Raw genomic sequence first — 141,634 nt, forward strand, 5'->3', positions numbered from 1 at the left:
AGTTTCCAGACATGGAAACGCACAGAGGAAAAGTTTCCCCCAGGGTTCCAGCTGCTGGAGTCCACACACTCGTGTGTTTGATGATTGTGACGACGGAAGTATGGTCACAGGCTCTACTGTCCTACCATCTGCCCCGGGAAGACGCACTGACCCCACAGGTGATTTCCACCTCAGTCGCTCTCCCAGTCTGCACACAGCCTGTCATTCCCCTGCCATCCCAAGATCCATGTCTAAAATCTTGCACACAATGAATTTGCGCCTCACTGGTGTGTTGGTGTTGTGCTCTCTGTGTCCTTCTTGACTCTGCCAGACAGGCTTATATGTTGTTTCTAATTTCCTGTCACACTCGGTACAGCTGTACAGGGCAGGGTCTCTCAGCAGGAGCCTGTGTTATCACACCCATGAGTGACCAGGCAGCTCCTGGGTATAGCTAAGGCCAGTGGTGGAGCTACAGAGCAAGAGAGGCCACCCTCCTCTCCCTGCTCTGTTAGTCAGCTGATCTCAGCCCTTTCCCAATTCTGTGGCCCCTCTGCCCTTCCCAGCCTGTGAGTTGGCCTCTGTGCCTCATGCCTTCCTTCAGCTTCCTTCAGCTGCTTGTCTGCACCTGAGTGTCTTCCCCACAGTTTAAACTGGTGGGTGGATTCCTGGTGATGCCTTCAGCAATTATTCCGGCGTGTCCCAGCTCAATGCTTCAGAACGGGCCTTGGATCTCGGCTCCTTACAGATTCATTTTCTCCATGCAGAACATTGTTCTGCCTAGCCGTTTTCTAACGGCCCAAACAGCTCCACATTCTTATGCAAATATTTCTTTTCCACAATGGGTGTTTTTGATAAGCTGCTGGACCTAAGATGCTAATTATTCTCCTAAGATCTTATGCCTGTGCCAGGGATGGGAGGACTCACCTGTAACCACAGCATCCACCACGAGGCAGGGGCCAGAGGACGTGAGTTCAAGGCCAGACCAGCATGGACTACAGAATGAGACCCTGACTCAAAACCAAAGCTTGGCATAGTGCCCCTGCTGTCCTGTCCCCTGCTGCTTCACACACTTCCGGGGAGCACCCGAGAGCCCTGCTTGCTCCTCGCAGAGGCAGCCCCTCTTGCCTCCAGGGTACGGTCTCTACAGAGACTAACATTTTGTATGAGCGTCACCTTTCACAGCAGCAGGCTTCTCTACTTCTTCGTGATAAGAAGGGCTGAGGTAGACTCAGGAGCAGAGCGCTTCTTAGCATACGCGAGGCCCTGGGCTCAATGGCCCAGTGCAGAAATATGTAATCAGTCTGGTGACATGTTTTTCCTAAAAATAAGCCAAGTTTTCCCTCTGAATTTTCCAACAGCAACAGCATGGATCTGTGGGCGGTTTCTTCCATGCTCCCAGGCCCTGTGGCATCCAGCGACTTGCTGTTTCCTGTGCTGTTCATCCTCGCCTTTTCTCTCTTCTCAAGCAGTCTGCGTGGAGTTTGACCGTTTTCCAAGGCTCGGAGATGGACTTGGCTAAGACCTTCTCTTTTGTTTTAGTTTCATTGTGGTGGGACAGGACCAGATAATAATGGCAGCTCCTTCTTGGGTTACAATGGCTGGGCTGAGAAGTTTTTGTTTTTTACAAAACACAAAGGAGACAAGCCAGTCAGTAGAAACTGCACTTAGAGTTTGGGATCCTGACATCCTCCCAGACGAGAACGTGAGGAAAGACATTTTCTTTCTTTTTTTTAAAAAAAGGATTTATTTTATTTTTGATTTATGTATGTGAGTGTTTTTCCTGCTTGCATGTGAATGTACCATATGTGTGCCTGGTACCTGTGGAGACCAGGAGACATCAGATCCCCTGGAATTGGAATTATGGACATGTGTGAGCCTCCGTGTATGTTCTGGGAACTGAACCTGGGTCCTCTGCAAGAGCAGCCAGTGAAGTTAACTGCTGAGCCATCTCTTAAGCCTGGTGTAATCTTATTTTCTGCTCCTGAGTGCCAGGATTAAGGCACCGAACAGTGGACACCCTACAGTGGGTTGGTCACACCCCGAGGGGAATTCAGGGCACCTGCAACTGGTAACAGGTTCATCAGGACCTAAGATGATCTCTAGGTACAAACTGCCCTAGTCTGCAACCTTTGGCAGACAACCTGACCTCTGTGTACTAATGAGAACATTCCCATTTCATAGATCACATGAAGGGAAACATCAATAGAGGGAGAGTTGCCTTCACTCCAAGCATTTAAACCAATGAGCCTAGGAGAGAATTTCTTTAGTTAACTACAAGAATCCCCCAACCCTGGGCAAGTAGCATGCTAGGAGGTGACCTGTCTAATGAAGTTTGCTCTTTTGCTCCAGGCACAGGCCAGAATGCCTCCTCCTCAGCCCCCCCAGGTGAGCTTGACAGGACCCAGTTGGCTCAGCATGAGAAAGGGAGGCTGTGAAGACCCAGAGCAAGACTTCAAGCTGCCCCTGCTGTCAAACGACAGAGCCAAAAGTGAGAGGTGAGCAGATGAGAACACTCCATCATCAGATTCTCAAAACCCAATCAGGGCAGGGGAGATGGCTCAGTAGGTAAATTGCTGCCAAGCCTAAAGATCCGGGTTCAGTCCTCAGGGCCCACAAGGTAGAAGACGAGAACCAACTCCACACAATGCTATGATGCATGCTTTCTTCCTCCCAACATACACAGTAAATAAATAAATGCAATAAAAAAATAAAGACAAGCAGATTAAGCTTCACAGACTGAAAATCTAATTGGCACAATGACAACAGCAAAGGCAAAATATCCAAAGATAAATCTCAAGACAGTCCCTGTGGGAGGGGCCTGGAGAGTATAGCAGGCACCAGGGACCCCAATGATCCTGGGAGGCAAGGCTCCTGAGAATAAAGATGCCTGTCCTCCTCAAATGAATGGATGGCTCCTCCACATGTACCTCAATAAGAGGATGGCTGGACTGGGGATGTGGCTCAGGGATAGAGAGCCCTTCCAGCCCACCAGACACTCAGGACTGGAAAAATTAAAGTTTAACAGTGACCATAAGATGCCAGAGAGGAGCAGACCCAGGAGTGGCGCAGACACCCTTGAAGGTGCACTGGGATGGAACAGGAATGCTCCTGGGTGGCCTTGCAGTACAGGAGGTAGAGAGGAGGCTCTGGACTGGGGTGCTTCTCTCAGTGGCAGTCTCTTGATGCCTTGTGTCTCAGTTTTTTCATCTCAGCTTACCCAGTCCTTACTGCGGCCTAGGATATTTGAGTGTGTGCCTGCAGGCAACGACTTTGTCTAGTGAGCACACCCAGCTCTCCCCTGGCAGGCAGCCAGAGTCCCAAGCCCCTACTGTGGGGTGGGAATTGGGTGGGATGACCCTGTAGGTAAGATTGACCCTGGTCTAGTTCACCTTGATGCAGGGAAGAAGCCAGCACTGTCTGGTAGGTAGCACAGGAGCCTGCAGTCTGATTCACCATGTACTGCAGAGTGCTGTCTCGTATACAAGAATCAGTCTCCGGCACCCCAAGGACCTCAGACTCAACCTCATGTAGAAGGAGATGCCCCTGCAAGACATGCTCACATCATACGTGCTGGAAGGCCTGGAGCTTGGGCAGCTGGGGACATCTCTGCCAGGCCTGCAGGCTCCAGCTCATCCCTTCGCAGCCCCCCCTGAGGTGCTCAGGCTGCTTTCCCAGGACATAGTCTACCCAGCAGACTCCAGTCCTGCTGATCCGGGCCTCACCAATAAATCTTTCCCACACCCATAAATCTTTCCCCGTAAATGCTTATTACGGGAGGGAGACTCCGCCGGGTGGACCTCGTGTCTTCAGTCCATCGATCACTTTGGCTGGAGTTGGTCGTGTACATATTAAGCAGAAAGCCTGACTGGTGTGAGCAGTAAGAAGGCGTGTTAGGGTGAAGTTTGCCTCAGTGCAAGCACAAATGGAAGGAAGGGTGAGCTGCCTGCTTCCAAATGCTGTGGTCACAGCGAAGTGAGCATCCTGGCTAGAAATGTTAGTCCAAGGGACACTGAAGGATGTAGAGAAGTTCATCAAATCACTAGTTTAGGAAGAAACAAATGAACAAACACAGGAGACGACACAACTTTTCCTACAAGTTCCCATGGCTGCTGCCACAAACGGGCTCGGATAAAGCGGACACAATGCTCTATAGTTCCGATCAGAGACCGGAAATGATTCTCACAGAGCAGAAATCAAGGAATCAGAAGAGCTGGCTCTTGATGGGGACTCTAGCTGAAGATGAGTCAAACTCCTGCCCTGTTTCCATTGCTCAAGGCTGCTGATTTCCATTGGCTGTGGCTGCGTCACTCAGCTCCTGAGTGCACGAGAGGCCATGCACAGGCAGAGGAAGGTGCAACTGTAGTTGCCAGCCATGCTCCATGCTCCACAGGGACCCAGGAATCCGAAGAGTGTTTTTCTTGGGAATTTGGGGTCCATATCTCATTATGCTGAGTATAATCAAGAGGGAGACAGAAGGAGGCTGACTACAGAAGGGAGAAAGCCGATTCCTCTCTACCCCCAGCCTCCGTCTCCCAGATGCCCTTACAGGAAAGGAACTAGACAGTTCTCTGTGCATGTCTCCAGGAAGAAGCCTCTATCCCCAACTTCTTGGATTGGAGTCCCTGGTCTGGGAGTGCAGAATCTGTTTCCCATCGGGCCCTGTGAGCAGGGTCAGAAGCAGAGGGCCATTCTGGTCAGTGGGCAGGAGGTATTTGCTCAGGCCTACAGGCGGATGCTTTGATGTTTTGGGTTAAGCATCAGGGCAAGCTCCAGCAGGGCAGGGACCCCGGGCCAGGATTCTGAGCATGGCCCTTAGAATGGACATCCATCTGTGAAGCATGTCTCCTTCCCTCACCAGCCTTGCCAGGCCAAACTCCACGACTATTTTAGACACAGCTTGGCTGTCTCAGGGACCCTCTGCCTCACACTGGCCCTGTTCCCAAATCCTCACACCCCTTTCCCCAGGAAGTCAGCTGGAGAAGCTGGAAGAGGGCAGTGATTGGGGCTACGCAGGACAGAGCCAAGCCCTTGGCCAGGATAGGCTGGTCTGGACACTCGTCTTTGCTCTTGTTTTAGCCTTCAATGTGGGGAGGAGCACGGGGTGGGGGTGGACAGCGAGGAACACAGTGCATGCTTGCTGTGCCTCTGAGGTCGATGCTCAAGCAGATAGAAGAAGTGCAGCTTCTTGGGTTCCCTGGGGGAGGGGCTGGGCTAGGGGCTGCTTCCTTCCTTCTCAGTGACTCTCAAGTGACAATGTGCATCAGAAGTTAACAAGATGACCAAGGGGCCATGTGTCACAGAAACACACTTCTCTTTCCTCCTTACTTCCCTCCTGCAGATCAGGGAAGGCTGGCATTGCACGCCCTATGCCAACCTTATCAATATGCCCCTGCCTCTTTCCCACTGCTTCCTAGGAAGAATTTGAGCAGAGAAGCAGCCACACAGCAAAACTGATCCAGGAAGATGGGGACCAGGGCAGCCCTGGGGCTCCAGCTAGAGCCCAGACCCAACAGCAAAGTCAGGCCTTCCCCTGTAGTGTCATTTCACTTGTATTTTAATAAATAAAACTTGCCTGAGGATCAGAAAAGTAAAACAACCACATTGCCCAGCCTTATAAACCAGGCAGTGGTTAACACACGCCTTTAATACTAAGCCATACTACTGGGATTAACTCGGCAGTGCTCATCTTTAATCCCAGCCCTAGAAAGGATTATAAACAGGAAGAGACAGCTCACAGACACAGTCTCATTCTGAGATTCCTGGAGGCAGGATCACCATTTCCGACTGAGGTCGAGGTAAGAGCCAGTGGCTGGCTGCTTTGTTTTTCTAATCTTTAGGTTGAACCCCAGTTTCTCTCTCTCTCTGCCCAGCCTGCCCTTCTTCATTGGCTTCCTGGCTGAGAAACAGGACCCCAAGACTTGGCCACATCCACGGCCATAGAATGAGGATAGAGACCCAACCTGGGTTCAGCTCCTGTCTAGACTTACAATATACTAATAAGATCTAAAGCCCATCAAACCATAATAATTCATAAATAGCTGAGGACCTCCAAAGTCCCTGGAGGGCACCTGCTTATGATTGTGATCTTGGGGACCTCAGTCCTCCTGTCACACCATTCAACCCCTTACACTCTCCAGTGCCCCTGTCCCCTCCCCCAGGCCATAGCAGATTGGAGGCTGTGGATGCAGGGCCAGGGCAGCTCAGGCCAGGAGGAGGGCTGTGCTGATGTTGATGGACTCAGGCAGCCGAGAGTGGCAGCTGCTTTCCTGGCCTTTCCGAGCAATCCGTCTACCCTGGCTGCTCCCTGCCCTGACACAGCTAGGGACCTGCTGGGAGAGGCTCAGCCAGGCCTCTGCAGGTCAGTGTGGACTGCAGACAACTGACCTTATCCCTCTGAACCTTTTCTCACACCTCAAGAGCAGACCCCTGACCTGCCAGAGACTGTGATGCAGCCTGCGGGGCTCTGTTTATCTTGCGCATTAATTCTGCAGCATGGGCTTGACCCTGAGACCCTGACCTGGCTGGGGCGTCTGCAACCAAAGGCTCAGAACTCTCTTTTCTCTGTCTGCACCATCTTCTTGGGTTTAACCTAGCATCGCACTTGTACTTGTTAACTGTAGGCAAGACTAGGGATTCCCAACCGCGTCAGGCTTAGGACAGTGGATGAACATGAGCAACATGTGGACACAAAGCTCTGTCCACAGCTACACCCACCAGTCCACAGCCCATGTCTCCCATCCATAGCCCACATGCTCGAGCCATAGCCCACAGCCCCCATCCACAGCCCATGTCTCCTATCCATAGCCTGCTTCCCCCACCCACAGCCTACATGGTCCATCCATAACACATTTCCCCATCCATAGCCCACATTCCCCCACCCATAGCCTGTGTCCACCATTCCCAGCCCATCTACAGCCTACCACCCAGACCCTGGAACATATCCTGAGGCAAATACAGGGCAAGTAGTGGACACATATTTGCCAAATACAGTGGTGAGGCGCCACTTGCTGCCTTCACGTCTTCCCTGCCCAGGATAAGGGCATTGCCTTCCTCTGAGTGAGCAATTCTCAGCTCCTGCAGACAGAAACTGTGCTACATCTACAAACCCTCAGTGTGAAACTCAGTACTGACTCAAGCCTACATGGGGCTCTGACTGGTGTTTTTGTGTGTTTTCCTTACCCTGACTTTATTTTGTTTTTCTGCTCATATTTTCCCTTTGTCTAAATTTTCTCATTTATTAATTATATCTGGCCTTGTCATGGTGTCCCTGTAAGCTGGCTCAAGCTGCTGATAATGCAGGCTCAGATATTCTTAAAAGCTCATGAGTCCCGAGATCCCATGAATGGTATGCCTGGGGTAAGTGATAAAGATACATGAAACCAAATAGCTGTGGAAGTGTGGAATTGCATTTTGGCCCCAAGGTGCCCCTTAATGCCAGCAGGTGACATCAGAACCCAGCTGGCATGGCCAAGGATGCTTCTGGGGTTCCACAAGTTAGAAACCAGCAGTAGTTGCTGGGTTTGAGAGACCTATGGTATGCCAGGCACTTGAGTATTCTCTTCCAAGCACTGATTCCCAGGCGCATCTAAGGGACAAAGAGTCAGATCTCACCTCCGCAGAGGATAGGAAAAGGAGAATTGGGCTAGGAGCTTCAGAACCCAGGAGCATCCCCACCCCCAGTCTGTTCCAGGCAAGGTGGAAGCCCAGTGGGTAGGAGGGCAGAGCATCCTTCCAACCTCAGAAGCCAAGTGCCGGTGGCTCAACTGTGTGAGCCTAATCTGTTTGTTTTGCGATTCTCTACACTCAGTGGAGACAAATTGACTTAACTGTGGAAATGGTTGCTGCTGAGAGGCGGCTGGCTCCTTAGAAGCAGCTTTGGGTGGGTGGGTGGGTGTTACAGCCGTGGTTCTAGCAGGTGGCATAGGCCACAGGAGGCTGCTGAGACCCACTCCTGGGATCCTCTCCTGCAGAGGCAGCGCTGTCTTTGCAGGTCTCCCAAGCACTTCCCATCACAAACCTGGTGATGCTGCCCTGGGTATGAGGAAGATAGACCTGCCCTCTTGAGCAGTGGCCTCCTGCACTCCCATGAAGAAGCAGGGACGCAAGGATGACTCATCAGTCACCAAACAACATCAGGAGATGGCAAAATAAACAACAAACAAACCCTCTTGGTTTTGTCTGGAAGGATGATACAGAGTAGCTATTCCCCTGCAATCAGGAAGCTCTATCTGTGCCTCTGTCACCTCTGCCTCCTCCCTGGGTTGTGAAGGTGAACATTCTGCCTAGAGGATAAATTTTGTTCCTGGAATACAGAAGTTGCCATCATATTTAAAAAAGCACACACCAGGTGTGGTGCTGCACACCTTTAATCCCACCAGCACTTGGAAGGCAGAGGCAGGAGGATCTCTGTGAGTTCAAAGCCAGCCTCTACACAGTGAGCTCCAGGACAGTCAGGACTATGTAGAGAGACCCTGTCTCGACACACACATACCCTGCCATTAAAAGAAGCTGAATGACAGGCACTTTGTCACTCACCTCCAGGATCAGCCCCAGGAAGGCCCAAGGCAGGAGATCCCAACTCAGTTCTGCAGGTAAGGTCACATTCCTGAGTCAAGCTATTTTTCTGAGGACAGATCCCACCCCAGCAAAGTCCATGGGCAGTGGACTCTCTGGACATGTCCTGGACACGGACAGGCGAATCTCTCAGGAGCCCTGCTCACGTCACAGTATGGGACCCAGTGATCCTCTCTTCCTCCACAGGAGTGAAGTGGCTGACAGGAGCCCACTGTTCCTGCAGGAGGCCTGCCCAGAGCAGGAGGAAAGCATCCTGTGTCCCTTCCCTGTCTCAGGTCTTCTCCTCAGCACAGGAGGACAAAGAAGGAAACATGTAAGCCACCCTTAGAAGCAGAGGGCAGAGCGGTCTCTAGGCAGAATGGAATGGAAGCAGAGAGTGGGGGGCTTTGTTGGGCCTCCCAGTGCCTTCAGATTGTGGAGCTCAGAACAGAAGCCACAGTATCAAGAGTTCCAAAGAGGCTTTCCTTCTTGGGTCGGCCCCCAGGACCTCATCTGGCCCTAATCACCCCCAAAAGATCCATTTCTTTTCTTTTCGTTCTTCTTTTTCTTTTTTTTCAAGACAGGGTTTTGCTGTGGCTCTTGAGCCTGTCCTGGAACTAGCTCTTGTAGTCCAGGCTGGCCTCAAACTCACAGAGATCCGCCTGCCTCTGCCTCCTGAGTGCTGGGATTAAAAGTGTGCTCCACCACTGTCCTGCTTCCAAAGCTCTATTTCTAAATATCACAAGGTTAGGTCGTAGGAGAACGTGGCAGAGGCTCTATGAGTCAGGGTCACCAGTCTCTGCAACCTACCCACACCCATTCCCATCTCCATCAGGAGACTCATTAACGACCACCACCCACTTTTTCATCTGCATGCTGGAGCTGTCTTTGGTGAGGGGCCTCACTAAAGCGGGTGTCGAGAAAGGGGCTCAGAAAGCTGAAGTCTTCACTTTGCCTGCAGGGAGGCCCCGGTGCCAGCTTCCTACAGGCTGGCTTCACAGCAAGGATGGTGTATGAGAGCCCACCAGGTCTGATGGTGCTTCAGCAGCTCCAGCTGCAGGGTATCTCTCCTGCTCCAGGAAGGAAGAGAAGCCCTCAAATCCCCATCTTGTCATCCACTCCCACAATGCTTTTGGCAAGTCAGGCACCTCACTGAGCGTGACCACAGTGCCCAGCCACCACAGCATCAAGCTACTACAACATTTGGCCACTGCACTACCCAGCTACCATACTGCCCAGCCACCACCACAATGCCTAGTCACCACGGCACCCAGTCACCATGGTATTCAGCCACAACGCAGCAGTCTGCAGGCAGGACAGCACGGAGAGGAGGCCAGCCCAGGGGACAGCAGCTTGTCCCTGCCCTGGGCAGAGAGGCCTTGCTGGAAATCTTCTGTGCATTGCTGCCATCTTGGAGAAACATCCTGGGTTTGCCTCAGCCAAGAGAGATGCAGACTGGACAAAGCCAGCTCTGATTCTCGTTATTAAATCGGACGATATTGTATTTATGGACCTCAACTTTCTGATGACAAAAAATTATCTGTGCAACCAAATAAAGACAAACGGAGCTCAGAGCCAGCTCAGGAGGCAATTTCGGCCGCTAATCCCCTCACGGGCTGCTTATCGCGCCCTGGGATGGTGTCATCGGTAGGGCTGGGACATAAAGTGCCCTTTTGGGTTTTTCTTAAGCTAACATTAGCAAATTGTATATAAATTCAATCTCAGTTAAAAAGGCAAGACAGTCCACAGCCAAGGGCAAGGCCACCCTCTGGGGGCAATTGTTGTGCTTTGCGTCCAATCAAACGCAGGCTAAGAGGGGAAATGTGGTTCTCTCGACTAATCAATTACATTTGAGTAATTGATCGTATATTATTATTGATGAAAGCCTGTAATATTGTGAGTTAGGATGAGTTAGAAGGGAGTGGGCTCTCAAAAGATTAGATTTGTATACGAAAATGGAAGGGGAGAAAAATGACCTCCATAAAGTCTTTGGAGAGTGGTTTATGATCTCGTTCCCTGGGTGGAGTGAGGTCTTGCAGCTACTGTCCTCTGCCTGTACATCGTCTGAGGAACAGGGGACATGGAGCTCTGCAGAGCACTGTGAGGTCATGGGACAAGCCCAGGATGGCAGGATAGCCCGAGGGAGAGGAGAGGCTGGCCAGGCCACCTTAGAGGGGGGCACTCCACAGAAGGTTCAAAGGAGCAAAGAGGCTTAGAGGAAGCGTTTCTCACATGGAAAAGCACCTACAGTCAATGCATCATGGGAAGAGCAAGAAACATGCACAGCCTGTACCATCCAGAGCCTCTTTTGACACTGACTGTAGTATAGTCAGCCTTGACTTGCACTGGGAAACGTTCCAGCATGTCTAGAACTGTTCATGTCAAACGAGGGGAAGGAAGATCTTAAAAAGTCAGTAAAATATCATAAAACCAGAGGGCTGGGGAGGGAAGAGCGCACCAGACAACAACAGCTTCCTCCAGGGGCATGACCTCCATCCTGTCCTTAGGTATAAGTGGAGTTGGACCCGTTCTCAGTGGGTCGGAGAGAAGACTGCAATTAGTAAAAGTGTCTGTAAGTGACCTTCTAGGTGCTTCCAGAATCAATAGTCCCGAGTTCTCTCCAGCCTCCAAGTCAGCACCAAGCGTAGTCAGATGGGTGGTGAATAATGATGGGCAGCACCCGTTACCATGGCAGTGCCCATCATCCCAAGCCCTCTTGTTATTGATGTGGCTCAGTCCCCACCCATCCCCAGGAAACACTAAAGACCCTTCCTCCATACCAGCAAAGGGGGTTTCCACTCCATAAGCAAACTAACTTGAGTGTGGCCACCAGGGCTCCATGTCCTGCCCTCCTTCCCATCTCTGGTGCTCTGCAGGATCCAGGGACCTCCCTCCCCAAGCCTCTGCAGAGCAGACCCCTCCCTAAAGCACTCTCACGATCTCCCTTCCCCTTGGAATGCACTTGACTTCAGATCATCTGTGACTGAGGGTGACCTTGAAGCTCTGGCCCTCTGGCGTGCTGGAGTGTCACCCCAAGTGCTGACGTAACAGGCGTGACCCCACACGAGGCTTCCTTGTCATAGTCACAAATCCCTTCATGTCCATCATGTGTGAGGCTTCCCAGTTGGGATCCAGCTGTTTCTCAGGCCACAAAACCTGCAGAAGCCCCTTCCCTTCTCATCGGCTCTGGCAGGTGCCCTGCGCTAAGGCCTTGTCTGTGAGTTTCTAGCTAACAGATCCAAAGACACCAGGATCTGTCACCTACGAAATGAGTTTACATCAAAGAAGGTATTGGTGGCCAACACCCTCTTCCCTACCCCCTTTCTCTACCTCCTGCCTGGGCATCAGCAAGCCTGGCTGCAGGCGTGTGCTGTGAAATCATTCTCAGAATGGACCTGATGAACAGACCCCGCTTCTGTGATACAGACCCCGATTCCCTCTGTTCAGATCCTCTCCATGTTTCTATCTCTGGTCCTAGGACCCACACTCTCCTCAAAGCCCCCACCATGCTGTTGCCTGTCTCTGTCTCGCTACAGCATTAATAACTTCTAATAACTGCTTGCTCCTCAGTGACCCATCTCAGCATCCTTGAACAACGAGTGGGGACCTTCAGGACTTTCAGGCTAGCCCCTGAGTTCAGTCTTTCTTCCTTGGAGCCCTCTCCCACAAGGTCTGACTCGCTCTGAATCTCTTCCTCTTGTGTTTGAAGTCCTAGGTTTTATCAGACCGCCTCAGGCATTCTGTAGCTCACCAAGAAGCTTGTAGCTCCCCCCCCCCCCCACCATGGAGTTCAATCTGGACACACCCATGTGTCACTCTTCAGTGTCCCTTTGGGAACTTTGTGTCCTTTGAATATGCAGCCTATATACTCCGGTGGCCCTAGGTACTTCCTTATAACCTGCCTGGCAACAAGGCCCAGAGTGGGCAGAGGCTCAGAAGCAAGGAGCAGATACACATATGATACTCATAGAACAGGGTATCAGAAGATGACAAGAAGTCACTAAGGATGGCCAGGGTTCCATCGGCAGAACAAGGGGCTTTGGAAGGGCATGGTAGAGCGATATGAATATTCATAAAGAAAGGAGGTTGGTCCGGCTGTCACAGCCTCATCACCTCCAACTGGGCCACTGCCCAGGCTCTCTGACTACCTTCAGGCCTCTCCTCAGGGCCCAACACTTGGAGTCAGGCATGACTGCTGTTGTCGGTCACCTCAGCTCCACACTCCAGCTGCAGTGTGAACAGAACAAGAGAGCTACATGGCTTCTTTTACACATACCCTGCCAGGACCAGGCTGCCACCAGCACATACAAGACCCTGGCAGTCTGGACCCGCTTCTTCTACTGCACCCACATGATCTTCCTTTGGGGTTCCCACTACAGGGCAAGCAGTGACTTCAGCATGGTGTCTTGTACACACTGAGGCCAAATAAATGCTGACCTGTTGACCATCAGACACCTGGAGAGATGCAGGGCACAAAAACTCCAAACTGAACAAGACTCCCGATCATCCTTGGAGGCTCGGCAGCTGTGAACTGTGGTGCTGGTGGGATGGTTTAATGGCTCTAGGAGCCACCACATATCAGAAGCCCATGAAAAACGCATGTAGACTGTGGCCTTGAGAACTTGAAAGCAAAAAACAAATAAAAATGAAACAAAACAAAAACCAGGAAGTGGTGGTGTGTGCCTTTAATCCCAGCACTTGGGAGGTTGAGGCAGGCAGATCTCTGTAAGTTAGAGGTCAGCTTGGTCTATAGAGTGAGATCCAAGACAGACAGGACTACACAGAGAAACCCTGTCTCAAAAAAAAAAAAAAAAAGAAAAAAAAAAGAAAAGGAAAAAAACTTGTGTCAGGGCCTAGGCTGCCAAGAGGCCAGGGAACATATTAGTGTGTTGTCATGACCCCATGACACAGGGGAAAACAGATACCTACAAACCAAGCAGAGAGAGAGCAGCTCTTCCAGAACTAGGCTATGATAAACTTCTATTGTGTAAAAATTCCAGTTTGACTTTGCTATGCAGTGTGAGCTGGGTAGCACTTCTTCACTAGTGCTCTCCTGGAAAGCAACAGAACTGTCCATCTAGTGACCCCTGGGACTGGAAAACCTTACAGAATGAGAGAGATACGGTAAGAGAGAGAGCACCCGTGGGGAGCATGCGGCTATGGAAGGTCCCTGAAGGAAGGGCCAAGGAAGACTGGGCCTCAGAATCAGAACCCCCACGGAGCCTGTGAGCCCCAAAGGCAGATTTCAATCAAGCTGCGGGGATTCCAGTGCCAACCAACTCTTTATCTTTGCGGCCTTGAGCCTGTCTTGGAGTCACCTCTGTGTAACCCCACTTTCATCCAGGTGACTCCTGGCCTCTCGATCTGCAGCAGCAGGATCCAGAGCTCAGCCCACAAAGCCTCAGGGACAGGGAGAGCACCACCTAGAGGCTTCTGGCCAGGACCAGTTCAAGCTGCCCTCAGTAGCAAAGACCCCATTCCTCCCCTCTCAGCAGGAGTCTTTCATCACAGTGGGTAAACATGCTTTAATAAGCTGCAGAGGCCGTGTGTGATGTCTGTGACTGGGGGACTCCAGAACCAGAAGCCCAGGCTGCGGAGGTGGACATCCGGGTAGGGCCTGAGGGGGTGCTAGTACTTGAGCAGCCAGTGTGGCTTGGTTGGGCTCAGTGACGTGAAGTAAGACCACCACCATGGCTTGCTCCCACTAGCTGGCTGCCTACGTGCCCTGGGGGGCTCGAAGTCCAGCTGTGTGGCCTCTCCCTGGGGCTCTTGGGACCAGGGTAAAGCTCTTGAAGGTCCAGGAAGGACGTTCTTAGGTCCTGTCCTCAGAGGCTGGAGGATGAAATCCACGCGGCCAGCCCTCTTCATGCGCAAGGGAATGGTGACTCTCTTCATAACCTTGGAGTAGCCGGGAGCCTGAGCAATGACGATATGGGAACCAGGAGGAAGGAGTCTCCAATAGTCACCATCAGGGGCTTGAAAGAGAACAGACACAATCCTCAGAGGGCTTCAGCCCCAGGCTTGGACAGAGTATGATAGATGGGGATAAGAGGACCTTAGCCCTTGGGTGGGACGGGCATTTGCCTCCACCTGGGAATGTCCTCTTCTTTCAGGTCCCTAATTCATCCCTCAAAGCCCTGCTTAGGTGCTACCTTGTCCTGGCAGGCTTTACCTTGTCCCCATAACCAATCAGCAAGTCTACTTCCTTGTACAATGATGCCACCAGAACCCATGTTACAGGTCTTTTTAATGATTGTTGAGATTACCTTATTTTACGTGGGCGAGCCTTTTGCCTGCACATATATATTTTCACCACAGGCAGGCATAGTGTCCACAGAGGTCAGAAGAGGACATTAAATCCTCTGGAACTGGAGATGGCAGGTGGCTATGGACCACCATGTGTGCTGGGAACTGAGCCTGGGTCCTCTGCGAGAGCACTGAATATTCTTCCTGAGCTACCAGCTGGGAAAGGCCTGAGGACAGCCAGAGCCCAGGTGAGTCAAAACCAACTTTGCAGAGTGTTGTGGGTTCCATATGGAGCATCCCCCATTGCTCATGTGTTTGAAGAAACTGGTGCCGGATTAGTGGTGGCATTTTGGAAGGTTGTGGAACCTTCAGGAGGTAGAGCCCACTGCCGTGACTTCTCTACCAGGCTGGGCTAGGAGACGAAATGAACCCTCCCTTCCTTAGGCTGCTTCCTGCCAGGCATTTTGTCACAGCAACAAGCTAAATAACTAAGTATCCTACACACAGTGACCAGTGTGACCTTTGGGGCCATAAGAGGATCCTGGAGGGAGGTGGCTCCAGGCTGCCACCTCTGAGAAGGAGGTGTTTTTCTGGGAACACAGCAGCCACAGCAGAACTGCCTCTTCTCAGGCAAACCCAGCAGGAGACACAGCACAGGGCAGGCAGGGTCTCTCCCTGCTGCCACTCTCCCAAACCAAGCCAACTGGGAACAGACAGAGCACCTGTGGAATGGGACGCCTGCACCGGCCTCACCCACAGATGGATGCTGTCTGCGCTCACCTGTGGTGACATCGTGGCGGATGCCTTTCACTAGAATCCGTGCGTTTTTGACAGGCTTTCCGTATTTGTCCGTCACCACACCCTTGATGCCCCGGTGCACCTGGAGGTACCAGAGAGAAGGTACAGAGGTGACACCTGCCTACAACTGTTTCTTTCACTGATGCCCCACCAGGTTCCTCTGGGTTGGGGTTCTGCAGGTGTAATTAAGTCACTCTCTGGGCCTTATTTCCTTTTGGGGGGTTGTTTTGTTTTTTTCAAGACGGGTTTCTCTGTAGCTTTGGAATCTGTGTTGGAACGTGTTCTATAGACCAGGCTGGCCTTGAACTCACAGAGACCTACCTGACTCTGCCTCCCGAGTGCTGGGATTAAAGGCGTGCCCCACCACTGCCAGGCCCATTCTGGGTTTTTTGGCTGACATTGCAGCTCTGCCCCAGAGTCCTGCTCACTTTCCTTCTTGATCTCAGACACTGAAGATGACCTTCGCTGTCTACTCCTAGGTGCTTCTGAGCTCCAATACCTTCCCAGCTTCATCAGGCATTTCTGGTTCCCTCTGAGCAGAGGTTCTAGAAGGAAGCCTGGCAAAGACACAGCCAGGGGCCTCAGACCCCAACCCACTATGGATTCTTGCATGTATCTGTCTATGCACCAGACACCCTGCCCATATCTTCAGAGTAAAACCTAAGACCCATAGAGGACAGCCACAGGCCTAGATCCACTCAGGCCTACTGTGAATTAGCCCCATGGCTTCCCAGCCACACTCTGTGTCTTCTGCACACAATGACTCCTACCTCAGGGCCTCCTGACCCCAGTAAATCATTAGATTCTTCACACTCAGCTTCCTCAGCTACAGAATGGGTCTAAGCGGAGCCAAAGCTGCCAACAACACCTAGGGCTCACAGTGCCTCTGAGACCAGCAAAGACAGGAGCTTAATAATCCCTGAAGTTAATCTGCTCAGAGCCAGAAGTCCTTGGCAGCTGCCACCCCTCACTCTTGACCCTCAGTGGCATAAGGGGAGACATAACCATCAGATCCCTTCCTTCCTACATGTTACCAAGAATCCGGTGTTTAACGTGCCCTGGGAAAGGAGGGCACGTAGAATGCGGGGCGAGCTCAGGATAAGAACTCAGTTCTGATAGGAACAAGTTACCCGGACGGGTGACCTGGATGTTCCTGAGCATGGCTTGCTGTTCTGTGGATCTGAACCCAGAAACACTATCCTGTGGGACAGGAGGAGGGGTTTCAAATGACAAGCTCCCCCCGTGGGAGGTGTTGGGAAAACTGATGGCGCAGATGGCACCACACCACCCAGCTCCTCCTCAACTGCAGAGCAGCAGGTGCTGAATCTCACATGTGACACGGGCTCTGCTGACCTGGCTAAGGCTGTCCCTTGAGTCAGTGGTCACTGCTCACCTCCAGCTCCCACACAAGCATGCCTAGATCTCTGCCCTTCACCTTCACCCTCTTAGAAGTCAGCCCCAGTCAGCCCCTCTCCCCACATCCAGACACTGCCATTCTTCAGCCTCCAGGGTGTCCTTCCTGCTAATCCCTTTGCCTCAGCTCCTCTCTCCCTGCTGGGCCTGAGAGTTGGGCCTTACTCCTCTGCCCCTCAAGGAAACAGAGCCTATCCATGGAAGCCCCTCCTCCTCCCTAGAGTTTGCTAGTCTCCAATCTGTACTTCAGCTCGGGTCCTCTCCTGCCACCCAGGGCCTGGAGCTGTGTGGCAGAAAGAACTGGTCCTGTCTCTCCGACCCCCACCCCTGTTCTGCTCAGGATCACTGTGAAAGTGACCTCAATTGGCCATGACAGACCTGATCCTTATCAGGACCCATGACTGCTTTCCTGGGGGTCATCCGTCTCAGAGGCCAAGTGCTGCCCGACTGGCCACCACTCCGCTTGCCATTAAATCTTCATACGCTAATACTTCATGTACAATATCCATGGAGCGATCCCAGCCCCACCAAAGGCTCCTACTAACTCATTTTCCCCAGACAGCCACAGAATGGCCTGAGCACAAACCTCTGCCCCAAGTCCTGCCTATGGATGAGACATGCCTGACAGACAGACATGCCTCACAGACAGACATGCCTCACAGACAGACATGCCTCACAGACAGACATGCCAGCTACCACAGAACAGGCACCCGGCCACACGGCCACATTCTGTTCTATCTGGGGTTGTGTTTGCCCCATTTCTGCTGCTCTATCAAGGCTCGGCCTGCTCTTACCTAGAGAATGGTTCCTGGTCTCTCTAGGAAGGACAGGGCTCCAGGACAGAGCCTTGGGGACACAAGTCTAGACCTAAACTCCAGGCAGCTGCCAGGCCACAGTGCACGGTTATTCTTTTTTCTCTATCTCCCCCTATGTCATAGTCATGTTCCCCTGCGGCCACAGTGGCCCTTCTTTCAAGACCCATCACCTAAGAGTAGGGCTGCCTAGGGTAGGGCTGCCTAGGGATGGGACCAATCTAGGGGTGGGACCAACCATGAAGCACTGTGCACTTGCCACAGCCACCTTGCACCTGACCTCGCTCGATTTCCTCAGGAGGTGCTATCTCCCTATAACCCGCCAAGCCTCGTCAAAATTTTGCAGCCCTCATGTGAGCTGTGCTGGGTGAATCACTGGGCTCAGGAATCCATTTCCCTGACTCAGCAGACTCTAGCTGAAGGATCCAATGGGGCTTCCTGAGCGTGTCTCTCCAGCCATGCCTGTCACTGCCTTCCCACCTGTGCCCACATGGCCTCAATGCAAATAGGCAATTAGTCTCGGGCGATCTACCCTCCACCCTCAGGCCTGATGTGTGAACAGGATGTATCTCAAAGTCATCATCTCTGAGACCCTCCCTTCCCTCCTGCAGCCACACCTCAGTCACAGGAAAGGACCCCGGAGATCTCAGTCACCTCACTGAGTCCCCTACTGTACCCCCTCTGCTCAGAGTGCACCCTCTTCCTGCCTGGTTTATCTCCTCACTGGCTGCTTTTTGGTAACCTCCAGGGCTTGGAGGCTGGGCAGCCACCCTGCCCACAGGCTGCTAGCCCCTGCTCTCTCTTTGGCAGATGCCAAAGGGCATCTACCTGGCACCCCCTCCCCTTGAGTCCGAGGAGAAGTGGTTGGGAAGCCCCCTGTCCTAGTTGGATGGTCAGAGAAGTCATGAACAGACACTTCCATAGAGCCCCAGACAGAGCCCGGGGATGAGGGAGTCTAAGGGTAGAGCTGGACCCCATCCCACCATGGTCAGCTCCCAGTGAGCAGGGCTCACCATCTCCAGGAAGTTCAACAGGGGCTCCTTGTTGTGTTGCCACAGGCCGTAAAGCGCCTCCTCTGGCGGGAACTTCACACAACCCAGCTCCACTGTGATCTCAAAGCAGTTGGTGTGTAGGTAATTGAAGTCAGACATACCTGTGGGAGGAGCAGCTGGGTGTCAAGAGCAGAGACCATGGCCCTGCCAGCTGCAGGAAGGGAGCCGGCTGGCCTCTCCAGTTCGGCCCTCGTAGGACATCTGAAAGCCTCAACAGTAGGACTCAGTACCTGAGGAACCAATGTACTGCTTTGCAGGAAGAGAAGTTGCCACACCCCAAAAGATGCCATAGCTTTGGAACACAGAAGGGCAGCTTTCCGCCACCTGAGCAGGACTGGTCAGAGGGGGCGAGGTGAGCCCCAACCTTGCTAACTAAGGCCTCGAGTCAATCTCTTGCCCTCATCTGCAGAACGGTCCAGGTGGGAAGTGTGGTGGGTACAGAGCGAATAGGGTGAAGGGTGACTCTTCCCATGCATGTGGGCCCTTCAATGGGTGCTCCAGGATGCGCACAGCATTTGTGCCTTCCCCCGGGACACAGCAGCCAGTGAGGACTCAGGGGCCCTGTGGATGCTGTGCTCAGAAAAACCCAGAGCCCTTAGAGTAAAAGTGCCCCGTGATCTTATGTAGAAGATAATCTCATCCGTTAGGACCTATTACACAGAACCAAAACTCCTCCATTGTCCCTGAAATGTCAGCTCCTCTGGGGACTCACCACTGCACCTATCAGCCCTCTATGACCCTTAACAAGCAGCAAGGGCTTGGTCATGAGTGGAATCACCACATGGGTGATTATAAAATAAACTTCACAGTGGCTTCCAGTCACAGGACCACATCATCCCAGTCCCGCCTCTCCTGGAAGATGGTGACCAAAACTCAAGCCAGATCCTGCCTGAGTGCCAGGGCCCTGCTGAGGGAGGCCCCACCCACCCGCCTGTGCAGGCCGCACCTCCAGTGAAACTGTACCAGTCTGCCCCGTTGATGATGCTCCCCTGCTTCAGGAAGTTGCCCCCACACCTGTTCTCCGACCTGTCCATCATCCTGGGGTGGACATCAGCATAGGCTCTGGCTAGCAGCTTGAACATCTGGAGGTGGAGATGGAGAAGGAAGGCGATGGCTCTGTAGCCCTTTGCCATCTACCTAAACATGGGCACGGCTCCTGGGTTAGCCCCAGGACCTGAACTGTCTGACCCCATCCTGCGGCCACCATCCTGTGTTCCTCTCCTCCACTGCCATGTGGGTGGAGGCCCGGGAAGAAGCTGTAGCCATCATCCCCCAAATCCTGGGCACATGAGCCTCAGGACGGGCTGAGAGCAAGGATGTGGTGCAGGGGAGTGGTGTCTGCAAGCCGTGTTAGCAGGTGGGGCACAGGCCTAAGGACTGCACATGAATAAGGCAGCTAGAGCCGGGTGTGGTGGCACACCTTTAATCCCAGCAATCACAAGGCAGAGGCAGGCAGATCTCTGAGTCTGAGGCCAGCCTAATATACATAGCAATTCGGGGCAGCCAGGGCTACACAGAGAAACTGTGTCTCGAAAAACCAAAAAGAAAGAAAGAAAGAAAGAAAGAAAGAAAGAAAGAAAGAAAGAAGGCAACCTCATGCTAGGCAGGGCAGGTACAGAGACCCAGGAAGGCAAGTCACTGGGCACCAGCCCTCTCAGCAGCTGCCTAAGCAAGTGCCATGGTGAGCTGCAGCTGTGCCAACTAGGGCCGTGGCAAGTAGGAAGGTCTGAGGGCATGATTATGGCTCCCAGGGCTAGCTCTCCCTGGCAGGACAGACATTGGCAAAGGTGTACCTAAGGGACGCCCAGCGAGCTCCTTTCCTCACACTCCCCCACCTCTCCTGAGACTGTGGTTTCCACAGAGCCTGCTGCCAGCTGCAGGCTGCATAGTTATTGATTGAGGATTGATGGCTGGGGAGTAGGCTCATTTCTTCTGACTCTAGTGGGACCCATTGAGGTGAACCTCCCCCCGACGGACATCCCCAGACGCTGAGGCTGGGAGGCTGGCCTGACAGGGAGGGGCTCCTGCTGCTCAGGAGCACACTTGGGGATACACTTGCTCTACAAAGGCACACAATCTGATACCCCACACTGAATGAGCGTGCAAATGAATGTGTGAGTGAGTATAGATGAGGAATGAATGAATGAATGAACGAATGAACGAATGAGCGGATGGTTAGAAGCAGGGCCAAGGATCCAGAGGGTACAGGTGTGGCTGGCACAGCCCTTGCAGCCTGCAAGTATGAGTGCACTGAGCCTGGTCTGGTTGCGCAGTGGCCCCTGACGGCCTATACCTGAAGCATCTGTCCATACCTGGACATCTCCACCTCACCCTTGCCCCATGCTCCACTAGGAGAAGGCCCAACCTCGGAGAAGCCCTCTCTAAGTCTAGGCCAGCTTGAGGTTCCTCCCCCGACACATGTGTGAACACAAGCACATACACATGCTCCAAGGGCATGCAAACACAAACATGAATGCACCCGTGTTCACACAAGTCTACATACACTGTGCCCCAGCCTTTGGGACCCTTCGTAGAGGCTGGGCTCTCCTGTCCTTGTTTGTTTGGTTTTGGTGTTTTGTGTTTTGTTTTTTGTTCTGTTTGTTTTGTTTGTTTTCCTCTATGGGCAGAGGACCCTCAGAGTAGGAGGGAGCAGTCCCCTCTGCCACTGTGGCCCAGGAACAGGGAAAGGACTAGGTAAGACCACTTTGCTAAGTGTTTGGGATGGGGGTGGGGGTAAGGGAAGTTGTTTCCCCTGGCCAATTGGCTCAGAGATCAGGGAGCTTGGTGCCTGGCCCTCATCCGTCCTGGATGGTACCTACCTCCGGGTCCCTTCCTCTATGTTTGCACTGAAAACTGCCCTGGAGGGTAGACCAGGTTCCCTGCACCCAGCTGATTCTCCAGGAGGCCGGACTAGATACCAAGCTCAGACCTGCACAGGCTCCCCTGGGGCAGGAGCCCGCAGCCTCTAGTGATACAGGAGGGAATGGAGAGCTGGCCCCGGGCCTGGGGGACACCAGGAACAGCTGAATCCTCACCCCACGCTGCTTTCTTATCCTCACAAGGCAGAGATCAGTTACCTGTCTCCTTGCAAACTCAGGACTGGGTAGCACAGCAAGGCAGCTTTAAGGTTGAGAGTGCCTGGAAGGGTCCCAGTGTCACGTAATCTCACCCACGGTGAGGAAAACAAACCTGAGAAATCAGGCTCTTTACCTCAGGACCCCTGCAAGCAGCAGAAGGCCTAGAGCCCTACCCCTAATCTCTGCCCTCAGTTTAGAGTCCACTGGGCACCATACATGTGGTAGCACTGCTCCCTACTGGTGTGGTCTGGAATAACATGAGACACATCAACACAGGAAGAAGCCACAGCTTCTCCCTGAGGTTGGTGACATTGAGAAAGAGCTTTTCTCTGCTTGACTGGCACTTCCTGGAGCGGGACAGCAAGCAAAGAGGCTGCTGAGGGTTCAACAACACCTATGTCTCCATGAGTTAGAACAGAGTGACTGTGCTCGCCGAGAACGCCTGCACAGGCTCGTCACCATTTCATCTCTCACCTTCTCATCGGGCGTGGGAGAAAACATCTTTTCCTCGTGGGGGTGCTTGGAGAAGTCGAAGGGATAGGACACCACCAAGTCACCCCCATGCAGGCTGGCTGAGAGGACGAAGGGAATGTTCTGTATCCACTTCATGATGGCCTTGGTCTCGGGGGCCACCTGCGGGGAAGGAAGCGCTGCTTTCGGGATCTGCCCGCTCCACTGACCACCCAACATCCATGTCTTTCCCACCCACACCAGACCCAACAGAACTCCTGGCCAGCTGCTACAGTTCTCTCCAGTCACCATGGAGTTCCTGCTGGACATTCAGGCTGGAACTAACTTCGCCCCTCCTGGTCAGGTCAACTTCCCAGGCATCTGAGGAGCATCCCCCACCCGACCCCAGCTCCTGACTGCTCTGTTCCTGCATTAGACCCCACTGGCTTCAGAAGTTGTTCTTACATTAAGCAGATTATTCTAGCTACAGAGGAGAGAGCTCCTGTCAAGCTTGGCTCATACTTAAGGGGAAACTCGGGGACTCTGGGAAAGTGTCTGGGTCATGAGTGCTTCAGCAGGATGCAGGCCTGTGTCAGCCCTGCTGGAGACCAGAGAATTCCAATACATCGTTCTCTGGTCCAGCGAGGCATACGTCTAACTCGCAAGCCCTCGAGAGGGACCCCTGGAGTCCCTAGCTCAGAGAGTGGGCTCTAGCCACACAGCTCCTACCTTACCCCACCAGTAGTACTGTGAGATGGGGATGTGGTCTGTGCGCACACCACGAGCGGAGGCCAGTCGGTAGTACTCCGAGGTCAGGTCAGGGAAGTTGCGGTTTAGATCCAGGTTCTGTGCATTCTGCCTCCCACTGGTCCAACCGTTGTAGCCAGCACCCTGAACACACGGGCCCAGCCAAGGATCAACAACTCTCCCCCACACACACACATCTTCCAGCCCAGCTGGGATGAGGGTCAAGCAGGACTGTGGCTTCTGTGGCTTCATTGATGAGCCCTTCCTCCCACCTCCACACAGCCTTTCCCCCACCCCTCAGCATCATTGCTCCCACTGTTCTCCCACGCCTGGGTACCCGCCCTGCCCCACCATAGCAGCCTATACCACTGGCCTTTTGCCTCCCTTGGTTCTCATCCATGTCCTTCTGTCCCTCCTTGTAAACTGCCCTAACCCCCACCAGCACACTTTCCTGTTGCGACGCTTTCCTTGATTTTTCCTGATTGGCAAGAACTCTATCACTAAGCTACATCCTCAGCCCTGTCCTAGAACAACACACCAAGCTCTGCTCTGTCGGTACCCATCCTGCCCACCCATCAAGCAGAACGCTGCAGTACTGCTGCTTGCTCAGTCCTGGTCACCCGGAGAGGTGGCTGCAGACAGACCCTCATCAACAAAGAATAAAGTCAGAGGTTAAGAGTGTCAGAGGAAGCGGCCCATCTCCAGGCAGCAGGAGCTCCCACCTCTGCAGCCGCCACCTCGTAGCCATCAGGGTTCATGGATGGCAGCAGGTGGATGCGGGTGGTGTTCAACAGGCGCTGGATGCGGGGGTTGCCCAGCAGGTACTCAGAGCACAGATACTGGGCCAGATAGATGAGCATCTCCCGTCCCGCCACCTCGTTGCCATGGATGTTGCCAATGAGCTTCACCTCGGGCTCCACTGCAGGGAGAAACTGTGATGTGGGGTGTTGTCTCACAGGCTTGGTAGGACTGATTCCTACCAAGACTCTCCGAGAATAATGAGTTATCTAGGCACTTACTTCTTGAGCTCATTTCTTATGTTTAGCCACAATGATTAGCCATAAGTAAAGGATGCTACAATCATAAATGGTGCCATTGATTTGTGTAACTTCTATTGATATCCTTTGTCCATATTTGTGCAACAAGTCAAACACTTCAGGGCTTACTAGGTAAAATAGCTGGCCCTGGGAGGGGAGGATGAATAGATGCATGGATGAGCAGATGAGTGGCTGGACAGATGGATGAGAGGATAGATGGACGTATGGATGAATGAGTAGATTGATGATGGATGGATGGATGGATGGATGAATGGATGGGTGAAAGGGTCATGGAAACAGTAGACTAGATCTGGCAGCCTTCCTCAGTGTGGCTGTAGGAAAGTCACCCCTACTAGTTGAATCTAACATTGCTCATGTGGAAAACAGAATCTCCCATCCCACCTGTTTGGCTCAGCATCATTCAGCTATAGGTGTGGAAGTCCATGCCCTTCACCAGGTATAAACGACAAGGAACTTTCCATGTCTGTAGGGGTGGGGGTTAGGTTTGCTCTTGGAGACCAGATGTGACTTAGTGACTTCTGGCCCCTGTGGGAGATAAGGCCTTTGAGCTTATGATGTCCACACTGCCCAGTCCAACAAGGTGAAAGCTGGGTAGAGGTGGACAACTCAGCAGAATACTAAGCCCACAGATTCTGGAACTAGAGGCAAGGATGGCTACAGGACAGCGGGGGTGGGCGATGGAGCCAAGGGAGGACCTGGGCTTAAAGATGCTCTCCGTGCTGTCTATAGGCACTTGTAGGGTCAGCACAGCCTATTCACACTGAAGATGAAGGCCCAAGACAAATCTTTATTAGAACATTCTAGAGCCCCAGATGCAGTCAGCTTGGTGTATCTTCTCCAGCTCAGAGCCACTAAAGTTTGATTTCCTAATTTATACCACAGCAAGGAAGCTGCAAAGGGCCTGAGCCATCCAGCATTTTCCGCAACTCAGAACAGACCTCCATACCTAGTATTGCTGGACCGTGGTTTGGAAATGGAAAACCCGTGTGTCCACCCCATTAGCAATATGTTTCACACGTGGACAGAACAGAGGGAAAATAACCAGGACCCAGACCTGCGCAGACCCGGGACTCACAAGGTTGCGGGGCAGCAGTGGTGGTGACAGCGGCACACTCTCCATCAAGGGAAGCTCTGGAGGCATTGCCCACTAAACCTGACTCCTGACCCAGCGTCCTCTCCAGGACCTGCTCCAGTCCCTGCAGTTTTCACCCTCTCGGAACACTTTGTACTCTCCCTGTGTATGTCTACTGTGTGGGTGGCTTATTTTCTTGCTATTACTCAGTCTCCTCAGATCAGCATCCCTGCTGGGATGAGACCAACTCATCTTCTTGTCCATGCTCCCAAACTCACAAATGACATGAGTTTTCTGAAGAAATCCTTTACACACACACACACACACACACACACACACACACACACACACACGGTCTTTCTTGGTTCTGGCTGTCTTAGAGCTCACTATGTAGACCAGGCTGACCTCCAACTCACAGAGATCCTCCCGCCTCTGCTTCCCAAGTGCTGGGATTAAAGGTGTGCATGACCACACCCAGCTTGAAGAAATCCTCTTTGATACTGTCATTGAGGACTGTGGTCATGCAGCACAAATCACAGCCCCCAAAGCGTCACCAGGTCCAGGTGATCGTGGGTGGGTAAGCAGATGGAGACACCAAATGGCCACTCCCGGCTTGTGTACCCCAAGGCTAAGTGGGTCAGCAGCATTCTGTTCCCAGGGACCGAATCACACCCGGGCCTCACATGGTCACTCACTCAGCTCGTGCTGGCCTGGGCGGCTTGAGAACTCGATGACCAGCAGGTCCTTGCCTTCAAAGCTGCGCCCAATGCTGTAGGTTTTGGCCACCTGGGAACAGCGGGCCGCCGTCCTCTTCAGGACCCGGGCCATCTGAGCATAGGAGTGGTGGGCAAAGCGAATGAAGGTAGGTGGCAGGCCTGAGGGCGCGGCCTCCTCGGCATCCAGCTCTCCTGAGGAAAGACGTGGGATTGGGGCTGGGGTGTGTACTACATATTGGCTCACGGCTCAGATGGCTCACCGGCCTCTCCCAGCAGCCTCCTCCCCCAACCCCCCCATTCAATTGGGGTGTGGAGGTGACACGTAGGCCTCCTGGATGGCACCGCCACAAGGTAGCCCGTGACGGTGCCCAGGAGATGCATATGGAACATATCTCCACTCCCAGTGTGTAATGACAGCGATGTGTGCGTGTCTGCTGGGAGCTTTCCAGTGTAAAACGTAGTTCCCAAGAGAAGGTGCATTTAGGACTCTTCGGCCTACAGAAATCACTGAGAGGCTGCCGTCTGCCTCTAACCCTGACACTGCTCTGCACCCCACTGTACTGGAGCCATGGGCTGTACTGTGTTAAGACTTGCATGGTCCAGGCAGCATGACCCAGAGTGGCTTCCCACAGCCTGCAGTCTGCTGACATTGTTTCCAAACACTTCTTCAACGGGGAGAACCCACAAGGAAGAAGATGGGACTGGGACAGTGGTAGGTCACAGTGTGACACCCCCCCCCACGCCACCACATTTGCCCCCCTCATTTCCCTGTCCCTCTCTATAGCAGAATCCCAGCAGCTAGCGGCTCTGGGGCCCTCCTTAGTCCTGTTGACTGCAGGCCACCCAGGGCCACCAAGAGTTAATGTCATTCCCGTTGTGTCCCATTTGTGGTTTTCTTTCTGCTCGAAATGATTACTGAGAAGAAAGAACAGACGAAACTAGCAATTTGGTGGTAGACAAGCCCAGAATAATGCCTCTCCAGCAGGCAGTGCCTGGGCTCTCTTGAGGCAACAGGCTCAGTCAGAGTGGGTTGGCTTCCTTTCTGCTCCCCAACCTTGCTTGCCACCTCCATGCCCGAGCCCACTGTGGGCACAGTCCTGCCTGCTGGCATAGCGTTTTCTACCACCTTCTGTACCTGCAGGTGAACCAGCCAGTCCTCCCCAGAGAAATACCAGGCTCCAAGACCAAGCTCAGCATGGCGCACCTCCTACCAGCCACTCACACATCTTTCCCAAAGCCTCTCTGTCTCAGTACACAGTAGGCACTCAGCAGATGAGGATGGACAAACCAGCCCATCTACCAATGGCTGGCCAGAGTGACTCCATTGGAAGTCCTTTTGCTGTCTTCTTCCCTGGCCCTATCTCCCAAATGCAGCAGAAGACTAAGAGCTTGCAAAACAAGGCCACAGGATGCCTGGGCCCGCGCAGTCCAGCTGCTGCCCTTCACCAGCCAACACAGGCCACGTGGGGCTGTTGAGCTCAGACAGGAAAATAATATTAAATCACAGCTAGTGGCTTCTGCCTTGGACAGTATAGAGGTACTTGTGTCCATCCCACAGAAAGCTCCATGGGCCAGGGTTGCATGGTGGGTGCTGGTCCCTGGTGGGAGCTCTTTCTAACCACTGTGTATAAAGTGGCAGAGCTGTGCTCACTGAAGTGCTGTGCCAAGCAGCCCTCTGGGACCTCCACACACATCCTGAGATGAGCTACTCACTACCACTCAGCAAGGCCCATTCCTCTGCTACAGGCCCGTCCTGAAAAAAGCCAAGTCCTTCTCTCCGCCATCACACGTCCTGCCATCCCAAAGAGTCTGCTTGAAGAGGCACTTGGACTCACAGAGCCTGTCATCTTTCAGGCCCAGCCTTGGCCAGCAGGTCTGCTAAGGAGTTCCCTTCCCAACCCACATCAGAGGCATGACCAACGCAATGCAGTTTTCTGGAGGAAGCTGTAGCTAGGCACTCTGTCTACCAAGCCTATGCCCCCCCCATCTGTCTGCTGGGCAGAGGCCTCTTTGTGGGGAGGCTCCTTCATAGGCCTGACTGGGACACTTCCCTTTTTGATAAGTGAGTCCATTGATGCGGGAGCCTTTGGGAAATGGTTCCTTAGCAACGGGATAACCATTCCTATGACCCGACTGGTACCCTTCTACAGAGAGCAGAGACAGCACCAGAATGTGGTTCTTCTCCGTCTGTGCCATCCCGGACTCAATTGATCTGTTTGCCACATGGTCCTAGTGGATCCCTGACATCTGCCTGCCCACACAGTAACCCCCAGAGCTAACGTACAGCCTTGAGCACCCCAAAGCCTTGCCTTACCCCGGAGCTGTTCCAGAGGATCATAGCAACCTTCCTCTTCTGGTGCGAAATATCGGGCACAGTCTAGAAAGTAGGGCCAGGCCATGTCGATGGCATCAAAAGCCGGTTGGCAGGTCTCCCGCAGGCCCTCACAGACATGCCGGCAGGGCCTTCGGGTGTGGCCTCCCTCACATCGGGGGACCAGCACAGAGCACCCCAGCAGCCTCAGGTCAGGGTTGCACTGGCCCTCCAGGAGAAAGTGTAACACACCCAGCAGCATGTACTCAGGGCTGGACTCCACCGTCTCCCACGACCGGTGCTGCAGGGGTGTGGGAAACGATGTCTGGTTGTAGGCGGCATCGATGCAGGTCCTGAGATGCAGGTCCACGCAGGTGGCTGGAGAAGGAGAGTCTTAGGTCATCTGATGACCTATGCCCAAGTAGATACCACCTAAGGCCAGGTCATGCCATGGTGGAGCACTTGGTCTTTGGGGAGAGGCGAGGACAGGGCTACCGTGGAGGAAGCAGGGTCTATGGGAGCACACAGGGAGGCCTCTGAACTGACTGCACCCAGCCATCTACCAGCAAATGGGACAGAGTGGCAAGAACCTAGCAGAATGGGAGCAGGCTGCCTCCCCTGCCCAGGGATGCTTGATGAGGCCAGTAGATTGGTAGAAGCAGAAACAAGTCTCGAAACAGCCCCAAAGGAGAGATGTCCGTGAGAACACAGCACACATGGAATGTCCTGTCCTCTAGGGACAAGGTTAGGCCCTCTCAGAATTGCACGTGGCAGGCCTGGTTCTGTTCCTCCTCTTACAAGGACACTGTAAGTGCAGGCCAAAGAATGCTAGCTCCTCTGATATTGGACACTTTGCGCTGGGCCAGTATACATGGCTCCAACTGTCCTTCCTCCTGCAGCCCCCTTTTGCCAGGCAGGGCCTTCTGACTTTCTCCAGAAGCCCCAGAAGCTGCTGGGCGCAAAGTTGTACCCTCAGTCCAGCCTCTCCCTCTGCCACCTGTCACCTGCTCCTCCACTCCCATAAGAGACATCATGTGGTGCAGACCCTAGATCTCGCCTCTTTCCCATGTCATGGTGTGCAAAGGACCTGGTTTTCACGCTCAGCTGCCTTCTTTTCAAAGCATTTTAGATATGTTCATTTTTGTCTTATTTTCTGGCCTCAGGATATTTGAATTCATTTATTTATAGGCAGTTCAACCACAGCTGGAGCGTGGAAGTCATAGGACAACTTAAAGAAGTCAGTTCCTTCCTTCTACCCCAGGGAGGACCCCGGGGATTTAACGCAGGTGATCAGTCTTGGCAACAAGCACCTCTGCCCACTGAGTCATATTGCCAGCCCAGTTTCTTGGTATTTTTGAGACAGCCCTTGCTCCATAGCTCAGGCTGACCTAGGACTTCTATGTAGCCCAAGTTGGCTCCAAATTTATGGTAATCCCCCTGCCTTCGCCTCCTAAATGCTAAGGTGACAGGCATGAGCCCCCAAGCTCAGCTATGGCACTGGTTGTTCTATGGGGGAAATGCTCCCTGGTTTTGCCTATCTTCTCCACACAGAATACACTGGATGCACATCAGAGAGGTTTGCCTCTTCCAGAGAAACAGCTGTGTTCTCAAGCCTGTCCTGGGCGTTTTAAATGCATAGCCTTGAAGTCACTAAGTGAGATGCTCTCTCCCTCCTTGTCTCAGTAAGGATGAAACCAGGACCTGGGGGTTTTAGGAAAGGACAGGTCCCAGTTCACAAGCCCACCTGGGCCTGCACAGCCGGAAGTCAAGGGTGGCATCTCTGTGCTGGGGTGTGGATCAGAACAGCCTGTGTTTAACATGCAGGAGGCCCTGGGTTCCACCCTGAATAACAGCCCCACCCCCAAAGAAAAGAAAATGAATCTTATAGCAGGAAACAAACGCAAGGTTGGCCTTGGAGGGACTCCTAGCATACCCCAGGAAAGAGCTGGGCAGGAAGGGCAGGCTATCCTTTCGTTTGGTCTAATTTAGTTGGATCTGCTGAGTTTGCTATGTTACCCACATCGGACGTCAGCATCTCTGATTTGACATCATGGAGGTCAGGGGACTATAGAGTTCCTACAAAACAAAGCATGGGTGGGGTGGTACCTACCACTGTGTGTGGAGGCCAGCCTCTGACAGTTACCTGGGAAGAGAGACAACCCTGAGTTAGCAGCAGACACAGGCACACATCTCTCCCTCACAGCCCTTGCCAAATACTCACTGGGCACCAGCCCTGTTCCATCCTCTGCCGCCTTCATTCCACTGGTCTGCACTGTTGACGTCTGAACTTAAAGCAGCACGGGCACCTGACTCTCGGGTCAGGAACCTGAGTCTGACAAACCGTACAGCTTGTCTAAGAAAGTGGGTGCATTGTCATTGCTCTGGCCCAGCCTGGAACTAACTTAGAGGTCCTTGTGGCCACATCCCCATAGCCAGCCAAGCACCAGCTTCCACAGTGTCCTGAGCCATCAGCCTCAGACTGTGCCCATGTCCCTCCACCACCACACTCAGACTGAACATTATTCTAAGAGTCATCCAAACAGACACCCCAGTCCCAAGGACACTGGAAATGCGGGAATCTCAGAGCTGTGTGAGTTGGGGACTCCTTTTTGGGGAAAAAACCCCACAAAACTATTTTTGCAATTGTGGGGCCTCAAGGGCCTCCTAAAAACTCCCTAATAAAATCCAGAAAGGGCCAAAAAAAAAACCTCTTGAACACCAGCAGTTATGTCCATTCATGGTCCTGTTGGACACCCCATGCACATGAAAGTGCCAAAGAGGAAACTGTACCGGGTTTAAATTGGACTGGCCCTGAGACAGGGCCAGAAAGGACTTTGATGGCTTGTGCTGGGAAAAGGCCAGAAACGTGGTAGGATGACCATGGTCAAAAGAGGAGTCTCAGGAGCAAGCGTGCGTGCATGGGAGAAGGACTCTGTCAGCAACTATGACTGTGGTGTGTTTCATTTGTATTCTAATAAAGCCTGCCTGAAGATCAGACAGTAAAACAGCACCACTGGTCAGTCTACGGACCAGGCAGTGGTAACACACACCTTTAACCCCGGTAGCCACACTAGTTGCCATAGAAACTGGGTGGCGCATGTTTTTAATCTCAGTGGTGCACACCTTTAATACCAGATCTAGAGAGGATTATAAAATGGGAGGAGACAGCTCTCAGACTCAGTTTCATTCTGAGATTCCTGGAGGCAGGATCGCCTTTTTGGACTGAGGCAGAGGTAAGAGCCAGTCGCTGGCTGTTTTGCTTTTCTGACCTTCAGGCTGAACCCCAATTTCTCTGAGCTTTTATTAATCGTACTTCAAACGACTGTATTTTGTCCTGTTCAGGTGGAACATGGCAGCCAGGAGCCTGGCAGGGGCACAGCACCCTTAGGTCCCTCACAAGATCTGGCCTTTTCCCAGCACAAGTCATGTAGCAGGTGATCACGGGAGTGAGTTGCCTGTGCCTGCCACCCACAGAGAAGGCAGCCAGGGGCTCAGTCACACTGTGGTGACTAGAACCCTCTCAGTGTCAGGATGCCTCAATTCTTTTTTTAAAAAAATATTTATTTATTTATTTGTTATGTATACAATATTCTGTCTGTGTGTATGTCTGCAGGCCAGAAGAGGGCACCAGACCTCATTACAGATGGTTGTGAGCCACCATGTGGTTGCCGGGAATTGAACTCAGGACCTTTGGAAGAGTAGGCAATGCTCTTAACCACTGAGCCATCTCTCCAGCCCAAGATGCCTCAATTCTGGTCCTGTTCCCAGGCTGTCATGAGACAGGCAGCATTTGAGACACCATTCCTCTGCCTGGTACTCACAGGGTTGCCTAGGATTTTACCATCTTTGAGTTTGGGGGTTGCTCTTGGTGGTTTGAGACAGGGACTCGTGTCGCCCAGGTAGCCTTGGACTCTCTTCATGTTGCTGTGGATGATCTTGAACTCTTTTTTTTTTAAATATTTATTTATTTATTAAGTATACAATATTCTGTCTGTATGCCTGAAGGCCAGAAGAGGGTGCCAGTCCTCTTTACAGATGGTTGTGAGCCACCATGTGGTTGCTGGGAATTGAACTCAGGACCTCTGGAAGAGCAGGCAATGCTCTTAACCACTGAGCCATCTCTCCAGCCCCTGATCTTGAACCCTTAACCCCCCTGTTCTCCTCACACATGCTGGGATGACAGGAGAGCACATTATGCCCGATTTCCTCCTCTTAAACGACGGGGACGGACTTACAGACTCCTAGGGTGTGGATCTGGGTGTGTACCCAAGCCACAAGAAGCCCCTGGCACCCCAGGACATACTCCCCTCCTCGCACTAAACATGCTGTCAAGAACCTTGCACATGAGCCAGTGCAGTAGAGAACAGAGAAGGGTCCAGCCCCTGGCCTGCCTCTGGGCTCACCCGCGCACTCAGTGAGAGCCTGGACAATCTCCCTTTACTGTTGTGCAGGTGGACCTAGGATGTATAAAAAACAAGCTAAGCAAGCCATGGGGAGCAAGCCAGTAAGCAGCACTCCTCTGTGGTCTCTGCAGCCGCCCCTGCCTCCAGATCCCAGTCTGCCTTGAGTTCCTGTCCTGACTTTCCTCAGAAGGTGTGAGCCAAACAAACCCCAAGTCATGATGTTTATCACAACAATAGGAAGAAAACCAGAACATACTTTATTCATCTTTTATGTCAATGAAGAGATATTGAAGTAGTTTTCCAGATTATTGGATTAAATTTGTATTATTTAAAATCAGTCTCACCCATTTCTTTCCCTCTTTGAAGTCCGCATGGCTGACCTACATCAACCACAAGGTGGCAGCATTTCACCAAGGCAGGGATGGAAGCTGCCCTCAGACCCACCTTCTCTCTTCAACTGACCCCTCTAACAGAGAAGTCAGAATGCCCTGGGTAGATCAGAGCAGCTGCCCCCAGTCAAGGTGTCACAGTAACATCCCAAACTTAGGCTCAGTGAAGAACTAGAGCCCTCTGCCAAGGTAAAGACCAGGCAGAGAAGTGTATGCCAGGTTTGCTCCTGGCCCCTGGGACAAGGGGATGGGATGGAGGTGGAGAATGAAGTTGTGACCATCCTTAGATATGAACCCTGGACTGAAACCATCAGGCTGATCCAGAAGCATCCACGATCTGAAAGCCTACTAAACTTCCATGTGTGCCCCTAGGGAATGAGACTGGACCCAAGGAAGTTACTCCCTCCCCGCTAAAATACTCCTGATGTGTTGTGGTGTTGCTCAGTCAAGCTAGGGACGCAGCTCACCTGAGTGAGGAATCAGGTGTCTGCAAAGCAACTTAGGTCTGGGGTCTGGGGGGTAGTGCTCCTGGCATGGGGCAGACCAGGAAAGGCTTCCTGTAGCACAGGTTCCAAACAAGCTTTTGACTCTGCATTATCTGAGACATCAGGAGTTCAGAGAAGAATCCTCCTTTGCAAGTTTTAGCAGTGCTAGACAGCCACAGACTGCACACAGATCCACACAGACTTGCCCACGCACACACTTGACTAATTGGCCTGCACCGTCCATTCTGCAGGATGGACCGAGGGCCAGAGGAGGCCAGGGGTAGGGAGAAAACCCCAGGCTGAGAGCAAAGAAAAGGAACATTGTGTTCCCAACATCCACCTGGCCAGAGCAGGCGGGCTCTCGGGTGACTGCAAATTCTAGCTCTTAAAATCCTACATCTGATACCATGGGCTCTGAAGGTGGTGGGGAGGTCCAGCTAGATTCAGGTGGTTGCTATTGATAAAGACCCCAAGAATGTGAACTAGATGCACCCCCACCCAAGTAAGAGGGAAACTGGATCCCAGCTTCTGGAGAGGCAGTGGTACCAGAATGGAGTTCAGGACTCCAGACTCATCCTCGGGACCCTCAGTTAAGATCCCTGATCCCTCCCTTATCCCTGTCCTATCCCTGCAGAAACAACACTCCACCCTTCTCTGGGCCACTTTCAAAGGCAAGTTATACACGTTGCAGCCAGGAGTTTGGAAGGAAGGGTCAGGAGTTTGCTATAGCCAGCACCTCCCCATTCCTGGAAGGACAAGGGACTCAGAATGCCTTGTCTTCCAGACCTGGCACCTGCTCACTCCGACCCATTTACAGATCCCACCAGTCCAGGTGCCTGCTCTGCGCTGGCGGGTGCTGTGTCCGTCTGGGCTCTGCTGTCGTCCTAGGGTCCCTGGTTCAGCTGCGGAGAAAGCCCAGTGGCCCAGCAAAGTTCTCTCTACCGCCTAAGGGTCACAAGGTAGCAGCACCCTTAGGACATTCTATCTAGGTAGTAGCTCCACAACCCACAGGGAGAGAAAAGATCCCAGGTGGGTTGAGGGAGGTTGTCTAAAATCTACCCAGAGAAGCAATTGCGACCTTACCGGAGGGATGGGGTCCAGGCGAGCAGTTGGGGTGTGCGGCAGCGGCCAGTGTAGCCAGGGCAGCCAGGAGCAGCGGCGGTGTAGGCATGGTGGGCGCGCAGATGCGCTGGAGGGTGCAGTGATGTGGCACTCAGGGCGCGCGGGTGGCGCTGCTGGGCCAAGTGACTGGGGGTGGGGGGCGAGGAGCCGGCGCAGGAGTCGGGTTACAACCGGCCGTGCCAGACACTGGAGAAGGGATGCTGGGGAGGAGGAGGAAAGACAGATAAAAGCCAACTTGCCCCTAACCCCTCCAGGAGCCCCGCCTCCTCCAGAAAGGGACTTGCCCTGCTGTGGGAGGCTCTGGGGAGCCGATCATCAAATCCCTGCTGATTAGGCCTAAGAACGTTGGTCTGTGGGTAGACGGAGCTTGCACCAGAAGCGGAGATGGGTCCTGACCCAGAGCTGACCCCACCTGGAAGTGAGCCAGGCCTTGGTCAGAGACAGCAAAATGAGGTCGGTTATGCCTCGCGTGCCAATCCCCTGTGTAGATTCTCTACTAAGGAAGCTGCTTGTGGAGCAAAGGTACTATGGCACCCCCTGCCTGGGCGCTGGCACGGCTCCGGCTCCGATCCTGTGTGGGGCTGTGGGCCAAACAGGTTCCCTGGACTTTGATTCCATCACTTGCAGGGCCCATCAAGGACCTAGCTCACTGGACCCTCCTGAAGGACTGTATAAACTGAAGGCAGTGTCATGAAGTGGGGAGGTGGCCCACTGGTGACCAAACTCCAGGTTATATCTGGGATAATGGTAGCATTTTTCTACACACCTGGTCCCTTATTTCTTGCCTTCTCCACTCACAGCTTACTGGGTGGACTCCCAGGGCTACCAGCACCCAAGTGAAAAATAAAAAAATAAAAAGATGACCTGTGTCCCATATGCTCAGTCTTTCTGGGCCTCATCATTTGGCTCAGGTCAGACACTGTTACTGTTGTATCTATACGCATATCTGCCCGCTAGCCACTGGTCACTGCCCCACCGCCTCTCTGTCCAGTTGTGTGCACATGTCACAAGCTTGGGGACAGCTCCTTGAGACACCAAGGTAGCACTTAGTTCTGTTCCTAGCTGAAGTATTTGGCCCAGATGAATTTTAGGGGTCAGATGCCTTTATGGGCATCCTCTATGCCCGGGACAGCTGGAGGCTGTGGTCCAAGCCACTTAGACTTGGGTGAGAGGTTACAGTCCCTCTATGGAGCAGACCCACCCTCAGGGAGCGTGAACCATCTCCACAGCTGTTCTGGTCAGAGCCATGCAAGGCAGCATTTGGGTCCACCTGGGCTCAGCCTTGCCCAACAAGGACACTTGGGTCTGCCTACCAGCCTCCTGAAACCCCACCTCTGGCCTTCTCTTTGAAGACTCCTGACTTGGCCTCTCATCTCTGAGTCTGACTGGCAGTATGCAGGCTAAATGCCATGGGAACTATGGGTCTCCTGTGATCCTCTTCCACCAGCAGGTTTGATTCTCATTCATACAAAGCTGTGCAGCCCTCAGTGGGGGCTTCTTCTTCATCCGTAGTCATACATAGGAACCCACGCAGCCTAGAGTCCACAGCCCTTCAGACTTGATGAAATAATCTCCACTGAGCTACCAGTACTCTTCCAACCCCAGCTGTCCTGGGAACAGGATCTCCTCTATAACCCAGCCTTGGCTCATCAGCAGAGACAGCCCAATCCTCCACTAGGTGATTCTTCATGGGGAACTCACAGACAGGGTTATACTTTCCCAATGGGGAAGAGACTGCATCCTCGCCATCTGCCAGAAGCCCTGCACCCAACTGGGCAGCCACAACAGAGGTCTCAAAGCTGCACTGCCAGGATTGAGCTGAGTAGGCAGGAGGGCAGTTAGAGCTTGGCTACACAAAACCCAAAGCCTGGAGCAGGGAGAGCGATCCACAGGGTCCCAAGAGAACACTGCCGCTGGTATTCCAGTGTAGCCACATTCCCCAGCCTTGCTTGGCCATCATGGGCACTCAGCACTGACAATGGCACCAGCGGTCTTCTCTGACTTGAAGTGATGGGCATAGCAGCTAGTAGGAGCATACAGGTGGGGTGTGACACTCCCTGACCCAATGATTCTGATGTGGATGTGGGCCTCAAGAGTGTTTTTATCAGGAAAGTTACCAAACAAAACCCCAGGAGGGGTGCAGAAAGCCCTTATACAATAGTCACCAGGCAGCAAGGGGGGGGGGGGCACTTGGGTATAGGAGCATGGGGACAGTCTCTGCCCTTTGTAGTCCCCCACTCACTTACTCTCGTCCTGCTTGCTGTGCATGCAGTTGGAGGGAGCTGAGCCCTGCGCCTTGTCACTCTTGCTGCTGTGCTTATTGCCACCTGATTTGTGTCACCACAGGTCATGTTCTGCTTCACGTCACTCAAGGTGTGGTGGGTCCCATGGATAGTCCAGCAATAGATACCTATGAGCTCAGTGAGAAGTCCACAGTCAGCTTCCCAGTGCTCTGCACAGCACTGGATGCCAGCCAAGTGTTCAGAATGCCAGTGCTCTGGCACGAGGGACAGCCAATGAACACAGCCCGTCCAGTATAGTGGAGGGAATGTCCAATGCAGCAAATGGCTCAAAGGCAGCACTCCTGAAGCTCTGCACCGTGGACCTAGCAGAGCGGCACTAGAGCATTGGACAGCAGCGACGCCACCAATGCCAGGTTGCCGGGGTCCCACAGGTGGCAGGACTGTGCTCCTGGTTGGAATCCAGGAGCTGTCCAAGGAGAATCCTGCAGTAGAGCAGATGCTGCAGCTTCCCAGAGATTCGAAGCCTGGCAGAGTCCAGAACAGCTTGAGTGAGGCAATGCTCTTAACCTCTGAGCCATCTCTCCAGCCCTGACTCTGCCTTCTTTCTCCCAGCATTCAATTTAGTTTTCCTGGCCTAGTTCTATTCTGCTAAGCCACTGTCCAAAACAGCTTTTTTATTCATTAACCAATAAAAGCAACACATATACAGAAGGACCTCCCACACCATTTCCCTTTTTCTGTTTAATTAAAAAGGAAGGTTTTAACTTTAGCATAGTAACATAACCAAACAGGTATCAAGCAAGAATTACAGTTGCAATATTTATATCTATTTTATCTTTTATCATAAATAAGGAAAACTATAACTATCTATTCTTCAACTCCATCAAAGACTCCAGAAGGATATAATATTACCTAAGTTAACAGGAAGTGCATTGCAAGCAACTTCCAAAACTCTAGAATTGACAGAGACATCTCACTGTCTGGACAGTCACCCAAAGTTCTTCTGTATCATTGGGGAATCTAGTTCAGCCTACAGGCCCATAGTATCCAGCAATTTCCTATGAAGCAAGAAATTTCAAAGACAGTTCTGCCTCTATTGGCAGTTTGTCAGACACTTTCTTCTCTGTCCTGCAAAATGTCTGACAGACTCTTTCATGAAGCAGGAACCCCAAATGACCATCTCACCTTTAGGCAAGTTCAGCAGTCATTTTCTCTGTGGGCCCTGCATGTCCAGTTCATACAGCATGGCATCAAACAGTCCAGGCAAGAGCAGCTTCTTGCCCAAATGGCTAGCCAGTGCCATAAGAGAGCCTCTTCAGTGTCCATCATCCTCTTGAAGAAGATTGGTGCTTCCAGGAGCAGATATGTCTTGTTGTCATGAAAAAAAGCACCTTAGGGAAGAAAATTTTTATTGTTGTTATTTTTATTTTTAGCTTACTATTCCAGAGTAGTAGAATCCCTTCTGGCAGGACAGATATGACAGCAGGCAATGCCACATCTCACAAAGGTTCCGTAACCTCTCCAAACAGCGCCATCTACTGGTGAGGGCATGCTAATGCACATGAGTGTGCTTATGGGGGGCATTTCCCATTCAAGCCACCACAGGGGTCCCCTGCTTCTGATTTTGTCAACAGTTGTTCTGAGGGTGATTACTTCAGTCAGCCCCTCCTAGGTGCCTTCTTGTCACACTTCACACTATCCATTGTGCCAGAAGCCAAGCAGGTGTGAACTCCACCTGCCCAGGTCCCAGGATCCAGGCCTAGGAGGTAGATCTTTTGATATCTATTTTAAAGTTTGGAGAACTGGGGCATGATGGCTAAAGACTCAACCAAGGCTACCCTGAGGTAGTCAGAGCTCAGAGACAAGTGTCTGTCTTCCCTGCATTGATACAAGAATGCCTGAAGCCAGGTGGGAAGGAACGGGTACATGTCACACCTAGGCAAATTTCATAGTCCAGGCCACCCGTGACAGCTCCAAAAACGAAGGAGGTCAGGGAGGAGATTGGACAGCAGCAGCAGGCATAAGCCAGACCTTCACTTGCCACACTGTGAGCATTTACTGAGGGCAACTCAGGGTAGTGACACCTAGGGACATAGTTTGGCCTGAGCCAGAGAACTGGTCTGGTCATGGGCTCCTAGGCGTGGTCGCCCACTGCAATCTGCCCAGCTGACTCCAGGTGCCAGCTCTTTCTGGGAAGAAGCCTAGTATGGTGTCCCCAACAGCTCAGAGATCAGTGACCATAGTTATTGACATGGGCAGGGGGCGTTATTTACTCCACCCGGGTTCCCCAGTGTACATTCACAAAGCCCACTGTAACTCAGTCCCCAGCTGTCCTGGGGTCTCTACTGCTTTGATAAAACACTATGACTAAAAGCAACCTGGGGAGGAAAAGGTTTATTTCGCCGTATAGCTTCTAAGTCCGCCGCTGAAGGAAGCCAGGCCAGGACCATAAGGTAAGAACCTGTAGACAGGAACCAAAGCAGAGACCACGCGGAAGTGCTGCCTATTGACTTGACCCTCAGGGCTTGCTTAACCTGCTTTCTTACTGCAGCACCCATGACCACCTGCCCAGGGGCGGTACCACCCACAGTGGGCTGGCCCTCCCATGTCAATCACTAATTAAGAAAATATAGCACAGACTTGCCCACGGACCAATCGTGTGGAGGAATTTTCTCAATCACTATTCCTTCTTCCCAATGACTCTCACTTATGTCAATTGACAAAACACTAACCAGCACAAGGCACTCCTTCCAGCTGTAGCTGGCTCATATCTCGGTCCCATGCAGCCCTAACGCCAGCGGGCTGTGAGAAAACTGGCTCCAGACCTCATCTACAATATCATAACACCAGATCCAAGGCACGAGGCTGCCTAGTTGCTCAGCTTTGTGGGTAGGAAGGCAGGGACAGGGTGTGGGTCCACCTCAGCACAAAACTGGCCATCTGCTGAAGACAAACTTAGGAGTCTCCGCTTTGGTGAGGTGGTCACCCCGTTACAGACACGTGGAAGGGCGCTGCAGGTAGCAGAGTGGGAGAGGGATTTGCCAGGTGCGATGATGAATCTCAGCTGTCAACTTTAGGGACTCACCATGGAAAGTAACCTCCAGGCATGTTTGTGAGGGAATGTGTAGATCACTGAGGCAGGAAGACCCTCACTGGGGGTGGTACCGTCTTGTGGGCTAAGGTCTCAGACTGAAAAAACCGGAGAAAGTCACCTAAGAACCAATCATCTCCCTCTGCTTTCTGACCATGACCACAGGGTGACACGACGCGCTGCACTGGGCTCCTGCAGCCGTGTCCTCCCTGCCACGGCAGACCACCCCACACTGTGAGCCAAAGCGACCTCTCATCCACAGGACTGCATGGCTATGACCAGATACTGACTCCTAGGCAGCTCCCCAGATGAACTCTGAGTTCATCTCAGCCCCCAGAAAACACAATGGCTCTCGCCTGTCCTTCACCCTAGCTTAATGGTAGACTGTCCCCTGAAGTGCCAGTGAAGGCCATGAACTCTGACCTCTGTTGAATTCCAGGCCCTTTCCGAGCCTGCACGGGACAAACACTCAACAAAAGGGTGTTTTTTAAGGTGTCCTCACCACTAGGTTCTGATGGCTGTGGCTCTGCCCCCGTCTTCCCCTCACCTGAGGGACCATAGTCATGGTTCAGCGAGTGACACAGACCTGAGGTTGTTTGAGGGTTTAGTGCCAGGGGGCAATCAGACCACAGGGCAACGGGAGTCTCTGAAACATCCCCGAAGCTAACTTGAAGGGAGGCTATGACATGGGTGTCTAAAGCGGCTGACCTCATCCATTCTTGAGGCCCCTCCATAGGCCTCTCCCCAAGTGGTCCAGAGTGACCTCCTTTACTTAAAGCCAGCTCTTTGTAGGCCTTAATCACTCCCTCACATGGACATGCGTAATGGAACCTAAAGTACTCTGCTAGATGACCAGTAGTGACATACAGAAAGCCACCACCACACACAGCCAGTGACAGTATTACTGACATTTTACAGGACACCTGTGATATCCATCTGGCTGTCTACCACCTGTTTTCCCCTATTTTCTGGGTCATAAGGAGGTGCCAGGCACATAGCTGCCCCAGAACATAGGGGTTGGTGGTCCCTTTCTGAGTCCTGGCACCTGCAGTCAGCAAGGGCTGGCAACTCTGACTTGACTGACCCTAAGCCCATCACCCATCAGACCCAAGGTGGCCCTGAGTGCCCGCAGCTTCTATTCTCTTGCCCTTCACCAAGGCTCACAATGCAGTCTGACCTCATGGCTAGACGTGGCTCTGCCCACTGAGCTACAGTGAGCTATCCCTGGTGTCCTATGCACCTTCACAGGGGTTCAGGACCTGGATCAGAACAAGGTGCAGATGACTAGCTTCAGGCAGGGCTCTCTAGACAAGAGGACTCTCAGAGGGACACCTCTCAAAGAAAATGGCCCACAGACCACCCTGCCCAGCCTGCATCCAGCATGCTAGGAACCTGTAAGACGATGCACTTGTCTAGAGAATCCTCGTCTCTGCCCTTCAGCTTGGCAGTGGGCAGAGCCTGGGCTGACTGAAGCATTCTCCAAGCTGAGAAGCTCATGACCAGCCGCAGCCGGTGCCTACTGGGTCAGCTCCATCCCCTTGGGTCAAAGTCTGGGTGGGACTCAGCCAGTTCCATGCTCAGGACTCCAGGTCCAGGAGGGATAGCCGTGGTCTGATTCTCTTCCAGGATCCCAGGCCTGTGGGCAGGATTTGGTTCCTGAAGCTTATTGCCCAGATCTTGTCCTCGGCAGCAAAATCCTGGCCATGGGCCCCTTCCTTCCTCAGAGCTAGGCAGAGAACACCCCTCAGGTACATCCCTGTTGGGGTAACAGCCTGCGCTCTTTGGTGGTTTGACTGGTTAGGCCAGGCCCACTCAGAATGGACCTCACCTTTTTTAAAGTCAGTTATAGCACAGGAGGAGAATTCTACCAGGTCCACGGGTTCCACCCACAGTGCAAGGCAGTTGATTATCCCAGGGCACACTAGAGGACAGAATTTTGAGAGCATCTAGGCATTCTGCCCACTACAACCTGTATCTCGCTAGCACCACTCTCCCGCCCTGTCAAGTGGCCACAGCACTCAGCTCCCTGACTCTGAAACCAGTCTGGGTTTGCTGCCGCATGGTTGTGACTTCAGGGCTGTGGCCAGGACTCTTGAGTCTCCCTTGGCTGGCCCCCGCTGCTGCACATCTGCCACACAGTTCTATCCTGCCAAGATACGAATTGCTGCCAGTGCTGAGCCTGCCCAGCACAGTGAGGACCTAGGAAACCTGGGAGTGAAGGGAAGGTCAAACCACTCCATGAGGACTTATCTAACCCTTGCTTCCCACCATCTGCAGCCCATGGCCACAGTGGCTGCTTGGGCAGCCTGGAACTCCCTCCCGCCTCAGGGGCTGGATGCTCTCCCAGGGGAGGGAGGGCGGGCAGCACTCAGCACAGGAAGCAGCTATTCTGGAGACTCTGTCATGCTGGGCACAGCTGAGGTGGCAGCCCATGCCACATGGGCAGCCTGGCCCAGACTCCAGGTAATGGTTCAGTCCCTCTACCAAACTCCACACCCCTGCTCTGCAGCCTAGAGTTAGACTCCGCCCAGTTCTACAGTCCTGATATGGACGGGCTAGGGCCCACACCTCAGTTTACAGACAGGGAAAATGGAGTCTCAGCATTTCTGATCTTGTTTGCGTTTTCCCGTGTAGACCCCCAAAGGAGAAGGGGTCTTACCCCCACCATGCCTGCTTGCTTGATTTTTTGGTGTGTGTGATGTGAATGGGTGTTTGTCTGCTTGTATGTGTAGATGCATGTGTGTGCTGACAGGAGAGGTCAGGAACAACCTCGGGAGTCATTCCTCAGGAGCCACTTTGTTCTTTTGAGATGGGCTCACTGATCTAGAATCTTCCAAGTGTACTAGTTTAACTGACCATCCCCAGTGCAGCATGCACTGCAACACCCCACCTAGTTCTGTGCATATGGTAGAAGAAAAGAACCAACTTCTAATCTACACATGCATGTTATGGTACATGCACACGTGTGCGTGCATGCGCGTGTGCGCACACACACCTGTACACAACTTATGAATGGGTGAATGAATGAATGTAAAAAAAAAAAAGACATTTTAAAAGCTAGGTTTTTGGCACAGTGGTTAATAGAAGGAAAGACTTGGAGGAAACATGAGCTGCGTTAGCCTCCCAGGTCCGTCCTGTTCCATGCGCATTATTTCAGTGGCTCTCAAGTTACAGCTCAAAAAGTTGCTAAGAATTCAGAGACCACCAAGTGGCTCTGGGGTGTCTTAGAGGGGACTGCAACCTGATTAGATGAAACCAGGGGCCACCAGAGCTCACAGGGACTTGGGACACGTCTCTTTCTGTAAATGGAGTTTCTGGTGTGATTCACAAAGACAGCTGGGATGGAGCAAGGCCACGCTACTTGGGCTGTAAGCCCAGCCCATCACTGTTTTACATTCTTAGAAAACAGACATCGTCCCTCTGCTGGCAGCCCCGACAGCAGATGGTGCTGCTGTTGTCTTTCTTGATACTCAGCCACTGACAGACTTCAGCCAGACTCGGGGATGAGGGGCTCCCTTCTTTCTCCCAGGCCCTAATTTCCCATGTCTTTCTGTCTGCCTCACTCACACTGCTGAGTTCTACTCAGCATCAGCAGCCAAGACAGGCTGACTCGTGGTCCTTTAGAATGGCTCTGATGGGCCAGTGAGATAGCTCAGTGGAGAAATGTTTGCTGCCAAGCCTGGCGACCTGAGTTCGATCCCTGGGACTCAGTAGAAGGAGAGACTAAAATCCTGGAAGCTATCCTCTGACTTCCACACACGTACTGTGACATTTATGCACACATCTGTGTATGGTGAAACTCACAAATAAATAAATAAATAAATAAATATTTAAATTAAATAAGATGCCTTTGGCAAGACTATGATGTGGTTCAGAACGTGGGACACACACGTGGTCATAGTGACTTAGGCAGCAGGTTTTTTTTTTTCTGCCCCTGTGGTGTGGAAATGAGAAAACATCTGAGAGGAACAGAGTTCAGGGCTATTCACAAAGTAGAGAGCTTCCCCAAGATTGCGCTGGTCCCAAGCTCAGAGAGGAACGAGCTCGTTCCCAACTGCCTGAGAGCCTATAGCAGGACAGCTGTGCCTGGCGCATGGTTCTTGGGGGATGGAGGAGGTACAGGGCCAGGAGGCCCAAGGGCATCAGCCACCCTCAGTGATATTTCCCATGGGGTGCTCCACATCCCTGCCCTGCCTGCCTGATTTGCAGTGTCTGGATGCTGCAGACTGCCCCATTGCCTTTAATCCTGAACCTTGCAGGAATTCAGTTCAGACTAGCCCTCTCAGAGGCTTCCAGCGGCTGGTTTAGTAGGCCAAGTCCACATTCCTCATGCTGGAATGTTTTGGATTCCAACAGGCACCCTTGAACTTCACAGAAAAGAACTTCCTACCCAGCAAATTCTTGAATCTCCTTTGAGATGCATCTTTCCCACTGCCCTGACCCTCTGCACGGGAGGGCCCCTGTGGTGGGCCCCCGGGGTGGGTTCTCTATCTACCTCTACTACAGGGACCCCGGAAGTGGGGAGAGGCTCCACAAGGAAGGACCTTAAAAAAGCATGTCTTCTAGAGATAGCCCCCCTTAGAACCTCCATCCCAGCAAGTTGGCCTGGGTCAATGTCCTGCTCTAACCCCTCTCCATAACCTTCCCTGACACTCTCTGGGAGTCTAATGCATTCTCTCTTAGCAAAGCAAGTGAGCTTGTGACTGTTTCTCAGCACAGGGATCCTCTGCAGTAAGCAGGGGCCGGCAAGCTAAGGCCAGATGTGGCTTTGTAAATAGTTTCCTTAGAACACAGGCATTTATTGGCTTTCTCCACACAAACAGATGTGTGCAGGAGTTGCAAGGTTTCCAGTAACTAACGTGCAACAAGGTGAGACCTGCAGGTGTCTGCACAGACTCTGCCTCTGCGTTGGTCCTGTGATGGGCACTGCACAGGCAGACCCGCCTGAGAGCGGGATTCTCCCTGACAGGACACCTCACTTGTGGGGTGCTGGAGTCTTGCTTCTCTCCACCCTGTCCTCCCTAAGGGCAGAGTTCTGCACCAAGGAGATTGCTGAGGAGCGTGGCAGGGGAGGGGGGCTGCACATTCTCTGGCTCTCTACAAGGGCTCTGCAGCTCTGTGCTTGGACTCGTCCCCAGCTGTGCATGTGGCAGGTCTTCTCTGTCTGCCCGTGCATTTGCCTTGGAGGATTCGCCACAGTGTGGGCAAATGCTGGAAGATGACATTTAGGTCCTGGATGGGAAATTGTGCTCTGAGCCAGGACTGTAAGAACTTTCCCCAATGGACCTTTCGAGATTTATTTTTAAATTATTATTATTTTGTTTTTCTGTGCATGAGTGTTTATCTGCATGTATGTACAGCATGTGTGTGCAGTACCCAAGAAGGCCAGAAGAAAGTGTCTGATTCCCTGAAACTGGAGGTACAGATAGTTCTGAGTACCATGTGGATGCTGGGAACAGAACCCGGGTCCCCTGCAAGAGCAGCAAGTGCTCTTAATCGCTGAGCCATCTCTGCAGTCCCCAGTGCATCTTTAAGCATTTAGATTTTGCTCTTACAATTAGTGTGTTGATCCACCCAGAGTCTAGTTTGTGTATGTGTTTGATGTAAGAAATGGCTGTCATATTTTCATCGTCCCTAGGACAGCAATCATTCCAGCTCATTCACCAGAATGCACGTTGAATGAATGAGGAAGTCAACTACCTAACTAGTGTAACGACACACATGAGACAGTTATTGACTACCTCGCTGACTGAGTTCTAGCCAGGGTGGAGGCACACTCGCAGCCCTCGCTGACTGAGTTCTAGCCAGGGTGGAGGCACACTCGCAGCCCTCGCTGACTAAGTTCTAGGCTAGGGTGGTGGCACACTCCCAGCCCTCGCTGACTCAGCCTCCCAAGAGCTGAGTCTATCAGGTGTGTGCCGCATGCCTGCCTGGATATTCTATTTTCATTAGCTGACTTTTGATCACAAGAAAGAACTTTCTGCTGAGCAGTGGTGGCTCATACCTTTAATCCTAGCACTAAGAAGGCAGAGGTAGGCAGTTCTCTGAGTTTGAGTCAGCCTGATCTACAGAGTGAGTTCCAGGACATCAGGGCTACACAGAGAAACCCTGTCTCAAAAAACAAAACAAAGAGTTTTAAGTCCATTTAACTGATGGCCAGACCAAGAGTGGGCTTGAACCTCCGAAAAGTCTTAGTGTCTAAGTTCAAGGATATAACATGTTTCTTTTTAAAATTTACTTTTTTTTATTTTTATTTTATTTTTTTTTTTGGTTTTTCGAGACAGAGTTTCTCTGTGGTTTTGGAGCCTGTCCTGGAACTAGCTCTTGTAGACCAGGCTGGTCTCGAACTCACAGAGATCCGCCTGCCTCTGCCTCCCAAGTGCTGTGATATCTTTTCTCCTTCTACATACCAATCAGGATACATCATTTTTAAAGGCAAAAATCACATATATATCAGAGTTAGATGAGGGTCAGAGTCACCTTGAAGTGTTCACTCCTGTAAGATCAGTCACTATTTTAGGGCATAACTTGGTGATTATTTTGGTTAATACACCTGGGCCATAGTCGAGGCCATGGGAATCTCAAATGTGCTGTCAAGGCAGATGTGACGGTTGTGGGGTGGGGTAAAGACCACTGTCTAAGCAAACACACAATGGGGTCAGGACGGGATGGCTTTACCTTAGTTGTTTCTCTGGAGCCTGGGATGTCCTTCCCTCTCCTCTCCCTAACTTCTCTTCATCCCTCACAATCTTGCTGTCTGCTCTCAACTCCTAGAGAGGCCCATGTCTGGTACTTAATCATCTCCCACTGCCTCTCCCTCTGTCCACATCAGATAAAAAACAAAAACAAAAAACCCAAAGAGGGGCCAGTCGTCAGCAGAACCTGAATGCCACTTCCCTCACAAGTGTGTGAGACATTGTACAAAAAAACCCAGCTCTTATGTCAAAGGTGATGAGATAATTTATGCAGATATGGATGGCTGAGGTCCAGGGGCATGAATTCAGGTTGCCCCGCAATGCAGTCAGTTTCATGATGTTTTTATAGAAACAGAACAAAAAATGTTATCAGTGAAGGAACACTTGCTTCAAATATACTGCTGGGAACACCAGCTAGGTGGGGGTTACAGCCAAGTGGGAAAACCTGGGTCAGGCCTCAGACGCCTTAGTTTTTGGGTTGGCGGAAGCTAGGGATCTGCTTGTACAGTCCGCAAGTCTGCCTGGTTGTCACGAGGATGTTAGACCACACACGGAGGTGGGCAATGGGTTGCTATTAAATGGACTGGTGACAGCCTAAGGTACGGCCCTGGACTTGCATCATTCCGACTTCCGACAGCCACAGAAGTTCTAATGAGTCACTCAGCATCGGAGAATGTTCAGTTCAGTTCCCCATTAATGTCTCTGCTTATCTTCCTTGTCCATAAAGACATTCCGCTGAGCTCTCAACACTTGATGGCTTTTCTAGTCCAAAGTTCCAAAGGCCATCCACAATTCTCCCCAAAACAATCTGGTCAGATCTGTCACAGAAGTAACCCACTATCCTGGTACCAACTTGTCTTAGGGTTTTTATGGCTGTGATGAAACACTATGACCAAGTCAACTTGGAGAAGAAAGGGTTTATTTCAGCTTACACTTCCAGGTGACAGTCCATCACTGAGGGACGTCAAGGCAGGAACTCAAACAGGGCAGAACGTGGAGACACGAGCTGATGCAGGGGCCATGGAGGGGCGCTGCTTACTGGCTTCCTCTTCAGGGTTTGCTCAGCCTTTCTTGTAGAACCCAGGACCACCAGACCAGGGATAGCACCACCCACAATGGTCCTCCCCCATCAATCTTATGGAGGAATTTTCTCAGTTGGGGTTCCCTCTTTTCAGATAACTCTTGCTTGTGTCAAGTTGATATAAAACTGGTATAGTAACACAATTAGTAACACTTAGGGCCTCATAGGAGGCAGGAAGGAAAACTCCAGCAGTGAGGTCTCAGACAATCCAGAATGACATCCAGCCTGTCTCCCTTCTCTGTAGCTGGAGATACATTTCAGCCTGGGACTGTCCCAGGCTTCCCACCCCTGGGAGTGGGAGGCCCAGGCTGGCAATTCCAGCTCGCATTCTGAGTGGTCCCTGATAGCCAGGCCTGTTCCACGTCCTGTCTGGAGTTGCAGCTCATCCAACGAGGACAGGTCAGGGCAGCGCCCCCATGGACACAGACCTGATCCTAGCCTTGTTCCCAGAACAGCCTATGGGCTGTGAGTGGGTCCATTTAGGACCCTTCCAACTCTGCATGTAGGAGAGGAAGGGAGGGAGGAGATATGGAGGAGATGGCTTCAGAACACAGTGGGAGGCTCTGGGCAGCTCCCGAGAACCGTCCTCTCCCTCTGGGCCTCCTCCTCTCATAATCCTTCTACTTGGGCTTTGCCTTGTTTGCTCTGGAGTGGGCCACAGCAGAATAAATCACTGCCACATGGCTCAGTGTTTCTAGAGAGCCAAGCAGCTAGAAGAAACATCTTTGTTTGCTTCCCAATGGAGACGCTGCCTGGCTGGTAGTCAGGGACTCTTTCAGGGCCAGGTAGGAAGAAAGGCCATAGTGCACTGTAGAGCCAGCCTCACTTGGTTAGGCACGGCTTGTCTGTGGCTCCTGGTGGGCTCAATGCTGGAGGTATCACCAGAGTAGGTGGGTGTATGCTGGTCCCGCAGGCCAGAGAACCTGCCAGGCCTCAGGCTGACTCCTTGACTGGTTGCCATTTGGGCTATGATGTGGAAGCATCATCCCAGTGAACAGTCAGCTGCCCTCTGAAGGGGGAGCCTTAGGGGGCTGAACCAGTAGGCAGGCCCCACCCAACCAGGCTAGCAGCTTCTCCATTTGGAGCTCCAACTGTTTCACTCATCCAAAAACTGGCTTGAGCTCTGCAGACGTGGGCCCATTGGAGCCTCCCTGTTGGAGAGGCCAAGAGCCAAGCCTACAGCCCTCTCCCGCCCTGGCCTCTCTACTCACTCAGCAGAAGTGCACACTCAGCACTCCGACAAAACTGCTGTGTCCCTGCCCCTACTTGAGGGAGTAGAAGGGACTGGCCAGGTCACATGAGGACCCTGTGCCCTGGCAGAGCCCAGGATCAAAAGCAAGCTGGGTCAGTGGGCACCGAGTAGTGTGGGGTCCTAGTCACAGTGTGTGCTCTGAGCACAAGTCTTGCTTCTGCCTGGGGTGGGGAACAGCCCCGGCTTAGGAGGCTAGCTCATGGGAACAGTTAGAATGTCCTGGGGAACCTTTCTGTTTGAAGTCTGCTCTGAAGCCATCTCAGTGTGAGATGGAGTCCAAAGGAAAGGAGACTGTTGTGTGTGACAGTGCGCTGTCCCCCAAGGTTTGTGTTTGATACTTGGTCACCACAGACAGATCCTCAGGTGCTGGGGAAGAGTGTGGAACAGTCTGGACATGGGGTGTAGTTGGCACACAGGGCCATGATCCTTACCCACTGGTGCTCATGAGTTTGACCAGCCTGTTCTGAATGTGGGCAGGACCTCTCACCAGCGACAGGCAACCACTTGTGTTATGTGGCACAGATCCTTTCCCAGTCTAGCCTCTGCTGAGACCTCAGTCCTAGGCCATCACTTGGCTGCAGCCAGGAGGGACCTGAGCACGAAGGCCCACCAAAGCTGTGCCTGTCTCTATTGTACTGTCCTAAGCCCCAGGTCCTTACTGTGTTCTCAAACACAGCAGCCCTCCCTTCCAACGCTCAGCTCTCATCTTTGACCACTCTGAAGACTCAGAAGCTAAACGTCTTTAATGGACGCATGTTGGCCACACTCCAGACAAAACCTGTGTTTATGCACACATGTGCTTGCACGGCATTAGCCTGGGATGCACGCTCACCAGCCATCGCTGCATCCTGACTTTGGGCATGTCTTCATCTCTGAGCTCACTTGCACCTCTGGTCCTATCACTGACCTGGTAGAATATGGGTTTAACAGAAAGCCCAATGCAGCAGGGCTATCCAGAGACAGGCACAGTCCTCCTCCTCGTGCACACGTCCTTAACCCTGTTCACATTCTTCCCATGCAGGGGCTTCTGGAAGCTGTCCTCACTAAACAGTCATGGGAGTGAGCCCACAGCTCATTCTGAATGAGTTTCTGCAGTCTTCTCCCAGAAGCCAGGCTTCACCATGGGATTTTGAGAACTAGAAAAAGTGGAAACGTAAGACGCTGTCCCACATCTCAGTCTTGCTGCCTTAACATGGAGCCCAGGAAAATCTCAGGGAGGCCAAGCTCCCTGCCCATGGAAGCCTGGCCACTACATACTAGAGGACCAAGGTTAAATCTTCAGGCACCTGCAGGGTCAGGTGGGAGAAGGCCCTGCAGATTCTGGGCCCCTATGGACCTGAGAGAAAAGGCAATTACAGGCAGGGCCAATGAGAACAGAGGCTATCCCCCCTCCCCCAACTCTGAGCAAATCCTGGTCACTGAGGACACACAGCCTAGCCCATCCAAGACAGAGGTGGCGACATTGCCTGGGTGCAGATCACTACCACTGCTCTGGAGTTGTGATTGCCAAACTGGCAAGGAAAGGTGGGAACAAACTCTGTGGGCTTTCATCAGCTGGGACCAAGACCCTATGGTGGCCGCCCTGCTCCAGGATGCTGCAGGGCCCTCAGCTCTGAGAATAAACAACTTCATTCACTTGGCTCAGATGACACCGGGACACTTCTATATCAAGTTTCAGACACTCAGCAGAGATGCAGTGAGTACCACTTTTTGTGTAAGACCAAAAATAAATTTAAATGGAAATAATTTTTTTCTGAAAGGAAAAACTGTAAAACACTTCTGGGGATAGGGTGCCAAAGAGAAGGGTAAGGATGAGGCAGTGTTCATCTGAGTTATGCCTTGGAACAAGGGTGGCAGGGTGTGACTCTGGAAGCTGTTCTCTAGGACTCTGAGAATGGCCTCACAGAAAAGTCTTGTGCCTCTGCTTGTAGGAGCCTGTGACCACCCTGCAGCAAGCTCCCAGGCAGAGGAAACCTGGGCACACAGTCCTGAGAATGAGACGGTCATGTATGCAGAAGGTGACACGGTGGCTCTGGCATCTGAGCAGTCTGAGAAGGGCTGAGCAGGCTCTGCAGCCTGGAGATGTGTGCCAGTGACTGACGGTGGCTATGCACAGACAGTCACACCAAAGTCAGTTCACCCCAACAGGGTGTCATCAGGACAGGGAGACAGGTAGGAGACCCACAGAGCCACCAGCTGGAGACCACTGAGGAAGTGACTCAGGGACCCTGCTTCTGCTTCTTTGAGGTTTGGGACGGGCGCAGCTCTTCAGGCCCATGGGCAAAGGGGCAAAGGGCGGCAGGCAGCACGCAGCCATCAGGATGGTGAGTGAAGAACCAGCAGATGCGCGTCTTGAACACCTCTGCAGGCAGACTCCGCTTGGCTTCTGGAGGCTTCTCCCTCTGCAGCTCTCGCCGCCAGTCACGGATGTGAACTTGCCCATTCAGAACTGAGTTTAGAACAGAAAGCCTGAACGTCATTAGTGTATAGAAACTGAGAAGAACCACCTTGTGGGGGGTCTTGACAGAGGGGTGCAGGGTCAAGGTAAGGACCTCTAGTCATGAGTCCTGCTGGGCAGGATCTGGTGCAAGGGGCACATTAGTCAGGAAATGGCCAGGGTGGCCACTGCCCTGCCACTTCATTTTCAGGAGCCAACAGCTCCATGTGAAACTTGGCCAAAGCAACCAAACCTTCTGGCTTCCCCAGGGCTGTAAAACTACCTGCAGCCAGCATGGCGGGAGGAGGAAAAGTGGCTCATTGAGGGAGCCTGGCTCAGTGACCTCCAGAACTGAGCTGAGTGTGTGTGTGTGAACACAGCTTCCTGTCGGCTCTGGGTCCCCTGTGGTATGGCTCCAGTGAGGCTGGCTGCTATCATCAGCATCCTGGGAATAAATATTTCCCTTGGAAACCTGAGTAATGAGTCCTGAGAGGACCTTATGGTACCTAGAATACAGGGAGGGTTTCATCTTCAGGGATGGCTTGAAACCCCCAGAGTCAAGTGACATCACATGCAACCACCTTCCTCGGGCTGAGGTTGGTCTTCCCTGGACTAAAGTCCAGGTTAAGGTCACTTCAGGACACTCAGAGACGTTTCCCAGAGCAGATCTCCCCAGTGCAGCACAGGACACAACTCAAATCACTGTGGGCCCAGAACTCTCTGAACTGTGCTCAGGGGAGCCTCAAAGGCATCTTCCAGAAGGAGGAGGACATCTGACTGCAAGTGGCCACGAGTCCCTGTCCCTGTCAGAAGTTTTGACATGTTTAAGCAATCTGAGGCCAAGCCACAGTGGACATGAAGCCTGCCCTCAATGCTGGTTTAGGACTTCTCTGTGGACACAGTGGCCAGCAGGAAAACCTCCCCAAATGGCTATGAGCCAGTAGCATGCCTAGCTACACTCTGGTTGCTCTTTGCAAGGTTATGTGATAAGACCATCTTAAGTATAAAGACCAAAAGGGAGCACTAATCATACAAGGAGTCCAACATCTAGTATGCAGGGCATTACCAGTGTGCCCAGTTTACACAGGATGCCAGGCAGCTCCCCGCTGGCCCCACAGCCACCACTCTGGGAAAGATGGTGTCAGGTGCCAAAGGGCCAGCCTTCCAGGGCACATGCCAGTCATTCAAGTCAGACCACCAACAGCTCTCCTCTGGGAAATGTGCTACTAATTTGAACTGGAATTACGGGAACAACTCTGCTGTCTTCCCCCTCATTCCTGCCTCCTGCTGGGGGCTTGTGGGACTGCAGAGAAACAGAATTCTCTACTCATCAGCTGCTGGACAACAGCAGCCTCTGGCTAGAACATGCTGGGACCCAGGGAACAGGAAGAGCACTGAGGGTGTGCCCTGTCTTCAGGAACATCAGTGCCAGGGGCTCGCCTGGCCTGGACTGCCACCAACTCATCGGAGCCTTGGCTAAGTCCTCTAGATGAGGAGGCTGCTTCACCAGCTGACAGGAAGAGACAGCCATGCAAGTCCTGGAAGGGGTGGAGCCGAGGCGGAGTCAATACTGACATGGCATGGACATGCAGTGTTCACGCGAGCTGACCTAAGCCATCTATCTGAAAGCTGCTTCCTCAGGAGCTCACACTCCTCCAGATGACCCAGAGTCACATCAGCTTCAAACCAAACGCCACGCAGAGATAAGCCCCAGCTTCAGCACATACTTTCTGCATGACTGCAAAGAGAATGCTCACACGGCAATGATCTCTAAGACTTTTACTCAGAAGTGATTCCAAAACTAATTGTCCCCCGAAGTGAACTCACAGAGAAGCGGTTAATCCCATAGACACATATTTACACTGGACAGGAGCGATGGTCCTTCATGAAACCAAAGAAAACATGGAAAACAGGGAGGCCCCTGAGGCTGTAGGATTTTAACTGATTCAAGTTTTGTAAATAAGCACAGATTTCAGGCACTGGGCAGCTCATCTGGACATGTGTGTGTGGGGCTCTTGGTTTCAGCAACACCTCCAGGGGGCTATGTCAGGGAGACACACACTCCATGAAGCACAAGTGGCCTGCGGGAAGGTCCTGCAGCTCTTCCTGACTTGTGCTAGTTCTACACACTCGTGACCTCATGGCACTGTCTACACCTTGGGTCTCTGGGCAGACACTGCCATACTCCACTCCCCATCCTCAGACTCAACACTCCCGCAGGGCAGGGATGCAGCCATGACCCGTGGAGAACGGACCCCTTTCTCTCTGGAGCTATGGAATCCGGTGTTGGAGCAGAGCCTCAGTCTACTAGGAGGGTGACTCAAGGGTCCCGGTAAGGTGGAGGCATTAAGCAGAGTCTAGGAGATGGTTCATGTCCCCAACCTGCCTGAAGGGCTCTACAGTTTCGCATGCTTCTTACTGCAGGAAACAGGTGAACAAATGTTCTTGTACTGACACAAGATGCAGCCAGCAAGCTCTGCACCAGCCTACCAGCCCTGTATGAGGAATAGGCATTACAGAAGCAATGGAGGGCATATCCTAGACAGGACAACCTGAGTCGAGGTTGGAGTGTACCTAGAGAGAATGATGGCCATGGCTCACCCTAAGATACAAGCTGGTGATGGGCTGAGTGGGCACAGGGCCGCCATATTGTCCACTTGGTTCTTATGAACATCTAGGTAGCACCTAAGTATCACAGCCATTGGGGACAAAAAGCAGAGTTCTTCAGAATGCACAGAGAGGAACTGCTGGGGACAAGCAGGATGGACAGTGTATGGTGACCTCATAGGTTTTACCTTCAAACACCTGATGGTTATTCCTGAGCAGGGTCTGTAGGCCTCCACACTCCCGCTTCAGCTGCTGCAGGGTCTCTGGGCTCAGTTCTGCAGCCACTTCTGCCAGGGAAAGGCTCCCTGTGGAAAAGCAGGTGTCCGCACACACCACAGATTACAAACTGTAACCAGCACAGACTGTCAGGTCCCAAAGCCAAACCCAATCCTACAGCTTCAAGTCCCGTGTGTGCTGCAGCTGCAGGGTCCTGTGTGTACAGTTTAATGACTCCACATCCTATAACCACAGGACACAGGGCAGAGGTCACCCCAGCCACAGTGACACAGTGTGCCAGCACGCAGAACCACTTGCTTCCACTGGGCAGGCTGAGCATCGAATAAGTCTACCAACACCTGACAGAGTGGCCCAACCCCCACATTCCTGGTACCATACAAACAAGACACAGCCCAGAGTTGAGGAGGCAGCACCAACAGGCAAGCCTTTAGCTGTGTCTCCTGGCCAAGCTGTCATCAGAGCGTTCAGGCACTGTCCACGCTGGTAGGCACACAGGGGGCTGGAGTGAGAGGTGTGACACAGGACCACAGGTATCACTGTGAGGTCTCTCCCACTCATCACAACAGTGTGACACAGGACCACAGGTATCACAGTGAGGTCTCTCCCACTCACAACAGTGTGACACAGGACCACAGGTATCACAGTGAGGTCTCTCCCACTCACAACAGTGTGACACAGGACCACAGGTATCACTGTGAGGTCTCTCCCACTCACAACAGTGTGACACAGGACCACAGGTATCACTGTGAGGTCTCTCCCACTCACAACAGTGTGACACAGGACCACAGGTATCACTGTGAGGTCTCTCCCACTCACAACAGTGTGACACAGGACCGCAGGTATCACAGTGAGGTCTCTCTCACTCACAACAGTGTGACACAGGACCACAGGTATCACTGTGAGGTCTCTCCCACTCATAACAGTGTGACACAGGACTACAGGTATCACAGTGAGGTCTCTCCCACTCACAATGGTGTGACACAGGACCACAGGTATCACTGTGAGGTCACTCCCACTCACAACAGTGTGACACAGGACCACAGGTATCACAGTGCGGTCTCTCCCACTCACAATGTTGCTCAAAACCCTGCACACACCTGAAAACACTCTCATCAGATACCCTGTGACAAGGAAGTCTACTCTGCCTAAGGTGACAATGGGTCACCTCCCCACACTGCAGCTCATCTGGGTCTCACAGCAGAGCTGGAGGCTAAAATCAGACCCAAGGGCCTCCTTCCCAGTGTCCAGAATGGCTTACTGAGCGAGACGCCCAGGCCTCCACCAGGCAGAGCGGGGAGAGGCTGACTGTGGGCTCAGAGGCCCGGGACCATTCCCTTCTCACAGAGATGCTTCTCACCCAAGGGCACCTGAGAGCCTCCAACAAGTCTAAGCCTCTGGACACCCATCAACAAAGGTATGGTACCCTAGTGCTCCACCCGATAGCAGGAAGGATGAGATCTAGGCCCCAGAGCCGTCTCTAGACCTAGGTCTGAAGAGGGTCCAGCTAGCTCAGGGCTCCCATGCCAGGCACCGTCTAACAGTCCCCCAATTCCCAGCACGTCTCACTTAAACCAGGACTCCTGCTGCACAGCGCACTCAGGAACCTCCACATCCATAGCACCATTCCAGCACTGCCCTGAGTTCTTCCAACCTTCTGGAGAAACGTTTCTGCAAGGACCCCATCATAGCATCTACACAGTGATGCTAGCCCCAAACCACAGACTGTTGGGTCTTCAAGTTACATGGCACCTGAGTCAAGGCCACTCTGGACAGTGGCCCAGAGGGCCTCCCAGGATTGGTTAGTTCTGTAGGAGAACGTACAAGAAGGTCCTGCCATGTCACATATGGGAGTGACTTGGAAGAAACCTGGACCCAAGAGGCTCAGATGAGGATGTGGCATGGGGGATGAGAGTGGAGCCATTCTGCTCTAGGCTATGCCAGGGGCCACTTGCTCCTGTGCAGGGTGAGAACTAGGCAACATTCACAGCTTCAGATGCAACCCTGATTCTAGTCAGCAGATGGCCCCCTACCACCCTCTAGTGGTCACAGGTGGAAGCAAGGGGTGCAGCTGAAAGCTTTGACAACCTCAATTTTAAATGTAAGAGCAACCCTACTTTCCCTGTTTCTAATATGCAGGTTCCAGCCAATGAGCAATCAGATGCAACTGTCTCTTCCATGGCAACAGTTTTATATTTAGGGACTGCACTGAATGAAAGTATTGAATTTGCATTCAAGGGAACGGGGCTTTTGACACTTGGCAACCTGTTCTCTGGTGGCATCATCATTTCTAAGGCTAGAACACCAGCAGCTCTGGCCTCCACCTTCCTTTCCTAAACTATGGACAGCTGTTCACTCTCATCCTTGGGGTATACTGAGCTACAGAGACCCACGGCCCATGCTGGCTAGAGAGTCTGCCCGGGGCGTTAGGGCCTACCTCCTTCATTCCAGGTCTCCAGACTCCCGTCCTCAGAGCTCCCCGTGGTTAAGTTCTTTCCATCTAACAACAAATTTGCCACTTGTAAAACCACTTGGTCAATAAAGTCTCGAGGGAGGGCAGCGCAATTCCTCACACGCTCGGCCTTTTCTCTGGGGCAGAACCCAGGCATCCAGAGCCCTGTGGCTGGGGCTACTCCTCCCTCGGCAGCCAAGGCGTCAGGCATGCACTCGGCCCCAGCGTCGCAGGTCCTGTGGCTGTCTTGGGGACCAGCATCGTGGGCAGCTGCCTGGGGTGCAGACGGCGTATGTCCTTCATCAGGCGGGCATTGGGAGTGACCTTGTCTGCTGTGGAGGTACCGAGTCCTCTGCTCATCCATCCAGACCTCTGAAGAAGGCAGGTATGTTCTGGATTTTCCAATGAGGCAGACCTGTGTTTGAAGAGACATCGTATTGCAACATTCTTCACGAAGCATGCTTGTGCTAAATAACAATTTAGAGCAAAGTTTTAGAAATCAGTTATAAGAAGACAGAAATCCTATTTCAGCCTTTTGGTTGTACTTGGGATAGATTCCAAGGCCTTGCACATGTGGGAAACACTGCCCTCTGAGGTCTACCCTAAGCCCTGAATTCCATTTTTTTAACAGATACCAACAGACAAGATTTATAAATAAAAAAGCCAACAATAAAACCTAGTGAGGAATGTGGGTGCAGATCTGTGGAAGGAGTAAGTTAGCTAAATGCTTCACTCAGACGGTCTTTATTAGGCCTGCCTTTCCCCAGGAGTGACACAATTCACCTCTGAAAGTTCCTGGGGAATCTGTGTAAGAATGAGGCTGTGTATTAACCTGCCAGCATGACACCCGAAACAATGCAGGTACCCAAAGCATCTAAGGAACTTCCTCCACACTTTCCCCTGGTCATTAACTCCAGAGTTAGAGTGCACAGCAAAAGGGGCCAACGGAATTCCATTACGGTCACTCAGTCCTGCCATGTACTCTGAGTTTGGAGCAACGGAGCATCTGATGTGTTTGGTCCTCACCAGCTGTGTGGCTGTCTAGCACTGACTGGGCACCTCCCATACTACCCAACGGTAACACTGGGTCAGAAACCGCATGAGCTTCCTTGGTTTTCATGATGAGCAGTGGAATGGCAGGTGCCAAACACAGATCTCTGACACCCCAGACTGAACCTTCTCCAACCCAGAGGAGCAAGACTTGCTGGCATGACGCCACTTGGGAAAAAGGTGCAGGCCTGAAGATGGGCTCTGAAGGAAACGCTGGAAGAGCCCCAAGCAGAACACACTCCCCAGCCCCGCCCTGCCCTGGCACATACCCGCTTGGTAGAAGGAATCCTGAGGCAGTCTTCCTGCATGTGGAAGCCACAGGAAAGTCCCACCTCCAGCACGAAGTCCAGGTACTCACGGTACTGTGTCTTCCTGCTCTGCCGCCGGTGGTATCGCCCCACAAAGTCAAAGAAACAGCAGGGCAGGACGAAGAAACGGCAGGTGTAGGAAGACCTAGAGGAGGAAGAGACCCAGGAAATCCTTAGGAGGCCAGCACAGACCAAGACCCAAGGAACCCGGAACAGACTCAGGAAGACCTGAGGAGCCCAGCACAGACTCAGGAAGACCTGAGGAACCCAGAACACACCCAGGAAGACTCGAAGAGCCCAGCACAGACCCAGGAAGACCCAAGGAGCCCAGCACAGACCAAGGAAGACCCTAGAAACCCAGTGCAGACCAAGGAAGACCCTAGAAACCCAGCACAGAAATCCAGGAAGATCCAAGGAGCCCTGCACAGAGACCCAGGAAGATCCAAGGCGCCCTTTACAGAGACCTAGGAAGATCCAAGGAAACCTGCATATAGACCCAGGAAGATCTGAGGAACCCTGCATACAGACCCAGGAAAATTCGAGGAACCCTGCATAGAGACCCAGGAAGATCTGAGGAACCCTGCATAGAGACCCAGGAAGATCTGAGGAACCCTGCATACAGACCCAGGAAGATCTGAGGAACCCAGCACAGAGACCCAGGAAGACCAGAGGAACCCAGCACAGAGACCCAGGAAGACCAGAGGAACCCAGCAGAGACCCAGGAAGACCAGAGGAACCCAGCACAGAGACCCAGGAAGACCAGAGGAACCCAGCAGAGACCCAGGAAGACCCGAGGAACCCAGCACAGAGACCCAGGAAGACCAGAGGAACCCAGCAGAGACCCAGGAAGACCAGAGGAACCCAGCACAGAGAACCAGATAAGTAGGCACATCACAGCATGCACAAGCAGCAGAAGGTCAAGTACCTAAGCTGCTCCTGGTATTCTGACATCTAAAGTAATAGGTCTTTCTTATCTACTTTTTTAAGGCCAACGGGTCTCATGTGGCCCAGATGCAAATGCACTCAAATGCACCATTTAATCCTAACTTTTGTCTCCACCTTCAATGTACTGGGGTTACAGGCATAGTCACCACACCAAATCGTTTCCCACAGATCTCTAAAACCCATGCAGCACATTGTATCTTTCAACAAAACAGAAACTGAATTAATAAAAAATAATTTTCCTGTGTAGTTACTCTGGCCCACTGTGGCATCAGCTTTCTAGAGCTGGAACTTCAGGTAGCAATCAGAAAATAAGGGAGGACAGCAGATGGGTGGTGGCAGCGCACGCCTTTAACCCCAGCCCAGGCAGAGACAGGTGGATCTCTTTGAGTGCAAGGCCAGCCTGGTCTACAGAGTGAATTCCAGGACAGGCTTTAAAGCTACAGAGAAATCCTATCTTGAAAAAGAAAAAAAAATGTGGATTTCAAGACAGGACAGCAAAGGTAAGTTTCAGACTTGACCTGGAGTGGAGTTAGGAGCACAAACAGCTCAGAGTCCTGGTGGGGAGAGGCCCTGATGGAAGACTAAGAGAGGTGGGGCTGAAGGCACTGGCAGTGTTTCAGACTCTACAAAGTGTTGTCTAAGTGTGCAGCGGATCTGTCTAAGGAAGTCAAACCCTCTAAAACCAGCATACTTTCCAAAAAAGGTGCACACCTATGAACATGGGACAGAAATCTGTAAGATGACATAACTGGGATCAATGTTGGCTGACAGAACACAAGAGGAAACACGTGTGTGGCTTAGGATTTCTAATAGCTACAGTTTCAAAAGAAAAGCAGGTAGATTTAAATTTACTCAATATATCTACGCTACCGTCATTTCAATGCTCTAAGTTACCCTGTCAGTTGCCGCACTGCCACAGTGACTAGGGGCCGCTACCGTGGGCATCAGTGCACAGGAAGAAACAACCACCTGCCTTTCCTACTCACCTGGCTGCAATGACAGGGATCCAGGGAGTGAGCTCATCAGAATGGTTACCAATCAGCCAATCAACACCAGGGAACAGGGTCTTGTCACTCGGGATGATGGAACCTTCCTTAAGAATGTCACAGGAGAGGAAGCAATCAGTATGTCTGCCAGAAGCTCTGCCATGACTCATAGTCCACCTACACTGATCCTCCTAGGCCTCCACGGTGCGCAGCTTACTATGAGGAGGAGGTGACTGTCCTGCCCATAGTTGGTCTCCAAGGACACAAATCCCTGGCAACTTTTGGGGTCCCCCAAAAGAGCACTTTTCTGGGTGATGACTAAAACTTGTTTCCTGCATAAACACAGAAAGCAACCAACAGAGACACAGCTGACGACTGGTCCCCTCTGAGAAGAGGACATGAAGTCTGCTCAGTTCTGGGCTATTCTGTCACTATGGTCAGTGAACTCTCAGTAGTGACATCTCACCCACCTGCCTTCTGAGTTTCTGCACGTCACCCTTCCTGGAGGTCAGAAGCCAGCCTCGAATTACTGAGTGACATCTCAGAGAACTGACTGGTAAACAGAGAGGAAGGAGGTCCATCACAACTTGAGATGGTGCAGGATGGAACCCAGGGGTTGGAGTAGCACTCTAACCATGCCTGCCTCTCCAGCACTGCTCTACACCAGTCCTCACAGTAGGACTGTTAGCTCCCTATGGCAGGCCTCACAGTAGAAGCATTACAACTGTGGTGCTGTTTACACAGACGCTGAGACACTGAATGTACAATTGGCCAATTGCCAAGTGCATCGCCACAAAGGAAAACAAGCCTTTAGCAACATTTATTATCATTGCACTCACTCTACATGTAAACCTTCCCGCTTGTCTCTTCATGAATCAAGAGCTTATTTATACTTTGGGTTGCCATTACCAGGCTGCACTGCCCTGGAAACAGCCAGACTTACTTCACAAAAGTCTTCTCAATATAGCAAATTGAAACCATCTTGTTTGATGCACAAACTTAAGACAATCTGAGATCATCATGGCAACATATTAACAAGGAATTCTAAACACACTTGCACTGAACAGGGTTAGAAAGAAGCTTAAGGGGCTGGAGAGATGGCTCAGTGGTTAAGAGCACTGACTGCTCTTCCAGAGGTCCTGAGTTCAATTCCCAGCAACCACATGGTGGCTCTCAGCCATCTATAATGAGACCTGGCGCCCCCTTCTAGCTTGTGGGCACACACCGAAGGAATGCTGTACACATAATAAATAAATAAATATTTTTTTTTTTTAAAAAAAGAAAGAAGCTTAAGTCAAGATGGATGGGATTTCTAGGCAGAGCTACTACCACAGACACCATACAAATGCAGCTAGAAACAAACTCACTGGGAAATACACCAGCAGCACACAGCTCAGGCAGAAAGTACAACCGACTTCCACTGAAATACTCAACACTAGAACCAGCAATGTTGGCACTGGGACTAGAAGGGGTTCCTGAGTCAAGTGCTGGGTACCCCTAATAAACAGCTCAAACTTCTATACATTTCCTAAAAGCTCCTCACACCAACCAGCCACTCCTTCAGTTAGGACTTACTAGTGGGACAGTTTGAAGTTCATTCCAAGCAGAGGGTTAAGACCCAACTGAGGACACAGGGATGCTGACTCTGCTACATCACTCCTGTGGATTATCAGTCTCACACAAAATTCAGAGTCTTAGGCACCAACCATGAGGATCTATGAACTGCACATCCACCTGAAGGGCTCCCTATGCACCTGCCAGCTGACCAACAGTCCTCAAATTCGAGACGCTAAAAGCATCTTTCTTTTTGGACATAAGGTCTCACTATTTAGCACTAGCTGGCCAAGAATTCACTCTGTAGACTACTGAAGAATATTAATTTAAGATGTGTTACATTTGTTTAGGCTGAGGAACATCTATTTAATGATGCAAAGATGTGTTGCATTCTTTCATGTTGCATTTGTTTAACTGTGAATCTGTGCTATTTTACCTGCTTAAAACACCTGATTGGTCTAATAAAGAACTGAATGGCAGTTCGAGACCAGCCTGGTCTACAGAGCTAGTTCCAGGACAGGCTCCAAAGACACAGAGAAACCCTATCTCGAAAATCAAAAAAAAGAAAAAAAAAAAAAGAGCTGAATGGCCAATAGCTAGGAGAAGGGATAGGCGGGGCTGGCAGGTAAAGAGAATAAACAGGAGAAATCAGAGGAGGATGGAGGAGTGAAAAGATCAAGGGACGAGAAAAGAAGGGGCCAGTTACACAACCGGGGGGGGGGGGGAAGGGAGAGAAAGAGAGAGAGAGAGATATGTAGGATAAAGATAAAAGCTCGGAGGCAAAAGGTAGATGGATTAATTCAGGTTAAAAAAAAAATTGACTAGAAATAAGCCAAGCTAAGGCCAGGCAGTCATAAGAATAAGCTGCTGTGTGATTTATTTGGGAGCTGGGTGGTGGGCCCACTAAGAGACAAGGAGCAAAGAGCCAAAAGAGTAAAACAACCAACAACAGTAGGTAGACCAGGCTGGTATAGAACTCAGAGTTTGTCTGTCTCTGCCTTCCAAGAGCTGAGCTTAAAGGCATATGTCACCATGCCCAGTTCTAAAAACATTTCTCAAATTTCTTTCCTATTTTTAAGGTCAGGGCTCATGCAAGGTTAGCTTGTAGTCATTATATAGCTGATCCTCCTGCCTCTATTTCCCAAGTGTTGGAATTAAAAAAGTTCACCTCAGATACTGAAGATACTATAGCGGAAATAAACACACTGTTCAAAGAAAACAGCAAATCCAACATATTCTCATCACAAAACATCCAGAAAATCTGGAACACCATAAAAAGACGAAACCTAAGAATAGGGGTAGAAGAAGAAGAATTACAGTTCAAAGGCCCAGAAAATATATTCAACAAAATTATAGAAGAAAACTTTCCCAACCTAAAGAAGGATATTCCTATGAAGGTACAAGAAGCATACAGAACACTGAATAGACTGGATCAAAAAAAAAACAAAAAACAAACAAACAAAAAAAAACAAAGCAAAACAAAACAAAAAAAAACCCTTCCCCTTGCCATATAATAATCAAAACACAAAATTTCCTATAACATAAACCAACAAGCAATTAAGAATCCCTGGGAAAGCAACCATGAATACAGAAGGAAGAATGAGTTGAGGGACTGGCAGTGAGCTCCTTGCCCCTCAAGCCTTTGTCATATCATCTCAACTTGAAAAAGAGGTATGATGAATGAAAATGCAACAGTCTCTAAAGTTGTACTTTTTGCTGCAGATGAACAGTATTAGCTGTGGGCAGTGACTGGGCAGCAGTGGCTGTCACTGTGGCAGCTGTGGGCAGATGGGTACAGTGGCAGCTGTAGGCAGTGTCTGGGGCAGTGGGGGCACATGGGTACAGTGGTGGCACTGATGAATACTTGGTGCTCATCATGTTGAAATGGTTAATTGTGATTGCCAACTTGATGGGGTGTAGAGTCACTAGGAAACACACTTCTGAGTATATGAGGTTATTTCCAGAGAGGTTTAACTGAGACAAGACCAGTGGGGCTGCTGCATGTTATCACTCAGAGCGGGTGTCTGAACAGGTTCCTGCAGCAGGCCTTGGGGGGGGGGCATCTCCCCACTGTAGACAGCATGGAGCATCTCCTATGCACACACATGAACAGCATAGCTCAGGGAAGAAGGTCTCCAGCAAGGTCACTGTAACCAGAGGCTGGGCAGAGCTCAAAGTGTCCCTTGACTCTCCTTCCTATGTCAGAGCACTCACACTAAAGTGAACTCCTACAGTGACTGAATCCAGAGGTGCCCCTGCCAACAGCTGACTCTAGGAGACAAGTCTTGCTAGAACAGATTTGTGGGGGGTAGCGGGGAGAGCAGTACCTCCAATTGAGTTTGGGGTCCATACATGTCCCAGATCTTCCTTCTTCGGACATCAATCCCTCTGCCTGGATGCTGAAATAAGTAGTTTTGAAATCATGGGTTAGGTTCGGGCAACTACAGTAAGCTGGCACAAAAAAACAAGTCTGCAGGCACTGCCCTGCCACACGGGAAAGGCAGGACATGACGGGCACAGTTCTCAACTCCTGGCAACACTACACACCTAAATGGCTAGTGAGAACTCACACCCTGCCAATGATCACCACAGATCTTCAAATGGGACCACAGTAGCCTATGTCCCAAGGCAGTGCCCAGGGAACACGCAGGGGAAGGCAAGCTTGTGATCAGTCCCATCAAGATCTCTGCACCCTGCTGCAACCTTATTGATTCCCCCACTTGGGTAGAGGGCCACAGAACCTTTCTGTCACCACGGAAACCCAGCTTCCAGGTCTTCACAGGGACACCACTGCAAAGGACTCCTTTATAAACACCCCAGAAAGCTCAAGCTTGAAGCTGTGGGCACCACTCTGAGCCAGGCTGACTCGAGTCCAGGCAAGAAGTGTTGTTGGAACTGGGTGGCTGCACACTCTGGAGTCAGGGATGGCGCTTCTCTGTGAGTCTGAGGCTAACCTGGACGACACAGCCAGCACTAGGCTACTGAAACCTTGCCTCAAAAAATTAAAAACAAGAAACATGGGTCCCCTTTGCCCAACCTATAGGACCCTTAAGACAAGACAACAGAGCCATGCTCACCCCCTCACTGCTCAAGATGTGAACCAGGAGGCCATTTCCGCACCCTAAGTCCACGAAGGACTGCTTGGTGGTGACTCCCCTCTCGGTTCTCTCGTCTTCCCATAGGATCTGAGGAAAGAGACAAAAGTAAAGAAAACCCACATGTTGCCTCATGCTGTTCCAGAACAAACCTAACAGAAAAAGGCACACACGTGCCATCCTGGGAAGATGAGGCAGGAGGACTGTAAGCTCAAGGCTTGCCTGGGAAACCTGGTGGGATCCTGTCTCAAGATTTTAGAAAGAGAGTTGTGACAAATGGCTCAGTAATAGAGCACTTGCCTGCCATGTGTGAGACCCTGGGTTCCAGTCCGAGTATTATAAAGAAAAATAAAGACTCAAACACTAATGCCACGGGGGGGGGGGGGGGGGGGAGCGGGGAAGGATGGAGAAACTTCTCCCAAGGCCCAGGGCTCCCAGACGGGTGACACGAATGTGCGGAACAGATGGGGACTTTGGCCCGAGGACACGGGGTCCCCCAGCCCCACTCTTCTCCTCTGATGCTACATTCATTCAGGGCCGGGGTATAGCTCAGAGGTAACCATGTTAGAGTGAGCCCAGCACACAAGGTCCTGGGTTTGATCCCAGCACCGTAAAAATGGCATCCACATCCAGTGGTCATCTCCAGGCACAAGCACGCCAAGACGATTCAGGGTTTCTTTACCTTCTGCATGCCTTATCAACCAAAAGAACCTTGTGCCCTAAACTAAGAGAACTACAAGTTAAAGGGAAACTGGGAAGCTCTAGTTTAAATGCTTTATAGATAAGAAAATCAGGAGCACTGAGTTAAAGAAGTGTCCAATTGAGCTGGCTAACCAGCAAGTTAAGGACAGACTAGAAGAGAGAGGCCCAGGCTGCAGCTAGGTGGCACTGGATCGTCAGTGCCTCCACAGTGACAACTGTGTCTCACTGACTCCTGCCCATCTGCCCTCTTACGCCCCAATAACTGATACACATTCGCTCTGTGCTCATGCAGGACGTGAAGTCACTTCACAGCAGAGCAAACCACAAGCCTGACTTAGTGACTGGTCCACCCCAGCTAGCAGCATCTGCCAGAAGCAAGGTTCAGACACTCCATGAGTGAACACTGCCAAGTGCTCTTACCAGCAGGTATGTAGCGATGGCCACGTCTTCATAGACAAACTTTTCAGGATCTGTTACTTCAGGCCAAACCTAAAATGTTTTTAGGGAATATGTAAATAGCTGTGAAATTGCCTTGAACAACTTAAAGTATTTCCTAACAGCCTAAGTCAAACCAACTACAACTAAGAGAGCTTCATACAAGAACACAAGTACTACACTGCGTGTATGGAACAGAAAGTGCCCCACACAAAGAGATCCAAAGCATCAACAATATAGTTTAAGATGTCCAATACAGAAAAAAGTCAGTTTATCCGGATAAAGATAATTCTAATGAAATGAAGGAGGAGGGCAGGGCTAGGAAGGAAGCTCAGTCGGTAAAGAACTTGCTTCACATGAAGATAAGGATTCAGATCGTCAACACCCACATGAAAAGCCATGTATGGCCATGGGTCACTGGAAATAGGAGGACCACTGGGGCTTGCTGACTGCCGGCCTAGCTCCAAGTTCAGTGGAAAACCCCAGTGACGAGCACGTCACATGACATTCTCCTCGGACTGCACATGTACGCACAGGTGTATCCACCCTCACACATACACATGTGAGCATGCACACAGACACAGACGGACTCAGGAGACTAGGCCAAGTGCTCAGGGCCAGGCTCTGCTGACAGGCAGGACAATAACGCACCTTGAGAGTCAGCCATGTACAGAACTGACGAGGCCAGTGAGTGACATAAGGGACAAACCTTATTTTAGATTGTCCTGGGAACAATCTAAAAGCTGAAAAACAGGAGTACCTTCTTAAAGGTATGGAGAGTCCACAGAAGACCCCCGGGCCAGGGTCTCCAGGAGAAGGGAGCCTAGCTGTGTACAGATAGACTGAACCATATCTCTATAATGAGTCACTGTGGCTCAAGCCTGTGGTTTTGGTAACTTTGCCCTATAAGCACAAGGACTAGCTCAAGGCCGTGTTGTCAGGAAGCATGCTGCTTTTTTTTTTTTTTTTTTTTTTTTTGGAGCACTTGCTTTAGTAACACCTGTAAGTAAATGGGGCCAGAGCTACTGAGACAGCTCTGCGGTTAGAGAGCTTTCTGCTTTTGCAAAGAACCCAAGTCAGGCAGCTCACCACCACTGCATGGACTCCAGGGGATCTAACACCCTGTTACGTCTGTGGGCAACTGCAGGCCTACGCACATATCCCCACACAGACAGACACACATATAAATTATTTAAAATTTTAACTAGTCAGGCCCACATGGTGGCACATGCTTGTAACCTTAGCACTTGGGAGGATAAGACAGGAAGCCCATGAGTTTCAGGCTAACATGGGCTACAGGGTAATCTTAGTTCAAAAAACAAAAATTAAATTTAAACAAAATGTAAATGTTATAATATAGTAACTAACACAATGTTTAATATTTTTTGATTAAAATTTCCCTTTTGAGTTCCTGAAAAATATAAAAAAGTTTACTCCTGAGTTTAAAACTGTATCGGAACACCCACTTGGTTTACATTGCCTGCACCCACAGTGGGTTTTCAGTGTGGTGCCTGAACTCGATAGGATGCCCTCAGGGAAGAGTCTCCCGGGCAGGCACTGGCTGTGTCACCTGTTAAATGGCGGACCTCGGACACTCCCGGAGCATTACCTTTACCATGTCTCTGTACTTCTCTTTGAGCTCCTGGTACAGCCTGCTGTAGCGCAGGACAGATACCAGGGAAAGGGTGCTTTTAAATTCACTCTTCCTGTTCTCCACGGCCCACCTGGCCAGCTTGGACAGCAGTTCTTCTCTAAGCCAGGCAGGTTTAGGATAGACAACGCCATCTGAATGCCACCTCTCTGGACAGAAAATTAAAACAGATATGAACCTTCAAAAATAAGAGAAATACCAGTAAGAAGAGCTGGCTTCAATTCTTATTATTAAGTTATATGTTTATTCCCCAGAAGACAGCAGGAACTAAAACATCTTTTTTCTCACACTCTGTGTGTGTGTGTGGTTGTGATCAAACCCAGGGCCTGTCAAGGCACACAACAGGCACTGTTACACCACTGAGTGACAAGTCTACACTGTGTAACAAGCAGGGCTCTAAACTATGACAGGATCAAACTCTACAAACAGCAGCATGATGATGGGATTAGAGTTCCTATGAATTTGGCCTAGATTTGAAAGGTCTTCCAAAGGCTCCTGCATTGAAGGCTTGGTCCCCAGTTCATCCAAGTTTATAGGTGTGGCCGCTGGAAGTGGCTGGACCACGAGAGAACCAACCTCATCAACAGGCTGACTCATTGATGAACACAGCGTATGGGCCATTGGGAGTGGTGGGAGCTTTAGAGGGTGAGCTTCTGTTGGAGGAAGTAGGGAGGGGGAGGTGCACTCCTGAAGGGCAGAATTTGTCTATGGCTCCCTCTTGCTGTCAGCTTCCTGGCTGCCCCGAGTGAGAGGCTTGACTAAAGCACACGCTCCTAGCTTTTCACTACAGGCCCAAAAATCGAAGAGAGACCACAAACTAAAACCTCTGAGACCTTGTAAAAACTACTACATACATACATGTATATCTGTGTGTATGTGTCTGTGTATGTCCACACACGCATGTGTGTCTGTGTGTGCATGCTCAGATTCTCTCCTTCCATCATGTGTGTTCTGGAGATCACTCAGGTTGTAAGATCTGAAGCAAGCACCTTTGTGAATGGAGTCATCTCCCTGCCCTTGAAACTCCCTGAAGGTGATTCCCTTTGGTATTTTGCCACAACAACAGAAAGCTGACTAGCAAGAGCATCCTAACTCGCTGCTGCAGACCATGAAGGCCACGTGGAACATAGAGACTGGGGACTCCAGCTACATAGTAATCCCCAACTCAGGACCAGCACCAGGAACCGGCAGAGTGGTGACTGTAGTGTACATCTGAGACCATCCCACCAACATAAGACCTTGGCTCTTCTGCACCCCCAGAACCTTCCAGCTGCCCAGGGATAGGACATCACACAGCAGTGCAACAGAGTGGCATCCGACTCTTACCATTCTCCTTCACTGTGATGGAGCTGGAGCTGATACACATTGCTCATCTTAACCTCCAAATTCCCCTCACCATCTTCTTCCAAGGGTAAAAAGGTGACACTCCCATTGGTGACATCTGAGGGAAAAGACAAAGCCAACAGGTCACCGCCACAGCTCTAAACTCTGTCCCTGGTGGAGACCCTCGGCTGTAGATGAAGAACCTGGACTGCTATTCAGGCCCAATGGCCTTGTACCTCATCAACTGGTAACCTTAGATGGCTCTCTACATTAAGATGTCTTTTTTTTTTTTTTTTGACAAGGTCTCACCATGTAGCCATAGCCATGGCTGGTCTAAAACTCAGAGATCTGCCACCTGGGTACTGGAGCTAAAGGCACGAGCCACCACATCCAGTGATTTGTTTGTTTTTTAAGATAGAGGTGCATGTAGTACAGACTGGCCTCAAATTTGCTATGTAGCTGAGCCTGGCTTTGAACTGATCTTTGTGCCTCCACCTCCCAGTGTTGGAATGACAGGCTTATGTGCCAGGTCCATATTGAAAAGTATGTATCATGCACCACCAACTGTTTTAAGCACCCTATAGTGAGTAATTTCACTAATCTATTAGTATCCGATTTTGCAAATGAAGAAACTGAGGCACAGAGTCCTACAGCTAAGTTTAAAGCCATGCCATGGGGGCTCATATATGGAGGTGAATACTGTGATGAGTCTCTTGCAGAAGCCTGAGGAGAAAGCAATCCTCATATTAGCACTGCTAATGGAGAGATGGTGCCTCTCTGAAAGAAAGGAAGGGGAATTCTATCTAGCTTCCCTCTTCCAAGCAGCCAGCACGCTTCCCTTCTGGACAGGCCCCATTTAAAGCTTGCACAGCTCAGTAAAGATAGTTGGGAGATGGAAAAGAATTAATGTGCTGACAATAATGACAACAGAACTACACTCCACCAGAGGTTCCAAGGCCCCGAACACAGCACTTGAGATGTCTTGGGAAGGCAGAGAGGCAGTCAATAGTATGTAGGAAGCAGCATGCACCTACAGTGACGACAGCCCAAGAGACCCACAGGGGTCCCCAAAGATGTCCATACCCTAAAGCTCATCACTCAGGAGTATGTGGTATTATGTAAAGGAGGAACTTTGTAGACCTTATAAAGGAAAGTACTCTGGGCTATTGAGTGGCCAAACTCATTCCCATCAGCACCAACTGGTGGTGTACTTTCTACAGGTGGATGCAGGGTAGGACATCAGGGAGATCCATTCAGAGCATCAAAGGGCCAGGCAATGCTGCAGGCATAAAGATGCAGGGGCCACGACAAAAGAATCAAAGAGGCCTCTAGGAGCAAAACACTGACCCCAATTCTACAACCCTAAACACTGGATCCTGACAGCCCAGAGGCCCAGTCTTTCCCAGAGACTTCTGGGAAGAGCCCAGTCAGCCAGTTTTTGGATTTGGGCCTTGCAAGAGTCCAGTACCTGGAAATCAGCAGAGCCCACCAGGATTCTGATCCCCCACCCCCCACCCCTGTCTTTGAGCAAGGGTCAGTTTGTTCCACCAGCCATTACATTTGCAGCAATCTGCTACTACAGAGTGGCAACTGGGAAGTCAACACATTGTGGGGTTAAATTCAAGGCAGGGATCTCTGAAATCTCAAGGCTAGGATTACAAAGTTCATGTCTGAAGTACAACCACTACTGATGACCAACAGGCTGCCATCCACCCGGGCTCAATACTCAAGAATATGTGGTCTCAATAGGCTCTGTCACAAGTCACCTCTCGGGGCAGATTCCCGCTCAGCTACCTCTACAGATGCTAAAGTATCCTCCAACATCCAGCCCATCCTTCACCTCTCCCGGAAGCCTTCCAGACCTCCAGCATCTGTTCAACAATCCCATCCTCTACTGAGGACACTTCCCATGTATCTCTCAAAGCCACTCAACGTCCACGACCTCCACACGTTGCAAAGAGACAGGCCCTACAACTACGTTAGAGACCTGTGAATACATGCATCTCAGACCGCACACATTGGCACATGTCTTTAAACCAAACACCTGGGAGGCAGAGGCAGGTAGGTCTCTCTTTTTGCCTGGTCTACAAAGCAAATTCCAGGCCATATATGACCCTGTCTCAAAAAGCAAACGCTTTTCAATCTATTCGCGCTCTTCCCACTACGCTCCCACCTTGCACCACCAGTTCTTTCTTCGGTGCTGTAAGCGGGCAGCGAGGACTCGCTTTCGGGATGACAGTTCTGAGAACCAGGTCGAGCTTCTGAGGGGCTTCAGGCTGAGAACCCATCGCGGGCCCAGAGATGAAGGCCAACATTTCCGGATTGTCGTGGACAAGGCTTTGGGAGACTCGGTCCCACAGAGAGTCCAGGTCAGCCGCGGAGACGTCGCCTTCGCTGCCCCTAGGTCCTAAGCCTGGCTCTCCCTCGGGAGAAGCTTGTCCGGGTTCGCCCGCGTCATGCTCCTCCAGCCCGGGTTCCTGTCCCCGACACGGTCCTTTCTCTGTCTGGGCGCGGGGCAGGGAAGCGCTCCTGCGGGCATCGGTGCGGGCGCCGCACAGGCGCTTATTGGCCACCTGTGGCCTCTCCAGCCACACGGCCACGGCGACCCAGAAGCCCGTGGGTAGCAGAGCATCGGGGTCAGACAACCGCACTCTGCCCAGCTCAGCCATGTCTCCGCGCACGGCGCGCTGCGATGACGTAACCCGGCAGCGCGCTGACGTCTCGGAGCTAGAAGCGGAAGTCGGCTCTCTGTTTTGTACAGTGGGCGGTACCCTCCGGTGAGGCGCCCTCACAGAGCAGTGACGAGGGCGGAGCGGAGCGTGGAACGCCAAGTGGACCGAGTCTCCCGGGAGCCTGCTCGGCTGAAAGCGCAGGCACTGGACCTCTTCTCTTGTTCTCTGACTTGCTTTCCTGCGTGGGGATAAGAGTTTCCTAAGAGCAGTGTATCCATTTTATGCCCCTAAAATGAAATTTGGCCCCATAGGTTCTACCTCTTGCAGGGCAAAGCTGGTAACACCGAGGGAAGTATGGGGGAGGCGTCGTTACTTTAGCAAATCAAACATAACCGGTGCTCCCAGCAGAAAGCCACACGACATGGAGAATTCTACAAGGTTGGTTGACTAGAAATAATTTCGTGATTGTTGAGAGTTGGAATGCAGGTACCTACAATGGTTATCTGGCTCTTTCATAGCCGTGGATTGCCTGACCCAAAATTCCTATGACTAAAAGGAAAACCTCTGAAATATATTAACTTGGTAGAACATTAACTTCTGCCAACCCAAAGCTTAAGCTGTCATCCAAAAACATAAGAAACCTACAGCAGAGACGTCCCTGTTTCGCTATAACTTGGCTACCCAACCAAGTATTTGTTGTACAAACCGACGTAAAGGCTAAGAGTGTCATCAGCCATTTGCATAGGCACATTGTTCTAACCCACCTACCTGATGGTACCCGCAAGTGTACTTTAAAAATACTTTGTGAAGCCGGGCGATGGTGGCACACGCCTTTAATCCCAGCACTCAGGAGGCAGAGGCAGGCGGATCTCTGTGAGTTCGAGACCAGCCTGGTTTACAGAGCTACTTCCAGGACAGGATCCAAAGTCACAGAGAAACCCTGTCTCGAAAAAACCAAAAAAAAAAAAAATACTTTGTGAAATTTGTTACTATTTGTCATGAAACTCATCACAGACTATGCTATCTCTAATTCCCTTTAAGGTGAGAGCTGTGTTTTTCTTTCAGCACATTCCAACAGCACACCTTTGCTCTGTGGTCCAGTGAGCCAAGTTCTCACCCCTCAGCCTCACCCCTCAGCCTCACTTCCCAACCTGCTGGCAACACCCGAGTGGACCAAAGTTTCACCTCGTTGCTGCTTCTGGGTTTCACTGTGACCCTCAGGCTGCTCCATGGACACTTTGAAGCAGCCACACAATTACAGTTGCCTGCTGCCACTGGAACAGATTGCAGCTCCTGAAGGTGACAATGGAGCAGCAGCAATGACGGCAGTCCCGGAGCTGCAGGAGTGACAGAGAGGAGCTGTGGGAGAAGCAGAGGGTGGCAGGAGCTGGCAGTGGGTGGCAGCGGAGAACTGACGATGGTAGCAGCTGCCACATCAATGAGGACAGTATGAGAAACAGCGAAACACGGCACTGGCAGCAGCCACGAAGGTTGTCATAGCAAGAGAAGCCGCTGAAAAGTCAGAGGGCAGCCAGGGCCCAAACCAGAACATCGGGAATAAAGAGAGGGTACAGAGAGGATGGACGGCTGTAAAGCAGCTCTAGGCTGCTTGAAGAATTTCAGAGAGCCAAGGGTCTCAGACACCCTCCACCCTGGAGCTGTCACACTAGCGCTGTGAAAGGCTGTGGAATTCTCACACTCTAGACGTGTATTTAAGAGCTATGACTCAGGGTCCCTCCTACACAAATGAACACTAGAGGGCACCACTGTTTGCTTTTCATGCAGCATGGTACTAGAAACTCACTGTTAACATAAGCTACAAAACCCGTCAAACCCAGACAGCCCTTGAAGAACTTTCCTTTTGCTTCGTCAAGATTTCTGTACAGTTAGTGAAAAGAGCCTCGGCCTACTGAATGGTAATACCAATCTATTCAAGGTCTTTAGCTGTGCTGCAGCGGCCAAAGATCAACAGTGACCAATGGTAGCTGCAGATGTGGGCAGGACTGAGGATACAGAGCTAAGCCGACTGTCCCCGAGATGCTGCCAGCTGGCAGAGGAGGCTGGCCAACAAGTCAGTATCCATTGAACCTGAAAAGGTGTGTGTGTGTGGGGGGGGGTGCAGAAACAGAGAAAAGTTAGTGACTCAGTGTGGCTCCTTTAGCCTCAAAAGTGCTGAGAGAGAAAACTCAGTGACAAGTGACTTAAAAGAAATGATCTGTGCCTCTTCCCAAAAGCCAGACTCCAGAATACCTGGCTGTCCAAATAAAGGGGCCAGAAACCAACAAAATGCTTCCCCAGGTCACTGCTGCTTTCACAGTGGGGAACACAATCTCATGCATATATCTGTCTGTGTTGCCAAAAATAAAGGGCAAGGTTTCCGGGGGGAATGAGTATATACGGGGGGAGGGGAGCGTCGCTGGCTTGGGGTTTCTGGTATAAAGCTGGCTATCATTCCTCATTTTAGTTGCTATTAGACTATAAAGTGGTTTGTTGTTGTGTTTGGGGGTTTTGTTTCTCTGTTTTTGAGGCAAGGTCTTTCTGTTACCAAAGTTTCCTGGACCCTAGTAGCTGTAACAGGCCATGTTACCAGGGCCTGGATGTCCTACCATCTCTACCAAAACAAGTTAAAGAGACCCAAATTGGTGGATGCTCAAATCAGGGCTTGGGGAAATGGGGCAGAGACTTTATAAGATACGCCTCACAGTAAAACAAAGTGTGGTGCCAGGGGCAAGAGCCATGGGGCAGTGTAAACAGACACTGAGTTCAGTAGGATAGTTTCCCAAAAGAACCTTTCCCAGGACACCAGCCCACATCAGTCGGATGGCTCTTGCTCTTCCCCAGGTGGTAACTTCTGGATTTCCAAACTTTGCTCCAAACCTAAGCCTGCAGGTTTCTCGGCTCTCTTTCACGCTGTTCTGACACAGAGCAGGGAAATAGGAACTAAATGATGGTGATGACACACCTAGGAGCACAAGTTCACAGTTTTTTTGAGCTGGTATCTTCCTGTATAACTGAGGGACTTGAAACTCACTATGTAGACCAAGCTGGGATCTTCCTGTATAACTGAGGGACTTGAAACTCACTATGTAGACCAAGCTGGGATCTTCCTGTATAACTGAGGGACTTGAAACTCACTATGTAGACCAAGCTGGGATCTTCCTGTATAACTGAGGGACTTGAAACTCACTTTGTAGACCAAGCTGGGATCTTCCTGTATAACTGAGGGACTTGAAACTCACTATGTAGTCCAAGCTGGGATCTTCCTGTATAACTGAGGGACTTGAAACTCACTATGTAGACCAAGCTGGGATCTTCCTGTATAACTGAGGGACTTGAAACTCACTGTGTAGACCAAGCTGGGATCTTCCTGTATAACTGAGGGACTTGAAACTCACTATGTAGACCAAGCTGGGATCTTCCTGTATAACTGAGGGACTTGAAACTCACTTTGTAGACCAAGCTGGGATCTTCCTGTATAACTGAGGGACTTGAAACTCACTATGTAGACCAAGCTGGCCTTAGACTCAGATCTGCTCACCTCTGTTTCTTGAATCTTGGGTTTAAAGGCCTAGCTGGGGACCATCTTCTCAATGGTCTGATAGCCAAATGAGAAGAGAGTAATGATTTTTAAGACTAATCTTCACTCCTAGGGGATGATGAAATGTTTTAGCTGTTAAGAGCACATGTTTCTCTGCAGGGTCCTCGTGGTACAGGCCTTTAATTCCAGCATTTGGGAGGGAGAGACAGTCAGGTCTCCAAGTTTAAGACCAGCCTGGTCTACAGAGTGAGCTCCAGGATAACCAGAGCTACACAGGGAAACCCTTCCTTGAAAAACAAAACAATCAACAATAAAAACAAAAGCCGGGGGGTGGTGGTGCACGCCTTTAATCCCAGCACTCGGGAGGCAGAGGCAGGTGGATCTCTGTGAGTTCGAGGCCAGCCTGGTCTAGAAGAGCTAGTTCCAGGACAGGAACCAAAAAAAGCTACGGAGAAACCCTGTCTCGAAAATAAAAATAAATAAATAAATAATAAAAACAAAAGAAAAGAACATTTGCTGCTGAATCATGAGGACTGGAGTTCAGATTCCAGTTCAATATCTAGCAGCTCAGAAACACCTGTAACTCCAGCTCCAAGGGCGTGGATGCCGTCTTCTGGCTTCCATGTGCACTTGCATTCATGGACATGTGCATGCTCACAGGCACAGACAAAGGCACAATTATACATATATGAAAACAATACCGTCACGCCTGCCAGGCCAATTGCATTTCTACACAGACTGACCTCAAACTAGTGATCCTCCAGCTTCCTCCTCCTGAGTGCTGGGATTATAGGTATGTCATCACATTCCTATTTCACTGCTGCACGTCAAAAAGGGATGAAAGAGACTCGAGAAACCTACAGGCTTAGGTTTGGAACAAAGTTTGGAAATCTGAAAGCCACCGCCTGGGGAAGAGGAAGACCCATCCGACTGATGTGGGCTGGTGTCCTGGGAAGGTTTCTTTTGGAAAGCTATCCTACTGGACTGGGTGTCTGTTTACTCTGCTGTGGCTCACCTCTCGGTACAACAACAGTCCACCTCCCTTTCCAACCTAACTTCTTGACCTTCTTCTTCCACCTGCTGAGTCCTGTCCCATTGTCTTTGATTCTTCAAACAAGCCAGGCTCACTCCAGCTTTGGGGCCTTTCTTCTAGATTATACATTTCCAGATCATCTCTCCCGTTAGGAGTCAGCTGAACTGTCCCTCCCCTGGCAGGGCTCCGTGCACCAACCAGACACCTCTCAGATCCTGCTGCTGCTGTTGTGCTCTGTCTTCCTATACCCGATCTTGTTTGCTCTCTAGAAGGGGCACTGTGTAACGTGCACATGACAGCTTCCTCTCCTCTCCCTCTAGAAGGGGCACTGTTAACCTGCAGCATCACAGCTTCCCGTCCCCTCCGTCTAGAAGGGGCACTGTTAACCTGCACATCACAGCTTCCCATCCCCTCCCTCTAGAAGGGGCACTGTTAACCTGCAGCATCACAGCTTCCCGTCCCCTCCGTCTAGAAGGGGCACTGTTAACCTGCACATCACAGCTTCCCATCCCCTCCCTCTAGAAGGGGCACTGTTAATGTGCACATCACAGCTTCCTGACCCCTCCCTCTAGAAGGGGCACTGTTAACCTGCACATCACAGCTTCCCATCCCCTCCCTCTAGAAGGGGCACTGTTAATGTGCACATCACAGCACTAGGATACTTTATGGCACATAGCAGGTCCCAAGGTTAGGAAGTGTGACCAGAGAACTGCAGAGCAGAGAAGTCCTGCAAGGATTCCTGGGAGATGCAAGTCCTACCCTTTAGAGAAAGGAAACCAGCAAGGCTAGACAGGGGTCTGAGACCAGTGTGGCCATAGTGGAGGTGAAGAATTTTTCTGTCTGTCCTCTGAGGGTGCCACTGGGCAGGCAGGCAACACATTCCTCCTTGGATCTCTTTTTTTTTTGCGGGGGGACTTAACAGAAAGTGCCCATAAATAAGGGGATCTGTTTAACTGCTGAGCTATCTCTTCAGCTCTTTTCCCTTTCTTATTAAACTGATTCTTTTTCCATTTCTGACCTCGTGTCCCTATTGCAACCTTTGTCCTGGGGTACAAGAACTCACTGAATTCAGATCTGTGGTTTGGCATTTTTTTTGTTGTTGTTATTGTTTGTTTTGTTTTTTTCTCCTTCTCTTTTGAATCTTGGCCAAGAGACTAACCATACTTGCCCTGACACCCTGGGCTTTTTCATGGTTCCTATGCCTTCCATATCGAAAGGCAAAGCTTTTCACTTCCCTCCTTTCTACCCGAGTTTGCCTGTAGCATGGCTTATGGAGAGAAGATTGCCTCAGATGCAGAAATCCAGGTAAATGTATGTCTTCACCAATGAGCTAATGCCAAGTCCTGCAGCAAGTCCCTGTAACATGGTTCGTGTGACATTCCCTTAGGTCCCTTGATCATCAGCTATGCTGTGGTCAGTCAGGCCATTCATGGCTGGATTGCGATGCTCTCCTAGTCCCAAAGGAGATCTTTAACTCCTGAGAGCGTGAGTCTGCTTTTCTTTTAAGGCTGACAACCGTTGGATTGAGTAAGATTTACAGTGGGACTCCTCCCTCCATTGGTTCACAGTAGGCGCATCCACAATGACTGAACTTCAACATTTGTGTGTGCATCTTCAAACCCAGCGCCCTTCGGGCTGCCCGCTGCTATACAGTTTAAAACTAGAAGGGGGCTGGTGTGGATGGTCGCGACAGGGCTGTCGCCAGCCACAGTAGGTACGGAATCCTCTCCACATTCTCTACTGAGTGTTGTGGTGACTGTCACTTTCCCTGCGGTGGTGACAGGGAAGGTATGGCAAGAGACAAGTATCCAGAGTGTGCGTGCAAACTTTATCAATGTACAGTCAAGTGTGTATACACTACCACCACCACCAAACAAAAATGTTCCAATACTCACTGTTACCAGTGACAGCAACAGAACAAGTGGCAGAAAAGGGGGATAGCATGATAGGGCAGTGGAAGCAAAAGTGAGTAACCAGGGAGCAAGGGTGGGGTCTGCTGGTTGCCAGGTCTCTCTCCCTGAGTCTTCCAAAGAGCCAGCCCACCTGCAGCCTTTGTCAGTCTTATCAGGAAGCAGCTGTTGAGGCAAGGACAAAACCCTTTCCTTCTGATGACCTGAGCCCTGCCCGAGCCTGAGGAAGGTGGGGTCTAGTTCTTCTCGCCACCATCCTGCAGTCTCATTGCCACCCGGGTTCAACACAGATGTCCAGTTAAGTTCTCTGTTACACACAGGCTAGGCAATGTCCTAAGACTCAGAAGGGGACCATAAAGTTGGGAGGAGCTGGATGGGCAAAAGCTACCAAGCCTTTTGAAGCTTTCTTGAAGAACAGCAGGTCAGAGCTGAGAATGACAGACTGATTTATTTAGTTCACAATACCTTGGTTTGTCAGCCAGCCTGGCTTGAAACTTACTGTCCTCCTACCTCGGCTTCCCTGGTGCTGGTATTGCAGAAAAAAGTTCAGCCTTACAATGGACTGGACAAATCTTTAACCCAACCACCGCAGAACTAAATAAAGACGGAAACAATGGCATCCAAACACGCTGAGGCAGTCCCGAGAAGAAGGGCTTGGCAGAGGCAGAGAACTGGAGAATTGTGAGGGTGAAGGCGGGGAAGGGGCAGGACAGGACGACGACGTGCACCCTTGGTGGCCAGGGGAGGCGGAATATGCTTTGTGAGTTTTCCCTGCATGCTTACCTACTGCAATGGTACCGCTCCTACACAAAACTGACAGCCAACGGTTTTCCTTCCCCCATCCATCCAACTCCACTGCCAAAGACACTACTATTATTATGTGTGTAATGTGTGCAGGCACAAATGTACTAGGGAATGCTCCTGGAGGTTGCTTTCAGGAGCACTATTCAGGAGCACTATTTCAGGAGTTCCTGGTAAGGAGGTCCCTTTCGGAAACCAGTAACAATTCTGGATAAAGTGTATCTTAAAAGAGCCGCGGTCTCACTCTCCCCGGAAGTGCCCCCCCAGAGTCTCAAGAAGCCTGGACCAAAACAGGACCGCTCTGACCTCGGCTAAGGGCGTTTTCTGAGTAAGCTCGAGGGCTCTAACCCGGTCGAGGGCGACCAGGACGAAACCCTGTAACTCCAAACCCAGAAACACATCTGAGCAGTGCCTTGGCAGGCATCCGCATTTCCTTGGTTACGGGTCGGCACAGAGTGATGACGTGACACCAGCTTGCCAAGACTTGGGGCAGAGGGCGGAGAGTGGCTTGGAGGGATGACGTCACGCTCCAGGATGGGTAGGAAGAGGTCGAGCAGGCGGCGCCAGCCTGCCCCGCCCTCAGACACCAGGACATTCCTGATCAACAGTGTGCGTAGGACGCCAGGGTGACTAGCACCGCAGACCCCAAGCTGGATCCGGGCGGTGAGGAAATGCGGGGCTCGGGAGGTTCAGGACAGGACTGGGGAGTTTGCACCCTGCACCGAGGTCGTGTTCTTTAGTACGAGAAAGAGGTGACTGCAGCTTTTAGAGTCTGCCCCTTCGCAGGGAGTTATCCTAAGACAGATTTTGAGTAGAGTTAGCTGTAGATTGAATTTGTTTGTAGTGTTTATGGACTGCTCCCCACTGGGCCTGGGCAGGATACTCTTCATGCTTCTCCTCAGGTGCAGTGAAGTCTAGACCTAGCAAAATCTTAGGAAGCCGGCTGCCACTGATCTATCCCCGAGACCTTAATTCTCCTTACTGGTCTCAATTGCCCAGGCTGGCCTTGAACCCGATCCTCCTGGCTCACAGAGTCTTGGCAGTAGTCAGAACAGTAGGACAATTCATTATGCCCAGCATGAAACTGAGTTTTTAAAGTGGAAGCAGAGACAAGGAACAGACCCGTGAAGGTGGAGTCCCCAGCTACTTTGTTGAAGACTCAAACAGAGGAAATCTTCACATAAGGCCAGGTGGACTGGAATCTCCCCAGGCGGTCTGAAAAGTTTCAGTCTGATAACGCAGTGTGTAGTGTTAGTGTTGCCTGGTTCTGGTCTGTTGGGGCTGTACATAGAGGACTTCAGGCCAAAACTAAGGCCTCATGTTTTATTTTAAATGGAGGGAAAGACTGGAGAACAATGATATCGAAGCTGCCGTTTAGTGCAGGAAGCATCTCAAGTGCTGGATTTGCATCCCAGGAACCTCCTAGGCAGACATTGTCTTGTGTGACCATATCCTTGCTTCTGAGAAGCAGGTGGCAAAACAACTGGCTAAGGTCACTGGCCTGGTAAACTGTATCTATTGGGACTGGAGCCAAGACAGCCTGGCTCTGCGGGCTGTTGGTGACAGCTGTAGCACAGTGTAGTTGTGGTGGTGACCTCAGGGGGCCTGGGACTTTTGGGAGTTGATGAGGATCTGGGATCTTGCATAGCACGTTGCTCCTTTGCCACAGGTGTTTGTAATTAAGATGAAACACACTTTCTCTTGTTGCCTACGATGACCTGTATTAGTCAGGGTTCTCGAAAGGAAACAACTAAGAGAATGGATATAAAGGAAGGGCTCTAGCAGGCCCAAGCATGGCACACATGATGCCAACAGGTTTTGCCTTTTACCCTTCTCCCTGCTGCTAAAAACCGGTTTATTCCTAGCGCTAGCCACCAAGGTCTGTTCCCTTATTTGGCCACTTCCTTCTACTGAGGCTGACCCTAAGGTCCAGCTATCAGCGTATCAAAGTCCAGCAATCAAAAGCCCCCTTTTGACAACCCCGATTAGCCTGTCCAATTAAAATTAATTGGATACCTCATCCTAACACAGGCTTTTCCCTTTTCCCTTTACAAACTACCATTTGCCCATGAGTCACATCTGTCTTCTCTATCCAGAGGCAGTCTTTTGTCACTCTGGGGCAAATATCCCTTCCCCCTCCCTTGCCCCTGTTCTTCCCCCTCCCTTGTCTCCTGTCCCCTGTCTTTGTCCCTCTGCTACAAATACATCTCCTTGGTACTGAGAACTTGATCTTTGTGTGTCCTGTGCTGACTCACGTCCTTTCGATATGTATTCGTATCTGTATCTATATATTTGTGTAAACTGTGTGTATAATTTATTAGATTGGCTTACAGGATTTGACCTGGATAGTATGACAATGGCTGTCTCATTCTGAGAGGCCAAGAATCCAGTAGCTGCTCTGTCCACAAGGCTAGATAGTTCAGCAGTCCCAGTTTGGGGTTGTAGTTCTGGGGAGCTCCTGGTCTTTAGTCTTTGTTGGAATCCTGAGGAAGCTGGTTCTAATACTGGGGAAGGAATGCCTCCACAACAGGATAGGTGAGCTTGCCAGTGAGAGTGGGAACAAGCAGGCAAAATGCAAACTTTCCTTCCCTTTATCTGGGCAGTGCCACCAGAAGGAGCTTTCCTGCTTCAGATGATCTGAACAAGAGCATCCCTCGCAGGAATGACCGGAGTTTTGTGTTTTAGTTGACTGGAGATGCAGGCAAGCTGGTGATCAGAATTAGCCATCACATGCCTTATCCAAGAGTGTTTTGTAAATCTAAGAGGACAGAAATTGGCTCTTCTGTCATCTTATAAGAATTTGGTGGGTCTAGTTTGTATGTGTAGATCTGTGAATGGGGAGATAACTTTTGTGTATGTGAGAACCTTGTCCTTTTATGTGGCGCTCCAGAATTGTTGAAAAGACTGCTGCTTCTCACTGAATTTCTGTGGCGTGCTAGACAAGAAGCAAGTGACAGCATGTGCAAGGGTTGTTTTGTTTGTTTTGTTTTTTTAAGTCAGGGTGTCATGTGGCTCACAGACTGGCCTTGGACTCACTAAGTAATCAAGGCTGGCCTTTAACACCAGATCCTCCTGCCTCTGCCTCTGCCTCTGCCTCAGAAGTGCTGGGGTTACAGGTGTATAACCCATGGCAGGTATAGGAGATATGTATGTGTGTATGTATATAATATATATCACTTATGTTGTGGAATATTATTTTAAGGTGTATTTGTTAATGCTGTGGAACGTTTGTTTAACTCTCTGAAGCTGTGTTACTTTACCTGTCTAAAACACCTGACTGGTCTAATAAAGAACTGAACAGCCAATAGCGAGGCAGGAGAAAGGATAGGCAGGGCTAGCAGACAGAATAAATAGGAGAACTCTGGAAAGAGAAGAGGAGCCAGAGAACAAGAAGAGGAGGACACCAGGGGCCAGCCACCCAGATACACAGCAAGCAACAGAGAAAGAAGTCAAGAAAGGTATACACAAATAGAGAAAGATAAAAGCCCAGAAGCAAAAGGTAGATGGATAATTTAAAATAAGAAAAACTGGCCAGACCAAGCTAAGTCCGGGCGTTTATAAGTAAGAATTAAGCCTCTGTGTGGGATTTATTTGGGAGCTGGGTGGCGGGCCTCCAAAGTGTAAAGAACCAGAAGAACAAAGAGTAAAGAATAAGTAAAGAGTAAAAAACCAACAACAACACACATACTTATTTTATGTGTGTGTTCACCTGTGTGTATGTGTATACAGCATGTGGGTACAGTGCCTGCAGAGGACAGGAGAGGATGTCCCATCCTCTGGAACTGGAGCTAGCTGGTTGTGAGCTGCTTTGAGTGCTGAGAACCAAACCCAGGTCCTCTCCAAGAGCGAACAAGGGATCTTAACCGCCGAGCCACCTCTCCAGCTCCGTAAATACAATATGGATGCATTAGTTACGGTTCTTGTGGCTGTGACAAAATACTTGGCAAAACAACTGAGGGGAGGAAGCCCTGCTTCCTCTCACAGCTCCCAGGCACAGTCCATCACGCCTGGGAAGCATGGCAGCGAGGGACGAGTGCTGTGCTCAGCTGGCCATTTTTGAGATTTGTGTGTGTGGGTGTAGCGTGTGTGTGAGTGTGTAGTATGCGCACGAGGGTGTGTGGTTGGATTCTGTCCTTTCCTATCATGTGTGTGTGTGTGTGTGTGTGTGGTTGGATCCTGTCCTCTCCTACCATGTGTGTAGTGTGTGTGTGTGTGTGTGTGTGTGTGTGTGTGTGTGGTTGGATCCTGTCCTCTCCTACCATGTGTGTAGTGTGTGTGTGTGTGTGTGTGTGTGTGTGTGTATGTGGTTCTGTCCTCTCATGTAGCTCAGACTCCATGCATCAACCTTGATGACCAGCACTTTTACCTACTGAGCCATTTGCACCCTCACCCCTTATATATTTTTTTAAAAATTGTTTTATTAATTTATACTGTGGGACAGAGGCTCTTGTGCCTACCATAGCATGTATGTGCATGTGTGTGTGTTGGGGGGGATCATAGAACAAACTAGGGGAGTTGGTTCTCACCCTCTACCATGTGAGCCTCTAGGATTGAACTCAGGTCTCCAGGCTTGACAGCAGATGCCTTTAGTGCTGAGCCATCTTGCCTGCCCCTCTTTTTTTTTTTTAATTTAATCTGGAACCCCAGCCCATGGGATGATGTTTCCATGTTTACCTTGGGTCCTCCTTCAGTTAAATGTCTCTGGAAACAACCTCAGGTGCACCCAGAAATAAGATTTCTATGAGATTCCAGGTCGACCATCATAGACGGTAAAGGCAGAGGAGATTGCTTATGTGGACTGGAATTGTCAAACTAAACTCGTCTGTGGCTGTTCCTCTGCTTTCCACCCAGTTAGGTGGTCACAGCCCCCATTGCTTCTCCCTGCTGATGGCTCTGTTGCTAATGTTAGCTGCTAGCCATGAGTTACTGGCCAGTGTTGCCAGGAGGCTGATTACCTCAGGTAGCTCATTTGGGTCGTGGAGGTGTTCCAGGTGCTATTAATTAAATTAATCTCTCCTTACAGCTGCCAAAATCTTAGCTCCCTGTCTACAGCCTTGCTCCTCAACCTTCCTAATGCTGTGACCCTTTAATACAGTGCCTCATGTTGTGGTGACTCCCAATCATAAAGTTATTTTCATTGCTACTTCCTAACTGATTTTGCTACTCTTAATGAATCATAGTGTAAGTACCTGTGTTTTCTGGTGGTCTTAGGGGATCCCTGTGAAAGGGTAATTTGGCCCACAAAGGGGTCACGACTCGTGCCAATCTACAGAGTTGTCTTGTGTTTTTCCTAAGCTGGGGCTGGGTTGGTAGAAGCCGTCCTTGCTTGCACTGTAGTTAGTTCTAATAGTCTGCATTAGAAACAATGTGCTTGGAGCAAGAATATGTAGCAAGCAGCAGTGCCCAGCTTGTGTTCCCCTAACAGGGAAAAGTCTTGTGGAAACTGACCACTGCTCCCTGCCACTGGCCTTGTTTCTTGGAGTCTTCTTGCCTCTTACCAGTCACGAGTCTGTCTCGAACCCAGTAGCAGGCGTCCTTCATTGTTTGCTTGTTTTAATATTTATCTTTGTGTGTATGCGTGTGCCTGAATATGTGTCTGTGAACCACATGTGTGCCGGAGCCCAAGGAGTTCAGAGACGTGTTAGATGCCCAGGAACTGGAGACACTTGCAAGCTCAGATAGGTGCTAGAAACCAAATCCATGGCCTAAGCAAGAACAGTAAGCCCTTTTAAGCACTGGGCCTTCTCTCCAGCCCTGACTTCGCTGTTTTAACCTCTTCATTCCCTTTTAACCTTGTGCCTTCTACCACTGTAGCTCATGTGGGGAACGGGGAGTTTTCTCCATGGCCTCTTTCCCCTTACTGCCTCTGTGAGCTGACTCCTGCTTCTGTGTTCCTACAGTGCCCCTGGTATATGGGTCCCGATATCCCCTCTGTCTCCTGACCAGAATCCGAGGTTTCTCTTTTCCTGAGAACAGATGGTGGAAGTTTTCCAGTCCTGTCAGTCTTTACCAAGACGTAGTTTTTGTTCCAAAAACTCATTCTGTTGTCCTTCCCTCGCCTCTCCTTTGGGCCCTTGCTCTTGTCTCTGTGTTTCCTCCCTCTGGCCTTGGATTTAGAGGCTTATGTTTCTGTGGGGACCACCTTCTTGGCTCAGAGTTGGGGAAGGTCTCATAGGACTTGATCTGTGAGGGCAGGTGCTCAGCCATGCTATGCCCCTGCTTTTCCTGTCACAGGAAAGCATTGCCAGCACTGTGACCACCACCTGAAGTCCAGTCCTAGACCATTTGAACAGTCACCTCAGCAGATCCCAAAGGTGTTTGGGTCTCCTTGCCTGGATTTGGCTTTCGGATTCTTGTTGGCCAGAGCATAGGCCCTTTGCCTGTATGCCATGATGAGTCGGGTCTCTGGAAGAGGACCCAGTTTATCCAGAGAATTCCAGAACAGTTCTTTGATGAAAAGCACCTACCTGCTCTGTCAGTGGGATGCCTAAGTACTGAGTACAGACCGACAGTAGTCTCGACTTCTGTGTCCAGTGGGCCTGTGTCCAGGTGAGCAGGGACATCGTGTGTTGTAAGCAGCCAGATTCCAGAGGGAAAGCTCCCTGGCTCTGGGCCTAATGATCCATGAGGGACCTGAACTTCCTCCTACTCCAAAGACCACAGTGTCCTCAGGCTGGACTGTCCACAGCTACCTGGTTTATCACAGCCTGTTTATCTTGGCCCTCTTTCCACTGCCTCTGCAGATGGATCAGCTCTGCCTGTGTCCTCGCTGTCTGTTCAGGAGTGCAGTCCAGGAGGGGGGTGCTGCCTCACCCTCTCTTTTGGACATCGGTGTCTCCATGTTGATGCTTTACCACTTGGCTACTTTTGCTTTAGAGCCACTGGCTTTGCCCTTGTTCTGACATGTTGTAGCTGTTCGCAATGGCGTCACACGGCAGGTTTGGTTCTCGTGCAGGTTGACAGTACCATGGGATCTACAGCAGAAGGAAGAGACAGTGCCTTATGGCCGGACATCCCCAAGGGCCCTCTTAGTGTCTACCGAGCAAGAGCCTCCTTCAGCTCCAAGGAGCTGCTGCTCTTCTGGGACGACCAGGATGTGGTCGAGTTCAAGGTGAGGGCCACGTGAAGTCTGGCTGTGTCTTTATTCCCTGACGGAAGTGACCTTTCCGGCCCTCATAGCTCTGTGGTATGGATAGTTCTTGGGACAGTGTGGTCTGTCTCCTCTTACCCAAAGATGGGCCCCAGGATGCCAGAAGGAAGGATTGGACAAGATCTTGGAATTCCTATGTCCTCTTCTCAGCTGGGATGGATGTCTTCATCTGGGGGATTGTGGATCAGACTAGGTGCCAGGCAACCATGACCCTGAGAGAAACCAAATGTGTAAGAGCACATGAAACCTCACCTTTGGCCTTCAAGTTGACACCCTGTGCCCTGTGTTTACAGGAAACCATCTTCAAGACTCTGGAGAATGACCCTCTCTTTGCCCGCTCCCCTGGGACTGATCTGCCTCTAGATAAGCAACGGGAACTGAACTTCCTTCGCTGTAAGCGGATCTTCGAGTATGACTTCTTCCGCGTGGATGAACTGTTGAAGAATTTCATGAAGGTCCCAGTGTTGCTTAACAGCCTGGGCATGTACGACTGGTCCCTGGCTGCCAAATGTGTCCTCCACTTTTTGGTGAGTGTGTGACAGAGAGCAGGGAACCCATGTCCATACAAGGCCACACACATCAGACACAAACCACAGCCACCTGGTTCCAAAAATATTCAGAACTTAGTGTCAGTGACAAGATTTTTGGCTTTTGGTGCAAATTTACACCCATGGGTTCTTGGATAAAATATATTCATTCAGTAGTTCAGTAGGAAGGGATATAAGGTAAGGAGGGTGTGGGGTAGGTGTGAGGTGTGCCTGCCCTGAGCCTGGAGCGGCTGGCTGCACCCCCCCACCCCACCCCTATCTGTGTTACATTTCAGGTGTTTGGATCTGCACTGTTCAATTCTGCCTCTGAGCTGCGCTTCAAGTACCTTGAAAAGATGTTTAACCTGGAGGTGAGTCGGCCATAGTGAGCCGTGACCAGCACCATCACCGTACTTACCCGTGGACAGGCAGGCCACGGGAGAGCCCTGGGAGGCCAGGCCCTGCTTTTCTAAGTGCCCTCAGGCTGGCGCTCTGCCTTATCCTCTCTGTCTGGTTGTGGAGTTAGCTCTCCTGCCTGCCTGAATGCCCCCATGGCCTCCTCTGGCTGTAAAAGTCTTCGCAGCCTATACCCAAGCCAGCTGCTGCCAGCAGGTGGGAGTGGTAGCCTATACCCAAGCCAGGCTGCTGCCAGCAGGTGGGAGTGGTAGCCTATACCCAAGCCAGCTGCTGCCAGCAGGTGGGAGTGGTAGCCTATACCCAAGCCAGCTGCTGCCAGCAGGTGGGAGTGGTAGCCTATACCCAAGCCAGCTGCTGCCAGCAGGTGGGAGTGGTATCCAGTGCAGCAGGGTAGCTCAGTCGTGCCATCGTCTGCCTGCAGAGGCAGGGAGAAGTGTGCCCGGGCTCCTGGCTTTGGTCTTCCAGGGGTCATGGTGGAAAGGACTACACACAGGAACGCATCTCTCACCTGCTGTCACTTTGTGCTTTAATGTTCAGATTTTTGGCTGTTTTGCTCTGACTGAACTGAGTCATGGGAGCAACACCAAGGCCATGCGGACGACAGCTCACTACGATCCTGCCACCCAGGTAGGTTCTGGACTCCCCTGTGGAGCACATGAAATGTTGTGGACAATAATTAATCAAGAGTGTTGTCCATGTTGTCCCCTTACACACTCACCAGAGGTCTCTGTCAGATGCCTCTGAGAGCATGCCTTGTGCTGAGGCATGAAGCCTTTGCCTTCCGTGCTGAGTGAATGGGGACACATGGAAGGTCAGATACTCCTGCTCCGTGAAGTGTTCCAAAGGAGAGTGGTTCTTCCCAGCCTCAACCCTGGGGCCTGCCTTGCCTGCATGCTCACAGGGCTTTTGGTGGCTGCACAGCCTTCTCTGCCCATTGCTGCCTTGATCTTAGCTACTTGCCACATTTCTGGCCCTACCCTTGCTGCCCACTGGTAGGGCATTGCTGGGCACTGTTCTGTGTGGACACCGCCTTCTGCTGGGAGACACTGTGAAGACAGGCCATTACTGTCCTCTCTAGGAGTTCCTAGTATGCAGGGTGGGAGGGACATGGCTCTTCAATGTCGTGGATGGTCAGTGCTGAATGGGGTGTGGAAGCCCCCTTCTCCCCTTGTCTGAGGATCATGCTCTGCCACCACCTTCCTTTGTGTGCTGTTGGGAGCCTCGCCCCTCTCCATTAGCTGGGGTGTGATTGAGAGGGTCCGCGTGCAGAAATGAAGCTCGGTGTTCAGCTCTTGCTCACTGCCCATTCGCCCACATGGCTGACTGTGGCCTCCAGCCTGAACTGCTGTGTGGTGGAATGGGATGGATCGTACCATGTGCAGCCCTGCCAGGGTAGGGACAAGTGAGGAAGGGACCTCCGTGCAGTTTGTCATACCTGCCAGCACATAGATCTTCATGGTTTCTTGCCTGCTTCTTGACCTGCTCTTGGTCTTTCTGATTCTTTGGCCTTGCCTGTTCCCACTGTACTCTGGTGCCTGTGGCTTCAATGGGACTTCTGTGGGCGGGAAGCCTGTGTTGATTGGTAGCAAAGGACCCCGGGGCCATACTTAGGCTGTGGGCAATTGCTGCCTCACATCCGTGCCAGGGACGTGTGGCCCCAGCTCATGCACCAGTTTATGCCTCCCTTGTCCATTCCCAAAGTCCCTTTCCAAGGCTGATGCTCTTTGCAGGTGCCCATAGTCAGGGCAACAAAGGGAAAGCAGGCCCCGTTCATTAGCTTTCGGGAGAGAACGTGGCACACCTCTGCTGGCAGGATGTGGCCAGTGTCAGCCTCCGCTGGCAAAGTGCCAGCCAGCAGTTCATCGTGTGAGAGACCAAGTCTCATTTTCCATGTCCTCTGTATGGTGATCCTGGGACAAAAATAAAGTCAGCTTGGCCCGCACAGGAAAGACAATGTTGAGTCCATTCTTGCTGTTGGCTCAGAGGCTTGGAGCCTGGGCGTCAGCCCACTGCGAGGACAAGCCATTCTCTGGCCTCGGCTGCTGACTTCAAAGCCACCATCTCCCTTCACAGGAGTTCATCTTACATTCCCCGGATTTCGAGGCTGCCAAATTTTGGGTGGGCAACATGGGCAAGACAGCAACTCATGCGGTGGTGTTTGCTCAGCTTTACATGCCGGATGGCCGGTGCCATGGACTGCATTCCTTCCTGGTGCAGGTAAGCCCTGGGTGGGGCTGTGCCCAGGGAGACAGTTACCTGCAGCCACAGGTACGGTGCTGTCAAGCACAGACTTGCAGTGCTGTTAAAGACGCTTGTGCAGGCACTGGCTTCCTGTAGCATGTCTCAATTTTAGACCACAGGGCTGCAAAGCTGCTGGAGTCTCTGAGTGGTGCTAAGCACCCGGCAGCCTGTCACCATGTCACACGTCAGTAGCGCTCAGGAGACTGAGGCAGATCTGGCCTACGGAGTAGATTCTGTCTCAAAAATCAGAATCAACAACTGTTGTAAGAGGAGCTCAGTGGTAAGTCAGCATCCCCCTCCAGCAGAGCACCCGCACTCAGTGACATCTCAGCATCCCCCTCCAGCAGAGCATCCGCACTCAGGGCACCTCACCATCCCTCTTCTGCAGAGCACCTGTATAGAGGGCACAGTCCATGCTGGCCTGCAGGATTGACAGTCTTGCACATACCATGGGAAATAGATAGGTGAATTTGCACAATTAATATTTATGAGTTAAGCATGACCTTAGGTATTTTTGCTTTTCACTTTGGAATTTTTTTCCAGATGAGCTGGAAACTGGCACCAGCCATATATATGTATTTTAAAAAAAAGATGTACTTGTTTTTGTTTTATGTGTATGGCTGAGTACTATGCTCCGTGTACATGCAGTCCCTGTGGCGGCCAGAAGAGGGCGTCTGGTGCCATAGAGCTGGAAGTGGGTTGGATGTGAGCTGCCTGATGTGGTGTTGGGAACCAAACCTGTGTTTTCTGCAAGAACTACTGAGCCACCCCTCTAGGCCCCACTAGTGGGCTTGTTAGTTTGATTGTTTGAACACTGCCAACTGTTTTTGCCCTGTTAGTTGCTCCTATGTTAGCTTTCTGCTGCGGTAACAAAATTCCTAACACAGTAACTTCAAAGGAGGAAAGGGTTAAACAGTCTCAGTTTTGAGGTGTCCGGCCATGGCCTCCTGGCTCTGGTGCTGCTGTAGGCCTATGGTGTAGTAATAAGGGCGGCGGGGCTGCGTTCTCAGCACCCCCAGCCGCCTGCCCGGCTAGCTTATGCCCGAAATAACAACACACAAACTGTATTCATTTAAACACTGCTTGGCCCATTCTCTTCTAGGCTAATTCTCACATATTAATTTAGCCCATTTCTAATCATCTGTGTGTAGCACCCCAAGGTGCGCTTACCGGGGAGATTCTAGCCTAGTCCATCCTGGGTCGGAGCTTCTTCGCTTGTGTCTGCCAGGGAACAGGGCATGGCGTCTCTGCTGAGGCGTCTGCTCCGGAGAGCAGAGCTGTGGAGTCTCTGACCTCACTTCCTCTTCCTCCCAGCGTTCTGTTCTGTTTACTCCTCCCACCTATCCTCTAACCAATAAAATGGGCCAGGGCAGTGCCTTTATTAGCCAATGACCTTCCTCCCTCACTATGGCAGCCCAGGTATCCTGACAGGAGTGTGAAGCTGAATAAGCTGTGCCTGGGGACAAAATGAGAAGAAACAGGAGGTAACCAGGGTCTCAGTAACCTCTTTTAAGGGACACACTTTGTCCTTTAAAAGACACACCGTATCCCACCTCCCCACCACACCATGGGCTGAAGACCATTTAGCTCTGGGGACTGGAATCCAAACCTTGACATTTCCTGGTCATCTCTACTGTCTCTCCACTTGTTCAGTTCTTATGGCATTTATTTCAAAAGGTTTCCAAAATATTTGTGTCTAAATCTTTACTGAAAGATTATAGAAAATTAAAAGATGCCTATGGTTGAGCTTTAGCCTTACTATTATATATATATTAAAGTTAAATAAAATCAGATCCACAAAATAAAAGCTAGTGACTCGTATAAAGTGCCTCGATTCAACCAACCCACTCTCCCTCCCTATTTTTCCCCCTTGGTTCTGGGGTTTGGACCCAAGGTCTCCCACATGCTAAGCCCATACTGTACCCTGGACTGTCCCACCCAAGGGCTTCTGGCCTTCTGGAATTAGATGTGTTTTCTGGGTGAGTAGGCAGAGCCGTGGTTAGTCCTGACTACTGTGTGCCATCAGTGTCTGTCATCTAGAACAACAGCATCTCTAGACACTGACCCCATCCCCTTGAGGGGAAGGGAGGCAGTGGGGCCTCTGCTTTATGGTTGACAGTCCTGCTTCATGTGGAATGAAACCTGGCTTTTTTGGCAGAGCCCCTGGGTCAGGAGTCTAGCTAGTCGTGCCCGCATTCCTGTAGGGACTGTTTAGTGGGCACCCTCTGGGTCATGTCCTGGCTGGCCTTCCCACAGCACATGTGTGCGCAGCCATTTTGACGTTATACTGGAGTATCCTGCAGGTCCTCTGTCTGAGGCATGGACAGGATCTCTGCACTTCCCCTAAACAGTGTGGTCCCCCACCCCACCCTGTGCTGCCTGTCTAAGTCAGGAGAGCCACTGGGCTCAAGAGCTGGAATCAGGACTCAGGGTACTCCTTGATGGCTCAGGATGCTCACTCCTGCCATCCCCAGCTGCTGGCTTCATCCACTGGTCACCATGTCATGCCAGCTTCTGCCCCTCTCTGAGTCTGTCTCCTTTTGTAAGGACACCTACCATGGATTTAGGGCCCACCCAGAAGTCCAGGTGATCTTGTGTTGAGGGCTCTGCCTTATGTCAGCTGCAGAGGCCCATTTTCCACAGAAAACTCCATCTCCAGACCTGTACATATCACTCCAGGGGACCCGGTATGACCCAGAGCTATCCAGAGTTGCCCCTGAAAATGGTTGTCTTGTCTGGACATGCCACCTTGTCCGCTGAAACACTAACTGGCTGTTATTCCTCATGGCTTTGTACAGATTCGGGACCCGAAGACTCTGCTTCCCATGCCAGGGGTGATGGTCGGTGACATAGGGAAGAAGCTGGGGCAAAATGGCCTGGATAATGGGTGAGTGCCACTGACGTCATCAGACAGATGCTACCTCCCTGGGGCTCCAGAGTTGTTCCTAGGCCACAGACTGGAGATGGCTGCCAGTGCCACACTCACTCAGGGCCTGGCTTGGCTATGGTAGGCCCCACCACTGCACTTCTTTGAGTAGCAGCCATGGTCTGCATGGTCGCAGTTCTGAGAGGTTTGCCTTGTCCTAGCACTCTGTGGGTCAGCTTCTCACAGTGTGGCTCTCCAAGCTCCCAGGTTAGTCTAGGGCTTCCCCCTGCTGCCTGAGGAAACCTCAGGCCCTTCCTTCCTCTGTGGTTTCCTGGTGGTCGGCCTTAGTTGTCCACTGTGGAGTCTGCCATGAATATTCACTTTTGAATCTCTGAGGCAGCAATTGGCAAAGTGCTGGGCGCACGATGGTCAGGGAAGTGCCTTTGACCCCCATCCTACGGCTGCTTGGAAGCAGGGTTGATCTGTAGCCTTGTGCATTGAGCACTCAGATGGGAGTGAATACCATGAGCTAGGCTGAGCCCGGAAGGACCTTTGCTAATTCCTTAACCAGGCTGAGTTCCCATGGTGGGACAGCTGGGTGGCTCGAGGTTTATCATGTCCCAGGTGGAGGAACAGTGGTGAAGCCAGTTCCCAAGGGTTCTCTGTAAACAGAGACTGCTCGTTCATTTTCTGCCCAGACTTGAATAATCACACAGAAACTATATTAATTACAACACTGTTTGGCCAGTCGCCTAGGCATTTCCTAACTAGCTCTTACATCTTAAATTAACCCATTTCTATTAATCTGTGTATCACTGTGGGACTGTGGTAAGGTTCCGGCGTCTGTCTCCTTCGGCAGCTACAGGTGTCTCTTTGACTCCACCTACTCTCTATCTCTATCTCTGCTCAAATTTCCTGCCTGGCTTTGCTCTGCTAAGCCATTGGCCGAAACAGCTTTATTCATCAACCAGTATAAGCAACACATATATAGAAGGACATCCCACATCAGTTCTCAGTGCCTCTGAGCGTCTTGTCTTTGAGACCCAGGTTGGCAGCAGCTGAGTGGCATCTAACAAAGTAGGGCTCACTGCCATCCCTACCATTTCTAGTCCAGCTTCTTCTATGCCTAGCCTTCAAGGGAGCTGCCAGCAGCCCAGGCCGCTTTCCTGTGTTCCACCCGGGGTCAGTGTGTGCACATTCCACCCAGCTACAGGATGCCTGGCCCAGTGCACTTAGACCCCTCTCTGCCCACGAGGTAACTTGACTGTTAAGAGGCCAAATAGGGCATCCCCAAGCATTGAGTCCTGTGCTGTGTTAAGTGTGTTTGTCTACCTCAGTTCTGTGTGTTTAGGCTCTCAGCGTCACCTCAGGCAGCTGCTGTGTCTGGCTACTGAGTCTAGCCACCTCCCAAGAGAGATCCTGACCTGTACCAGGTACTTTCTAAGGCTATCCTGGACACTCCCTTGTCTGCCCATCACCAGAAGGCTGGGGCAGGACCAGGGGAGGACTCAGGCCTCCTGACTCTGCAGGCCGGCCTCAGGCGGTGTAGAGGGGGCCAGAAGCACCAGTACCTAGCAGTATCAGCTTAAGGAGAAAGATCAGGGCTCAGAAGTCACAGAGCTGTCATTCGCCCCTCCCCCACCCCCCACCCCCGGCTGAGGGCTCTGTGTGCAGCCTGGCTGACCTTGGCTTGTGCTGGTGGAGTATTGTAACATATAGCCAGTGGTCCCAGGCCCTCTGTCTGCTGTTCTTCCTGGTCTACAGATTAGAACAGTTAGAGTAACTTTGGGATATAATAGAGAGCTTGAACTTGGCCCATCTAGGCAGCTCCCGTTTTTAGGGAATGGATAGTGTCCTGGGACGCGTCTCACAGGCACCAAATCAGACGTTAACACAAGCCTCGGCGTACAGGTATGGCAGAGGCTTGGCTGAGTGTCACCATGGAAACGCTGCAGGTCAGCCTGAGCAGCTGTTCCAGCAAAGCAAATCAGTCCAGTGACCTGTTATGCCCTCTCTGTCATGCTTGGCCACTGAGTCCTTGGAAGAAACTAAACTAAGCTTCCTGCCTGCACTGACCACAGGCTACCAGCAGAGGACGCCAGAGCTCCAGGACTGAGTGGCTGCTCTGCTGGTGTTAGGCCTCAATTCAAAGAGCAGCACTGTAAGTTAGTGCTGCTTTCTTTTGTCTTTCTTTCTCTCTCTCTCTCTCTCTCTCTCTCTCTCTCTCTCTCTCTTAAATTGTAGTGCTGCTTTTAAACTGGGGTCCATTTCTAAGTGCACTTTTGTCCTTTTGTGAGATTCCCCAAAGGTGTCAGGACTACCTAGGAATCCAGAGCAGCGTTCGCTGCACGGGGTACTTCCAATCAAACCTTCTAAAGACAAGGGTCTTTCCAGGAGACACTGAGCCCAACCCCAAGGTGCCCACGGTAGTTATCATAATGAGGCCGGGCCTTTGGGCCTGGGGAGTCCTCCCTGAAGAGGCTGAGGAGCCCTGGATTAGGATCTGCTCCAGGTGGGGCTGCACTGGTCTTCTCAAGGGGGGGGGGGGTGGCAGAGAAGGAAGTTGAGTTGCTGGAATTTTCAGCAGGACACCCAGGGCGGAGGTTATATGACATACACACACTCTACACCCTTCCAGCACGCCTGCCACACTCATCCCACATACCCCGTGTTATATGCGTGTCCTGCGTTACGTACGTACGACACTCTCGCTAGCCCCCACTCATCTTTCCCTGTAACACTGGCCTTAGGTCACAAAGGTGTCCCGTGTCACCGTCCTGCTGTTCTCTTACACTCACACACACACTAAGCCTCCGTGGTCCCCATTTGTATGCCCCCCACCTGCTTGACCTTCCCATCCCCCGTGTCGCACACCCATCCCATATCACACATACATGCACGTGAGTGCCTTGTGCCGCACACTCCTGTGTCACACTGTCGCACTCTGCTGCACATGTATCCCCTGCCCTCCGGAGACCACGATTGTGGTGTGCCCGTCACCCACCAGCTGGACCCCTTTGACCGTTTCTGTGGATAGAAAAGTGACCCAAAGAGCGCGTGTGAGGTTTTCCGACACTAGAGTGGGAACTTCACAAGCACCAGTGTGTCAGACTCGTTCTACCTCTGTGGCAGAAGGGGGAAGATTTTCCACTCCTTAAAAAGTACGTTCCGTTGACAACATTGGACTTGAAAAGCATTCCTTGGCTTTCACGTAAACAGATGGAGCACCTCGGGCTTGGCACTCAGGCTGGGCTTTCTTAAAAATGGGGCATTGTGTGCGGCCTGCAGGCTGGGCACAGGCCAGGTGGCTGCCAGACACAGCGTGCTCTGTTCGCTGGGTGTACTGTATCTAGGTCTGTCACCCAAGGGCTCTTCTTAGCTCTGTCCTATGGGTACTGGGAAGGGCTGCTGTGTCTTCCTGGGACATGGTCTTTGGGGCTCCTTCACCTTGGAGGATTCCCTCCTACCCCAGCACCTCTGTTCCTTTTCACTAAGTTCCTGGTAGGGACCAGGCACTGTAGACTTGTAGAAAAACATAACCGCTCCGAGAATCTGCTGCAGGAAACCGGCTCAGTGGGGAACAGGGACAACCGAGTAATCACTCTGAGTAGGACTACCCATTGGTGTCCTGGAGATGAGGGGTCTGCCTTGTGATCTTTGCAGAATGGGCAGGAAATCATGTTGACTTCCTAGAGGAGATGGCAGCTTGCTTCCCTCAGAGGAAGACCCATGGTTCTCAGGGAAGAGGTGGGGAAGGCCACAGGTCAGCAGGGATCTGGGTCAGGTAAAGCTGTAGCAAGCATGGTAGTCTTGAGCAGGGTGTATCCTTTTTGAAATACTTTGTTTTTGCCTGCTGTTCAGTGAGGGCAACTCAGGTGGAGGGAAGCTGCCTCCAGCCAGGGGCTAAAGGAGGTCAGATGCGGGCGAGGAGCCCCAGGCTGCCTCCTGTCATGGCAGATGGTTGCTGGTGACCGATGAGGTCCTCTGTGTTTGCAGAGCATCTCAGCCACCAGACTCGCTGCTATAGGAACCACTGAGGTTTTTAAGTGTGTTTTATTTTGCAGTTGACATAGATTTGTAGCTTTCCACAAACTTCTTCCTTAAACCACTGCAAAATGTCTTGGGTTGTCAGTGCCCGGTGTCCCTAGCAACGCCTGGTGGACCCTCTTCCTAGCTGCTCAGGGGAAGCAGACCACTGTTCCCAATCAGTGGACGGGGCTGTAGGCTCTTCGGCTTCATTTAGCATTTTTAACCACCATGTGCTGGTTTTATCCCTCTGTACTGGGAATTCTGAATTGAGGTTGAAGTCTGGGGTGCAGCGATGTCAGTCCCCCTGTCAGGTGTGTGTCCTCTGCTGTGCACCAGTGGGTAGTGGGCGTGGAGTTTCTCTTTTCCAGTGACATGGGAGCACCTCCATCCCGGGGAATAAAGAGCTCAGCCGTGATGGTCCACACATGGTCCCATTACACATGTACCTTGTCTCTGGGGGTGATGTTACCTTCAGCTGCTCTTAGGGAGAGGAGGAAAGCCCAGGAAGCATGTGACATGCTCTTGTGGGACTTGCATGATGTAAGCCCACCTTTTTCCCTGCACAGATTTGCCATGTTCCACAAAGTTCGGATTCCTCGCCAGAACCTCCTGGACCGGACTGGGAATGTCACCCCCGAGGGCACCTACAGCACCCCCTTTAAGGTACCAGTGGGCTGTTGGTATCTGGACAGAATTTCTCGAGTGTCTGTCCCTGTGTGTTGGAGATCACCCCAGGAGAAGCTGGCCCTAGGTACCTCACACACCACCAGTCTTTGAGTTTGGTGCCCTCAACAGAGAAGGAGCTTAGCCACAGTGTTGGTGGGTAGGGGTGGCCGGAATCTGGCAGCATTTTCTGGCTATACCTAGGTATCCATGTCTTCTTGGGTAGGGGACTGCTCTCCCAGATCATATAGATGTCTTGGTTACCATTGCTGTGATTAAACACCATGGACAAGGTAACTTATAAAAGAGTGTTTAATTTGGAACATGTGGTTTCAAAGGGTTAGAGTCTGGGGGCCAAGCAAAGGCATGGCAGCAGGAACAGCTGAGAGCTTACATCTTGGTTCACAAGAAAGGGAGAGACACACCAGGAATGGTGTGAGTGTTTTGAAACCCAAAGCCTGCCCCCTCAGTGTGACACACCTCTTCCAACAGGACCATCCTTCCCAAACAGTTCCACGGACAGTATTCAAACAAATGAGCCTATGGGGCCATTTTCACTAATAGCAGCTAGGAGGGTCACTTGAAAAGCTGTGTATAGCTGGGATAACCAGATGTGGTGAAAACCGAGAGTGGTCAGACTGTAGGATGGAGATGAGCCATGGGGCATCCCACAGCACAGCTCTGGGGAGTGGTGAGCACACAGTCAGGCGGCTGACCCTGGGAACAGAACTCCAGGAGGAGATGCCCCGGGGGTACTCCCAGGAAGGACATTCCTCAGACAACTCTCACCCTTCGTCTGGTGGGAAAGCAAGAACGAATACAGAAAAGTTGCTGGAGAGAAATTAACCTTGTGAGCTAAGAAGCCACATAAGGCACAGAATAATATGAAAACAACCAATTAAAATTTACCAAGATGTGAAAGACCTGGAAGAAAGAAGCAGTGGAAGGTTCTGGTAAGGTGAGTGGCCTGCCTACCACAGTAGGGCTCAGAGAGGTGACAGACAAGTGTCCCCAGCTGGAGAGAGAGAGAGGCTGCTGAAAGAGGAAGATAAGGAAAAGCTGTCTACTGACACCAGGGGAAAATGGGATCATTAGAGAGAAGGTGCAGAAATCATGCTGCCAGGCACAGGTGAGCAGCTGCCACCGTTCCCTCTGCTCCTCGGGGTGCCACTGAATTTGAACTTTTTTTGTTTTGTTTTGATTTCTCTGTGACGTTCCTGGACTGGCAATCCTGGAACTCACTCTGTAGATGAGGCCTGTCTGGAACTCGGAGATCTGCCTGCCTCTGCCTCAGTCTCACACGTGCTAGGATTAATGGCCTGCGCCACCATCGCCTAGCAAATTTAAACATTTTTAGTGCCAGCAAAACTGTCTTCTCTACACGAGGTTGTGACAGATGTTCCCTGTTGGGTGACTGTCCTATCCACAATACACTGTTTTGGAAGAAGGACCCAAGCAGTAATCCCAGAGTGGCAGCAGGGGACGGGGGCAAGGACATCAGGCTGTCCCACAGTACCACCAAGGGACCTGAGCACAGCTCCTGCCAAACAGTGACGAGCAGGACGGCTGTGCTGTTGACAGTAAGGTTGGAACACTGGGCCCCCAGAAGCCATTGCACCAGCAGAGTGCCTGGTGGATGTGGAGCCCCATGCTGGGCCACCGTGCATTCTGATGCCCATGCAGGAAAAGGCAGGCCCTCAGGTGGACAGTTCACAGCTCAGTCACAGTGCTCCTCTCCTCAGAGCTCCCTCCCTGGGCAAGTTGGGAGCCCTCTCCTCTCTGGGGTACACCTTCGTCTTTGGGACGTTCTCGGAGGCTGCACAATGTCTGGCTGACATTAGACACTGCTTTTCTTCCCCAGGATGGCCGGCGGCGTTTCAGAGCATCCTTGGGCCCCCTGTCCTCAGGACGCATCGCCATTATTGGCTTCTCTGTGACCAACTTGAAACTGGCAGTGACCATAGCGCTCCGATTCTCAGCCACACGGTGTCAGTTCGGACCCACAGATGAGGAAGAAATCCCCGTCCTTGATTATCCACTGCAGGTACTGGCCACCTGAATCATCCCCTGCTTTCTGCTCTTCTTGGCCTCAGGGACTGCCCTAAGAATAGGACAGTGGGCAAGATTGCACCTGCCAGGCACCAGAGCCGTGGGGTGGCTTTTAGTTAAAAAAAAAAAAACATGTATGCTCAAAAGGATGGGCAGAGGAGATCCATGGTCTATGGTGGCAGGTACAAGTCTGCCCAATGAACAGATGAGATACCCTGCTTGGGCAGGCGATGCTGTTCTGGGTCTGGCTACATTCTTTGACTCATCTGTCCCATCCCTAAGAAATGGCCCCGAGGAAGTCATTTCTGGGAGCAGCAAGTGAGCTTTAAACACTCTGGCATTAAAGCAATAGAAGTGGTACCCAGCCTTGCATCCTCTGAGGCAGCAATGGGGCAAGGCACAGAGACCATGAGTGGGAAGGGGTGCATCACAGCTACCTGTGATCCCCACTGCATGTCCTGCTTAGGTGCCCTTTGTAGGCAGAGGGGCAGTCATAGCCTCACTTTATGGGGTCAAGGGTCAGGTAGGTGACCTGGCTGCTAAATCTGGCTTAGGTCTGGTGCCAAGAGCTGCATTAAATAGGTGTTGACTGACAGTCTGGGGAAATGAGACAGAATTGCCCGTTCTCTTCGCTTCCCTCTTACATTGGTAACGGGCTGTTTAGGAAGTGACTATTAAAAATAAAAAGTTCCTCCATGCCTGGGTGGCTCATGTACCCTACTGTGCCGGCGTCCTTGTGCCCATTGCAATGACGTATTGACTACTCTGGGAAGCCCAGCAGCTAAGGAGCTCTGACCCAGGTCCTTGCTGGTGCTGCCACTTCCTGGAACTGCAAAATGCTGTAGCGCTGTCACATGGAAACAGCTGGCTCACTGTCTGACACTTTGCACACATGGGTCAGCCATGACGGTAGCTCACTGGGTCCCTTTAGGCTCCACCTGTCCCCTCTAATCCATTCATCCCATCCATGTCTGTCCGGCAGTGGGTGTGTGCTGTGTGTGTCGGGTGCTGGTGTCGAGTCTTCATCCCAGCGTGACTGATCACCTTTCATGGGTTCAAGGAGTATGGGGCCGGGACTGAAGAGAAGGCTTGGTGGTTTAAAGCACTTGCTGCTCTTCCAGAGGACCTGGGTTTGATTCTCAGCACCCATATGGTGGCTCACAACCATCTGTAACTCCAGCTTCTGGGGAATCTGATACCTTTTGATGACCTTCTTGGGCATCAGGTGCACATGAGGTGCACCTGTGTAGGACATGCAGGCAAAGCATTGGCACACAGAAAATAAGCGTAAAACTTGGTGCCCGTCTTGGGCTGAACTGGCACCAGCAATGGGTTTCTTTCATTTCTAAGGAAGCTGACTCCGGGTTCCCAGGGCCAGTGGTAGACTGGCTGACTGGGCCAACCCCTCTGAGTACCTGCCATGTGTCTGTTTCCCTCAGCAATGGCGCCTACTCCCATACCTGGCAGCTGCCTTTGCCTTGGACCTCTTCTTAAAGACAATCTTCTCATACCTGATGGAGCTACAGGAAGACCTGCTCAAGGGAGAATACGGTGCCAAGCAGGTAAGGCATCTGGTTTGCTGTTGCCGAGGTTGGGCAGCCTCGTTTCAGAACTGGGGCCAAACAAAAGCAGCTGGCTGTGCGAACAGAGCCTGTGTGAGTTCCTTCAGCTGCCCTACCAGCTTGGGGTTTAGCTTGCCCAGTGACTTGCAGTTGGGGCTCCATCCATCACCCCGTTTCTTAGAGATGGGTGCTGGCAGAGCAGAACTCACAGCTTCTTTTGAGAGCAGAGTGGTTTTCACACTCCGCATCGCCGCCCTCAGAGGACGACTTGGCTCTTGTCTTTTCATAAACAACTGTACGGAGGTCTGAATCTACTCTCTGAGCTGACAGACCAGGATTTGTGCCAGAAGTGAGCATGCAATCCCACTGGGTCAGCTGCTCTGCACGGGAAATCCATTGCCGGCTTCTCTGTTGGCAGCCTATGGGTTGGTGTTTGGCCCTTCCTTGTGCTGCCCCCTGAGTGAAAATCAGATGTGAATCAAAAGACGTGGGTCTCGGAGCAGATTAGAAGCTGCAGACTGTGGGTACCAACTTTATCCTGAACAGCCTGTCAGGAGTGACATTGGGATGCTCAGCACAGACCCGGAGTGAGAGCTTGGGGCATTGCACAGACTGGTATGGGTCCCTGGAAGGGAGCAGGCCACGGAGGGGTGCTGCTGGCACAAAGGGGCCAATCGTGCTCTCCTAGTGAGTCTGAACCTGCCTGTTGACACTGTTCTCCTATCTGTTTTCCTTCTGATTAAACACATCCATGCACAGTGGCAACTGAAACTGTCCATAGCTGAGACGGACACCTCTGAGCAAATGGATCATTTTGTGTAGCGGGCATTGCACTCAGTGAAGAAGAAATGAGGATGTGTGTGAAGGAGATTGAGTTTCAGGAAGGAAGGCCCAGGAGTGTCTGGCTGCCAGGCCATCACCAAACATCTGCATGACCGCGGTCCTAGGCCTCCCTCTCCTCAGACGGCCATACTGCTTGTGCAGTGTTGTGCCCATCTCTGCCCCTGATTGGTGGCCTTCTCTGCAGATGGTCATGTTCAGTATGCATCCATTAGCTTTGTAGGAGCTGTGTCTAATAGGCATGCTCCAGCGGTCTGTAGTGGATCTGCTGCCCTTGAGATGTATTTCCATACACAGGTGCCGTGTGCTTGTTTACCTGCCGTGAACCTGTGCAATGGAGCCCATGTTGCCTGTGCTCTCAAGTGCTCCCTAACCCCTCTCGTCACAGCTGGGTTTCCTTTCTTTGACACTAGTGTTGAAGCTAGGGCCCGACTGGCATTGCCAGAGTCTATCTTCACCTCTCCTCACCAGGTTCTCTCCCACAGGCAGAACTTGGACGTGAGATCCACATACTGTCATCGGCTGGCAAGCCCCTAGCCTCGTGGACAGCCCAACGGGGGATCCAGGAGTGCCGTGAGGCATGTGGGGGACACGGCTATCTGGCCAGTAAGTTTGGGTTAGTTTGGGGCAGCTTTTCATCCTCCGCCCTCCCATAGGCTGCTAGGTCAGGGTTCCACAGAGTGTAGCCTGTTTTTCTGGTAAGATGCTTCTGGAATACAGCTATACCCACTCCTATGCACCCCTACTCTCCACAGCCACAGCCACTCATACACTTTCTCTGGCTGTTTCCACACTGCGGCGGCAGTGCCAAGTCCTCATGACAGAGATCTGAAACACTTACTTCCTGGTCTATCACAGTGCAAGTCCACCAAGCCCTGCCCTAGCCGGATCCCACTTTCTGGTGCTTCATGCTTCCTGGTCACAATTGGGGATGGTAAGGAAGTATGAAACGTGTGATCCCAGCATGCAGCTGTGTGGAATTAGCAGGTCTTTTTCAGTGCGACATTTGGCTGATAACTCGGTAGGGAACCAGCCTGGTTTAATGTAGTTCTGAAACCCGGCAAGTTGAGCCTTACTGATGCCGAGGTTCACATCATGCAAGCAGCTAGTACATGGCTGCGGGTGAACCACCAGCTGGCCCAGTCAGAGCCTGGTGTAGTCTTCATGGTAACTGGACGGGTTACCCTCACTGTGTCTTAGCTTTCTTATTAGAAGATGGTGGACTTATACACACAGCCTATAGGTTCTTTCAATGAGTCAGGGCATATAAATGGTTAGAGGACCTGACCTATAGCACTGTGATATACAGCCCCAACTTTACTGTAGCAGAGGCGTGTCCCCTAATACTTCCCTACTGTTAATTTAGCATGGTTACTCTGACCTCCATGCTCGGCCACTGACGTCACATCAGCAATGACTGACAGTGGCTGCTCACGGACAGCCACTGCTGCTGCCGACTGCGCAGACCTGCCAACCCTTCAGTGGCCCGAGAGCTGACGCAGGCTGCCGTGGAGCTGGCGATGCCCCTGTGATGCTTTGGATCCCGTGTTCCCGCTAGCCTGTCCCTGCAGCTCAGCATGCTCTGGTCTAGCCTACACTCCCACCCCCACCCCCACACACACCATCTCTCCCTGTCCCCAGCTCGCAATGGCCACGTCTCAGTTATTTGTGATTATGTTTTTATCTTTTCTGCAGTCCTTAGTAGGGCTTTTATTTGTTTCTATAACTCACAAAAGCACGTAAATAGTTTAGCTTTGTTCTGGTTTTAAATAAATAAGGAAATTACTTCTCAAAGGACTATAGATGCAGACGTGACTGACTCATGGCTCATGACTTAGCAGTCAGGATGCAGGGACCAGAGTCAACAGGAACGGAAAGAGCCATATCAGGGTTACATGTCAACTGTCTGGAGGTCTCCCCCAGGCATTTACCTGGTGGGTCAGTTAGAGCATGGAGGGGCTGGGCTGGTCCTCTATCTCCCTCAAAGGGAATGTGTTCCACCAGAGAGGAAGGGCTGAGAGTTTGGTTCTGGACAACTTGCCTCAGGCAGACCCTGGGCAAAGCACATCTCATGAAGTGCACGTAGGCTCTGACTGTTCACATAGCAAGAGAAGGTGCTAGGGTGGGAGCAATCTCAGGTTGGAAGTTGGCTTGTTAAGGCTTCATTTCGCTATAGAAGAGTAGCCCCATGTCCTGTCTCTGGAGTGGTCCCCACACTCTGGAGAAGCTCTGCTAGGCGATTCCTCAGGTAATACCAACAGGAAGGAGGGTGACAGTCCTAGGTCCTCACAGCCTCCAGCCATGTGTTGCGTATTCTTTTGCCATCCCACAGCCTTCCTGGAGATGACTTTTATTTCCTGAGGATGGGGAACAACTGGGGCAAAGCCAGCCGATGTGGACCAAGTGGGGGGAGGCTCTTAAGTGACACCGTGGCATTTTTTTGCAGTAAATAGGCTCGGTGACCTCAGAAACGACAATGATCCAAACTGCACCTATGAAGGTGACAACAATGTCCTGCTACAGCAAACCAGCAACTACCTGCTTAGCATCCTGGAGCACAAGCTTCAAGGTAGGCACCTCAGTGGGAGGCTGAGCTCAGCGGGGTACGGTACTCTCTCAGACTCTGGAGATTGCAAACTTGGGTCAGGCTGTGTCCTTGGGCCAGACATGGTGGCACAGTCCCATAGTCTGAGTACTTAGTTAGGCCAGTGAGGAACAGCTAAAGTTGGAGGCAAGACATTGTCTCATTGGGCGGTGGTGGTGCATGCCTTCAACACTTGGGAGGCAGAGTTCAAGGATCTCTGTGAGTTCAAGGCCAGCCCGGTCCTCAGAGCGAGTTTCAGGACAGCCAGTGCTACACAGAGAAACCTTGTCTCCCCAACCAAAACCCCCAAAAAAGACACATCTCAAAAATAAAAGGCTAAAGCAAAGGTAGACCATCTTCGGGGTGAATAAAGGCTATCACCTGGTGGCACAGGCGCTTCCGAGCAGACAGAGTAGAGGCACCTAGCCAGAGGTGGCTGAGCTAACTGCCAGGCTCTGGTGGGGCGGGGGGCTTCTATGTCTTTCTCCTAAGTCACAGAAGTGTGTACCCTAGGTGGAGCTCCATATACACGCCCTCTCAAGATAGTGGACTTTCTGAAAGCCTATCCTGAAATCTTGGGCCAGAAGTTCACGGGCTCCAGCAAAGCTGACTGGTTGGACTCAGCAGGTACTAACATTCTCCGCTCCATTGCCCCTCTCTTCCTGTCATCGCCCCAGGAATGCACCTAGCCACAGGGAGGGACAGTGGCGCTTACGCTGGGGTGACCACTGATGGGCGCAGGTGCTTTTCTGGCTTGCAGTCTTGCCTTGGTTTTGTTGCTGTCCATAAATCTTGGAAAGGTCTGTGCGACACCCACCTTTCCTGCTACCCATCACTTGGTCCTTTGGAGGAACTGGGGAGCAGCGAGCCACATGAGCTTAGAATAGATGGGCAGTATCCCAGCCTTGGCTGTGACCTCCAGAAGTTGACTCCAGGGTTTTGACGTGCTAAGGGCAACATTAAGGTTCAAGGATGACCATCCTTGAAGCCTAGATCTTGTTCTGGGGCTGTCTGGGTACTGAGAGGACCAGGCATCTATTGTCTCACAGTGTAAAAGTAGACAGCCAAAATCAAGTGGTCCTTCCTCGCCTCTCCCTGATCCTGGGAGCTCCAGGCACCCTTGGTTTGTAACTGTGACACTCTACCCTCTGCCTCTGTTGGTGCAGGATATCCTTTGTCTCTGCATAAGGACCCCTTGATATTGGAGTTGAGGCCTGCCCTAACCCAGGGTGGCCTTGCTCTGTTAGCCACGAGATTATCACAGCCAGATACTCTATGCATCATTTTCCTGGGAACAGGCTCTGTGACACCAGAGGAAATGAGCCCACATCTGGTGTGGCCAGACCCCCTGTTTCCTTCCCAGGAGCTCTGAGCCATAACCAGCTGCCTAGAAGAGATTCCCTTGCTCCCTGGTCCCTGAAATCTGCAGGTCCTTTGAACCAGGTGCCTGGGCCTTTTTACCGTGGGGTATGGAGAGTGTGGACGCCGCCATGTGGTCAGAACCTATTTTCCATCCAAGGCTGTGTGTCCTCACTCACCAGTGCCCTTTGTCCTGAGTACTGTGGGAAGTCAGCTCAGGTATGACAGGAAGGATGAACCCCCCTTCCGCCTCTCTGCCGTTTGGCTGAAGTTGCTGCCAGGTCCCGGAAACCCACCCTGGACCTCCCCTCTGTAACTGCCTTTCTGCTGCCAGTGGGAGCATGCCAGACTGAGGCCTTGGCAGGGCAAGGGCCAACCTACTGCCCTCTGGCTGGCCAGTGGATGAGGATGGGAATACAGGTGCTCGCCCTCTCAGCCCTGTCCATCCTTGCAACTGGGCACTCTGATGCCCATGCAGACCTCAGTGCCCCTGAAAGAGCAGCCACTGTGTCTTGGCTGGCTGAATGGCCCTGTGATCTGTATGGCAGTGTGGAAATGCTGTCAGACACACCCACCCTGTCAACTCCACCTGGTAAAAGGGCCTCTGGCAGCTGCCCTCAGTGACTGGGTTTCCCTGTCTGCAAAACCGCCCACCCTCTATTGGCCTCACGAAGACCACTGGGCACACACGGCCAGCAGGGCAGTCTGCCCCGGGGTGACAGGCGTGGTGACAGATGCTCCTCCCACTTGTTTCTGTGTCCCCTCTGCAGCCCCCCTGGCAGCGTACCACTGGCTTGTCTGCTACCTGCTCCATGGGAGTCATCAGAAGTTCTCTCAAGAGAAAAAGTCTACAGGCAGTGACTTTGAAGCAAGAAACAACAGTCAGGTAGGTTTGCGTCACCGTTTGTGTCACCAGCTGCTCTGGCGTGAGAAGTCAGTGTCCCCCGCCCGTGCATTCTGTAAAGGTGGCGGCCTTGCTGCCCGTGGGAGAAAGGAAGGCTGCTGCATTTACAGGGCCATGTGGTGGCTGCTGGAAGCCAGAACAGCAACAGCCGGAGTGGAGGGTGGGGTGGAAGGGTCCTTCATGGGGTAGCACCTCAAAAGCCCTCCCCTCACTCCTTCCCTCACCCCTCCCCGCCCCTCTGCTTAGCACTTCGTCATCACCTTCAGTTGGGGAGGGCCGCAGCACCTCCTGCTCTCTGGCCGCCTGGCTCGGTGTCCCCCATCCCCCAGAAGCAGCCTGTGCTTGGGGTCATAGTCAGGCAGCACCTGTCTGGGTTGAAATCCTCTGTGGATTTAAAAGGTCTGGTGAGGTAGTGCACTGGGAGCAGGGAAAGCTGTGCTGACAGTCATGAGCAATCGGTTATCAGAGAAGGCCGCCCAAGGGGTCTTTGGTGGCTAGTCTCCCTAAGGAGGCGATCAGTCTGTGACTAGAGAGGGGATCCCATATTGCCTGGGTCTGCTCGCCAATCTCACAGGCAGTATAGGAACAGGAGGACTGTGCTTCAGAAACCCCGGAGAACAGTGCAACATTAGCCCTGTCCAGTACAACCTGTGCCCCTCCACCCTCCCTAGTCACCCAGGAGGACAGGTCCTATGCCCTGGAACCGCTTGCTGGCACCACAGTTCTATAGTGACAGCCTGTTGGGCCTCTGTTCTCTTGAGAGCTAAGCATGGGGCCAAGTAAAAGTGGGCTGTCTTGGAGTATGTAAATGTTACAGCCTTCCCTTCGTAGGGCTTAGCTTCACTTGGAGAGGTGTGTGTGTGTGTGTGTGTGTGTGTGTTTACACGTGTGTGCACATGTGTGCACACACACACCATGCTGTGTCTCCGTGCTGCTTGGCTTCACAGTACTGACCTACGATGCGTGTTCAGACATGGACTTCAGTCTGCAGTTCTGTGTAGTTCCTCCTCAGACGAGATCTAGCTGTACCAGCTGTAGTGACGCCTGCCTCCAGCACACACCAGGACACCAGGTCCCTTTTCTGTTTGCAGGTGTACTACTGCCAGCCCCTGGCCCTGGTCTTCCTGGAATTCATCGTGGTACAGCAATTCCACGATCACACGCACAGCTCCAGCGTGCCTCTGTCTCTGCAGCCTGTGCTCAGGCGGCTCAGCATGCTCTACGGCCTGTGGTCCCTGAGCCAGCACACGGCCCTGCTCTACCAAGGTGAGACTGGAACTTAGAGCTCAGCCGAGACAGCCTAGTGACTAGGTACCTTCCTCTTCAGTGAGAAGCATCCTAGAAGTAGCTCCTGTCACCCGCACATTCCCAGTTACACAGACCACTGCTGAGATTCCACAGGAAAGCTGCTGTGGGCTTGAGGTGGCACCAAGCAGCGGGGTCTCCTACTTTGATCCCTGGTGGCTTCAGAGGCCTGTGTGCCCCACACACCAGAGCCCCATGTCCCCTCTTGGATGCCAACTCCTCACAGCTACCTGAAGTGCATCTGGGCACCTGTGCAGTCTGAGGCCGGCACCTGCCTACCTATGTACTCTTTGTTCCTCCCATGGTGGCATTATGCCAGCCCCAAGCCTCAGGGCCTTGCCGCCCTCACAGCTTCTTAGCCAGGACTGACACATGCCCAGGGACAAGGAACCTCAGAACTGGCCCTGAGCCAGCACGTTTCTGCCGAGACATCACAGTAGGCTGGTCAGTGCTGTGATACCCTGACACCTCTGTCCCGAGGGCCTAATGACGCTGAGTGGGAAAGCCACTTCTGATGTGCTGTGGTCACAGGGCTGAGGGGTGTGTGACAAGGTTGTGCTTGCAGGTGGCTACCTTGCTGGTGAACAAGCAGGACGAGCAATGCAGGATGCCATCTTGGCCCTGTGTATGCAGGTGAGTCCCGTCACCTTTGTCCACACTGTGCAGCCCCCACCGTTATCCTGAGCTATCTGCCCACCCTCTCCCATCACCTACACGTTAACTTAAACTTCAGTGTGCTTGGCAGGAGTTATCTGAAAAAAAAAAATGTTTGCATTTCCAGAAAATCCTTGGGTGTCTCCGTAGCAGATTGCTCTGTGGGGCTTAATAATCATCTGAGTGAGGAAGCAGGGGTCACGGAACCTCAGCTGCAGGCGTGATAGCTTTCACAGGAGCTCAGGAGCACTTTTTGTCCTTGTGGCTTCTGGACTTCCTTTCCTGCGTCAGAATAGCAGTTGTCAGCTTGGCCATAGGCTGGGGATGAGCCTCAGGGGACGCACTAACAAGCTGTACTCGTCACCTCTGCCGGCTGCGCAGCCCCGCTGCAAGGGCAAACGCTGGCTGTCCTGAGTGGATGGCGACACGGTAGAAAAATGCAAACACACGCCCAGGGAGTCCACAACCCAGACCGGTGAGGCCTCAGAGCTCTGTGCGCCTGCTCAGGTTTCCAGGGCTCTGTAGCAACCGGCTGTTGCTTCTGTTACTCCACTGTTGCCCTGGAGACTGTAGAGCGTCGCCAAGTGGACAAACTTTGTTTCCCAACAGCTGAAAGACGATGCGGTGGCTCTGGTGGACGTGATCGCCCCTCCTGACTTTATTCTGAGTTCCCCAATTGGCAAAGCTGATGGTGAGGTAAGGGGAGTGACCCCTGTCGCTGCTGAGGCTTGACCAGAGTCTGAGGGTCCTAAGGTAGTGAACAGTCTTGGGTGCCTCCCTGGAAGTTGTCTCTCACAGGGGGCTTTCTGGGGACAAGAGAAATCAGGTGGTGTCACAGCCCTTCGTCACTCCAGCTCTGTAGTCTTGGGTACCCATGCCTGCTGGCCCTTTACCCTACGGAACAAGGAAGCTTCACTGTTGCCCTGAGGTGACATATAGTCCTCTGTGAAGACCGAGATCCCAGCCTCCTCACCCTCCCTGCCTGCTCTCCACATAGGCCCTGCAGCGCAGTCACAGACACCATTAGCCACCCTGGCCCTGACCCCTCAGTCAGACATGACCCCATCTGCTTTCTCTGCTGTAAAGCCTTGAGCATCTTCAGATTCTCTCCCTAGCCTGCCCTCCATCCCCAGCTGACTATCCAACCGTGGGGGCCTCTGCCCCTCTGTGCCTGCCCGTACAGCCCCACACTCCTCATTTAACTTCCTCATGCCCACTTGCTACCAAATTTTAGAATGGTTTGTTTAGAAACAGTTAGTGGGCTTGGGCCTCTCTGCCCACAGGGCCATCCCATCTGCCAGCAGCCAGGCACCCAAGATGCAACTGGACTCTCCCGCCCCTGCTGCACCCTCCTGCCCTGCCGTGCCTACCTCTGTTGCTTCTCTCCTGTCATTTTACACTGCGCTGTTCTGACCTCCAACCCCAGCCCCATTCTACCCTCTGTTCTAGTACATGGGCTGGTTCCCATCACAAGGTCCTCACATGGGCTGCACCCCTGTCTGGAGTACCCTTCTGTTCACTCAGCCTGCCCTGAGCCCTGCCATCTCTGTCTCCCTCACACAAACACCCATTCTTCTGCCAGGGGCCCTGACAGCTCAGAAGTAGCTTCCTGTGTGACACCCTAGCACAGGGTGATGCCTGTGTAGGGAAACACTGGCAGCCTGGCATTTCACAGTACCTTGCTACCTGTAGGGTTATGCCCCTGTTATTCTGGCAGCATGACTTTGCGAAGTGTCCCAGCCCTGTGCTTGAGGCAGTGAACTGTGGGGTGCTTTTATCTTCCCCACCCCAGGACCATGGTGGCCTTCTGTGAATGGAGAGCAATAGCAAGGGCATGAAGCCTGCTGTCTGCAAGCAGCACTAGACTCAGGGCTTCACAAGCCCATGAGGGGCCCGCCCCAGAAGTCTGAACCCCAAGATTGGCGCACTCAAACTACGTATACATTGGGGTGGGCATCCAGGAAGATAATATGAGCCGTGGCTGGGCAAAGAGTTCCCAGGTGCATCAGGAGTGTCTGCAGGCAGGGCCGATGGCCAACTGTGTGATCACATTTTTGTAAGAGCCCAAGGTGCAGAGAAGCCTACCAGGTGGCCCACACACAGCAGAGACAGTCTCGGGCAGAGGTCTGGGCCCTGGTGTTAGAATTGATGGACCAAGGACTTTGGGTATGGAGAGAGCACCGGGGAGTGAGGCTTGCCTCACTTGGACTCCCCACCCCTAAGCTGCCAGGCCTCTCAGGCATCTGCCAGCAGGACCTGCATTCTAGACACTGCATGCAGAGGCCTGTCGCCTGCAGAAGGAACTGCGGCACCTGGCCTCTGATCAGGAACTGCTGGAGGTAGAGAGGAGCCGTCCCTAGATGGAGAGGGACTTCTGGCTCTGAGTGCCGCAGCTCAGCCCATGGCCCCTGGTAGGGTGAGTAACCGCACATACTCCCCAGCGTAAGAAAGGGGTGCTCTGACCCACTCTCTCAGGGAGATGTGTCTTCCTGTGTGTAAACTCAGCTGGGGATCTGAGAGAGCACAGTGCTCAGCATTGTGAATTGTGGCCAAGTCCCGCCCCCCCCATGGGGGAGCAGGCCAGATCTGCAGTGCAGAAGGGCAGCTGTGTGCCATGGGTCCCTCTGAGCCATTTGCTCTGTTGTGGCTTTGCCCTAGCTGACTCCGCCCTAGGTGTCCATGTCTGCTGCAGGTGTAGGATCTGGCTAGGTCTGTACCTTCCTCCTAGGTAACACCCACCCTGCCTATTTTCCACTGAGGAACTGTGGCTAAGAACAGCTAAGACTCTAGTGGGGCCACTGGGGACCCAGTTTCCTGGCTTGCGCATTCCGAGGGCAGCTGGAGATAGGTCTCAGAGAAGGCAGGTCATATCCTGGCAAACGTGGGAGGTGAGGGTAGGGGTCGGGGCAAGGAACCTGTGTGGATTGGGATGGTCACTGTAGACAGCATTCCCAGGGAGGAAAATCTCACAAGGGGATGGTTCCTATCAGAAATGCTTTTATGACACTTTATAATTAAATTTCATTAATTACTTCCTACTAAAACATAAAAGGCTTTATATAAATTAAACATGCATCTTCCTAGCATTTCCTAAAAAGTGATCATGGGGAATTTCCTGTTCCCACAAACTGGAGGCTACCATGCTGGCCACTTATCCTCGGCTAGTGAAGGCCCTTTGCTTCTGCCTACAGCTGTATAAAAACCTGTGGACAGCCATCCTGCAGCAGGAGGGGATCCTGGAGCGTGCCACCTGGTGGCCTGAGTTCCCTACCAACAAACCCTTGACCATCAGACCGAAGTCCCAGCTGTAACCATGGTGGGAGAGGCAGCCACAGCAGAAACAGCTGATCCAGAGGCCTGAACCCAGGAGACACCAAGATACCCATGCTGAAAAACACGCACATCGTACCTTTTCCGTGATCCTAGTCAGCCTGCCATAAGCATCCTCAAATGGGGAAAGGTCGTGTCTCATGTGCAGGGTCAGGGAGTTTGCATAACCTGTCTTCAACAGAGGATTTTATCCATGCTCTCTTGGGATATAATAGGAAGGTAAAGTCAGGGCTCACAATGAAGGCTTCTGCTCAGGTGAACTTTGGGGTCCATGGAAGATTTTTGCAAAGCTCTCTTCTCTATTCTGCTTTCTGATTCCTTAGCGCTTCTGTGCTGTGGCCATGACTCTCTCTACTTGCCACTTATGGCTTTATACCATGGACTTAATTTGAAGATTTTTTTGGGGGGGGTAAAATGCCACTTCTTTTGGTGGCACCAGCATCTCCACTGAGGAAATGCGTGGTGGTAGGGACATCTAACCTACTCACCATGACATCCCCACTGTGTCAGTGACTGGTTGGCTGTGGCTTCAGTCCTTTTATTTCTAAAACATATGCCCAGTGCCATCCGTCCCCACCAAGTGTCCCTCAGCAAATCCACACAGCATGTCCCTGCTACACTGGCTACAGCCAGACCTTTGTGCTTCCAAAAGGTACGGGGGATGTGCTGCCATCCTTACCAGCTGAGGAAGGATCCTGTAACCTTGGCCTTCCTGATGGGCTGTTCTGCGCCCCAGGTGCTTGCCAAGCCCAAGAGCCTCTTCACCACCTTGCTCTTGGTCAACTCCCCCACCCTGGCTCAGCTGCCTTCCAGAGTTCTGCTCCAACCCAATGGCATGGGTGGGATCTGGGGATCACCAACTGGAGACCCTGTGGAACCAGAGGGCCATGTGTTCACAGATGATCCCTTCCACCTGGCTCTGTGGCTTTTCCCAACAATGAAGACCAAGTCTTAGGTCTTCCTAGGTCTTGCCAGCTCTTGGGGTTTGTGCCCTCCCATTCTGCCACACAATGGTCATCTCAGCCACCTGTTTGTCTGACCATATTTTTGTGTGGGAGCTTGGTTTACTCTCCTGTCTGATTGGAGACTGACCAGCATGTCACAGAAGTGACCAAAGTCAGTAAAGTGTTGGCTCAAGATAAGTCACATGGTTCCTGGGGTCAGGCAGTCAGACTGCAGAGCTTCCATTGATGGCTCCAGTGCCTATAGATTTCAAATGATAGAAAAATATATCAGCAGCTATGGCTTCTGGGGGAGGAGAGTCAGTGCTCTTTTAAGAGTGGCCACTAGTGGGTTGACCATACTCTGGCGCATGCTCACACATCCAAGAGCTTATGTGTGGGCACAAAGTGGACTTGATGGATTTTTTAAAAACGTGTGTGTGTTTTCATATGCACCTATTGGGTATGTCTTTGTCCCTGGGTAGAGACTGGCTCTCTGGACACCCAGAATCTGATGGCTGTCCTGCTAGCTTGCAGGCATCACAAGACTTGTAGGGATGAAGCCTGTACCCCTATTCTCTGCCCGTATGCGTGCACTCCACTCCTCAGGCCAGAGGGTGAGGCTGGTGGCATGTGAAACAGGCATGTGGCCAGGGGTCATATTGTTAAGACAGACTTGTAAAGGTCCCTTAAAAAGAAAACGCTTGTAAACAGCAGTAAAAACTTGAATAATTGGCAATAAAGTGTTGAAATTGCAGCCCTGCTTTCTCCTGTTAGGTCTCTGGCTGTGAAGCAAGTGCCCATCGCCGGGCGCTGTTGGGCAACAGCAGAGTTGGAAGAAGAAAACAAGTGTTTTTGGTGACCTCACACCTTCTCCTCAGTTGCGACGATCACAAGGCACAGAGCCTGTTCACTGTGTTTTTTGGCTCCTACCAGGTTCCCTCTACCCAGGAGAAGTTGGAACAGTGGGAGTGGCCTGCCTTGTGTGGTCCTCTTGCCTCTCCCAAGGATTTCCAGCATCACTGGGTGTCATGTTAGCACGCAGCCTATTGGATGCTTTTCTTCACATATTGGGGGCATCTTTTCCCACTTGAAATGATGCTGTGGCTGTTTCTCCCATCAACCCACATGGACCTCCAAGGTTATCAGCCTCTTCCTGAGAGACTTGAGTCTAGAGGCTTGCACTCCGATCTCACTGTGACTGACACATACGGACCTGCTATGTCCTGCATGTGGCTAGCTCTGGCTAACTCTCAGAAAGAAAGGGGTTGCTGTTGGATTTTGGATACTGAGTTGCTATACAAGAGCAGAGACAGGATGAGCAGTGGCCAGCTGTGCCTACTAGCTGTACAGCAGTCTCACTTAAGGAAAGGCACCTTGTTGCATGCACACACACCAGATCTGTGAAGCACACAGTCAGAGGCTGGCAAGGGAGGCAGGAGTCTTCATGTTCTCGGGGTGGAAGCCTTTCTCAGCAGCAGCCTTTGATATTGCCTGAGTGTCACCTGTATGTCCTCTCGCCTCACAACCCGTCCTCATTTGTTCTTGCTGTCCTGTGGTGACACCTGTCCTTAGATTATTTTTAAAATATTTAGGTGCAGCCGGACAATGGTGGTGCACGCCTTTAATCCCAGCACTCGGGAGGCAGAGGCAGGCGGATCTCTGTGAGTTCGAGATCAGCCTGGTCTACAGAGCTAGTTCCAGGACAGGCTCCAAAGCCACAGAGAAACCCTGTCTCGAAAAACCAAAAAAAAAAAACTTAGGTGCGTGTGTGTGTGTGTGTGCAGGTATGTATGTGCCCTGGTGCACATGTAGAGGTCAGAGGATTACTGTTCCCCCGAGTAGAGCCTTGTGCACAGCAGGCGAACGTCTGTCTCTCCTTGCCTGCCACCTTGCTGTAGAAGCAATGTGACTGGAGACACACATGTGGGCTCTGAGGATCTGAACCCAGACCTCCATGCTTGTGTGGCCAGCCCTTTTCCCACTGAGCTTTCTCTATGCCTAAGGACACGGTTAAACGCAAGTGTTGTATCTATTTTGTTTTGGTTGTTTCTTAGTTTGGTTTGTTTACAGGCAGGGTCTGTCTACATAGCCCTGGTTATCCTGGAACTTGCGAGGTAAAACAGGCTGGCTTCAAACTGACAGAGATCTGCCTGCCTCTTCCCAAACGCTGAGATTAAAGGCATAAACCGGCATACCTGGCTGTCTGTAACACATTTTTGCATAAGGAAAGCAGAAAACCTTAGATAGCCTCTGTGGATTGTTTTCCTTCATTGCTCATTTGCCCTGTGATGTAGCTTTCTCACTTTGATTAAGATAGCTTAAGCTTCAGAAACCAGAACTATTTCTAGCTCTAAAGCCCAAGGAGCATGTGTGCTGCGGCCTCGGAAGCCACACTCAGGGCTTCATCTCAGGCCAGGATCATTTTCACTTGCAGGAATTTGTCTTTGGATGCATTTCAGGGTTTATTGGCAGGGGCATGGTGTGAGGTAGGGGTCAGATAGGCTCAGCGGGCTAGCTTGTTGAAGCCTGCACAGGCCTGAACGCTCGCTTTGTTGGAGGTGGGACCATTCACGTTAGCAGCCCCCCTTTGGTTGTTCATTTTTGTTTTTCGAGACAGGGTTTCTCTTGTAGACCAAGCTGACCTGGAACTCACTCTATAAATCAGGCTGGCCTGGAACTCAGAGATCTGCCCGCATCTGTTGCTCCCAGTCTTCTGGGTCTAACTTTCTCTTTCCAGTAGGGTAAGGAAAGGAAGAACTCTGATCTCTTCCAGAAATCTCTTAGGCAGTTGAACTTGACTTCTCTGGTCCACAGATCCAAAGGGTTCTTTGGGATTCGTTTGGAGGTTCTATTTTGCTCATAGGCCAACACCAGGAGAAAATCTCTTTATAGGAAGGTTGTCTTTTCATCTAAGGCTCTTTCTTCAGACTTGTTGATTTTTATTTTATTCTATGTATATGAGAATTTTGCCTGCATGCATGTCTGTGTACCACATGCCTACCTGGTACCCACAGAAGTCAGAAGAATGTGTCAGATGCTCTGGAACTGAAATTACAGGCAGTTGTGACCTGCCATGTTGGTGCTGGGAATCAAACCCAGGTCCCTTACCAGGAGTAGCCAGTGCTTTTAACTGCTGAGCCATGTCTCCAGACCTATGGCAGATTTTTCAAGAATTCCAGCCTTCTATTTCTCTGTGTTGTGCTCAGGAAATTCAATGCCATCCTGTGATGTTGGAACGCTCTTTGACCTTTGATAGGGGCATGCGTATAGACTAACTTCAGTACCTAGTGGTGAAAACCTCTTTTTCCTTCACTCTTTGGTAGGTTTGGGTAACCTTGTGAGAAACAAGATAGCAATTTCAAGGGCCTCTGGTCACTGTCTCAGAGATAAGGGTAAGCCTTAAAGACCAACTCCAATGCTGGGGTGGAAGTAGCCTTGTTTCTTCTAAGGAGCTTCTTGTCACAGCTGTGTCACCTCTGTGGACCCAAGACTTGAGCCGGTCTCTGGGATGTCACAGAGCAAAGGCTGAAACAAGCCTGAGAGTGTCGCAGAGCAAAGGAAGTAGGACAGCTGAAGGCCAAGGCCCTGAGCCATCGGTCCCTGAAGGCCTCACCAACCTATCCGTCCTCCTTGCTGCAGGTCTCAGGTAGGCGGTGGAGAGAGTATAGGGCTCTAAGATGAGGTATCTGGAGCCCCCAGGCTGTGTAGCCCTTCCCCCCCAGATATTGTTCAACTCAGTGAGCGACATGGTGCCAAAGCAGAGCGTCCTCAGAACCTCTGTGTAATATAAGGTGGTACTGTCTTAGAGAGAACCCATCACCCCTAGCTGCCTTACTGAGCCTTGGGTACCAGTGCTCTTGGGCCCTGCCTTCTGCTGTGCTTGCTGCCTTCGGTGAGCAGCAAAACTTATCTGCCTGCTTGTGAATGTTGTATCTTACTGGACCCAGTTCCTCTGCAGCTGCCCCCAGCTACCAGCACCTAGCTGCTTACAGCAGGTAAGCCCAGCACCGGCACCCACAGAGGTGCCTCCACGCCTTTGGGACAGATGTATCCTTCCTCTCAGTCATTCCAGCAGTGATCCTGGGGCAATCTCTGCTTTGTCCTGATCCTATTCTGCAGCCACTTGCCATCACTGAAACTTACATCAGGGCTTGTCCCTCAGGCTTGGGCTTGGATCTTAAATCCTAGAGGCCAGGGCAGCTCTGTGGGAGAACCCATCCAGAGTTTCTCATGGCTTCCCAGGAATGCTCAGCTGCCCTGTTCCCAGGCAAGTGTGAGGACTGACTGTGAACAAGTTTCTATATCACGACCTCCTCCACTGCCCCTCGCCCTCACCCTAGGAGCTGCCGGGAAAGTGACTCAGTTCGCCATGGGATGCTCAGAGAAGTTCCCAGTATGGTGGTTAAGGGAAGGTCATCAGGAAAGACATGCGTGAAGGGAAGTCGGAGCGTAAGCTGCCCCTCTGCATATCCTTAGGCTCATGACACTAAAGATGACACTCCTTCCTGGCTGGCTTGGTTCTGAGCCACTGGTACTGGGCTCGGAGTGGAGCATGCTTGTCCTTTTGATGGGGTTCACAGGCGTGTTTTAATACAGTCAAGCAGGGACCAGTGTGCTGTTTGCTTTGCGGGAGGAGACCACGGATAGACTTACAGGGCTGGGTGCTTCAGGGTATGAAAACAAAATCCCAGAATGAATCCCGCTCACCACCTCCTCCCTGGCTGCTTTACTTTGTAGAACTTTTAATTTAGTTTGCAGAAAGCCCTAATGTTTATTCACAATTTAAAAATTTGTTGATACAGAACAAGAATTTTAAACTTTTCGGAGCATTTTTCTATGGTGTCATCCTCTGAGGTCAGGACCCTGGCCAGGTAGGCATCCTTCCTTTCAGCCCCTGGAAGAGTGGGCAGGTGGCTTGGGCAGGAGGCCCAGGTCTACATCCAAGCTTGGTCCCTTGCTATGGTCATGTTGACCTTTCTGCGCTTAACTTTCTCTGTACTAAAACTACCGAGTCCTGCCCCACCGGCTTGTCAGGGACTGATTGAGACAGTGTGTGTCATCCCCAGCACAATCTGGGACACAGGGAAGACCCATGGCCCACTGAACTGAACCCAGGTCAGGGGAATGCCTGTTTTCTCCACATCCTTGGGCAATTCTGGCTTCCAGGCCTGAATCTGGGGAGGAAGTCAGCAGCCAGTGGTCCTGGGACAGGGAGGGCCCATCCCTGGATCTAATGGAGACCAAAGTGGAGGGAGATGAGTGGCTCTACTTTGTGCTATTTTTCTTCTTGCCTAGTACACATAGCTCTGCCCTCAGCTTCCCCCTCGCCCACCATGGGGCTGAGCCTCTTCGAGGACCAGAATTGCCATTGGATGTGTTCCCACTAAATGTGCTCTCCCCACTAAGAAGGTTGTGTGTCCTGAGGCCTGCCCTGAGCAGTAGCCCTGGTCCCCAGTTCTGTTTCTGGCTGACAATCATCTCTACACTGATCTTTGGGAAACAGCCTTTCTAGCCCAGATTAGCACCTAAGGGCCTGACACCTCAGCTCCCTCCCCTTTACACATGTCTCCACCTCTCCACTCCCTGCTCAGCAGCCTTGGGTGGACATGGTTGCAGGGTTACAAGGAGGACTGGCTGTCCACTTGGCATCGGAGCCATGGCAGCCTATCACTTCCTATCCTATCTGTGACCCATTAGCCAAGAGGAGTTGTTGACATACCCCCGCCAGAACATGGAGAAACACAGAAGCTGATCTTCTGGTTGCTTTGGGACTGATCTCACAGGGTGGAAGTCCATTGAGGTGAGGGTCAGCCATCTGTCTCCAGCAAAAGGCTACACACATGGGCAATGTGTGTAAATAAGGAGAAGTTGGGTGGGCGGGTGATCAGATGGACAGATGAAGGCTAGGTAGGTAAGTGGATGTGTAGCTGGATGGGATGGACACATGAGTCAGTGGTGCTTGACAGGGTGGCTGGGTGAATGGATAGGTAGATGAGTAAACACATGGGTTGATGGGTGAATGGATTGAAGGATGTGCGGGTGGGTAGCTAGGTGATGAGTGAATGGGTAAGTAAATGACTAAGTTGAATGAATGCACAAATAATTGGTAGAGAAGTGATATGGGTAGATCCAGATGCTGGAGAGAAAGGCAGACCTCTTGAGCACCATCCACTAGGTACACTGATCTCACTATGGAGTGTGCAGGGGATACATACTCACCCTCCGCATGGGAGACCTGAGCTTGTGTGTGTGTGTGTGTGTATCTACCATATCTTCCTCCTTCCTTGCTGGTTGGCTGTTTTGCATCAGGGCAGGGATTGTATGTAGTACCTACCCATGATTAGGGCTGCCCCTTGTGACTGTGGGCGGGGTGTTTAGTGGTGAGCAGAGGGCAGGCTCTATTGTCACAAGGAGGGATAGAGCCAGACCTGCGGTGGGCAGGAGGTGTAGATGGCTGCAGAATAATGCTGGAATTGGATGCGACCTGATGAAATATTTGGCCAGGGGAAGATGCGTTTTTCATCCTGTTATTGTTGGAGTTCAAATTCTATAAAAAACCCAAGAAGGAATGAGAAGCCAAAAGCTGCTGCCCCTTTTAGATCTATTAAATGAACAATATCATTGGGCTTTAAAGGCATCTCTGTTCCATAGAGTCTGTGTAGTGTGACGACAGCACTGGAGAGGACCCTGAATTGCTGCAGGAGGTTCTGCTCAATGTCCTGACCTTTGTCACTGAGGACAGCAATGCTAGCCTTTGGGGATGTGTAGAGGCATGGTATTACTGTCTGAATGTGAGTTGTATCCTGAAAGCTACCATATTGAAAGATAGGTCCCTGATACAGAAGAGTTCAGAGGGGTTTGGCTAAGCAGTCGACTCTCAAGTGCTCTTTCTTCTGAAGGATCCACTGATGATGTCATAATTTGATAGCATTATAGGAGGTGGGGGAAGCATTAGGAGGTGGGACCCAGTTAAAAGAAACAGGTCACTGAAGCATGCTTTTGAAGGATGGATCCTGTCTCTGGCCCCCTCCTCTCTTTGTCTGACTACCTCAGGATGAAGAGCTAGAGGATGCCATGCATGTCCTCTGTGATGCTCACCTCATCACAGGAACAGCTGAACCAGCCAAGCACGGCCTGACCCCTCTGAAAGCCTGAGCTGAACTGAGCCCTCCTCCTTCACCTCTCTCGCCTGTTTGTCACAGTGACAACTGACTAACGTGCAAGGCTCATCTGAGGCAGGAAACTGACAAAAAAATTAAAAAAATAAAAAATAAAGGAGGAACATAGGGTGAAAAGGGTCAAGGAAAAAACACCCTTCCCCTGACTAGACCCAAGACCTGGGCCAAGAAAAAACACCCTGACCCTGACTTGACCCCAGGACCAGGGCTTGAAATCCCACCAATCCCCGAGCTTGCCCCAGAGCCAGGCTGCAGAATCTCACCAATCTCTGTGGTGCTGAACTTGAAATACCACCACTCTCTGAGCACAAAATCCCAACAATTCCTGAACTTGCCCCAGAATCAGACCACAAAAATCCACCAATGCCAAGGACCTGGATAGCTCCACCCCCAAGAAACCCTATATGAAGCTCTGTACCCTGTTTAGTTCTCTCTTGCTTCTTTCCTCGAGGCAGCCACCCTGCTGGGTTCTTCCCAGCAAATCTCTTAAGTGACATTTGTTGTGTGGTGTGGCACTTTTGCTGGGGCAGAGTTCAGCTGTAGCAACAGTGACCATAATTGGAGCAGAGCGGAACACAGCAGAACTGTTAACATTTTCGCCGGGGAAGCTTTCCTTTAGTGGACCAGAGTTGTTAGACTCCAGAGGACCTAAGCGAAGCTGTAACACTTTTGCTGGGGAAATTTTCCCCTAGCAGAGCAGAGCTGTAACTTTTGTCCACCTGAGCAGATCTGTAACACTTCTCTGGAGCTGCGACAGCTTCCCTGGGGAAACCCTCCCCTGCTGGAACAGAGTTGTTACACTTGCATTACCTTTCTCTGGAGCAGAGCTGTGAACTGCTACACTTACGGTGACTTTGTGGTATTCCTTGGCTCCCAACCCTCAGGATACCTTTCTATCGAGCTGCAATGTTTATGTTTGGTTCCATAACTTGGATAGGCTCTCCTGGTGCCTGTGCTCCTCCTCATTTTCTGAGCTGCCCTGGGACCTCATCCCTCATCTCCAGTCCACCTGCAACTGACTCAACAGATTTACTGTTGAGATCTGACTCATTGATCACTCAGCATCCCATCCATGAGCAGCAATTACATAATTTTCCCTTTTGGTTGGTATTTCTCTGAATCTGAGGATGTGACCATTGAGTGTCTTGTTGGTGGAGGCTGCTGGTTCGTTTCCGGCTGTCCAGACACAAAATAAGCACACAGAAAGTTTATTAATTGCAACACTGCTTGGCCAATAACTAGTGTATTCCTAGCTAGCTCTTACAGTTTAAATTAACCCATTCCTATTATTTAGTATTTTACCACAAGGCTCGTGGTTTACCAGTAAGGTTTCAGTCAGTGTTTGCCTCCTTCGGTGGCTACATAGTGTCTCTCTGACTAGACCTACTCTCTCCTCCTCTATCTGTTTGGAACTCCCACCTTGCCCTACTCTTCGCTGCAATAGGCCCAAATCAGCTTCTTTATTAACCAGTGGTATTCACAGCATACAGAGGGGAATGCCACATCACCTCCCCTTTTCTGTCTAAATAAAAAGGTAAGTTTTAACTTTAACATAGCAAGATTACATATAACAAAACAGTAATCTAGCAAGAATTACCGTTACGATATTTAGTCCATTTACATTTTCAGTGTCTGACATCCCTCTGGTATTCTTGGAGACTAAGGTTCCTGTAGCACAAATTCTAATTGTTCTTCATAATAAAATCCCGAGTCAGATATAGGGGTAAATGCTGAAAGATCAGAGAAACAGAGCAGCCAGTCACTAGTTCTTACCTGAATCCTCAGATCGAATGGGTGATACTGTCTCTAGGAATCCTTAGATTGAATGCCTTGAGCTCCTGACTCCTCTCCTTCCTGCCTTATTTTCTTCTCTCTGCCCAGCCATATCCCTTCCTGTATCCACCTCCCTAGCATGGGGATTAAAGGCATGACACTCCAAGTGCTCCCAAGATTAATGATCTTTCAGCATTTACCCCTATATCTGACTCGAGGTTTTTATTATAAAGACTGATTAGAAGCATACTTTAGGTACCCTAGCTATGATATTTAAGGCTATGGCTGGCCCTCCTCACCTGACCCAATCCTGCCACTCTCAGAGCTGCAACTCTGCAATTTCCTTGGGCCCAGCAGGGTTATTTCACCCCTTCCTGCCCTCTTCTCCCATCTTCCCTCTGGAGCTGCTCTAATCCCTCAGCTCCTCTAGGCTCCTGTGGCTTTTATGACCCTATTCTTGACCGTTGATCCCCCTCTTAGAGCTCAGTTTTCATCTTTGCCTTCTGGCCTCTATGAAAGCCCTGGTACCAGGAACCAAGTTTCTCCCCTGGCTTAGCTGTGATAAGTCTCCCACCCCATTGAGTGTGGTGACAACCCACTGAACAACTTGGTCTTCATTTTGTCTCTCCTGAGTCTGGAAATGCTCACAACTACAGGCTGCAGTGATATTTTCCTTCTCTCTCAACCATCATGTCTTCCATATCCTCCCATTCCCCTTGGGATGCCTTTCAGAAAACCTCCAGCCTCTACTCCTGGCACCTGACCTGAAAGGCCCAAAATTTATTCACTTTCGCAATGAAACTTGGGCTCAGTGTTCCTTATACTCAATCTAAATGACCACCTAATAGCACCCTAGATCCTAATATTAGTTGGGATCTTTACAAATACAGTGAGTGATTGGGGAAATAGAAGAGACTGCCCATTCCCTACACTCAAGCTTTCTCTTTCTTTACTCCAAGTCCAGTATATTTATTTTTTGGGGAGTCTAGTCCCCTGCCTTCACCCCACGCGCGCGCACACACACACACACACACACACTGTGTAAATGTCCTGTTCTTAAGTTACCATTGATATATCTGTAAACTTGTTGCAAAGTAGGAGCTGGAAGCTGGACCCAGTAGGGAAAGGAAGCAAAGGCCATCTGCAGTACACACATCCCTGGCTCGCTCCTCCCTGGCTGGTTCACCTCATCTCTCAGCTCCTTCCTGCAGTGTCCTCTGTGTCTACGGCTCAAAATCTTCCTATCTCTAAGCATTCTTTGTTCTCAGCTTACTGGATTCAGTTTTATAGGAATTCGGGTGTCTTTTAGGTATGAGTGGCCTTAGACTGTTGTCCCACTTCAATTGAAAGCTGGCTCTGCAGTTGGGGAATGGCTCCCCCTCCCCTAGACCTAAGCATGCATGTTCAAAGATCCAAAATCTCTGTCCCATCTCAGGTGAGCCACCTGCTGTGTGACAGAGGAAGGAGAGCAAAACAAAACAAAGGGACAGACTGACTATTCCCAGTGGGGACCATTGCTGCTCATCTCATATGATTTGGTTTTGTTCTAACTTTCTAAAACTTCCGCTGAGGTATAAATCTTACCTCAAGATCTGTAAGTATATCGGGTAAGGTTACAAATCTGAAAAGTCTGTAACACTGGGGTTGAAGGTTAAAAATCTATACTTAGGTAATCTTAAAGGACCCATGTAGTGTGATGCCATTTGGGATAAACCGTGCACGGAGGAAACTCCTAGCTATGAAGCCCATGCCAGATGGTTCCTCCACTGTTTTTGACCACGCTAGCAAACCTCTCTCTTGCCAGCCTCAGCCCACAGCCCCTCCTCTTTCTCTCCAGCCTCTCTGGTTTCCCTTTCTCCTGCCTCAGTGACAGGCTGCCTACCTAGTCAGGGCTGAGTATGTGGCATTAATGTAGAGTACTCGACTATCTGTGTTGTTCTATGTTAACAAGTTGGGTATCCAATGTATTACCCAGTCTTACAACTTTATCTTGCATGATGCACATATGATTCTCTCCAACAGCCTTCTGCAGAGGAGCACAGGCAAGTCTGGGACCAGGCTAGCCATGCAGATGAAATCCATCAAACTGATGACACCCACCCAGTTGGGGCTAGAGTGGTCCCTAACCAGGATCCTGAATTGGGATTATAATAGGCACCCTGGCTAGGTATTGATGTGTGACTTACCTCCTGGCCAGTCTCTAATGTGGTAAATTATGAAAAAATCCAAGGGGTCATCCATGAAAGGCGTGAACACCCCTCTCAATTCCTAGACCACCTTACAAAAGGCCCTCGTATAATATACCAGCCTGGATCCTGAGACCCCAGATGGAAGGCAACTCCTTATGCTCTGCTTTCTCTCCCAGAGTTTTCCTGCTATTAAGGTCAAACTTCAACATCTAGAGAGAGGACCTCTGACTCCACAGATAGAAATCTTAACCATGGCCTTCAAGGTGTACCATGGGAGAGATGAAAAAGCCCGAAAACAAAAAATATCTGATGATGGCTAAGGCCTCTCAGTTGGCCAAAACAAAACCAGGCTCCCTGGTCTCCTAAAGCCAGAGAATCTCTGTGTCCTTGTTTCAAATGTGGTCAGGAGGGTCACTGGGCATGGGACGGTCTAAACCCTCATAAACTACCCAGACTATGTCCAAGGTGCCATCAAGAAGGCATCAGGGCGTTGACTGTCCTCATGTTCCTCATGGCATGAAGACATCAAGCCCAGATCACCCTTCATCTGACCTTCTTGGTCTGGCCATGGATGACTGAGGGGGCTCAGGCTCCCTTGGCCTGGCCACTGCCATTTCAGACATAAAAGTAGTTATCACTGTATCAGGGTGATCCATCTCCTTCTTTATGGACACCAGGCCCTGTTCTTCAGTCCTGATGGAGTTCTGGGGACCCACCTCTCCTCGTTCCTCTATTGTCAGAGTAGGGGGACAGCCTTACCAGGCTCACCAAACCCCACCACTTAGCTGTATCTCCAGGGGTACCCCCTTACCCGTTCCTTCCTAGTGGTGCCAACCTATCCCATTCTGGCCAAAGTGGGAGCCTCTGTTTCTTTTGCTCCCCTCATCCGTTTGACTCCAAGCTTGACAGCCATTCCCCTCCTCCTTCTCCTCCAAACCACACAATCTATCATACCTTTCCCCTTCCTGGCCTCTCAGGTATATCCTTGGGCATGGGACACCCCAAACCCCTCAAACATCACCTCCCTCTCATCATTCAACTGCAAAAGTCACCAAATATGTAACGCAGGCTCAATACCCACGTTCTTCTCTCCAAAGCCTCCGGGGACTTAAGCCTCTCCTCTCTCACCTCTTAAAGAAACCTCTGCTCCCCTCTTTTCTCCTTAAAATTTCTACCCTCCCTGTTGGGACTATTTGGAGTCCTGGCCCCCAGCTGCTTCTCCCTGCTAGAGATCTTTACTTTCCTTCTGATTTGAGTTACTAAAAGCTGTGTCAAAGTTGTTTACCAGCTCTGCTTCACGAGCACATGTTGCCTTGCCTTGAGGATCAGAGGATAAGGTTTTCACCTGTTGGCCCACCTGACTGTTGGGTATATAAGCCTCCATGGTGCTATTGACTAAAGGGCTTCTTACCAGTAACCAGGGGTCCGTGTCTCTGTCTCTCTGTCTGTGTGTCTTTATGTGTTTCGATCTCCAGCCCCTTGCCTGAAGCTCATAAACTGTATGGTAACACGTAGAACATAGACAGGCGTTGTGTGCTGCACCTCCCAGTTAAACGAAACAACATTCTGCCTGGTTCAGGATCTCCGACTGACCGACGCAGCAGTGATCTCCCTTCACCCATAGCACCCATGACTTAATATCTCTAAATGACTCGGGTTGCTGCTGTAACTCTTAAGATGTGTACAGATCATTGGTTTCTGCTGGCTTCTGCTACCATCGTATTCTTCAGCTCCTCCTCCTCTACCTGCCCTAAACATCCCTCTCTCCTCACCTACTTGGTAAATGTCCTCTCTCTGGTTCCTGGAGCCCACTACATGATCCGGAGCCTCACCGTGTGGGCAACTCTCTAGTTACTAAGATACTCACTCCTCCCCGCTATTGGAATCCTCCCTGTTTTCTGGCCTCCTCCCTCTCAGAGCTGTCTGCTAAGCCCCACAGCTTCATTAACCCCCTCTAGGTCTCCGTGACCTTGTCGCTCCTGTCCTTCGCTCCCATTTGGAGCTTATAGAAACCCCCTCCAGTGGAGTTCATTTTTCTACCTGTCCCCTCTTCCTCCACAGACTCTGATTTTACTAAAGCCTCACTCTGGCCTCAAGACAGTACAAATGGCCAAAACTGGCATCGTCAATGATGACAACTTCTGCCACTGCACAATCAAATCATTCAAAAATCGTCTGTCTCTAAACTTTCTTTCTCCTCTGTTTCTTTTTTTTTTAATATTTATTTATTTATTTATTATGTATACAATATTCTGTCTGTATGCCTGAAGGCCAGAAGAGGGCGCAGACCTCTTTACAGATGGTTGTGAGCCACCATGTGGATGCTGGGAATTGAACTCAGGACCTTTGGAAGAGCAGGCAATGCTCTTAACCACTGAGCCATCTCTCCAGCCCTCTCCTCTGTTTCTTATCTACACCTGTCTGAAGTAGCTCTTACATATGGATGTTTATCATCCAAGAGACTCTCACCTCTACCCAGCAGACCATCCTAATTTCCTAGGGTCAGGAAATTATACCAGGCTGTCACAGACTGACTGAGTTCCCTGTAACCCCCGTACCTATCTCTCCTTCACTGGGGCTCACCACTGATGCAGAGAGAGATAGGTGGTCTTTGTCTTTGTCTCTTCCTTGGGGAGCAATGTCGCTTCTATCTATGTCAACCAGTCAGGTACGGTCAGAGATAAGATCCAACAACTCCAGATGGATCTTTAATATGTAAGAAACAGCTTGATGCCTCTAACCAGTGCATCAATATGAAACTGAATCCTACCCTTCTTAGTCCCATTTCTCCTCCTCTTCTTAATGCTACTAGTTGCATCCTGCCTTATAAACTTCTTGTCTAGATCTCTTCAAAAGATACAAAAGATCTCTACCGCTAATATCCACTTACGAGTGAGGACATGCCATGTTTGTCTTTCTGTGTCTGGGTTACCTCATTCAGTCTGAAAGGGACCCTGTGGCTTTGTTTTATATGGGAAGGAAGCAGGACCCAAAGAAACTGTTCAAGTTCACTCCAGGGCCACAGCCCTAGTGATGTAGCTTCAAAGCTGTGAGCCTATGGAACTTTCTGGATTTTACTGGGAGACTTACTACCCTAAAGTAAACACAGCCTCGGGAACATGGGAGGCCTGAGGGAAGAATTCCTCCATCCTCTGGTGCCTGGGAGAGTAAACGATCTTGTCACAACTTGTGCTGGTACGATCTCTTCAGGGAGTTAATTATTGCTGTGATGATCTGGATGTGGCTCTTCTTGAAGTGGTTTGGCTTATTTGTAGTGACTTTGAGGTATTCCTTGGCTCCCGACTGCCAGGATACCCTTTTCATCAGAACTTCAATGCATGCAGGGTCAGTATGGACAGACTGTCCTGAAAGAAGATGAGGGCAAAGGTTCCTAGAGTCCTGAGTCCTCTGTGTACACAGTACTGTGGGGCCCTGGCCCATGTCCTTTCCCAGACTAAGGACCACGGGGACTCTTAGAGAAGCTGAGTTGTGTCTCAGATTCATACTCAAAAGTCCTAAGCCAAGGCCCCTATCTGAGTGGCCACAGGGTTTGCTGAGTCTGAATGAGGCCACCAAATTAAGCCCTGATCTAACCCCATTGGAGTTCTCATAAAAAGAGGATGTTCAGGACAAAGACATAGAGGGAAGGCCCTGTGAGGACACTGAGAAGGTGGCTCTCTGCAAGCCAGGAGAGAGGCCTCAGCAGAAACTAGTTCGCCTACCCCTGCCTCTCGAACTTCTGGTCCTCAGGCTGTGAGCTGATAGTTCTTGGTGTTTGTGCCACCAGCCTGAGGCTTCTTTGCTACAACAGAGGCAGGCATAGGGATACCTGAGCAGCCTGAAACTCCAGCAACCTCCTGCCAGCTGTTGCTTCCTGATGTGTCTGGTCTGTATTCCTGTGCCTTCCTCCCATCATGCCATTCTCCCTGAGTGACCCTATGAGAAGGCCATAGGAGCTAAACCCTAGTTTCCCCTCCCTTAGCCCCTGCCACCCAGTCCCCACTCCCTCAGCCCACCTCTACCCCCAGGTCCCTCTCTCATTCTGTTCAGTGTGTGGCACTTACACAGAAGGCTGCACAGAACCACTCAGCTCCCAGTCTCCAGAGCTGAGCACGCCCTATAGTGAGAGACTGTCTAGCTGGTCCTCTAGTCATTGCTTGGCCCTGGGGACTAGTCCGTACAGGCTGGCATTGCTGTTAGCAACGTGTCGATGTAGTGTGTGGTCTTGTCTTGCTCCTTTCCACGGTTATTATGTGATACCAGGTGGCGGGACTCTTGCTCTCTGACTGTACCACCTCACTGTGTACCTATTGATCTGCCCTTCTGCTGTGGGTGTCAGGCGTAGTTCCCACACCATGCTGTGGGGCCTATAGGTCAGTCAGCACTTGGTCTTCCTGTATGTGTTGGCTGGGCCTCAGAGTTCCATACATACATTAAGCAAACCTTTCCTGGTGGCCTTGCACACCAGTCAACTCCCTCCTAGCACCTCTATACCCCAAGTGCTTTCCCTTCACAACCCTGGGCAGCATTCTCCCCTACCCCCAGTGTGACCCAGTTTCCAGGCCTTTACAGTCACAGCACTGGGGACAGCCATCTAGCTGCAGATATTTCAGCAAAGGCTTCTTTTTCAAATCTTAAACTAAGTGCTTCATCAGCTGGCCTGCTCATGGGAGCTTACAGACTACGAACCCACGGCTACAGAGCCTGCATGGGACCAGACTAGACCCTCTGCATATGTGTGATGGTCGTGTGCTCCGTCTGCTTGTGAGACTCCTGGCAGTAGGAGTGGGGCCTGTCCCTAACACTTCGGCTAGCTTTTGGGAACCTGTTCCTAATACCGGGTTGCCTTGCCCAGCCCTAATACAAGGGGAGGAGCTTAGTCCTACCTTAACTTGATATGCCATGCTTTGTTGGCACCCACGGGAGGCCTGCCCCTTTCTGATCAGAGGTGGAGGAAGGGTGGATTGGGGAAGGGGCAAAAGATAGGAGTGAGAGGAAATGGGAGGGGAAAGGGGAAGCTGCGGTTGGTCAAGATGTTAAAATAAATGAAAAAATTTAGTTAATAAAAAAACGAAAAAAAAAAACTGCTTCATATTAAATGCCAACGTCGAGGGAAACAATCCCCTACAGCTGCTCACTACAGATACAAAAGCTCATCTATTTGGACATTTCATTCCAGGTGTTTCCAGGCGACTTTCCCTTCTCTTGAAGAAGCTCTTGATAGGGCAGGGACTTGTGCCATTGCTCTTCTTTTTGAAATACAAAGATCTTCTCCAAGGGTGGGGTCTTCTACCTACCACTGCCTAAAATCCCAGCTACCTCCCCTTTGAACACAGGGAATATGAGGCAGATTCTCTCTACCTTTGTCTCCCAAGGCCAGCTTTGAATAACAATCTCCTCTACCACCACTGTCTCAGGGTGTGTTTCAGTTGAGAGGTTGAGAGTCATAGGACCGTATGACCTGGTCAACAGGACCCGTGAGACAACATTAAGCACCTACTATATGCTCAGTAAACTGCAGCTGCTGCGATTGCCATGTGGAGACTATATGGAGATAGATGGGTACAGGGAGGGGACCCAAGAGCTGGTGAGGCAGACCTCACTCTTGGCATAAGCTCAGGGTGGCAGAAATTCTAGGGGGGACAGCTGGATCTGTGGACCCAGTACAGCCAGGTCTGCCTACCTCGTATGAGCAGACCTGTGGGCCAAATACAGCTGGTTCTGCAGGCCAGATATTGCTGGGTCTTCCTCCCCCAGATGGCGATGTCGGCATGCCTAGAGGAGCTAGATGTGCCTCCCAGTATGGACAGACCTCAAATAGCTGAGTCTATGGGCCTGGACTTATGGGCCTCCGGGTTTGCCTGCCTCACATGGCCAGGTGTGCAGGTCCAGTAAGACTGAGTTTCCCTGTCAAGTATGACCGGGTCTGCCTCTCCAGGACTACCAGGTCTTCCTGCCCAGCAGAGTGAGGGCCAGCTCTGCAGGCCCTGTGTTGCTGGATGTGATGGGCTAGTACTGCCAAGTCTGTCTGCCTAGTAAGGTTGGGTCTAAAGACCTGGTAAGATAGACTGGTACAGCTGGGTCTGCAGACCTGATGTGACTTAGTGTACCTCTGGCCCAGTTAGAGCTTCCTGTCTAGTATAGCCAGGTCTGTGGACTGGGGGCCCCTGCATAGCCATGTATTCTTGCTGAGTAAGGCTTAGTATCCAGGCTCTGTATGGTTGTGTCTGTCTTCCGAGTGTAGCCAAGCTTGCCTGCAAGCTACTATCGTGTATGTGGGCACAGTACAGCCAGGCCTACAGGTCCTGCAGAGCCAGCTTGTGTGCTGGGTGCCTGTGGGGATCAAGCTTCCTGGCTTGCCTGAGCTTGCAGAGACCACTGGCATTATGCAGGTTAGGGATCTGTATCTGGTCTAGAGGCAAGGCAGATTGGACCTGCCTATGTAGAACCTGGTGGTTTGTAATGAGTCTTTCTTTGTCCATCCAACCAGCTCCCAAATAATGACATGGAGACTTCTTATTACTTATGAAAGCTCAACCTGTAGCTTAGGCTTGTTCCTAACTAGCTCTTATAACTAAAATCAACCCATTTATATTAATTTACATTTTGCCTTGGGGCTTTTAATCTTTCATTCGTTCTTTATGTCCGACTCCCTCTGTGCCTTGTTGGCATCTCTTGTGCACCTAGATTTATCCCCCACTTCCTCTCTCTGCCCTGACGTCCCACCTATACCTCCTGCCTAGCTATTGACTGTTCAGCTCTTTATTAAACCAATCACAGCAATCATTTCCACACAGTGTACAAATATCCCACAACAGTGGATGGCTCTGCTTGTGGGGATATTTAGAGGCCTCATCCAAAGTTTGCAAGTTGGGCTGTGATATCGGATATTTCTCAGAACATCCCTTCTCTCAGCCTCACAGCTGTTTTTCTTTAATACACATATGTGGGTGTATACACACACACACACACACACACCCCAAACCAAAACAAGAGGCCAGGACTTAGACGCCTCCAGTTGCCCCACCCCACACACGCTTGCCAACAGCTGCTCCGTGACACCTCGGCCAGAGAGCCCTGCCTCCCCCTTGGCTTGACTTCACTGTGCAAAGGGTGAGGCCATGTCTGCCCTGAATCCCATAAGGTCTTTCCCGAACAGAGAATCAGCTGGGCCTGTTCAGAACCTTTGTACAGGGTGTTGCTTACGTCCACCATGGCTCTTGTCTGTTCACCCCCTTCCTCCCCATCCTGAACTGTTCCCTGTCCAACCCCTGGGTCACATCTCCATGCCTCTTTAACCCAACCAAGTCTGTAATGGTTCTTGAGGCTTGGTAATGAGATGGCAGACCCAGCCCTCTTCCTCCATGGTGCCCTCAAGAGCTGTTCAGCCTGGTCAGAGCATGGCTGGGGTACCTGCTCTCCCTCTGGCATTCCCTAGGGGGTCACCAGCTCAAGACCGTTCCAGTTCTGTCAGCTTGAATGTCCATCTCCAGTAGCCCTCACGATGGTTAATACTGACTGCTAACCTGACATAAGACAAGCCTTAGGGCATACCTGTGAGCATTTTCTGGATTATGCTATTTGGAATAGGAAGACACACCCTCAGATGAGGGTGGTACCTTCTGCTGCTGGCCCAGATGTAAGGAGATCCGAGGGAAAAGCTACTCCATGCTGACGCTCCTGCCTCCCTGGAGTGTCCATCTGCCTCGTTGCTGCCACTGCCGTATCCTTTGCTGACATCAAACCCAATTTCTTCAGCTGTTTGGTTTTCCACTGTGCTCTAACGAACAGTTCTCTAGGAATCTTCTATGCCTTCAGCACCGATTAGGATCACTGAGATATGCAGCCTGGTGGACTGAGCAAATACTGGGTTCTCAGCCTCTCTGCTGTGCAGCCATTGTTGGACTACCCAGCCCATACTGCGTAGGCCAGGCTAATAAATTCCCCTGTGATATGCATGCATTCTGTGGGTTCCATCCCCTAGAGAATCCTGACTAGTGCACACATGCTCTATAGACCCCTGCCTGGTCTGACCTCATCGAATGCCACAAATCAGACTGACGAAGAGTCCTGCTTTCGTGGAGGCTGCAGGCCAGTGAGCAGCAGCGAGATTGAAGATAAACCAAGGAGTAGACATATGGACCCGGGACTCTGAGTGGAACAGAGAAGGAAGGCTGAAGCAGCCAATGGGGCAATCTACCAGGCCTGCATGTAGGCTCAGAGTCACAAACATGATGACAATGTTCTAGATCTTCTGTAGATCCAGCCCTCCGGACTTTGGGACCACAAAAGAAAAGTGTCACCCAAGACATTTAGCATTTGAAGGGATGGAGTGGCCGTGCTCAGAGGAGACCATCCCAGGCTGCTGCCTCTCCTGTGAGGATCCACAAGTCATCTGGGAGCACTTTCAGGTCCTCCAACTCAGGAATAGATGGCTTCCCACACCAGGCTCCCAGATGATGGGATGAAACCCTTCTCCTGGCCCTTCCAACCCAGAGGCCTCTGGGACACCTCCCCATGTATCTGCCTGCAGGCCTCAGGGAAGCACCCTCCCATCCCATCCTGCCCAAGCCCAGGTCTGGTTTTTCCTTCTTGCCAACCTTCTTCCTCCTGCTTGGTAATAGTGTTCCAGTGAGTGACTCACTAGAGGGCACCAGCATGTCAGACTGTGAAGGCCTTGTCCATCAGTGAGAACTGGGCAGCAGGCCCTGCCCTCCCCATCTTGCCACCTACAGCAGGGCTTGTTCACAGGGATCCAGTTGCCACCTGCCTTAGCTAAGGTTCCTATTGCTGTGATGGAACACTGTGACCAAAGCAAGTTGCAGAGGAAAGGGTTTAGTTGGCCTGCACTTTTATATCACTGCTCACTATCGAAGGGAGTCAGGACAGGAACTCAAACAGGACAGGAGCCTGGAGGCAGGAGCTGATGCAGAGGCCATGGAGGGGAGCTGCTTACTGGCTTGCTCTTCATGATTTGCTCAGCCTACTTTCTTGCAGAACCCAGGATCACCTGCCCAGCGATGCTACCATCCATAATGGTCTGGGCCCTCCCATGCCAATCACTAATTAAGAAAATGCCTTACAGCCCGATCTTATGAAGACATTTTCTTAAGGCTCCCTCCTCTTAGATGACTTTAACTTGTGTCAAGTTGACATAAAACTACCCAACACACCACCCAAGGTGGGGGACTTTATGTCTTTCTCCATGCCCATGCCCCCATCTCCCTACCCCTCTCAGTGTTTCCAGCTTAGGGGCCTCCTCCTCTAGGGAAACTTCCCTGAGCATCACCCACACCCACTATGCCTTGGTTGTTCTCTCAAAGTGACCCTGGACTGCAAGTCTCTTTCTGTGGCATTCAATTTAACAAGTGTCTCAAGCACATGGTCCTGACCAGGTTCCACCGTGAGTGTCGCTGGGAAGGACTTGTCCTTACTTCCCCCAGGGACTTCCTCACTGCCAGCAGAAGTGCAGAGAGGACAGAGAGCCCACTCTAGGTCATACTCCATCTGTCTGGAGTCAGCTCAGACAGATAACCTGGCTTCTGAATCTCATGGTCTCAAGATCGCAGCCCTTACTAGCTGAGCCTGTCTGCCCGGCCCAAGGGAGAATGGTGTGTGTGAAATGTAGAATCCCTCCCTGAAGTACGTTACATGGGAGGAAACTGAGGCACGGGCAGTGTGCGTGATTCTTGCCTATCACTGGAGGCCAAGTCCAGCACAAACAAAATCCAGTCCTGGCTGTAGCTGTCACTTGGCTCCTGGCTGGTATGAGGCCATCCCCAAACCTTGTTGCTTTTAGCCTTTCAAGAAGACTCAGGTGAGAATTAGGCCCTTGAAGGTAGTGAGCTCAGACCATAGCGTCCCTAGGCATTCATTCCGGTGCAGGCTCAAACTTGGTAGATCTGAGGGTGTGGCCTGAGAGTCTCCTTTCCAATGACTCTCAGGTGACACAAAGCTGGCAAGCCTCGGAGTCCATCCTGGGAAGCAAGGACAGTCCAAGAAACACCCAGCACAGGCCCAAGGGATCATGAGCCGTGTCCCTGACCCTTGAGCCACCGAGACAGTCGATAGAGACTGATTTTGCACCAATGCGTTTTTTTGTTCCACCTCCCTCCACGACTGGAGTGGGCAGATAGCAAGAGTCCAGATGGTAGGTGCTTCGTTTTCAATTCAGGATTAAGCGCCTTAAATGGGATAAACCAACTTAAAACAGACTGCCACGCGGGATAGAGTGAAGCCAGTGTGAACTCTTGAACTCTATAACTCAAAACTCAGAGAGCCTTGAGTGCCAGCCAAGAGCTGTCCCTGCAGAGCAAGTCTGTCCCGCTGGAAGAGCTGCAGGTCTCTGAAGCAGTGGGTGATCTCCAGATCTGGATCCTGGAACGAATTCCCCTCCACAGCCCAAGCGTGTGGTCACAGAGGCCGGGGCAGGCACGAGTCCCCTCGGCTTGAAATCACATCCCTTCCTGGAGTCTAGCAGAAGCCTCAGGTGCTGGAGGGGGTTGGGGTCCTTGGTAACTCTCATCTCTTCCTTCCTCCTCCATTGAATTCTAATATGCCCTGTGCTCCAAAGCCCAGGTTTATAGAGTGCTAGCTGGCTCCTCACTGGTGAAGAATAGGACCCACTGGGGAAGAGCCTTAAGATCACCAAAACTTGCCAAGAGTCAGTTCAGAATCAGGTCTGGCGTCTGTCTCCACAAATACTTGTTAAAATGCTGGCATCTGTTCTGGTAATCCCTGCAGACAACCTGCCATGTCCCCCTTCCGTCACTTCCTGCTTCCTTTGGCCTGGGATCTTTGTGTCTTTGAGAAGCTGTAGCAATAGTTACCACTCAGGGCTTGAGCACACTGCCTGGCAGAGAGCTCTGTACTCCCAGCACCAGTCGGCTAGAGGGCAGAGCTTCTGCCTGCACAGAGAAGGATCAGGGCAGATGTGGAGCTAAGCAAAGAAACTGGGTCTTCGTGGGACGCAAGGAGAAAGCAAAGCTGTCAGCTGCTGCCGGAGCTGGAGAGTCTGCCAGAAATATGGATCCATGAAGCCAAAGGAAGATGGGCTGAGTCAGGGCTCTGCCCCTCCCCCACTCCCAGAGATGTTTGTTCCCACCAGGGGACAGTGGGGGACCAGAATGTTATCTTGTTCTCAGAGTACAAATGGGTCTTGGCCCTCATACTTGCAAGCTTCAAACAGAAAAACATCAGGGCTGGCTTCACATCTGGTTCAGAGCAAGACCGAGTCCCCTGCAGAAGGCAGGATGGCCAGTGTATCCAGCCAGTGCAGCTGTGCAGGGCTGTGTGCAAAGCCTAGAAACACATGGCCCCATCCTGAGGGCTCCCTTAGGATCTGTTGGTAGAGGCCAAGCCAAGAGGCTAGAACTAGGTCATGTCATGCACTCTGTGTAGAGAAAGGTCCCCGTCACTTACCCAGACTGCTATCCTTACATGCTCAGGCCTGTCCCTTGGCTCTGCCATTACCCCACCCCAACACACACATGTTTCCTTTTAGCTTGGTTTAAATGCCTAGTTGCTGTGGAGCCATTGTGAGTTCTAATTCTTTTGTCTTCCAGATTTTTAATTTTATTTTATATTTTTGAGTGTTCTGACTGCATGTGCATATGTGCACTGCTTGAGGGCTTGGTGCCCACGGGGGCCAGAAGAGGGCATCAGATCCCCTTCAGCTGGAGTTATAGATGGTTGTGAGCTTGCAAGAACAGTGGGTGGTCTAACCATGGAGCCATCTCTCTAGTCCCTGATTCCTATTTCTTTATATGTGATCTCTTCCATCAAAGAAGTTAAATACTCCCCTGGCTAGACTGTCCCGCCCCCCCCCCCACTCTAATTATCCATCTTGGGGACAACTCTTTCCTTTAAAATTGAATTATTTGGGCATCTACTTTCATATTCCTGTTAACATCCCTGCATTTCTGGTCATCAGTGTTTTTCATATGGTGACCATGGCATCCTCTCCTCCTTCCACAGCTGCTCCCAAACACTTTGCCTCCAAAAAGGACAGGCTGACTCTGTCATCTGCAGCAGACTGAAACAATACACCGTGGCCTCTCCTTTCTTAACTCTTTAACTCCGTGAAGATTTTTAATTTTGCTTAACTAATTATTAATTAGTTTAATGCTTATAATTATTTTACGGTACTGGCGCTGGGGATTGAGCCTAGGGCTTTGTGCATGCTAGGCAAGTGCTCTACCAGTGAGCTACACTCCGACCCCTGCTACAGGTATCAATGGCCTTTATTACTTTATTATATGTGTGTTTAATGCCAATTCGGTTCCACACACAGGGTGTGCTGGGCATCTTCCTCAGCTTTGGTGGCTCTCCTGTTTTGATGCTGCCCAGACTACATTGACTCTAGTGAAGGTCAAGGGAGGTGCCATGGTTGTAGCCTGACAATGTGCACCTCCTAGGCTCAGGCTCAATGACAGTTGGGCTGGCTACAAAACTCTCATTTAGAAATCCCTGTGTGCAGGAAAGGGTAGGAAAGGCCCGTCGCGCAGGGGTCTATTCCTTACCTTCCAAGGACCATAACCAGTGTAGCAACTCAAAGCCACTCTAATTCCCAAATCTCTATTCATGCATGACGTCTCCTTCTCCTGCTACTATTCTTGGGCCAGCATGTTGGCTCAGTCAGTAAAAGTGCTTGCCATGCAAGCCTGACAACCTAAGTTTAATCCCTAGAGCCTACAATGGACTCCTGAAAGTTATCTTTTGGCTTCCACATGTGTGCTGTGGCACCCACATACCTACACTCACACACACACAATTAATAATGAATAGAGTTTTTAATATTTTATTTTTAAATTGTGTATGTGTGCATGTGTGTGCGCATGTGTATATGTGCACACATGTGTGTGTGTGCATGCATGTGTGTGCACACGAATGCAGGTTCCTGTAGAGATCAGAAAAGATAATTAGATCCGCCTAGAACTGAAGCTACATAGATGGTTATGAGCTGCCCAGCATGGGAGCTGGGAACTAAATTCTGGCCCTCTGCAACCGTCATGTGCTCCTATCTATGGTGCCTTCTCTCCAGCCCTATAAAAAGAATCAAAATAAACACTGTCTTGAAAGGTCTTATTCCATGCTCATTTCTGCATTCCCTGAGTGAGAAAAGGAAAGTTATGGCTTTACACATCATCACGAACAGGACTAAGTATTGACTTTGTTTACCTTTAGAAAATCATTTAGTGAAGAGCTGATTTGTCACTGAGGAAAGGGCGTGGATACACTGTCTCTTCCTGTCACACGTGTTCCCCGTGTTTGCTGTTAGATTTGGGTGAGCTGTGGATGCCAGGCCACATGCCTGGCAGACGGTAGGAGCTGCTTCAGGGCTGACTTCAGCCGCACAGCCCCTTACCCTGCCCACCCCCCTGGAGTACACCTGACCCTAGCTCTCCCTGCACCGGCACCCTCAGTACCCAAGCCTTTGGCTAAGGGTGTGCTGAACCAGCTCCTGATCCACACAGGAAGAGCCTGCTGGGAACATCTCTTCCCAGGCCTTTGCTGTCCCCACCCAGAGCTGCTCACTCAACAATTTCTCTGCACAGCACAGAGAAGCATAGAACAGTGCTTCTGAAAAAGCAGTGAACAGAAACCAGGAGGACTGAGCAGGCATTGGTGGCTGTGTGAAGGAGGCTGAGGGTGATGGTGGGCTCCAGTACAGCCCTGACAGGGTTCCTGGTCTTCAGTACAGGCATCAGAGAGAGAGAGGGAAAGAGTGAGGGAGAGGGAGAGGGAGAGGGGAGAGCTTACCCTGCAGTACTCAAGGGCTTCTGTAAGCTAAGAGCTGGGAACTGGGAAAATTACTTCTCTTCCTGCGCAGGCTGAGCTGCTATGCCAGCAGCACCTCACTGTGGGGTGGGGAGACCCTCTTATTGAAGAGCCCCGACTTGAGTACCCAGCTGATTGGCGCGTTCTTCTGGGGTCTGGAGCCCCCTGCCTTGTACACTGGAGCTAAAGTGTGTCGAAAAAGAAGCTGGGCCTTTGTACCTTCGGGGCAGGAGCTGAGTCTCCTCTCTTTACAGTCTCTAGTGGACTAGAGATTTCTGTCCCAAGCAGAGCCCCTCTTGTCTTGAAGTGTGGATGAAGGGCAGGTCCAAAGCAACAGAGAGAAATGGCTTCAGTGAGGCTAAATCCACCCCCAGAGTCTGCTGTGCCTTGCTCTAAGAGACCAGGAGTCAGGAGGAAGCTGCCAGGGGACCTCAGCCTCAGAGTCCTCAGTGCTGCAGGTCACCCTCTAAGGGGACAGATTCCTGCCCTCCAATCTACTTTGGGTTTGAAGTGGAGGGGTCCATGTTAAAGGCTCAGGTTATGATGTTAACGTAAGCACACTGGAGACTCCCCTTGGAGTCTAGGGCCTTGGTCGCCTCGTCTGTACAAAAGACTGAGAACCAAGGTGAATCATGACTCGATGAACACTTAGTAGCTCCCAGAAGTCCTCACATTTGTTGTCACCCCGTCACTAGTTGTCAAGCTGTCTGCAAAAGAACCGAGGCCCATGGTGGCCTGGACACAACACGCAAATCCCTTGAACCTCTGCTCGGGGCAGGCTCCAGACTTTTCTGCAGAAGTCAGAGCCCTCTGCAGGCTGCAGGTTCTGTGACTCCAGTCTGGCACCAACACACTGTGAGATACCGGAGAGAGCCTGCCAGCCACCTCTGGTTCTCATTAGGACGCATCAGCTCCCCTGCCACGGCCCTGTCGGGAAGTGTCTCACTTCTCACTGTCCCCTGGGGACCTCACAGCCAAGTCCAGTGTGCTTGCCAGAGTCAAGCAAAGGAGTCCATGCCTTCCAGAAAGGAGGTGGCGAGAAGCCTAGCTTGTCTATTCTGGCTCTCAGAGCAGGCATGAACATGGATGCTTTCAGTAATGGATCTAGGTAAGCCTGGACTGTGCATACCTGGTGGAGTTGGTGTGTGTGTGTGTGGGGGGGGAATTCCCTCTCCTGTGGGCCCCTGTGCATGGCTGGGTGGGGGATGGACAGTGATTTGCCAGGAATCCTGGGAAGGAAGCAGCTGTTTTCCCAAAGCCAGTGCTAGATAGTGTTGATTTACTAGATGTGTGGCTGGGGGAGCCAAGGAATCCTGAAGGTTTCTGGGTGGCTAGAATGGGGTTAATAGATGAAGATTGTTTGCAGGCCACCAAGTACAAAGTGAGGTCTTAGGAGGGGTCCCTCTGTCTCCTAAAGGCTGCCTGGGACACCAAGACTGCTCCCTTCACCTCTCTTTGGGCTCTTTGCTCTGACTTTCCCTTCCTGAGTTTGCTCCAGCTTTGCACCACCTCTTCCAGGGCCCCTGCACCATGTGCCAATGGACAGCTTGGCCCTGCATTTTTGGGGTGCTTCTGGGTGCATGCTGGGTCTGTATGAGCTGTGATGAGAGTCAGAGACCAGGAGGCTCAGCAGCTGGAGAACAAAGGTGGCAGCTGCATGCAGCTGCAGGGGCCTTTTTTCCTGACTTGCAGGTGGCTGGCTGCATTCTAGTCTTGTCTTCATGGGTGGAGCCAGGGCAAGAATACACTGGAGCCTTCTTCATAGTGCACAGCTGGGCTAACGAGGGGGCTCAGTGGGTAAAAGTACATCACACGAGCCTGATGACCTAAATTCGATTCCCTTCTCCCGCACAAAAAGCTGGACATGGTGGTGTGCATCTGCAATCCCAGCACCCCTACTGTGAAATGGAGACAAGAGGACAACTTGGAAACCCTGAAGACAGCTGGGAGAATACGGTGTAGCGGATACAAGAGAGATCCTACTTCTACAAGTTGGCCTCCATACATAGTATGTCATATATATGCCTATACACACATCTAATAATAATAATGATGATGTGATGGGGATTGGATAGGACACACCAGGGTTCATGATTTTATCTTGGTGGCTTTGTAACAAGAAGGGACACACACACACACACACACACACACACACACACACATAGCCATAATATCTTCAGCTACTTCTAGATTTTACTAGCAAGAAGGCCATCACCAGATGTTGCCTTTGACCTTGAGCCAGTACTAAGAATGGAAAAAAAAAACAACAAATAAATCTCTTTTATAAATAAGTTTTCAGTCTTGAGTATTTCGCTATAATGAGGGAAAACAGTCTAATACAGATGTTTTTCCCATCATATGCATCCACCCTCATGACCTCATCACCTCCTGTTTTTATTGTCAGTTTGGCATAATCAAAGTCAGGTGGGAAGAGAGAGCCTCAGTTGAAGATAGGCCCGTGGCTATGTTTATAAGAGACTGATTGATGATTAATATAGGAGGGCCTGGCTCACCTTGGGCAGGACCGTCCCTAGGCAGATGGTCCTTGGGTTGTATACAAAAACTGGCTAAGTATGAGCTGATGGAGCAATCCTGTAAGCATCATTCTTCCATGGTTCCTGCTTCCTGGCTCCTGTCTTGAAGTTTCTCTTTCCTCAGTGATGGATTGTGACCTAGAAGCATAAGCCAAACAAACCCTTTCTTCCCCAATTTGCTTTTGGTTAAAATCATTTTTTTTTTAATCACAGCAACTGAAAGCAAACTGGGGCACCGCTTAGATGCCCCATCCTCTGACACCATCCCATCTAGAAATGATGCAATATAAAGTTATAGAGGGGCATAGACTCTTTATTCATAGTGGCATTTGAACTCAGGGGACCCTGTCTGACCCACAGCAACATACCCCAGACATAACAGATGCAACAGAAGGCACACTATGCAAAAGATGCCCATGGGAATGTTAGCCCCATTCCCGAAATAAGAAGAAAAGTTATCTACAATAATAGTATCAAAGAAATCCATGCCCTTCCATGAAGTTCTGCTTAGATGGGGGTTGGCCAGCCACAGGCCAGGAAGGGAAGGCACCCATGGGCCTGCCTGGCACCTTTTGGCGCCGAGCAAGTGGGTTGCATTATGATGAGCAAACACATGGTGGAGAAATGGGATAGAGAAGCAGAATGGTTCGTATGCTGTCGAAAGAAGTAGAAAGGAAGAAATGAAGGCGGTGAGGAGTAGGCTGATGTGTGAGGTCTGCTTGCCACCTGGGGCCATGGTGTTGTCTGGGCTGGGCTGCTGCCAAGGGCCAAGTCTGGGTCTCTGGTCCTACCACAGCCAGGGTCTGTGTGGACATCCATGGCCCATGTTGCCACCAAAGGCCACAAGGATGGCAATGTCTAAACTGCCACCTGTGGCCATGTAGGTGGCCAGGGGCCGCCACCAGCACCACACTGATCTGGTTATCCTGTGCCGCCACCTGGGGCCATAGAGTTGTCTAGGCCTGAACTGCTGCCAGTGACCACGTCTGGGTCCATGGCCGTATAGCAGCCAGGGTCTGTGTTAACGTCTGTGATCCATGTTGCCACCAAAGGCCACATGAAAGTCTGGGGTCTGGGCCACCTTGTTGGTGTCTGCGGGATGAAACCACACTGGTCTGGGTGACCTGTGCTGCCATCTGGGGCCCTGGTGTTGCCCAGTCCCAGGCTGCTGCCAAGGGCTGTGTCTGGGTCTGTGACCCTACAGCCACCAGGATCTGAATGGATGTCTGTAGCTCCTGTTACAACCAAAAGCCATGTGATTGCTCAGCCACCTGGGACCATGTTGGTGCCCAAGGACCATGCTGCAGCTGGGGCCGTACAGATCTGAGTGACATATTACCTGGTGCCAGGGTGACATCTGGTGACATCTGGACCAGGATTGCAGCTGGGGACCAGTCTGGGTCCATGGCCCTACTACAGACAGGGTCTGTGTTGATGTCTATGACTCCTGTTGCCGTTGAGGGCCATCCTGATTCCACGGGTCTGGGCCACAACCTGTGACATTGTTGGAAAGGGAGGAGAGTGGGCTATAGGGGATTCCAGGGCACAAGGCCCATTCGCCCACAACTATTTCCACAGCGCAGGAGCTCCTGCCATCCCGTGTTCCTCTGGTGCAGGTCCTCACATGGTGGCTCTCAGATATGGACACTGTGACATTTGCTGGGTTCATGTGGACTCATGATCACCTGGTGCAGAAAGTCAACTCAAGGGAGCTGAAGCCATAAGGACAATGACTTGATCATGTATCCTAGTGTCTGGGGGCATGTTGATCCTGACCCAGGCCTGGCTGGATCCACCGTTTTCAGTTACCCCATCAGCACCACCCCAGCTGCAAAAGTGGCAAACATTAGCCCTCCCTGTCTCTGGACACACCGGGTTGGCAATGGGGAAGAGATTTGGTTCCCAGGGCCCTCACAGTGGCCATCACTGGGTCAGCACCCTGGGGAATGCAGTCCTTGACTTTGCCATGTGTGAGCTGG

At 51.3% G+C, this 141,634-nt stretch overlaps 3 protein-coding genes across 4 annotated transcripts; 1 reads left to right on the forward strand and 2 right to left on the reverse strand.

The window, feature by feature from the left end:
* Nucleotides 1–14,051: 14,051 nt before the first annotated feature.
* LOC121436537 (carboxypeptidase Z) lies at nucleotides 14,052–34,856 on the reverse strand. The gene is made up of 11 exons (XM_041636533.1): nucleotides 34,645–34,856; nucleotides 30,395–30,427; nucleotides 28,288–28,662; nucleotides 25,953–26,165; nucleotides 23,850–24,046; nucleotides 23,110–23,271; nucleotides 22,405–22,563; nucleotides 19,800–19,935; nucleotides 18,815–18,954; nucleotides 15,559–15,658; nucleotides 14,052–14,507 (listed from the first exon to the last, which is right to left on the reverse strand). The coding sequence occupies exons 1-11, from the start codon at nucleotides 34,730–34,732 to the stop codon at nucleotides 14,161–14,163; spliced, it is 1,950 nt and encodes a 649-aa protein (XP_041492467.1). The 5' UTR covers nucleotides 34,733–34,856; the 3' UTR covers nucleotides 14,052–14,160.
* A 15,968-nt stretch (nucleotides 34,857–50,824) lies between these two features.
* Nucleotides 50,825–71,493, reverse strand: LOC121436507 (probable tRNA (uracil-O(2)-)-methyltransferase). 2 transcript variants are annotated; one of them, XM_041636477.1, is made up of 11 exons: nucleotides 70,998–71,493; nucleotides 68,828–68,942; nucleotides 67,460–67,679; nucleotides 65,836–65,904; nucleotides 64,696–64,803; nucleotides 63,946–64,017; nucleotides 60,065–60,171; nucleotides 58,095–58,278; nucleotides 56,761–57,190; nucleotides 54,278–54,394; nucleotides 50,825–51,494 (listed from the first exon to the last, which is right to left on the reverse strand). In XM_041636477.1, exons 1-11 carry the CDS (start codon nucleotides 71,491–71,493, stop codon nucleotides 51,265–51,267), a joined length of 2,148 nt encoding a protein of 715 aa, XP_041492411.1. In that variant the 3' UTR covers nucleotides 50,825–51,264. The 2 variants fall into 2 exon arrangements, with proteins under 2 accessions (XP_041492411.1, XP_041492409.1); XM_041636475.1 differs by having other exon boundaries at nucleotides 67,460–67,650; nucleotides 70,998–71,132.
* A 7,826-nt stretch (nucleotides 71,494–79,319) lies between these two features.
* Acox3 (acyl-CoA oxidase 3, pristanoyl) lies at nucleotides 79,320–113,005 on the forward strand. The gene is made up of 18 exons (XM_041636605.1): nucleotides 79,320–79,441; nucleotides 85,734–85,889; nucleotides 86,222–86,455; nucleotides 86,752–86,826; nucleotides 87,410–87,499; nucleotides 88,946–89,089; nucleotides 91,912–92,000; nucleotides 96,575–96,671; nucleotides 98,533–98,715; nucleotides 100,160–100,282; nucleotides 101,608–101,728; nucleotides 103,569–103,691; nucleotides 104,220–104,333; nucleotides 105,836–105,951; nucleotides 107,061–107,235; nucleotides 107,840–107,907; nucleotides 108,538–108,624; nucleotides 111,120–113,005. The coding sequence occupies exons 2-18, from the start codon at nucleotides 85,746–85,748 to the stop codon at nucleotides 111,237–111,239; spliced, it is 2,103 nt and encodes a 700-aa protein (XP_041492539.1). The 5' UTR covers nucleotides 79,320–79,441; nucleotides 85,734–85,745; the 3' UTR covers nucleotides 111,240–113,005.
* Nucleotides 113,006–141,634: the final 28,629 nt, after the last annotated feature.

This window comes from Microtus oregoni, unplaced genomic scaffold (genome assembly GCF_018167655.1).
Source record: "Microtus oregoni isolate MIOR12 unplaced genomic scaffold, Mior012 000049F_ref0000343, whole genome shotgun sequence".
Taxonomy (NCBI): domain Eukaryota; kingdom Metazoa; phylum Chordata; class Mammalia; order Rodentia; family Cricetidae; genus Microtus; species Microtus oregoni.

Excerpts from the sequence above, each read along its gene's own strand:
- Acox3 (XM_041636605.1), top strand. The coding sequence starts at position 85,746 with ATGGGATCTACAGCAGAAGGAAGAGACAGTGCCTTATGGCCGGACATC. Across the intron at positions 101,729-103,568 it reads GGGACACGGCTATCTGGCCA|TAAATAGGCTCGGTGACCTC; the intron begins GTAAGTTTGGGT and ends ATTTTTTTGCAG. Across the intron at positions 107,908-108,537 it reads TCTTGGCCCTGTGTATGCAG|CTGAAAGACGATGCGGTGGC; the intron begins GTGAGTCCCGTC and ends GTTTCCCAACAG.
- LOC121436537 (XM_041636533.1), bottom strand. The coding sequence starts at position 34,732 with ATGCCTACACCGCCGCTGCTCCTGGCTGCCCTGGCTACACTGGCCGCT. Across the intron at positions 22,564-23,109 it reads AGTACTACTGGTGGGGTAAG|GTGGCCCCCGAGACCAAGGC; the intron begins GTAGGAGCTGTG and ends CCTTCCCCGCAG. Across the intron at positions 19,936-22,404 it reads CTCCCACGCCCGATGAGAAG|ATGTTCAAGCTGCTAGCCAG; the intron begins GTGAGAGATGAA and ends CTCCACCTCCAG.
- LOC121436507 (XM_041636477.1), bottom strand. The coding sequence starts at position 71,493 with ATGGCTGAGCTGGGCAGAGTGCGGTTGTCTGACCCCGATGCTCTGCTA. Across the intron at positions 65,905-67,459 it reads AGTACAGAGACATGGTAAAG|GTTTGGCCTGAAGTAACAGA; the intron begins GTAATGCTCCGG and ends AAAACATTTTAG. Across the intron at positions 60,172-63,945 it reads GACCCCAAACTCAATTGGAG|GAAGGTTCCATCATCCCGAG; the intron begins GTACTGCTCTCC and ends GACATTCTTAAG.